Source organism: Lissotriton vulgaris, chromosome 11 (assembly GCF_964263255.1).
Source record: "Lissotriton vulgaris chromosome 11, aLisVul1.2, whole genome shotgun sequence".
Taxonomy (NCBI): domain Eukaryota; kingdom Metazoa; phylum Chordata; class Amphibia; order Caudata; family Salamandridae; genus Lissotriton; species Lissotriton vulgaris.
This window is the reverse complement of record NC_141699.1, coordinates 90,043,630-90,187,808: the sequence shown is the minus strand read 5'-3', so window position 1 is coordinate 90,187,808 and position 144,179 is coordinate 90,043,630. Positions and strand designations below refer to the sequence as shown.

General features: G+C 44.9%; 1 protein-coding gene across 2 annotated transcripts; it reads right to left on the bottom strand.

The window, feature by feature from the left end:
* Nucleotides 1-34,830: 34,830 nt before the first annotated feature.
* On the bottom strand, nucleotides 34,831-107,952 carry SMARCB1 (SWI/SNF related BAF chromatin remodeling complex subunit B1). 2 transcript variants are annotated; one of them, XM_086942747.1, is made up of 9 exons: nucleotides 107,776-107,952; nucleotides 91,795-91,915; nucleotides 89,848-89,977; nucleotides 69,330-69,467; nucleotides 65,275-65,402; nucleotides 63,737-63,903; nucleotides 51,969-52,159; nucleotides 37,676-37,807; nucleotides 34,831-35,293 (listed from the first exon to the last, which is right to left on the bottom strand). In XM_086942747.1, exons 1-9 carry the CDS (start codon nucleotides 107,863-107,865, stop codon nucleotides 35,254-35,256), a joined length of 1,137 nt encoding a protein of 378 aa, XP_086798873.1. In that variant the 5' UTR covers nucleotides 107,866-107,952; the 3' UTR covers nucleotides 34,831-35,253. The 2 variants fall into 2 exon arrangements, with proteins under 2 accessions (XP_086798873.1, XP_086798872.1); XM_086942746.1 differs by lacking the exon at nucleotides 34,831-35,293 and having other exon boundaries at nucleotides 37,500-37,807; nucleotides 107,776-107,944.
* Between the last annotated feature and the right edge of the window lie 36,227 nt (nucleotides 107,953-144,179).

Here is a 144,179-nt window from a genome sequence, read left to right as displayed (position 1 = left end):
TTATGCTGTCAATCCCAATGGACTTCCCACTACAATGGACAACGGATTCTGTCAGTTACTTGGGGATACAGGTCCAAACCGACCCTGAAGTGGTCCTTCTCGATAACAATGGTAAGGCGACGCAGAAAATCTTAGAATCCATTGAGCCTTGGATTAAGCTGCCATAATCGCTTCCCTGGAGGTTGACATCATTAAGATGGTTGGTTTATCTAGATTTCCTTTTCAGTTTCAAAATATTTCAATCTTACCACCTCTGGAGGTGTTTCACAACATTGGTTCCCTCATGATTCAGTTGTGAGCCGGAAGGCAGCCCACTGTACTCTGGACGACCCTCACCTTACCATATGATATGGTAGGACTTAATACCCAAGACCTAAAAACTCAATAGACCGCAGTGCATGTTTGCGCATTATTGGGTGTATGGTCCCCGAGCTTTACCACATTCGCACTTGTAGCGCGATGGAGCGGATCTGTACAGGCTACCTCAATTCTTATTCGGAGACCCCTTGCAACAGCACAGGGTGTTTGACTCATTGAATGCCACGACTTACTCCTGGCACGTCCTCTTGGAGCACCAACCCGAATCTTTGCTATACTTGCCGCTTTTACAGTTTGCCTGGTTCTCATGGTTTCCCATGAGTTGGGAGTTGAAAGCCATAAATGTGTTTCAGGGATTGGCGTCAATACGGTGGGGGATTTTTTTCAGGATCGCACGGTGTGCGGGTGAGAGGTGGTTTGAGAGCGAAGCCCTCACTCAATACTGTTACTACAGAGAGAGGAACATACTGCAGGAGTGATTAGGAGAGGACCTTCTGGAGCCCTCTGAGATGCAGACACTTACTTCGCTCTTGAAGACCAGCACCCCTTTCCAACTGATAGTGAGGCTTTATGCCTTCGTGTAGGACTATCCGCTTCTTACGTAATGTGAAAGCATCAATATTGGGTCTTTTTCACAAAATATGCTTTCCACCACACGGAGGTAGACCAACTGCTGACAACAGTAGTGACCAGAAATGAAGTGAATTTGAGTGAGGTGAATATTAAAATTACCTACATCTCAGCAACAAGGACATTTTATTCAATTGGAGCAGGAGCAAGGTTAAAATCAAAGTGGTGCGTACATAGAAATGCTACTATTCTATGGCACTTGTCGTCCATGTGAGTGGTCAACATGTTTTAGCCTTTCTTTCATCCATTTGGTTCGTTCGGCTTTCTTCAGGACCAGTGCAAAGTGGGTTGTCAATTATGCAGTGCGCAAGGGTAGGTAAGGTGCTTACCCCTCTTCTCAATTGTTACCGGTCAAGAGTGAGTACCTGTAACTGGAAAGAATAAGGTCTAAATTATCTGGTTTCTTGTTAGTACGAATTAATAACAGCCTAAGTTAGAGCAATCTGAATGCTAAAAGGAATTCATATTTTTGAACTCTATGTGTAGGGGAACATGAACTTAGTAAACTAAATGTAGATGGCATAGCACTGTTAAATGCATAAATGTGTGGGATTCAGGGACAGGATGCTATCCCACATGCTTGCAGTCGAGTTGGCTGCCAATGGAGGCACACGTGGTTCAATGCGCATGTGAGGGTCACGTTAATATACTGCATGCTCTATGCGGGTAGCTAGATAGGAGAAGTAAACATGTTACTGTGCTCTGTACGAACAACAATGCAAACACCAATGGAGATTCGGAAGTATTTACTCTCTATGTCGCCAGTGCTGTCTGCCTCTATGCACCGCGTTAAATTAGGATGCGGTAAATGGCATAAATATCTGTTTAATGGCTTAGGTGGCAATGTTCAAGTAGAACGACACAGATGGGGTGTGAACTTAAAGGGTATAAAGACTGTATAAAGTGCACAGCATATAGTTGGCATAGTTATTACTACGGTTAAAAAAAATGTGTTATACTCTTGGCATGAGGGCGGGATTGATGAGAACTTGTATCTCATGGCAGGGTGGGGGCCCTGTGTCCCGTGTCAATTTCATTACCAAAGCTGCTTCGCTTCAAATCAAAAACCACAGTTGATGGACAGAATGCAGAACAATGTCATACATTCACCCCAGTACAGAGATCTGGGCCTAAATCCATCGTTTTTTTGCACTCCACACCACCCCAGTTAAGACATGGCCATATGCAAATCAGTCTGACCCTGTGCCTTATGGAAACAGTCCAGCCCGAACTGCCAAGCCATGCCTTCCCTGGACCGGAAACAAGCTTCCGAGGACCGGTTTCTGGCATTCCAGCCGTCTTCAGCCCGGCTTGCTTGAATCCAGTGGTGTGGAGAGCATGGGACTCACGTCTGAGCATACCCATCCCACTCGGGGTGACAAATGCAAAAACCAAAGTTGATGGACAGAATGCAGAACAATGTCATACATTCACCCCAGTACAGAGATCCGGGCCTAAATCCATCGTTTTTTTGCACTCCACACCACCCCAGTTCAGACATGGCCATATGCAAATCAGTCTGACCCTGTGCCTCATGGGAACAGTCCAGCCCGAACTGCCAAGCCAGGCCTTCCCTGGAACGGAAACAAGCTTCCGAGGACCGATTTCTGGCATTCCAGCAGTCTTCAGCCTGGCTTGCTTGAATCCAGTGGTGTGGAGAGCATGGGACTCACGTCTGAGCATACCCATCGCACTCGGGGTGACAAATGCAAAAACCACAGTTGATGGACAGAATGCAGAACAATGTCATACATTCACCCCAGTACAGAGATCTGGGCCTAAATCCATCGTTTTTTTTGCACTCCACACCACCCCAGTTCAGACATGGCCATATGCAAATCAGACTGACCCTGTGCCTGTGCCTCATGGGAACAGTACAGCCAGAACAGCATTTTTTATTCCAGAGGAGTGATGGGCATAGCAAATAGACTTGGGCATTGTTCTATCATGACCTTGTGTATTTTTCACAATCCCACTCTGTTATATTAAGATATGGGTGGTATAATTCCAGTCGAGCGGAAAGCGTGGTGAATGGACTGGATTTTTAATTCTATCGCATTTTGTTTTTGCCTGAATTAAGCCACTCTCGTTTACATGAATAGTGCAAGTCCAATGCATAATTGGATTATCTTGAGTAAGTGCATCCTAATTAAGATGTGTATGTTTTACTTATCTATGTGGGTCAAGAGAAGACAGATAATTGAAAACCAGGTAATGTTGTTTGGCCTGAGTTCTTAAATGGTTGCAGCATCATGCCACCCTTTGGCTGCATTTAGAGTTGGAGTAGTTCCAAATGCGTGCACTGGGACAGAGATGAGGGTATTTGTCTTGTTGGGCACAGGGTCATCAGATAGGAGGCCTCTTTCATAATAGGCTCTCACATGGAGACTGATGTTCATAAACAGATTGCAATGAGAGGGTATGCCAAGGAATATTGGGCCATATGTATCATTCCAAATTGCGATCGCAAACGCCGAAATTCGCAGAATTTCGGCTTTTGCGATTGCAGTTGGGCTTAGTGGTATGTATTAATGAAAAACTGCTTCGCAAAATAAGGAATTGCAAAATTGGTGAGTCCCTATTTTGTGATTGCATTTAAGGAATTGCAAATTGCGATTCCTTAAATGCAATGTAAGAAGCACAGAAAAAGTGCAATTTGGCCTTAAGGAATCGCAAATTACCACCAACTTCAAGTTGGTGGTATTTTGCAGTTTCTTTGAAAAATGCATTTTTTTTGCATTTTTCAAAGTGCAATGTGGCGCACATACATGTCCTTAGGGCATGTATGTGTGCCACATTTGCACCCATGCTTATTTGAGGGGTGCAACAGGGTGTCCTGTTGACACCCTTGCAACCTTGAAATTGCATTCTCAATTTGCAATTCTCTAATTAGTAATCGCAAATTGAGAAGGTCTTCCTATTCATTCCTATGGGCCACTAGGCCCAGAGGAATGAATGGGGAGGGTTTCCTTAATTGTGAATCACACTTTGTGATTTGCAATTAAGGAATATGTAGGATTTGCAAATCTTTTTTCAAATTCTACATACATCTCGTTTTGCGATTCTCAAATAGCAATTCTCTAAAATTCGCTATTTGAAAATCGCAAAACCAAACTTTCATACATGTGCCCCCAAGTCATTCAATCCTATTACAAAGGTTTTGAGGCGGTGCACCCATCTTTGTTCTTTTTCATATAGAATCCGTTCAGCATTATGGTTTTTCATGGGTAGTGTCTCAAGGACTACCCAGTTCAGCTCGTTGATGGTGTAGTTGGACTTGATGAAAATGATTACTCATCTTTGTTGTAACTCTTTTATATTTAATATTTCACCTGTGTTCACAGATCCGTTGTTTAATCTTACAACAGGTCATCCCAATGTAATTCATGTCACATGGGCAATTGATCATATAGATCACATGCATGGTGTTGCAATTGGTATGATGGCGTATGGTCCATTTACGATCTGATGTTAATTGGAGAACTTTGGTGGTTTTGGTTAGTTTGCACACACTGCAGGATCCGCACAGGTAGTGGCCAATTATGGGCGCCATATGTAATTGTTTTTCTTCTTGGTTGCAGTGTGATAGGTCTTGTGTGTACAAGGATATCTTTGATGTTCCTAGTCCTTTTGTTTGCGAATCTGGGTTCTGGCCTGTTCAGTGAGACTCAAGTGAGAATTCTCCAATTCTTGTTCACAATTTTTTTCACCATGTTTGATGCTGGGTGTAGGTCGTTTCACAAGTCAGAACACCTTCAGTTGTTTCCCTTGCCGTGGTCTCAAGTAGGCTTTCCCTCAGTTGGTTCCTTGCTCTTTTCTGGCATTTGCTTATAGTCGTAGCAGGATAATGCCTGGTTTCCAGTTTTTGACATAGGTCCTTTGCCTGTGTTTTGTAATCTTCTAATTTGCTGCAATTCTACCTGATGCGTAGGAATTGGCTGTAAGGCAAATTTTTTCTTAGTGGCCTTGGGTGGAGACTGTTGTATGACCGGTAACAATTGAGTAGAGGGGTAAGTCACTTACCTACCCTCACGCGTTGCATTATTGGCAACCCACTTTGCACTGGTACTGAAGAAGGCCCAACGACCCAATTGGGCGAAAGAAGAGCTGAAACATGTCGACCACTGACAGGTGTCATAGAACAGTAGCATTTCTATGTACACACTGCTTTGATTTTAACCTTGCCCCCATCTCCAACTGAATGAAATGTCCTTGTTGCAGTGATGTAGGTAATTTTATTATTCACCGCACTCAAATTCACTTCATTTTTGGTCACTACTGTTGTCACCAGTTGGTCTACCTCCAAGTGGAGGAAAGCATATTTTGTAAAAATAAAGAGACCCAATGATGATGCTTTCACGTTACGTAGGAAGCGGCTGATCAAGAGATACCGCCCCACCATTCCTGTACGGGAATGAGGGTTTTTTAAGATGGCCAATATACCAGACCCTGGTTTTAATACAGGTACATGTAATCCATTCTCCTATGACTTAATATGTGGGTATTAATCTGTCCTACAATCTGCCTATGATACTTAACCACCATGAGGCTTCCACACGTCAGACCTTTAGGGGTGAAGCTCCAAGTGTCAAAACTCAATCTGTATTGACAAATGCATTAGGGACACAAGAAGATGTCTCTCACGGAATGCACAGCCCCAAAACACATAAGAAAAAACGAAAAGGCTGAAAACCATCATTGTTGAGAAAACAAAATATCCCAAAAAACACCCAAGAAGCAGCCCACTCAGTCTGGGAGGATGGGCATACATGCTGGCTGACGGAGTAAAAAGAAATAGAAGCAGAGACACCTAGCCCCTCAAATTGGGAATGGTTAGTGGGGTGTTAAATCCAATTTTCTAATTGTAGTACAAAACACAGAACAGGGTTCAAGGCTAAGGAGATTAAAATCTGTTTTGGAACGTGAGTGGAATCTCAGATCATGAAAACAAATTGATAGAGTTGGATGAATTAAATATGAACATCATCTGCCTGCAGGAAATGTGGTGCATGGATCCATGATTATATTAATAGTGCAGCACCTGCCCTGCCATCCCAGTGCAGTGGACGACCAAGTGGTGAGGTTTCAATTCAAGTGAAAAATGACCTGTCAGCCAATGCCTCTACAATTTGGGCCGGAAAAGGAGATGTAGGGGGAGATTTACTACAATTTTGCACCGTGTTTGCATCACAAAAGTGACGCAAAACAGCGCGAAATCTTTTTGTCCCTATTAACTTTCCAGTTTAGCTCTAGGAATAATGTAAAACTAATGATTACTTTGCACCAAGGGGGGTGCATGGGCGTTCCCATGCAACCACCCAAGCTTTCTCATACTAAACCCAATTTTCTAAAAACAGTAGATTGGGTTTTGCTTGAGAAAACTGCACCCTTTTCAACAAGGCGCAAGGAAGGAGAAATTATTTCATTTCTCCTTCCTTTTCCGACTTAAGTATGCGTGCTGCACTGTGCATCACCTATGCAAAGTGGGAAAAACTTTGCATAGTGCCTAGCATAGTATTTTGTACAGGAAGGGTATCCTTCCTGTACAAAACCTATGCTACACTCATGCACACACCCTGGTGCTACGGCGCTAAGGTGTGTGCATGGGGCACTGAAGCTGAAATAAAAGCCGGCGCAAGGGAAAGGGGAGTAGAGAGCTATATCTTTAAAAATATGGCACTCTCCTGCTCCCTCCGTCGCGCTGCGCAGCTTCGCGGGAGCTGCGCTGCGCTGCTTTGCATGGAGAGTCTGAAAATCTCCCCCGTAATCTTTATAAAAAGTGAAATGGTCAAAACCCAAACAAAAACAGTGACTCAAAAATTAATTTTGGGAAATATACATTTACACCCATCAACATTACGTAAGAGAGAGGTCTAATAATTTTGGTGTATCTCTTAGAAGGCCTAAGGACGAATATACAAAGGCACAAGTGCTGTTTGGAGGCGACTTTAATTCAAACTTACTTTAGAATAGTAACCATGAGTAGTGGAAAGATAGGGACAACGCACACTGGAGTATTCTGCAAGTGCTTCCCCATGGTCAGAAACAGGAGTAATTTGGAGAACAACTAGTTAATTCCCTAGAAGTCCTGGGGATGCGTTGTCTGAATGGTAAAGAATAGTCCAGCTGCATCAGTAGAGCACTTCCACAAATAAACAATTTTCAGGTAAATCCAAAAAATCTCTAATGACCATGCGGCAATCTCATGTACGGTTGTGGAACGTTACCACAAGAATAAGCTCACTGGCCAACAAGAAGATAGTGTCCCGAAAAAAAATAATCATTGGAGGATGGAACAGACTCGAATAAATAAAATTAAACACGATCTGGGTCTAATAAAATGGGATGGAGAACATAAGAAGGAAAATGAAATAATGAAAGGTTGGATCAATTTAGTCGAATCATTGCAAAATAATTTGGCAGAGGACCCTGAAAAGGACGGGAGTTAAGGAAAGAACTAAACAAAGCCCTCTGCTGCCTCAAGAACAAAAATTCTGATTTAAAATGTATGAAAGAAAGTTACAATTCTGAGGCAAACACATAAGAAACAGAAATGGGCTGATAAAAGTAATGCTGAGGAGCTGAACTAGGCTAAACTCCACACAGTACTCAAGGAAAGTGAAATTTTGGGGCTAAGTAAATACGCTTGCGTAAACCAAAAAACAGTTCTAAGTGTGAGGGTGGGTGCCCTGCATGAGAAGGACACCCCTACAATCCACAGACTTCATTCTCCCAGGTTGTAAGCGCATTAACCATTGAGACATATAGAGCGGCCATGCGTCATTACGCGATGACCATCTCTAAACTTGCAGTAACGGACCCTGTCATGTTTGGTATCAAACTTGCCACAATCATACCCCCACACCGTAAATGGTGTGGGAAGTATGATTCCATGCACTGTAAAGCTCCTCCAGGAGGTCCTCAGTGCACCCGGTACCAGTCTTCCAGAACCGGACAGCAAGCTAGGGCTGCTGCCGACCAGAGACATGTTTCTGCCCTCCTGCTGCTGAGCCAAACTCGAGCAGGGAAATGCAGAACAAAAGATATGCTGTCACAGGGAGGTGTGACCACCTCCCAGACAAGGTTTAGTGTGTTGGGACAGGGTGGGGGCTTGCCAGCACCACTGAGGCTGCTTTAAGGGCACATTTGGTGCCCTCCTTGCATTCTCCAGTTCAAACCGGTTAAGGAAGCCGTTGGCTCCTGCTCTGGTGCGATACTGGGCAAAGGACATGGGAGAATCCTCCCAACTGTCCAGCTCCTCCTCTGGGAGTGACGCCTGAAATGTCCCAACCCTTCCATAAGGTTACTTAAGGGCTTACCTGTGGGTGGATTACTAGATTCATCATGGGACTAGATTCAAATCACAAACCACTTCAACTTCGACCATCTATACACTCCGGACTTTACTTTGGGAACCAAGACTGCAATGGGAATATTCCTGCTGCTCCTGGTCTTGTCGTCCTGCTGGTCTTGTCATCCTGCTGGTCTTCTGCAACATCTGTGCCCATGTTCCATACATGTTCTTCACCAGTCCTGTGGACATCTGAGACACCCGAATGAATCTACCTTGGAGTGAAGGAGTCACTCCCCTGCATCTGCAGGTACCGCAATGCAGCTGACCGGTCTGCTGATCTTGGGCTCCCAAGGACTCCAAAAGGCTCAGCAACACAGGTGGTGGTTCTGCAACTCCCTCGAGGCCTGCACTGTTTTCATACCACGTTTGAAGCCAGAATCCCTCATTGGAACCGCAGGAACGCAAACGCCCTGTGCATCGCGTCAACCTGCCATTGCCAAGGCGTGTTGGCTCTCTCCTCCAGAGAATTTCAGGTTCCAAGAAGCTCCAACCTCCAGCAACTCCTGCAGCCAAGATCCTTGCCCTCACTGCTTTCTCTTTATCGTGGACCTTCGTCATTGGTGAGCTGCTTTAAGTCCTCTTGCGACTCCTGTGACTTTGGCCTGTGGGTCCTCTTGAGGGTCTTCTTGGGCTTCAGTGGGTTCCCCTGCTTGCTCGTGCCTGCTACGACTTACCTGTTCATGGTGAGTCACTTGGACCTTGCCGGTCAAGACACTGCACCTTTTTCGTCAACTACGTTGCTTACCGCTGCCAAGGCTTGTTGGTGCCCCTGACAGACACTGACTTACTGGGCTCTCAACATTTGACAGCTCGTGAACAGCTCCTGGTCTACTACAGTGTTTCCTTGGCCCCACAGCTGCAACCTCTAGGGCACCGTCAACCTCACCTGCATCTCTGACCTTGGTGGGCATTAATTTTCCATGTTTCTTGGTCACTCCTGCGTGGCATAGACTCTGTCCCCTCTGCTTGCAGGTACCTCTCAGATTGAATCCACCTTTGGGTTCCACCGCACTCCTTCGTCTTTGTCTCCAGCAGCACCTTCCCTGAAGTCTTCCATCGTGGTCTACAGCAGATTGCGACGTCACTTGACACCCATGCACCCGGCTTCCCTGGTGTAGTATCCTGGTTCCTGGGGTATCCACAAGTGTCTTCAGGATTCGCTTGGAAGGGGCCTTTTTTTTTTTTTTAAACTGCAACCGCGACATGCATTTACTACAGTTGAGCATGCAGTTGTATTCCCACACTGCACACAACCTCTGTGGGGTCCCTACATACTCACCATGGGTGGTTCCTTGGGCCCCTGGCTCTTCTACGTGCTCTGGGTCCACTCCTGTCTTGAGTCGTGGTTAGTATTCCACTATTTAAATATATGGTTTGGTCTACCCCTTGAGACCACTTTGTATTTGTGCTATTTACAAGTTCAATTTCCTGAATATTGTGTGTATTGTGTTTAAATCTCTGGATATAAGATATTGCAAAGTGTTAGTGAGTGTATGTAATAAAATACATATTTTTATAACTACACGGTGTGATTCTTTTTCACTTAACCTATACCATAAGATTAAGTACTGGTAAAACAAGTTACTTTACACTCCTTCTGGACTATGCCTGAAGCTTGCTCTCCACAGTTACCACTTGGAGAGCTTTCTAAGACCACTAAATTCACCATAAGGGTTGTCTGGATTAGTGCAGGGTGCTACACTTATATAAGTGAGCACCATATACTTAGCTAGCCTACTACATTGGTGTGCAGCGGTTGGGATTCAAGCCTGCATTATTTTACCAGCTAATCTTTGTGTGGATTAATTGAAAATTCACCACTAGCAATAGGCACATATAAATATTTAGATAGACTGGGTAAATTCTACTGAACTTATAGATTGGTCGATAAGGGTCTAGCACAGCCCTTCCTCCAATCTTAGAAAGTTTAGTTTCCACTAGGGTAGGTAGGTGCAACACCACACTACACCTAGTCATGTCTTTAATAGTGGACACCAATGAGGCCCAGTCTACTAGATACAGCGCTCTTGAGTTCCAGGAACTAAGGACCCTCTTTACTTCTAGGAAGTTAAAGACCGTTAGCAATCCAACCACTAAGCATCTCTTGGATCTGCTTATCCTAGATGATCTCCAAAACCCGGACAGGTCAGGGGATCATGACAAAGTGGGTGGGGATGCTTCAGAAGATGGGGCAGGATGGACAATCCCCAGTGGCCCTTATTTTGAGCATGATCAAGAGGAGTCAGAGGACCTCACCTTGATGAACTCTGATCTAGGGAATAGTGCAGATGGCATAGAGCAGAGGTTTTCAAACTTTTTGATGCCGAGACCCCCTTGTAAAACCTTTTTAGGCGTAAGGACCCCCTTCCGACAAAAAGTTACTAGAAACTGGTACTCCTCATCATCAACTTTTGACAACCATAAATGCGCCTGTTAGACCTCATCACATCCATCCATCATTCATCCACCCACACATCCATCCAGCCATCCTTTCATCCATCCTTCCATACATACATACATCCTTCCTTCAACCATCCACCCTTTCATCCTTCCATCCATACATCCATCCTTTACCCATCCTTCATCCACCCACCTTTTCACACATCCATCCTTCATTCATCCATGCAACCTTTTATCCATCCATCCATCCACCCTTTCATCCTCCCATCCATCCTTCATCCGTCCACCCTTTCATCCTTCCATCCATCCACCCTTTCATCCACTCATCCACCCTTTCATCCTTCCATCCATCCACCCTTTCATCCATTCATCCATCCTTTCATCCTTCCATCCATCCATACATCTATCCTTCATCCATCCACCCTTTCATCCATACATCCATCCTTCATCCATACATCCATCCATCCTTCATCCATCCATCCATCCATCCATCCATCCACCCTTCATCCATCCATCCATCCACCCTTCATCCACCCATCTTTTCACGCATCCATCATTCATCCATGCAACTTTTATCCATCCACCCTTTCATCCTCCCATCCATACATCCATCCATCCATCCTTCCTCCATCCATCCATCCACCCTTTCATCCATACATCCATACATCCATACATCCATCCACCCACCCTTTCCTCCATCCATCCACCCATCATTCACCCCCCCACCTTTTCACACATCCATCCATGCATCATTCATCCATGCAACCTTTTATCCATCCATCTACCCTTTCTTCCATCCATCCTTCCTCCATTCACCTTTTCATCCTTCCTCCATTCACCTTTTCATCCCTCCATCCATCCACCTTTTCATCCATTCATCCACCCTTTCATCCATCCATCCATCCATCCTTCATCCGTCCACCCTTTCATCCTTACATCCATACATCTATCCTTCATCCATCTATCCTTCACTCATCCACCCTTTCATCCTTCCATCCATACATCCATCCTTCATCCATCCATCCACCCTTGCATCATTCCAGCCATACATCCATCCATCCATCCTTTACCCATCCACCCTTCCATCCATCCACCCTTCCATCCATCCACCCTTCCATCCATCCACCCATCATTCATCCACCCACCTTTTCATACATCCATCCATCATTCATCCATCCATGCAACCTTTCATCTATCCATCCATCCACCCACCCACCGTTTCATCCATCCATCCATCCATCCACCCATCATTCACCCCCACCTTTTCACACATTCATCCATGCATCATTCATCCATGCAACCTTTTATCCATCCATACATCCATCCTCGTCCACCCTTTCATCCTTCCATCCATCCATCCATCAGCCGTCCACCCTTTCATCCGTCCATCCTTTCATCCGTCCACCCTTTCATCCGTCCACCCTTTCATCCCCCCACCCTTTCACATCCATCCATGCATCATTCATCCATACAACTTTTTATCCATCCATACATCCACCCACCCTTTCTTTCTTCCATCCTTCATCCGTCCACCCTTTCATCCTTCCATCCATCCACCCTTTCATTCATTCATCCACCCTTCTTCCATCCACGCTTTCATCCTTACATCCATACATTTATCCTTCATCCATCTATCCTTCACCCATTCACCCTTCCATCCACCCTTTCATTCATCCATTCACCCATCATTCATCCACCCATCTTTTTACACATCCATCCATCCAACATTTATCCATGCAACCTTTTATCCATCCATACATCCTTCATCCATCTACCCTTCCATGCTTCCATCCATCCACCCTTCATCCATCCATCCATCCACCCTTCATCCATCCATCCATCCACCCTTTCATCCTTCCTTCCATCCATCCATCCATCCATCCATCCACCCTTTCATCCTTCCATCCATCCATCCATCCATCCACCCTTTCATCCATACACTCCTCATTCATCCACCCACCTTTTCACATATCCATCCTTCATCCTTACATCCATCCATCCACCCACCCATCATACATCCACCCACCTTTTCTGTGACTCTCTCGTGGGGGGGGCAGAAGGGGGGGGGAGGGGGGTCAGTATCTTTGTGTCTTCTTCCTTCCTTCCCGCTCATGGGAGGGCATCTCTGTGCCTCTCTGATGGGGGCTGGAGGGGGGGGGGGAGGGGGACGTGTCACGGGACCCACAGCTCCAGGCGCGCAACATCCATTATACTCAAAGGGCTACACTACAGCCTGCTCCTCCAGACCCCCCTCCCCACCCACTTTCCCCCCTCCCCAGCTTGTGTGTGTGAGCCCGGCTGAAACAGTTTCAGGGACACACACACAGCCACACCCGAGTACTTGACAGGTCTTTAAAAGACCTTCTACTTGTTAATGAGCCTTTGATGATTTTCACACCTCGGTGTGAATTAGGCCTCCGCCATGAGCACCCTCGATCAGCCTAACGCCAGGAATTGCATGCCCCTGACAGAATCTGCGACCCCCTTCCAAGAACTCCACGACCCCCCTGGGGGTTGCGCCCCACAGATTGAAGACCTCTGGCATAGAGGGTGTCCCTAGAAGTAGGTCCCACTTTATTCATCCTGGGAGGGTTCAGAGCAGACAGAAGAGATATAGGTCTCCCTCTGCTGAGTCCAATGCTTCAGGACATTCCATATGGACATCAGCCTCTAGACAGGGAGTACTCCTTGGAGAGGGAATACCACCTGATCAAGCTAGAGAAAGTTAGGCTCAAGCTCAGGCGAGATCAGTTGGCCCTTGAAAAGGAGGCCCTGGAAGTCCAAAAAGCTAGGAAAAATGTGGGACTAGAGTCCCATGGTGACAGCCCTAGTCTGGGAAAACTCTTGATACTAGGAACTTGAACAGGATAGTCCCTCCTTACCAGGAGGCGGATGACATCTAGAAATAGATCACTGCATTACAGGGAGCCTGTAAAGTTCAGAAGGTCCCTTAAGTTCAGTGGGCAGCTATCCTGTGACTCTCTGTTGCTAACACATTTATTTATTATTTGAGTTTATTAAGCACGGCAGCTACCCACAAAGGGTTTCCCGGCGCTGGACAGACAAATTACGTTAAGTCTCTGTTACAACTGCAGGAGGAATTATTGATTAAAGAGCCAGGTTTTAGTAGCTCTGCAAAACCGTACATAATTAGTTTCAGTATGAATATGCAATGGCAGGGCATTCCACAAGGTGGGACCTAACTGAGCAAAAGATCTACCCCCCATTCTGGCTAATCTAGTTCTAGGCACAACAAAATAGGCCATGTGGGCAGATCACAAATTTCGTGGAGGTACATGAGAATAAAGGGACTGAAGATACTGAGCAAAAGATCCCCCCATTCTGGCTAAACTAGTTCTAGGCACAACAAAATAGGCCATGTGGGCAGATTTCAAATTTCGTGAAGGTACATGAGAATAGACAAGGGACTGAAGATACTGAGGGGCCAGGTCAGCTTTGATTTTAAACATGTAGCTCAGTGTCTTAAATTTGATGCGACTTTCTATTTTAAGCCAGTGGAGACTGCGTAAGGGACCTGAAATATGGCTGGATCTAGGTAATTTGCACAGCAATCTTACTGCAGCATTTTGCACCAGTTGCAGTTGTCTTATAACTGCTTTGTTTGCCCCTAAAAAAAGAACGTTTCCGTAGTCCAAGCGAGAGGTTATGAGAGCATGGACTACGGATTTTTTAGAGTCTTCTGGCAGCATCCAAATAATTTTCTTTAGCCAGCGCAGTATAATAAAGCACGTGCCGAGACCTTGTTGGCTTGGTCTTGCATCGTCAGTGCATTTTCAATGACAAAGCCTAAATTACGTACGTGATCTGATGGGAGGGGGAGAGAACCCATTTCAGAAGGCCAGTGGTTGGCACACCATAAATCATGTTGCCGGCCTAGTATTAGTACCTCAGTTTTCTCGCCGTTAGGTTTCAAGAAATTGAGATTCATCCAGTCGGCAATTCTCCGCAAAACTGACTGCAGGGGAGATGGCGAGTCCTGGGCAGTATTCGAGAGGAAGAATGCGATCTGGGAATCATCCGCGTAGGTAAAAAGCGTAAGGCCTTCTTGCTCTGCTATATCTGATAACTGTCTAACATAAAGGTTGAAAAGAAGCGGGCTTAACACTGAGCCTTGAGGTACACCATGAGGGGAAGAATGGATGTGAGAGGTTGTTGAGTTGGAAATAATTTGAAACGTATGTTTCTCCAGAAATGAACTCAGCCAACCCAAGGCCGGTCCCCCTACACCCACATCATTCAAGGTTTTAATAAGTAAGGGATGTGAGATTGTGTCGAAAGCAACACTGAGATCTAATAAGATCAGTGTCACTGTCTCACCCCTGTCCAAAAGCCTACGTACATTTTCAGTAACTCCTAACAAGGTAGTCTCCGTGGAATAACCCGGGCGAAAACCAGATTGTGAAACATGGAGAGTATGGTTATCCTCAGTAAACTGGGCAAGATGGTAATGGATATGCTTTTCAAGAATTTTAGAGAAATTGGGTAATAAGGAGATGGGACGAAAGTTGGAAAGGACATTTGGGTAGGCCGTTGTTTTTTTTAATAATGGTGAAACCATTGCATGTTTCCAAACAGCTGGAACAGTGGCATTTTGGAGTGACAGATTTAAGGTGTTACAAATCACAGAGAGCTGGGACGTGCTAAGTTGTTTAACTATAGGCACAGGAAGTGGGTCATTAGGTGATCCTGACTTTAGATTTCCTAATATATCCCTCAAATTCTCCAGGCTGAGAGGAGGCCAGCAGTTAAGAACTGGAGTAGTACAGGCTGGTTTCAGATTTGGTGAAGGAATCCATGCGGGAGTCAGGTGAACCTGGGGTCTGTGTCCCTGATGTGTAGCTATTTCTTAATGAATGTTATCGATTTTATTTGTAAAAAATTGGTCTAATTCTTCACAACTGTTGCCACTCAAGGGGGGTACGGTAGCGGTGGTTTTTGAGCCAGCTTGTTCTTTCACCAATGAGAACAGTGTTTTAGGTTTGTTGGTAGCTTCTGTGATGGTCATGGCTACATAGTTAGCTCGAGCAGTTATGCATGCTTTATGGTATAGTCTTAATTCTGTTTTATAAATTTCTTTAGACTCTGAGGAGTAGTCTTTCCTCCAAATTCGTTCAAGACACTTACACTTGGATTTCTCTAGTTTGAGAGTTTCATTGAACCAGGGAGCTGGGGTTTTATGAGAATTAAGTTTTTTGATTGAAAGGGAAAGGCAGGCATCTACTGCATTGAGAAGCCAGCTGTCCACACTTCTCTATGTACTTTCAATGTCATCCTGTACATCCGTAAAGGAAGGCCGGCGGTCATCTAAGTTCTGTTTTAGAAGATCTATATTTACTTTCCTCCAGTCTCTTTTCCGAATACTGGCCCTTGAATGAAGAACTTCTGGAATAGCATCAGATATGATGCTAAATTTAGTCAGGAAGTGATCAGACCAATGTGTTGGCAGTGCAGGAGAACAGAGCAGATAAGGGAGATTAGAAAAAATTGGATCAAGTAAATGTCCTGCTTTGTGCGTGGGACCTGAGTTACAAAGACTCATATTCATAGCGGCTAGGTCGGCTATCAGATTACGACTGGCTAAGTCCCGCTTGTCCGCGAGCTGAAGATAAATATCTCCGAGAACCGAAAAATTAGATAAATTCATTAAGCTTAGAGACACAAGACTTGACAGTTGTTCAGACCAGGAGTGAAGAGGTCCAGGGGACAATAAACTAGAATACCAGAACATGTGAAACTAAGATTTAAAAAAAGTTGAAACAACGCTGCGTCACAGTTAGTAAGATTAAGTGGAGTGAACTTGCACTGATATTTCTAATTAAAGATTATAGCAATTCCTCCGCCCGTTTTATTTTTCCTATCCACACTTACAATAGCATAATCCCCTGGTAAGGCCTCTGCGATGTCAGAGCCTGAGCTCTCGTGAAGCCAGGTCTCTGTAAGGCACATGGCACCTGGGGATTCATTGGACAGGAGATCAAAAATGTCTCTTTTGTGCTTTGGAAGTGAACGACAATTTAAATTAAAGAAGGAATAATTAAACGTGGGCTTAGTAGTAGGCAAACAACAATGATATAATTGGGGAGTTTCTAGTGTGAAAGTGCAATTTTCACAAGATGAAGGGCCTTGGCTGGAACCCTCAAAAGTGCTACAACTGGGGGGACACCTGGGGCCTCAAAGCATGAATTTGGGAGGAAGAGTATGTTACCAGGGTGTTGGAAAATCTCACAGGGGTTATGGCCCCTCGTCTCGGTCGGGCGCGGACGGGCACAGACGGGCTTGCCTTTGGCGCGCCGCTGTCGCGCCCACTGCGCGTACGCAGGGGGTGTACCTTAAATGGGCTATCAGCGACCAACAACTGTAGTGCTGACCACGTCATTTGACCGGAAGTGTGTTTGGAACTGCCCGTGCCAGCCCTCCGAATCAAACGGCACAAGCCACGTCGGAACGGGACTGTGGGTAGGAGGTACAATTCAGGTCAGGGAAGACTCAGAATACAGTGCACAATAAGTTTAAAAACACAGGCAAATTAGTGATTTTAAAGGCAAATAGTAAAAACTCCAAGGAGTTGGAGGTGGCGAAATAACGCGGCCTGCCTTGTCCGATGTGTGTCCTTAGCTCTGCGCCCCAAGTACTGTAGAGGCGAGCAGAAGCTAGGACGCTACAAAGGTAGAGATAAGCTCCTCTTTGTTAGTGCACTCATAGATGGGTTTGGCTTAACCACTGAACAGTATAGGATTAAGGTCATAGACACCCAGAAGGCACACACCCAGGCAGGACTGGGTAGACTTCATTAATCGTGATATTAAGGCTCTGGAAGGCTGGCTTCATGGAAGCAAGGTTCAGGACTATGAGGGATTGTACAATTTGATAATGAGGGAGCACATCCTTAATAATGGTCAGAACCAACTTTTGCATCAGTACCTGGTGGACTCTGATCTACCTCTCCCCAAGAATTGAGAAAGAAGGCAGGCAAATTGGTCCGCATCAGGATCAAGCAGAAAAAACATGGTAATGGAGGTGACCAGAAGAAGCAAGATTCTCCTAAATCCCAGAATAAAGGTGGGGACAAGGGTAAAGATTAAAAGAAGTCTTCTCAAGGTCCACAAAAACTAGCATATGGTGAGGGGAGGAGGCACGTCTCAAAACTCCAGGAAAGCTAAAAACAAACCTTGTGTTATTTATGTAAAGTAAAGAACCATTGGACAAGAGATGCTGATTGTCCAAAGGCCAGGGAACCTACTACCACTGCCCCTAAGGCAACTACGCCCTCTAGCACCAGTGCAAGTGGTAATACAGCAACAAAGGGATAAGTTGGATTAATCTTGGGTTCTGAGGTGGGTTCTGGCCTCGTCAGACCTCCAGCTCAGGTTGTTCTAGTCTGTGATGGTGGCATTGATGCTGCCACCAGACTAGTAAGTCCCACTACCGTTGGCAAGTATAGCCAACAGCCTTTGATCACTGGAAAGGAAGCAATAGCGTTCAGGTACAGGGCCAGTGTCACCATGGTGACAGAGAAACTTGTGTCCCCTGAACAAATTATACTTTGACAAATGTACAAAGTAGCCAAAAGCTAGCAATCTCAGGACTTATCATTCCTTGGCAGTTGTGAATCTCAGCTGGGAAGGGGTAACATGACCCAAGAGAGTTGTGGTATCTCCAGACCTACCTGTAGATTGTCTGTTGGACAATGATTTAGAAACATCAGCCTGGTCTGAAGTAGAGTTCAGGATTCATGCAGAAATTATGGGCATTTCTGCCAGTGCCTTTGCTATAACTAGGGCTCAGGCCAAACAGCTAAGCTCTGAGGGAGCACTGGATTCTAGAAAAATAGACCAGATTGCTCCTAAGAGAAGAAGTAGGAAGGGTAAGGAAGTATCCTCCTCCCAAACTCCCAGTGAGGATCAGTCTCCTGAGGGAGATGATCCCAGTTCCTGTGTAGTAACTATCCCAGAGGAACTTCGGACTGACCAAGCGGAGTTCTTGGAGGTAGGGGACTCTTTTAGGGCATATTTAAGTTTGAAGCAGCAATCCTGCCCCTCTCTTGAACTCTTCAGACAGCACGCTGCTGCTGAGGAAGCAGAGAATGCCATTGGGTCCCATGGGATCTATTAGGAAGATGGGCTTCTGTATTCTGAAGGTAGAGACCCCAAGCTTTTTGCCACCAGGAGGTTGGTAAGATCTCTGAAGTTCAGGGGTTTTCTTCTCTCCCTGGCACGACATTCCCCTTGCAGGACACATTGGGCAAAGTAAGACTCGGGACAGATTTTCACTGGCCCCATATGTCTGAGCACACAAAGGAGTTTTTTCGCTCCTGTGTCACTTGCCAAGCCGGTGGCAAGTCAGGTGGCACTAAAAAGGCCCCCTTAATTCCACCTCCAGTGGTTGGGGTTCCCTTTGAGGGGGTAGGGATTGACTTTGTTGTTCCCCTGAACCCTCCAACTGCATCTGGACACAGTTTCATTCTAGCGGTGGTGGACCATGCCACTAGGTATCCAAAAGCAATTCTCCTTAGAACCACTACAGCTCCTCTAGTGGCCAGGGCCTTCCTGGCAATCTTTACCAGAGTGGGCTGCCCTAAGGATGCCTTAACAGACAGAGGTATCAACTTCATGTCTAGTTACATAGCTTCTATGTGGAAAGAGAGTGGAAAAAACTATAAGTTTACCACACCCTACCATCCACGGTGCAATGGGCTTGTTGAAAGATTCAACAAGCCCATGAAAGGTATGATCATGAGACTCCTAGAAAAGCTCAGGCGAAAATGGTATGTCTTTCTACCCTGCTTTCTCTTTGTCTACAGAGAGGCTCCTCAGAAGTGGGTTGGCTACAGCCCATTTGAAGTTCTGTTTGGACATCCAGTTAGGGGTCCATTGTGTCTAGTTAAAGAGGGATGAAAGCAACCTCTCAAACCCCTAAACAGGATATTGTGGACTATGTCCTTGGCCTGCGTTCACGTATAGCTGAGTACATGAAGAAGGCGAGTGAAAACCTGGAGGCCAGCCAAGCACTTCAGAAAACCTGACATGAACAAAAAGCTGTCCTGACTGATTACCAGCCAGGCCAGAAGGTGTGGGTGTTGGGGCTTGTGGCCCCAGCAGCTCCCCAAGAATCATGGACCGGCCCCCAAACCATCCTTGAAAAGAAAGGTGAGGTCACCTACTTGGTGGACCTAGGCACTCCAAGAAGTACCCATAGGGTACTTCAAGTGAACCGCCTAAAACCTTTTGGGGGCAGGGATGACATGAGCTTGCTAATGGCAACTGCTGAGGGACAGGAGGAAAAGAATGACCTCCCTGATCTCCACTCCCAGAACCCTGTTGATGGATCAGTTGATGGAGTAGCCTTGGTAGGCAGCCTCACTGACCAGCAGCAAGCTGATTGTAGGAAGGTCCTGTATCAGTACATAGTTTTTCTCCGACACCCTGTAAATCCACCTGGTGTACCCATGAAGTGGACACCAGTGACAGTATGCCAGAAAATAAAACAATTTACGGACAGCATGACCATGTCAGAGATTGCATTAGGACAGAGGTCCAAAATATGCTGTAATTGTGGGGTCATTGAGGCTTCAGAAACCCCCTGGGCTATTCCAGTAGGCCTAGTACCAAAACCGTACAGTAAGGCCAGAAAAAGAGAGATGAGATTTTGTGTTGACTACAGAGGCCTCAATTCAGTCAATAGGACTCATGCCCATCCTATTCCAAGGGAAGATGAGCTCATAGATATTTTGGCCATAGCCAAGTTTCTGAGTACATTTGACCTGGCTGTTGGCAAACCAGACTAGCTGAGGATGCCAAGCCAAAACAGCATTTTCAACCCCCAGTGGCCATTATCAATTTATTGTGATGGCCTTTGGTCTGCAAAATACACCTGACATATCTCAGAGGCTGGTGAACTAAGCTCGAACAGGTCTGGAAGCCTATAGTGCAGCATATCTAGATTATATTGTATTCTTTAGCTCCACCTGGGAGGATCACCTGGTCCACCTCATAAATGTTCTGGAGGCCCTGCAAAAGGCAGGCCTCGCTACCAAGTGCCAGAAAGGGTAGAACAAGGTTGTATACTTGGGCCACCTGGTAGGTGGAGGCCAAGTTCAGCCATTGGAGAACAAAATTCAGACCATCATGGACTGGGTTGCTCCTACTACCCAGACTCAGGTCAGAGCTTTCTTGGGCCTGTTGGGTACTACAGGAGGTTTGTTAAGAGATATGGGTCAATTGTGAACCCTCTTAATGATCTCACCTCCAAGAGAATGCCAAAGAAAGTTCAGTGTACAGTTAGCTGTCAAAAGGCATTTGATGACCTGAAGCAGGACATGAGCACTGTTCTCATTCTGCAAAGTCCTGTTTTTTCCAAAACCTTCATTGCCCAGACAGATGCATCTGAGATAGGGGTAGGAGCTGTTTTGTCACAACTAAATGCAGAGGGCCAGGACCAACCAGTAGATTATGTAAGCAGAAGGTTGACCTCCTCAAAGAGAAACGTTGGTCAGCTATACAGAGGGAGGCATTTGCTGTGGTCTGGGTCCTGAAGGTTAGACCATACCCGTTTGGTACTCACTTCATTGTTCAGACCATAATCCCCTCTTATGGCTTAAACAAATGAAGGGTGAAAATCCTAAACTTTTGAGGTGGTACATTTCCCTATAGGGGATGGACTATTCAGTGGAACATAGGCTTGGGAGTAACCATGCCAACGCAGATGGACTCTCCAGATATTTCCACTTAGAAAATGAAGACTCAACTGGACAAGGTTAGTCACATCGCCTTACATTTTGGGGGGGGGGGGGGTACTAAAGTAGGATCTGTTTTCATAATCAGCCCCACTTTTTGCTTGTATCATGTTTCTGACTAGTCTGACTGGGATCCTGCTAATCAGGACCCCAGTCTCTATGCTACTTCCCCAATTTGGACATGGTGAGTACTTGGGTACACTCCAGATTGGCTACAGGTGCACCCTGATAAGTCCCTAGTACATGGTACTAAGGTACCTGGGCATAGTTACACTGAATATTGTGTGTGTTGTTTTTATATCTTCAGGTAGGAGATATTGCTATGTGTTAGTGTTTGTAATAAAATACATATATTTATTACTACACTGTGTGATTCTTTTTCACGAAACCTAGCTCATAAGATAAAGTACTGGTAAAACAAGCTTTTTTATTCTCCTTCTGGACTAAGCCTGAAGGCTGCTTTCCACAGCTACCACTTAGAGAGCTTTATAAGGTTGTCTAAGACCACTAATATCCCCATAAGGGTTGTTTGGATTAGAGCAAGGTGCTACACTTCCATAAGTGAGCACCATATATTAAGCTAACCTACCACAATGGGGAACTGGTGACAGGACAACACAGACAATCTGTTGAGAACATTGCTGTGCAACAAATTGAGACAAATCTCCTGCCTTGAAGACATGACAGGCCTAATAACAGGATCAATGGCAAGTAAGTAAAACACAGATGCCACCATTGATAATGTATCGGCGACCAAAAACAGGTGGGAAATGCTTTTCTCAGAATGCTCTTCTTCACTTATTGAACCGGATAGCTGGAGGTATTCGCTTTTGATCCCTATACATAAGAAGGGAAGTAGATTGCTGTGTGGTGCAGTGGCCAGGGCAGCTGACTTCGGAGCAGAGGGCTCACGGTTCGATCCCCGACGTCAGCGCAGCTCAGCACCATGTGACTCTGGGCAATAGCTCACTTAATTTCCACGACAGCCCCCCAGCGCCTTGAGACCCAAAGGGGTGAGTAGTTTACGCTTTACAAATACCGATTTACGATTTTTTTGTTTTACAAATTATAGAATGATAGCATTTCGTGATGTGGAAAGAAAGTGAAATGCAAGATTACAGAACGATGATTTGGAAACCTGGGCTAAAGAGAAACAATTGATTCCATGGTTTCAGACAGGTTGTCAGAAGCACTATAATATGGAGGATAATTTCCTGACCTTGACCTGTCTAAAGGATAATGCTTAGCTCCCCAGTACTCGACCTCTTAATACAGTTTTTCTTGATTTTACAAATACTTGTGATAAGATAATATTCCAATATTTGGGCAAAGCGAAGTAATTCAGGGATTCCACTTATCTTTTGAAGGCTATTGAGTCACTGTACAGTAACACATGGGTAAATGTTAAGCTAGCAGCAAACTGGGTGAGCTCGGAAAAAATCTACACAAAGGATTAAAACAAGACTATGTTCTTGCACCTGTGCTTTTTAATTTATATATGGCAGGCATAGATTACAATACACAGATGATATGGATGTATGAGATTACACCCAAGTTGGACTTCAGATGTCGCTTGATGCGTCTGCACGATATTGTGTAGAAAATTATTCTTTATCAATTGAATGAAGACAAAAACAATGATCCTTAGTAGAACTCAGACAAAAAAAAGGACGCCTAGTTCACCGGCTCACGTATAGAAAAAGTGGCAAGGTATAAATACGTTGGTGTGACATGATGAAAGCGGTGGCAGGAAAGCTCAGTAAGGCTCCATTGAAAATGACAGTGAAGCAAGATGGGCCAACTGAAGAGGAATCTCGCATGCCAAAACACCAGTGCCCTATTGACAGTTGCTTACAAATAAGCTGATGTCAACAATCTCGTATGGACCAATGATGTTTAACACTTTCGGTACTCATGACAAGCTAAGCTCGTCATGAGGCACAGTGGCGCTGTGCTCATGACAAGCTGAGCTCGTCATGACTGCCGTGGAACGTCCACGCAGAGATAATTGCCCTCCTGTGCGGGGCACTCTTGAGTGGGCGGAGACATGACTAGCTCAGCGCCACAGTGCTGCATGACGAGCTCATCACAAGCACCACGGCGCAGCGCGCCACCCTCCACCCGCACAGCGGAGGAACTAGCCTTGTGGCAAAGGGGTTAAGGAACCAGCCCTACGAATGGTTAGAGAAACAACAATGCATCTGTTATCGTAGCTTATTTGCACTCCCAGATTGCACCAGTCAAGCTCAAATTAGACTGGAATTTAAACCAATAAAGCAGGACTTGGCCATGAGGGTGAAATTTGTTTTGTACAGCCAAACATTGAAAACGGCGCCAAGTGGTACTATCAAACAATCATTTGGGAGACATTTCGGGACCCAGGCTCGTTGTGGTGTTCCTTTCTGGCAACCTCTATTGGTGCTCGGAGCACGGACACCTAGACGCAATAATCTATCATATAAAATCCCAGCAAAATTATTCATGAAACCTGCAAAGGTAATCTCAGCGGTCAGATTTCCGTGACCTAAGAGTTAAATCTCATGGTAGTAGGGCGATAGATTTTATTTTGGTGGAAAATCCAAAATTCACTTACAATACCAACGTCCTCGGTCTTTTGCTCCCCTTAGATAGATGCTGTGGAGGAGCAAAAAAACGACAGAACAGGCATAACATAAGGCACCTATGTTAGTCATACAGTCGGGCAATAGATCTTTACACCTAGGGAGCACTCCCAGAGTACTTGAGAATGCCTCTTCCCAACTACGTAAAATACTTGCTTATAAGATTGCGCTTTGACCTTATTCTACTCCGGTGCGACTGGTATGGCTGAAAGAAGGGTGAAAATAATAATACACAGTGTGACCAAGCAGAGGAGTCTCTAATACATGGAAACTGTATATGTAAAGGCTTAAAAACCCAGAGGCGCCTATCGCTTCGTCCAATGTTTCAGCTTAAAAGTTGAAGTACTAGTTATCAGGCCGTTTTTTTTAAGTTTCTGAAATAAGCAACTTCAATCCCTAAGGTTAAATAATGATCTTAGAGGGAAAGATCAAGAGTGAATTTGCACTTATAATGGAGCACAAAGCACTTTTTATGTGCATGGAGTACTCTATGGCCCCTATTGGGTCAGCTATGATGGATCCATATGGAATAAATAGTAAGGACAAGATGACTTAGGAGGTATGGTGATAATGAAAATGATACTGGTTTGGTGCATTGGATCAAAGGAACACAAAGCACCATTTTTTGCATGGAGCACTTTGGCCCTTATGAATTCATGATGTATTAATAAGGATAATGATATTGGTGAAGGGCTGACAGTGGACGGGGTTGTGGGCATAGCAAATGATGGGACTATTAACTCTCATATTATTATGAGATCGTTATTAATACATTGGGATTTTGCCTTTGGGAAAGCCAAATTAGGGAGTGGGAAATGGGATGCTCTATGATGGGAAGACCTGGCAAGCCATTCATTTTAAGGTTATAAGTGAGATGGGTAAATTAATACACCTATTGTCATGTCCAGATTCGTTTGATATAATGTTCTTAATCCTTTTAATCCGCATGTGTGCCGAGATGAAATTACTTTCATTAATCGAACATCAGTAGAATTCTAATTTGAATGTTGATACTAGCTAATTGGATCATGAGCACACGTTTTCATTTAGGGTAACCTGAGATAGGGTTTTAAGGTAGAAGATTGGAGTGGTTTTTGACAGTAAAAGGGAAAAACACATTGTGAAATAGTCCAGAAAGAACTGAACTTAGAAAGATAGGTCTAATTTAATGGTATCCAGTTTAACTCTGCAGCAAGGGTATTTGTCCTCAATGAAGTTTCCAGGATTACAGACAAGGATTAATGCTTGTGGTATTTGAGAGTAAATAGGATTTCAGAGAGGTTGTTCTATGCTTACTGGAGTTGCATCTGATATACAAAAGGTCTTTATGCTTTAGGTTTGGTGGCAATAGGATCCCACAAAAAATGCACAGGATACTAATCTGCAGACTCAGAATGGGACAACTGCAATTTAGAGCAAAGAATATGAGGGAAATAGAGCGAGAAAGGCAGTACCATTGTAAGGCTACAAATGCAAATGCAGATAGCCATGTCAAAACACTCAGGTGTGCTTAAGGTACTTAGGCAAACTTTGACTGACCTAGAAGGGAAGCTGAGGGAGTTGGAACAGAGGCGCCTGCATGGAGACACTGAAGCGGTTGATGACCAAATTAAAACGCTCCTGGAGCAATACCAGGAGGCGGCAGACCGCGAGGTGCAACATATGGGGAAGTACGCTTCGGCGCATTCATATGGTGAGGGCGAGAGACCGGGATCTGTCCTGGCAGGACGGATGAAAGCTAGGCGAGGAAGGACGCTGATCACGGAGGTTAAATCAGCGGACGGTGCAATATTGACTACTGAGGAGGAGGTGGCAGACCGCTTCAGACAATGTTATGCAGAGCTGTACCGGTCTAATACGGGGGCTCGGAGGACCAAATTGCTGAATATCTGGAGTTCATACAAATTCCCTTCCTCCCTGACGTGCATAGGGAACTCCTGGGCCACCCGTTGGAAAGGGACGAAATCACCGAGGCCTTGGGCGCTATGAGGGCTAACAGTGCACTGGGCACGAACGGTCTAACGGTTGTGTTTAATAAGACGTTCCTAGAACAGCTGCTCCCTCACCTTGCGGCCTTGTTTGCTGACATATGTGAGTCGGGAACGATGCCCCTCACGATACGTGAAGCACTATTAGTGGCCATCCCTAAGCCGGGTAAGACACTGGACGAGTGTAGTTCATACCGCCCGCTATCGCTTCTTAATGTGGACACAAAACTTTTCGACAAAGTCTTGGCGACTAGACTGGCATTAGCATCGCATATTCTGGTTGCCCCTGAACAGGCGGGATCATCCCCGCCAGAAATTTGACGTATAATATTCGCACCGTGTTCGGGGTGATGCAGCCCGTCCGCCAGGATGTCAAGGCAGTCGCCGTATTCTTAGATATGGAAAAGGTTGAGACCGGTATTGACGAGGATGGGGCTTGGTGGGATATTTCTACAGCTGCTTGGCGCGCTATATCATAAGCCTACGGCCCAGGTGCGAATCGGCGATTTGGTCACTGCCCCACTTGACATCACCCGGGGCACCAGGCAGGGCTGCCCCCTATCACCTCTGTTGTATGCCCTGGTCGCGGAGCCGCTGGCCTCTGCCATGAGAGAGTATCAGTGGCATGAGGTCATAGGGTTCCCCACATATAAAATCATAGTGTCCACGTACACGGATGATACGCTGCTATATGTCCATGACCCTGAAGTGAATCTGCCGGCAGTTATCAGGGAGGTGGCAAGATTCGGGGCCTTGTCCGGCCTTCAGGTTAACTGGGATAAGTCATTGGTGTTCCCTCTTACCCCGGCCACAACTGAGTTTGCGATGGAATACCCCTTGGTTTGGACTGAGGAGTCGGTACGCTATTTAGGCATACGGCTACACTCCAACGCTAATGTAGTTTTCCTAGAGAACTACGGGGTTACTATTGCGAAACTGGAGGAAGACGCGGAGCTGTGGCGTCGCTTACCTTTGTCCCTGATGGGGCCCACAACGATCATGAAAATGGTGGTATTGCCTAGATTCCTTTTCCTCTTTACGAATATTCCCCTGGTGCTACCGAAATGTTTCTTTACCAGACTGAGGCAACTTCTATTTAAACTTGCTTGGGCCGGCAGGCAGGCGAGGGTGCAGTGGGGGGTCCTCATGCTCCCGTGCCACTCTGGTGGTCTGGGAGCGCCAGATTTGGAATTATATTACCGAGTGGCGCAGGCTGCGCCCCTCCATGCTTGGGTACATGGAGAGGAGCACGTCCCATACCTGCGCTTGGAGCGGCTATTTGCTGAACCGCTTCCTCTGCCGGCGGTGATCCTGGAACTACCTGATCGTAGGACGGGAGTTCTGGATTCCCTGAATTCAACCAGACACGCCTGGCACTGGCTACTACAACAACAGGCGGGAGTGCTGCTGTACTCACCGGCATTGCCCATAGAGTGGTTGCGATGGTTGGGCCCCTGCACTGAAAAGGGCGTAGTTAGGGCTCTGAAGCCCTGGATGTGGTGAAGGCGGGGGACCTATTTTGCGATGGCATGGTCCGTACTGTAGAGCAACTCGAAGTCCCGCCGGAGAAGCTTACATTGCTAAACAAATTCCAATTCCATAGAGTGAGAGGGGCTTTACGGGTGCTTTTAGGGGATGATATGGCGGAACCTCTCGAAGTTGGCGAGTTAACACAAGTAATCAAGGCACCTTCCCCACGTAAAATGACTTCAGTGCTCTATAAGACCGCAATGGCACAAAGGGCGCATAACTATACAACAGCTAGACTGGCATGGCAGAGCGACTTGGATGTGCAGCTGGACGATGAGACTTGGACCTATTGTTGCATGAACACTCGCTGTGTCCCCTTGCATGGTAGGCACCGCCTGGTACACTTCAAGTTCCTAAACAGGGTATACTACACACCGGAGAGACTGTGCAGGTATGGATTGCGTGACAATGCGGAATGTGAGAGATGCCATGTTGATGGCAAATTTATTGTATCTGCCGTGGCTATGCCTGGGTGTGAGTGCTTTCTGGCTGGCTGTGTTTGCTGAACGGGGCAGGATCGTTGAGCTGGAACTCCCACTGAAACCGCTAGTCGCTCTCTTGGGCTACACAAAGGCTGTTCCGAAGGCAGTACGCAGATTGGTTGACATGGGATTGCTAATGGCCAGGAGGAGGGTAGCTATGTGCTGGTTACGGGGCCCCGCCCCCACCTTACAGCAGTGGTCTAGAGACATGCTCTACTGCTCTACGCAGTCTGAACTTTACAGTGAGCTGCTCCCGCCCAGGAGCCAACCCAAAAGCATCTGGGGACTGAATACTACCTAACTGTCTGGAGTGAGGGGTGAGAATGAGGGGTGAGAATGATAGGGACACGACGAATGGTGTAATGCTAGACTCATCGGCAGTTGCAGAACTGGCTGGCATAGGGTGAACTGCTTGCCTGGTGCGAGGTGTGGGTGCGTACCGTTCCTAAGTGCTATCTTTTGAGATGTAACAGCTGAATGGCGAGCGGTACCTGTCCTATTAGTTTGTCCCGTTTGGCGCTCTTCCCCACGCTCCATTCGCTTCTTTATTTTATGTTCAATTTGATAGTGAACGCCGCCTGCCTACTTTCGGGATGTTGGCATCATGGCTGTGTTAATATACTTGTGCCTGTGAGACATACAGTATGGGGATTGCGGGCAAGCACGTGTATCTGTGAGTGTTTTTAATCTGCGATTGTAATTTGTGTTTTCTTAATAAAGAATTTAATAAAAAACAAAAAAGGTTACCTACCTGTCATAAACAGTTCCTAATCATGTGCCACCATCACTAAATTGAATAATACCCAATACCTCTGCTTCTCTTCGAATAACAAAGTAAATAGCTCGCTAATGATAAAACGTCTGTCTGAAAGCTACAGTTAACAGATTTCAAAGCGTTGGAGGCAGCAGAGACAACCAACGTCTTTTTGGGTCTTCTTTTTCAAACCTGAAAAAGGGATGAAACTTATGTCAAAATGCATACAGCGTAAAGTATGAAAAACTGCAGTCCCTTTCATGTAAACAAGGAGCTTCACTGCCGCTAAACTCAGCACAGTGGCCGTTTGTCCCTTTGTTGGTCTTTCTGGTCTTTTAAGAGGGAAATTAGAAAGACGCACTTCAGCCCTTTATCCTGATATCAAACCTATGCTATTCAGATGGTCATTGCAGCAGGGCGCTGCTCACTGGCAGAGGCATTAGGGGATCATGATTGTCAGAAAATATCTCAGGATGGCGAACTCTTTCCCCTTTGGGAGTGCTGCACATGAGCCACAGAAGTGGCCGACTCCAAACCGGCAGCTGGGACCTCTCACAAAAACCAATGAACCAGTATACTGGCACCAACCTGCTCTCTGATAACGGTACTGCACCCAACACCCAGATTGCATCTGTGGAGGATAAAATTCACCGCGACTGCTGGTAAGCAGAACCCTTCTTCGAGGGACATCAGAGTACTATTATCAGTGTGGAAAACAAGTTGAAAAGAGAAGAAAGTTTCAAATGCATTAGAAACAGGTTCTTCAGTCCAGCTCTCATAATTTGTCCTGCCGCTGAGCACTCAAATTGCTCTATACATTTAGACTTAATTCGACTTCCATCCTAAATAGTGCAAAGAACAACGCAAAAAAGTATATTTCCTCCACTGCTTTGCAATGTCAGACGATTTCGTTTTCTGAGATAAGTTTGGGTCAGCACCAGAAAGAACAACTGCGGCTAAAAGTGCACTTTTATAAATCTATGAAATCAATTAAAGAAAAGAAGAAAAAAGTTTGTTTCTCGTTTTGGAGGGATTTTACATTTACAATGTATCACAAGATCGGTTAGAGGGCAAACATTTAGTTTTGAAGCTGATAGGGCAAGGATTGTGGGTGGTGGTGGTTCCTATTAGGAATGTGCAGAAAAGCACAAGCCGCAGTGCTTTTATTTTTCAACCACTTTAGATACCTAATAGGATTCAAAACATATATATACCTTTTTGAAAGAAGTTGGAGACATGAAGCAAAGGGCAGTAAAAACAAAATAGGTAGAATTGGATCGCAAGATGTAACAACGCAGATCAACTATACGGTCACAGCCCACCCCCTCAGCCTTGTTACTGTTCGAACTCTTAACTTGTACAAACGTACATTGTAAAAAATGTACATACGTTTTTAGGTCGAGGCGAACGTCCCACTGCGAAGCAGTGGGAGGGGCGGAGCCGAAGACTTCATGACTTCAACAGTGTGGGGCTTTAACCCGCCTCTCTCTTCCATTGGCTAGCTTCGTAAATGGAGGCTAGCCATTGGAAGAGATGTGTGTCAATTACTCTTTTCCCTGGCTTGATGCGATCCGTGGGCGTTTCGGTCTCATTTTTTAAGTCCCGCCCCCCACACCCTCCCTCTTGCCGAGGTCCCAGTCTATTCCTCCTGTTATGTACCTTTTGCTACCTCTTCGCTTTCCCCCTTCCGGCCTCCGCCTTGGCATGCATTTTTAAGGAGCTGTTTGGTGCACTTCGTGTTACTGGGACACCGGCAGATTACTCGGCCCTGCAAGGGGTTAACATCCAGCAACAGGTTTCACGAGGGGCGGACCTTCGAGTCAGCGATGTGCGCCCTCGAGCACACTATGTACAGTACCTTGGTAGGGGTTGCCGTGAACAAATGTGGTGGACAGCGGCAGACCGGGACAGGGCTCAGCAGGGCGCCTGATGTGGGTCCGGCTCGTGGCGGCGTCAAGACGGGCGGGGCCTCCGAGGGGCTCTGCGGGCTGTCAGGGGCGCTGTCTGTGTCCGGCCGTAGGTGTCCCTTCGAAGCGAAGCTTTAGGGAGATCTGGGGAGGAAATGCCACATGGAGAAGCCTGTACGCGTCGTACAGGGCAGCTCCTCTTGTTAGTAAATATTGGTCCGTAGCAACCTTTTATGCCAGCAGCAAGTCGGGCCTCAATGCTCCCTCCTCGCGCTTGCTGGTGTCCAGGTCATACTCCCCGCCTACATACTTTTAGCGAGAATCACACAGACTGGAAAAGCACCCCACCCCCTCCCCCCCGTCTGCCTGGTTTGTCTTCTGGAGTTCACATTTAACTTCCAAAAAGAGCATTGGCATGTTCTGCACTACTTTTGCCTTTATATTGAAATTTGACAAAATTGAGTTTTGCTAAACCTAATCTGTAACATGCGGTTTCAAATAAGTCAAATTTCTTTACTTTCTGCATTTTTTTCAGAGTATTGTCGATTTATTTTGCGTCTGATGCAGTCACCAACTGCTTCGGTAACCTGTAGGGCTGTGGGGTCACGGAAGCATGCACTGGCCGTAATGACGTAAACGGTTTGCCACAGCCCTTCAGGCTCGTTCCCCGAGCACCAGGACTTTTACCCACACGTCATTAAAGCTGGCCCTTTGAAGCTGCCCCAGCCTACTAATCCATGGAAGGCACACTTCACACTCAACCAGTCCGATAAAACCACAAGAAAAAGCCATCATCCCACAGAGATGAAACGTGGCCCATTAGCATGTGTGACAAACTGGCCCTTTCTAAATCTCCTATTGTATTGTGGGATTTGCAGTTTCATATGAGGTGCATATGGCTGTACAAATCCGAGGATAGAAAGTGCACTCCCCCAAAAAGGCAAGATATCCGGAGTGTGTCAGACATGACGGGGGTATTTGGTGGGTAAAAGCCGGCACCACACAACAAAACGTGCCAGAAAGATCGGTTGATTAAAGTGCCCACAGATGGCATTAATGCATCTGGCTAAATCTGCTCAAACGTAATCCCTCTCCGGGGATGGAATGGCATGGCCTGCAAGCTAACACCGGAAACTGCTCTAAAAGGAGGCACTGGACTCTGTTTCGCTCTAATCTGTACCTGTACTGGACACGTACGCCCACAGAAAGGGCCGTTCTTTCTGCAAACACGAGCTCCATGGGAGTCCGTTTCCAAGCATGTCGTAAGGCGTTGAAATGCCCCTCTGCCCCTAGAGGGCCACTGACGCTAATAACCTACAATAACACCGGCTAGAAATAGACACGCCCTCGGTTTCTGGCACAGGACTTTCCCTGTGAACCCCCTCCTCCCTATAACCCGAGCTGCAGAAACAGACCATGTTCACTCCTATCCACTGTCCTTAGATAGGATATACAGGTTAAGATGTTAGTAGGGCGTTCACCAAACCACCCTCCGACAATCTGATCCCCAGTACCTATTCCTGCACTTCAAGTCTCCCAGCCCCATTACTGGGAAATTCAAGTCTCCCAGCCCCATCACTGGGAAATTCACAAAGTTAAGGATTTCTCTTTGCATTCTACGACTTGTAGTTCTGTTAACTTCATTATAAAAATCAGAACTACAAGTACTACAGCGCAAAGACGAGCACTCCATTGATTAACTGCTCACCCATGGGCCTGGGGGACATAAATAACTGTTCTCAAACTCCGAATCACTGGCCTCAGTGGGCGACCCCCGCTCCTGGAGATGCAACCATTACTAATCATTCCATTACTAGCTGAATGAGCCCATCTAGTCATTACTTACAACGCAGTCAGACACTGGAGACCTGTGATCCTCATCGGAGACCAGTAGGCTACAAAAGAAACATAAGTGCCTTATTGTCAGGCACCATATGTGTGTTACTTATAGAAAAAGCCAGAAGACTTGAGTTGCGTGATTTTCAGAAGACTTGAAGCTCATTCCTACCTACTCTGTGCATTTACTTAGTTTTAACGTTTTGAGGAAGTACACAGGTTGGTTAGATAGAGATTTCTGGTTCAGGGGCTTTAACATACAATTTAGATAGTTGCTGCTCACATATCCTCAATGCCCAAGCACACAGACAGCAACAGCGGTAACCTTCGATCATACACCATTCTTGTTGGGCTACAAAGTCTTCCTCCAGTAGGAGAGACTGGGATCAAATCTAGGGTGACCAGATGACCCTGTGTCACTGAGAGACTACTTTTCCATTCCTATATTTTGCTTTTATACACTGTTATGATCTGGTTCGGTTTTCTCAATTACAATTAACGAAGAGTACAACTCCCAGAAATCACTTATATGTAAAAGCAAAGTCCAAGAATTGAAAGTGGTGTTCCAGTGACATGGAGCATCTGATCACCTTATTAAAATCAAAAATTCCAACATCTCCATAGAGCTGTGTTATGATCACCCGCCACAACCTGTTAATGTGAGAGGTTACCATCTCAAGGCTCAGAGAAAGGACAGGTGAAACACCACCCCTCAGCTCCGATGCACGCAACATCCCAAGTACCACGTCCATTTGGATGAAGTATTTAGGGGAGTTGGGGTGGGGGGGGCGATGGAACTCAACAACTTAATCCTGCCCAGATCCGACATTAAATCTTTCAGGGTATTGGGTTAATGAACCCAATAAAGAAAAAAAACGATTCCAGCCCTTTCGTGGCTAAACCAAAGAGCCTCCCTAAACTGCTAAATGTGTCATCTCATATTCCCCAGACCCTCTGGCCCACAGACACTTGGATCAGCACTTGCTAGAGACACCAGAGGCCTCATGAACCACAAGGGTAGTTATCCCAAGCAAAGCAGCTTCACTTCAACTGCAAGAACACTTAAATCTGCCACAAACCCGCTCTGGGTATCAAGCGCAGTCACGCATGAGCTCGCAGGACATCTGCACCACAAAGACAGCCACCTGAAATCTCACAACCCGAGAACCACAAGAGGTGTTGTCTCAGACCCACAGCATCGTTTACTAAAGAATGGTCACACATTCGCCACAATCTCACTCAAAGGCCAGAAGCAGCCACCTCACATTATCCCTCCATCAAGAGTGGTTACTTACCTGTGGCCAGCAGCCCCCCTTTCACCACAAAAGCAGTTACTGCGGTCCTGGATCACAAGAAAAGCCATGTCAGACCCCACAGCCCTGCTAGGACACAAGCACAATCTTCTCAAACCTTGCAAAGCCCATAGACTACAACAGCATTCGCCCAAAGCTCAGAGTATCCCGTCAGACCCCAAGAGGGGTCACGTGATATGCACTGCCTCCTTGGACCAGTGTGTGCACTTCAAACATCGCTGTTAACCAATTTTCACTTTGTCAATGTATGTTGGTTTTTGTAAAACTTAAATCTTTGGGACTAACAGTTACCTTAACCCCTTTCCATGGCGCACCACTGAGAACAAATGCGCTTTTCATCCGGTTATAGCAGTTGTGTAAGGCTAAATGAGAAGAGTTAATATAACACCCAAGACAGGCGTGCAACATCCATTGGCCTAAAAGGGCATCAGCCCCCCCCTGTCATGTGTGGCAGCCCGGGATGAGACACTTCCCGGGCCCGCTCACAGCCGCACCCGAGCACTTCACAGGTCTTTAAAAGATCTTGTGCATGTTAATGGGGCTTTGTTGTTTCACCCCTTTTAAGAGCCCCTGCAGCTCGACTCTGCTGATCGCCTATAGATTCAGCCCCCCCCCCCCCCCGAAATTTTTTCTTAGCCGTCCCCCACCCCCCCGAAATTTGACTCTATTTGCGCCTCTGACCCAAGATAATGTGCTACATGGCTAAATACTGTAAAGTTTCCTAAAGGCGAGACCATTGCATTGCAAATGCTTGTTCACTTTCTAGGCAATACTTGTCCAACTAGTAAACACAAATCACAGACTTTGAATAAGTACATGCAGCTCAAAGCACAGGATTACCAAGTGGCTATTATCCATTTAAGGGAATTTTGCAGCAGAAAATCGTGTCCAATGTACACCAGTATCAACCAGTCATGAAGACAAAATAACAAAACTCCGAAAAATCAAATTGTGCATTCCTTTTTTATTTAAAAAGCTCTAGAAGTGCTCACGGCACCTATACAAATAAAAAACAAAAAAATAAACAACAAACTCTTTACAGAGGTCACGTACACAGGTATATAGGAGGGCTTGGGACATCTGTCACAGGTCTTCCAGTGTCATGTAGCACTAACGCATCACTACCTGTAAAAAACATGGGGTGATGCAAGTGGGAGGAAAGGGGGAAAATCGGTGCTTAGCAGCTTTTTACTGCCTCGAAAGTGGAATGTGTGCGCCCCTCCCCCTGTCCTCCCAAGTTCTTAAAACAGTTGTTTCAATCCAATATTAAGTCCTTTTTTCTCGTTTTTTTTCTTTTTTTACATTTTTATAAAAGGGGTCAGGGAGTTAGGTAATTACATCTCCGGGATGTCTACTCAAGGTTTCGTTTACCAGGCTGGAGCTGTGTTGGCAAGACGTCTCATACGCCTATAGGGAGGAAAAGAGAAGAGGGGCAACGTAAATGAAAAGGAGGTTTTTAGACGAACTTTATTCTTTACGCAAATGGAACTGGGGTAGCTTCTATAAGAGTGGCCCTCCAGTAATTCAAACAAAAGCCACACAATAAATTTCTCATTGCTTGGAAAAATAAGACCTTCTGCACTTCCATCTAGCCAAAAGACTGCACTGCTTCACCAGACAAATGCATTTGAAACAAAACTGCATGTTCCTTGCTAACAGCATCACTGGGCCATTGCCTGGGGAAGTTGTGCACAGGGAGAATGCAGCTTGTGGTTTCAACGCCATTCCAACAAAGGTTACAAATATAAAATGGGTCGATGAATGGACATGACCCAGACGTTAAGCAGCAGACCAGGCACAGATGCAAAGGTCACATTTTTACAAAGCTACCACCACCACACCCAAAAAATATTTTTATGGGCAAAGGCTTACCTCCACAAGCGCCATCAGAGGGGGCACAATAAAAGCATAATACAAAGTGCAATGCGTTCAAGTTACTAGCACTCCGAAAGGTGCCATCTGGCTAAATTACATGAGTGGGTTGGATCCGGTCCCATACATGAATACGATTAGTGTAAAAGGTTCACAACTAACAAGACTAAAATCTACACAGATAAGTAACTGAACAGAATGGTGGAAACTCCATGCCAAGTTAGTAAATCCAGTCTACATTTTAACTACACGTCCCCTCAATAGATTCGTACCATGAACCACATCTACTTATCCACTAACGTCCTCAAAGTGGTTAAAGCTATGGAGATTTTTGGCAGCTACGCATTGTTAATAAATAAATAAATTTTTGTCCACGTTTAGTAACGCTGATTAGATTTTTTTTCTCCAGTTTGGAACGAATCACACACTTCGGGTGATGAGAACATTTTTTGGCAATCCCCGAAATACTGTGGTTCTAAAGTGCTTTGCAGTCTGGTTGACGTGAAAAGACATACAAAAAAATAACTTAGTTAAAAAAAAACTGCAGCCCAATTACTAAACACACAATTCAATGTCTAATTGGCTTATCGTTAGAAAAAGAACACGCATTTGGGCATGTAACAGTCTAATGCCCACACACGTTCCTTCAAATCTCTTCTGGCAAGGGCAATGCAATGACATAACCTTGTATGTCAGACTGGTGAGATTTCAGTTAAGATGTACTCACTTTTTGCTAGCTGCAAAGTAAGGCCACCAGAAATTTGGCAAGATACAGACACTATATCTAAATTCAGTTGAGCCATATAGGTGTACAGGCCGGAAAAAATAAACTGTAAACATAAGCTGTGCTGTACATTTTTAAAATGGAACAGCAAGTATTCAGTCAAAGTTTCTAAATCCTCTCACAAAGTGAAGGATTTCAAGTTTAGTATGAGGAAAAAACGGAGCAAACAACAACTTGCATGATTAATTCAGTGAATTCAATATACATTTGGCAACTGGTGTTGGCTGGATGGTTAAAAAAAAAAAAAAAAAGCTAGTAAATTTCTACAAAAAATGGCAGCTCGGGAATTTTGTTGCTCTGCTTACCACTTTTGACCTTGGAACTGAATACTTAAATCCTAATTTTAATGACTAGTCGAACTTGACCTTATTGGAATTCAATGCAGCTAATAGGTATCCCTAGAGTGTAAAAACCCATGGAAAGGCTTTGCACATGACTGAATCTACAGAACACTTCAAACCTACGTGCTTTGATCAACAGACACCAACTATGCTCCTCAGGATTAAAAAAGCAATGCATCCAAGATGACCAGGGAGTAGGTTTGGCACATAGTATACGATTTAAAAGCGGATTATTCAGTAACCTTACATTATTAGGAGCTGCAATTTCTAGACAAGAACAGTTACTCCCCCAACGTTTCTCCATCCCATAGGTCAGCAAAGTGGTGCAAGATATTGGTATGTCTCAATGTGAGACGAAACAAGCAGGAGAAATTTGGAGACCAAATTAAAGGAATGTTTGACAAGTTAAAAACAAAAGCACAGTGGGGAGCCCATACTGTGAGGGGAATTAAAGTGGCAGGATAAGGAAAGGCTAGGGAGAGGAAAGGTATTCAAGTGCTAATAGACTAGTGCAGCACTGGGAAAAATGCCCAATCCCACCAGCATATAGTTAAAATATTGACAATCACTTGCAAGGTGCCAGCATAATACTTATCGTACTTGAAAAAGACGTCATCCACCAAAGCATAACATTTACAGAGACAAGTATGAATACAGGTTTGCTTTCATATTGTGGAGCATCAAGTTGAAATTCCTTTGAGTTGGCTCTCAGGAGAATAGATGCCATGGCTGTATTATATTCTACCACGGCGAGATGCCCGGAAGGAAAAGCGAATGAAACGACGGTGGCACCTGGTGTTTCTGTCTTGGTCACGAATCTTCTTCTCCATCTCAGCATCTGTCAAGGTTTCTAGCAAGGGGCACCACTGGTCAGCATCGCCTGTGTTACGGATCGCAATCTCTACCGTAGGCAGTGGATTTTCACTATTAAAAAAGAGAAGCAGTCATCAATAAAATGAAATTTGCAGTCAACCAAACGGGAATGCTGAACATCTGAATACATGTCTGTTACAATGCACAATCACTGGTGTGTGTCACACTTCAAAAAGCATGTGTAGCCATCCCAGTGGAATAGTCTGAAATCTGTGCAGAAGAACCAGTAGACCACACTGCATCTACATATGTGGATGTACAGACAGAGCAACCTATGGGCTATAAATCCAAGGTATTGAAAAGTAGCATTCCACAGTAAATTCACGGTTCTCAGTTCACAGCCAATGTATCACTTCTCACATCCTCAGAGACAAAACCTGTGTTTTGTAGTTTTCGTATCAGCTGAGATTTCTAAACATCAGTCCACAACACTTTTACAAGAATATGAACTAGCTGGTTATTCGTTATAGTTAGACTGTTATCTAGTTGAGCACCTGGTGCACATTAGCTTCCAAATGAAATGGAGTACAGGAAGAGCTGCTGCTTTGTCGTGCAATGCTGTCACAAGCCAAGTGGCTGATTGGCTTAAGGACGCAGTTTTGGTTATAGCTAGCTGCCTATTCCCAATGTCCCAGACCCTTTAGCAGACAGCCACGGGAGTTACCACACTAAGTAAATACTGTTACAAAAAGAATCACATCGCAGCGACGATTACTACTAAAAGGAAATCCATCATGCGTTTGCCTTCAACAGTTAGTTGACTTTCCTGTTTTATGAAGATTCATGAGGACGCATGTAATTGTATCACACCATATCATTTTCTTTGACCATGTGTCAACAATGAAGTCAGCAGTCAGTGCAGCAGAGACATGCACCACTCTATTCACATGCCCTTGGCTAGAAGTAACCACAAAAGTCCATCTGATCATTGAGTACATTTCCCAACAGCCGCCCGCGCACATCATGAAACAGAGCACTCAAATTATAGGAGGGGGGAGTCATGGGAACTAAGAGGATGTTCACTCTTCAGCCCCCCCCCCCCCCCCATTGCAAAGTGGTCAAGGAAGTTTTGGTCGCAGTACTTTACCTTTAAAAATGGATGTCCTTCACCTTTTAGGACTTTACTGGACAAATTGAGACAAATGGTGATTGATATACCCACATACAGCCTAAGGCCTTATTGGTTTAACTGATCTCCTTGTGAAGAAATTCAAGATGAAAATGTTAGCCCATACTAAGTACTACCTGCAAATGTGAAACTAGGTCTATGCCACCAACCAATAAAATTCCAAATCTACATCAAAGCACCTCCATATCACCAGTGAGGCATACCACCAGTAAAACGGTTTCCATCGCTATAGCAGTCAATGCCCAAATATGGCCATAAGAGACACCCAATTACTTTCACCAGGATTAGAGTCTCAATGCGGGTAAAAAGTGAGCCATTCTACGATAAATGGTCCACCACATAAATGGCTTGTGGTTTTATGGAGCCAAAGGTCTCACCTAGGTTCAATGTAGGCGAGTAAATAAGAAAATGCTGCTTACCTGTAACACTAGTTCTCGACCAAGGCTACATTCATTAAATTCATAATCTCTGAATATCTCCATGATACGGGGTCCTACACGAGTGTTACTATTCAGTGACTATTAACATTAATGAAGATCCCTTTATGGATAAAAGAACTTGTAACAACAAATACCCTATTCTTAAAATCACATAATCAGCAACAGTGAGCTTTTATTTATGAACATAGTTTTTTACTCAAATTCTGCCAGTGGTGAAATGTCAATGTGAGCAAGTTTAGCTGTGTCGACAAGCAAAGGCTTGTCCTTGTCCACGGACTCTCAAATTTGTGCATGTAAAATGCTTGCAAATGTATTCTCTGCCAGGCAAATGTAAATGAGGTGTTATGGAAGGGGCTGTAGAGGAAGGGGCTACTACAACAGAATATAGCATGCAAATGCACTTTGCCACATTTCTACAAGCAGAAATGAACTACACTTTTTTAGGTAATTCAGAAAAGGTTTCCATAAATGGGGTAAAACTATACGAGTTCTTCAGCAGATTTGTGAATCAGTACCACGATAAACAAGCTGGTCATTAACGGGTGTGTATGCATGCAATAACATTCCTTTAGTCCTGGTGCCAAAGTGTGCATACAAGTGTAGTTGATGATACATGTCTTTGTATCACGTTTGCATCAAGACACCCTACACTAGCAGATTTTCAAAACCTATTAGTCTTTAGCTTATCTTTGAATTCATACACACATCTGGTACTTCAACAACCCTAACTAAATAAAACAGAATATATTACAACACACAAAGCATGAAACTTAACTCTCAGAAAGCACTTTCGTTTTTGTAGAATCAGTACAAATGTATTTTTACATGGATGGGTTTATGTGCAAGAATGCATCAGCTCGGACTAATGTGTATGATCGTGAGAAACGTGGTTTGAAAACTGAACGGACTGCAGCTAGAAACAAACCTCCTCCTCCTCCATATACAATGTAAAGCAATCAAATGACTTCTAAGGTACTGAACCTAAATGTGGACTGAAGGTCAACTACAGGAGCAAACTGCTCTCCAAACTGCTCTCCGAAAGGATGCTGCTGTTTGGAATTTAAAAGATGGGTAAGACGAGAAAACTGCATAGCAAGAAGAAAGAAACTAGGCGTTTGAAGGCACAGAAGGTTCACATCATTCATCGTCGATCATTCAGGTTCACATCATTTTGCGACTGAACTCTATGCAACACCCCCAGATCTGATGTGGGCAGAGAGAATTCCTTTTTTTGCAGCATTCCACTGTACATACGGATACAAGATTTCTGAATCATGAAACCATGGGCTGGCATTTTGTGGTGGTGGGGTGGGGGTAATGCCGCCGTAGCTGTGCAAAGCCCTTACAAATAATTTGAGTTTCGAATTGCAAGTCTGGGAACTTTGCAAGGCTACAGACAAAAACAGTTCCGAATTTTTATATTAAAGCATTAAAGCAATCTTTGGCAATGCCAATAGGCCAAGCTTACGAATGCACTGTGAAGCCAAGCATAGAAAAAGACATGTAGGTGGTCCTCCTATCTGTGCTGCTGCCAGAGAAAACCCCCATTTATTATCTAGTTATCTAAGCACTTTAATAGAATCACAATGTCATGTGTGTGCCTCTGAAAGTTCAACCTCAGGCACCTAGATAAATAAAATAATCACAATTGCATGGAGGGCAAGCACTTTTTTGTGGAGCACACAACTTCTGCCCAATCGAAACATTTACTCCGGGATCCCAACATATGGGGATGCCACAGCCCCCCTCTAGTGATGCTCACATAATAGTCTGGCAATAGCTGCCACACCATAAAGAAGTAAAACTGAAAAAATAAACCTCAGCTGTTGATCATCATCAAGGGCTAAATGAAGGCCACATTTTTAAAAATCAAAGCCCTATCATTGAATGTGCCTTAATGTTTAAAGTTAAGCTGTTCCAAAGTACAATGTGTTAGCTAAAAATCTGTGAAATTCTCCCTTGCGTATCAATACAGAAAACCAGCACTTTGAAAATCTTTTCACAAACCAACATAGACGAGCCTACAAAAACAGTACCAGACAGACTAGTGAATGGAAATAGATTTAAAATAGGTCACAGCTCATCATAACTTGGAGGAGTTAAGAACACCAAACCTTCACTCACACAGAAGTCTATGGAAATGTACAACTGTAACTCAGTAATTAAAATAAAATATCAGAAAATACTTTAAAAATCCCTGTAGGAGGGTTAGGGATGGGTTTGGGGGGGGCTTGGGGGGAATAAAAAATCCTCATACAATGCAAAAACCAGCAAGTCAGTCAGCACATTGGAAGGTGGGAATGTCACTTTTTTGTATAGACTATTATGGCTGCTAGTAGGCTGAGTAGTAAAAAATTCCTTTCTTGGGACCTCAATGGAGTTGGGAGCGTGAAAAAACAAGCAAGGGTGTGTGAATTAAAAAAAAATTCAGAGGCCTCAGTCTGTTTACTACAGGAAACCCATTTAGAGGCAAAGCTGTGTAAACAAGTTTTTAGTAAGCTAGGTTGGGTAGAAGAGGTACTCTGTTCAAAGCAGACGGGGGCAACAAGGGGGGTAGCTATAATTACAAGAGCCAACAAGGGGATAAAAGTCCGGAAATGGGACACTGATCAGTCCGGAAGATGGTTAGTGGCGGCTTTAATAGATAATGCCCCATATACCTGTCCGGTGAATTATGGTCCCAACGAGGATAACTCCAACTTCCTTCTGAAGCTGGAGGGAAGTTTACTACAGTACAATGCGCCAGTAATATTAGGAGGGGACTTTAATTTGTTTTTTGATAGCATGTTGGATCGTACGTCCAGAGCAAAATATTCTACCCCGAAAAACTCCCTCCGAGTTTTAAGAAATATTATGAAAGACTTTAATATCTTAGAAGCATGGAGAGTTAAGTATGGTGCTCTTAAAGAGTATACCTTCTACAGCAAGAAATAAACACTACTCAAGAATTGATTATTTCCTGTTAGACTGTTCTTTAATCCCCGACTTAGTGTCAGTAATCCATTCACCGCTAGGTATCTCTGATCATTCAGTGATAGAGCTTATATTGAACTTCAGAATTAAGCCCACTGTGGTCAGATGGACCCTGGACAGATCCCTTATGCTGAAAAACCAGACTTTGTCCAAGATCAAAGAAAGCATATCTGAGTTCTTCCTTTTCAATATAGGTTCCGGTACTGAACAACTTGTCTGGGATTCCTTCAAGGCGTACTTAAGGGGTATTTTGAGCTCCATGATGTCTTTTATAAGAAAATCATCAAAGACAAGAGAATCTCAAGACCTCGAAGGAATCAAAAAGAAGGAACTGGAGCTGCAGTTAGCAGTCCGGACGGACAGGGAATGTAACCCAAGTAATTTAAGTGTGCAAATAGCACGGAGTGATCCCACTTAGAGGTTATATTTGCTGGTGTCACGTAGGAGGACAAAAAAAAAATACTTCAGAAATAGTATTTCTACATAGAAATCTCTTGACTAAGCCTGCTCTCGACCGCAAATGAAACCATCACACCAACCCACGCTAACAATATGGCACACTCAACATAGTCTACATTACCTCAGAACATCATGAACTGTATTCAGTGCCGAAGAGACGACCTGAAGTCTATTTTAGGAAACCATCAATGGCTCATAAATGTTTTATGGTTCTTTCAACTCTCACGTTGAAAAATTAACAAAACACTTCATTATGAGTCTCAGCTTATAAGGTGACCAATACTGGAAAACTCTACTGTGCTTCGATATTGAAATAGGTGTGAGGTCTCCACTCACTTAACACCCACAGCAGCAAAGTGCATCAAATTCTTCTCTAGTCAATTCCAATACATACACTACCCCACAGATACAGTGCTTTTGAGACAGATGTTTCTACACAGAATCATTTAATGCCTTGTATTGAATTCTCATTGTCCTATTACAAGTGCAAGGCAAAATTACGATCACTACACAAATAATTATGAGAAATGCATTGATCGGCATATCCGCAATTTACCTTTGGTAAATATCAGCACGTCAATCCTACCACAGTTTAACCTGTTCGATGCGTCGGACGGTGTCCGACGTCACGGTGGGCGTGTGCGGAGGACGGCCAGGGGCGTCCGAACCACGCCCACTCATCATTTCACACACACAGCGGCAGAATTTCCGCCGCGGTCAACGGGTTAACGGGAGACATGATTGGAAATAACAATGACATGTAAAACCTGGTTCAGTAGAACGTACTTCTGAATTAAATGACCCTATTTAGGTCTCGCCTAGACAGCATATCCACTCTCTAGAAGAGACATGCTTGCAATTCAGTGCACTTCAGATAGCCATAGGCTTACCATTTGTTAACTCCATAGTGTCTTTTGAATCCTTCGTTCCAGTTTGTCCACGGCATGCATGCGCCACGCCTCTTGTGTTTAGCAGCCCCCCAGAGCATGGACCAAGTACTTGGGTCCATCCACGGTTCCAGTTTTAAGAGCTACTTTTTTCTTTGTGTTGGAGCACTCCACACGTTTGCTTGTATTTTCACTCGCTCCGTCCTTCATCTCCTGTTGCTTCTTTCCCCCTGCCAAGGCAGGGATCAGAGATCTGAAGCTGCAAGATGTCTATGGTGTGTGCCAGATGTCTGTTTTTTTGTGTTTGAGCACTCCTACCGAGTGCTCATGTTTTCACAACTGGACATCATTGCAAATATCAACATCTGCTGTGCTGCAATCTACTTTTTACACAACATTTAGCAAAACGGGGCTTCTAGAAGCAGCTTTGTAAAGGAAGTAGCAAAAAAGAAATCACCGAGTCCCAAAGCACAGTTTTAAAACTGATATGCAGATTGTCTTAAGTGCACTGAACTTTACTTCAGATCCATTCACAACAATGAAGCGGGTGAGTTTTCACTAATATGGATATGTGGACATTCAACTGGCATGAAGACTCTGTTATCATAGTAAATACAGTGCACAAAGCACAGGTTTGACGTGTGTGGGGGCATGGGGGTGGGATTGGAGATCTGAAGCGGCCACAGGTTTGTGCCAGATGTCCGTTTGCTTTGTGCTTGAGCAATGTATGGGACAATGCTGCTTTCATTTAAGTTAGACTGCTTTAAATAATATTTACAACTGCATCTCAACCACAAATTACGTTTTATTCCTCTCGAACAATGCTGCCTTTCATTGCTTTTGGTAGGCCAATTTAAACAATAGTTGTGACTGCAAAAACACAGGATGTGTGGAAGGTATGCAGAAAATGTTCCCTTTCACTTATTTTAGTGAAGCAAAACGCAACCAAGAGGACAACCTTTACATTCAGCTTTAAGGAAAAGTTACTTACCTTCGGCACCGATATATCGAAAGTCTAGCCGCAGATTCAGTAACTTGTAATTTCCCAGAGGTGCCTGTCTGGACCCAGAAAATCTTCAGCAGTACCTCTGCGCGCCGGGGGACAGCACTGCATGGCTCCGCCCTGATGTCGTCCATGGATATGACGTCAGTGGACAAACAAATGTTTTTTTTTTTGTAAAAGCGCCCCATGCCGCGGTTTCACTTTAATCGCAGCTGCAGACCTTTCTTTAGACCCGGCTCATCTAAAGAAAGGGGTACAGCTTCTATTAACATGAAAGCATGGCATAGGGCACTTGTATACAGCAAAAAAGTGATTAAATAGAAGAAAAGAAACATGTGCTGCGTTAAGCGCCGCAAAGAAGCCAAAAGGTGCGCCCGCCACAGGTTTAGGAGAGAGCGTGTCTTGCTTGCAACCGCAGGCAGGTGAAAACTATTTAACAAAATAGTGCTTGGAGGCTGTAATTAAAGCCTACCAAGTACCAAACCAAAGAGGGCCAGTCCTTGTGGGAGGATACAAGATGAGACAAAGTGATACTGAGGGGGGACTACTAAGCCTATCGACCAATGAAAAGCTACAGTTTTACAAAGGACAATGACGAGCCAATAAAAAATATAGGCGGAGCTTCAAGTCCATATCTGAATACAGCATGCCTCACAGAGCAGCGCATTCGCTTCACTGGCTCGACCTAAAAGGCAGAGGGCTGTGCTTCAGCACCAAGGCTCGGCGATTTACAAAAGACACCAGGCATCATTTACAAAAGCCCTACTCCCGCCTTGGAAGTGTACAATTTAAAGGCCTAACCATCAGTAGTCTATGGTGCTGAAATCTGGGGGCATGCAAATTTTTAGTTACTGACCCTGAGTGAGACTATATTACAGCCAATAATCTTTATAACCCCACCCAGGGGAGTTTATCAGAAGAGTTCTTGTTTATCACGGATTCCCCACATTATAAGCCCTGTCTGGATTCACCGCAACCACAGCTGGCAAAAAGCCTGGACTTGGATTTCCACTATGGCACAATATACATCTCTGTGGCTTGCAGGAAGGCCAACAGATCCTACTGATATATGCACAATGTGCCTCTCGTCTTCCTAGGGAAATATTATTAATGTGCTATTACTTTCGTCCTGCCTATGCAAATCGAAAAGCCAAGTAGATTCGACCACTATGCATTTGGCTTGTCTTCAGATGCTACCAAGAAGCTCTAAGGGGTTTCAAGGGTAACATCAACCAACACGGTGTTTCCCTTGAGCAAATATTTATATGCAGTGGGGCTACTGAGAAAGCATAAAGATCTAAAGTTTTAGTCCGAATTACATTTCTAGTTTGGGTTTTTTGCTCCAACCTTTTATGTATTAGGTTTTAGCCAGAATGTTTTTGTATCTTACCATAAGCAATATTGCTTTTAAATGCTGTTGAATACTTACAGAATGATAGAGACACGGCAGCTAGACTGCAAATTCCGCAGTCGATGCAAATAGTTTTATAATGTGTACGCTATATTACCGTTTGATTAAGTTCTGACTAGAAGGGCTGCACTAGCACTTTACTATGAATGTTATTGCTGTTAAAACCGCAATATTACTTGCCTTTTGACCCGCTTCTTGCTTGTTTGAGACTTTAACTGTTCTTAAATATTTCCTTCTATTTTAGTGTATTTCTACTCTTGTCCATCAAAAAATGATTTTAAAGCATCTATAAAACCATACATTTTTAGAGTTTCTAGTGCTATATTAATTTGGTTTTGCTAATTGTCTTACACATTTTTGACATTATGGATTGTGCTAGCCCTCTTGCCATGGACCCTAAATTTGTGAGACTGCAGGTTTTAGAACTCCTTGTTCACACTCAACAAATATGTACTGCATCTTAACATAATTTTTTTAAATGCTTAAAGGTTTTTAATCAGTTACACTGTACTGTGTGTTTTATGGAATGAAATTTCCGAAATCAAAATTTCTACGAGTACTCACCCAATTACAGCCAATCATATTCAGGGAATTTCTCACTCAATAACAAATGAAAAAGTACGAAGGGTGAAGAATATTTTCTGAGAAAAATAACGGCTTAAGGTTTTGTTTAAGGTATTTTAGACTACATTAAAAGATGCATCCTTAAGATACTCTGCCCCGTCCTTACCATAATGTACCACCAATAATGCAGACACTTGTGATCCCTTTGTTCCCTTCCGCACTACCCAAATTTGGTTCCGTAAATATTGACAAAGCACATACTTTACATTCTCTTGGCCGATGGTTCAAAAAGCACTATTGTTGCTCAGCAACACTGGAATTTTCCCAACTACAATACTAAATCACCATCAATTGCAATAAGCAAGTTACCATCACTGGAAGCAGCACCAAAGAGAAAAAAAATTTTCCTTATCAGGAGCAAAACATGTTTTTACATTAAATTCGACTATGTTATAAAGCAGTATCAATTTGACAAAAGTCCTAAATTTGGAAATGTACCCGTTGAAATGTATTGAATACCAAGAAATCTAATTCTATAAAATATAGACCTTAAACAACACACTCTGGTGGCCTTATACTATGTAGGATTTCAAAACCTAGTTAGGGTTTTCTGGCACTTTTTATGTTGCTAAAACACATCCAGGCTAATTCTTGGGCAGTAGTAAACTCCTACAAACAAGTATCCGCAGCTAAGTATTTATCCACCACTTTTTCACTCCATTTAAAACGCTGCTTTATCGCCCTAAGAATGGGGGACTGGCGCTTTCTTCAAAATCTACCCATCTGGCGCCGCACAGAGGGGGACACAACCTGTAGAGGATGTGGGTTAGCGATAGAATCAATTATGCGCGTGGTCTGTATCTGCCCCACCTTTAATCCCCAACGCAGGTGCATGCTCAGGTTAGAATGGAACAGGTTGGGGGTCCGGACCTGTAGGCATGCCATCATTGCCGCTTTGTGCACGGACAATACTGTTTTAAATATAAAAATTGCCAAATTTATTCAACAAGCGTATCGCTACCTTAACATCAAGAAAACTGCCACGGCATTGCCACTGGTCCTTCTGACTAATTAATGTTCTGTAACAGAATTCCCACTGACCAGGGGGCTAACAACACCAATCGAAACTCTGTCGTACGTACCCTCTACGGTTTTGATTTTGCAATTGAATATGGTGGGAGATGTTTGGGACACACCAGGTCACCTTTTATAAAACAGCTTAAATTCTTATTCATTTAATTTATTTATTTATATTTTATTTATTTATTTATTTTTTTAATTCTTTTTAATTCTATTTATGTCTGTACGGGTTTCCCCTTTAAACTTTTTTTCTCACAAAACTGTACATAATGTTATTTGGGAAAAACTTTCAAATAAAGACACTGGATGTTGAGCTGGCGGGAAAAGAGCTGGGAGCTAGGTGGATTTTAACATAGGCAGCTGAATTTTCTCTACTCTTTCAATCACTTTCTATTTTTAAAACTGTACACAATGTGATTTGTGCAATCTTTTAAAGATATGTTTTATATCTAAATAAAGGAATTATTATTACATCCAGGCTAAAGACTAACGCCTACAAATCGGGCTGCTTGCTTGACTTTTGCTCATCATTTCATAAATACTGTAATAACATTTTAAAAGTCAAGAAAGTACCTTTTCATCTTTAAATTGGTTTACTAGGCGTTGTGGCACGCCTTGGCAAGGGTCTTAAATTGAACTATACATGGACACCATCTGTTTCGTCAAAGCTACATACATAATCTTCAGGACAAGCTATGTTCCCCCCCCCCCTCCTCCAAGGACAGCTGAAACAAAAGGTCTACCTACCGAGGCAACAAAACTGACCATCACACTAGGAGCCAAAATATCAAGCGGATGAAAACAGGGAAATGCAAGAGAGAAAAAAAGAGCGGGATCAAAACTGCTCCTACCACATGCAATTCAAAACACATCTTCACAGAACATTTCGCCTCACCCTCTAGCCACCACACTCATTTTACGGTTAACGTCCAAATAACATTCCCTGGACTCTCAACTTTAGGTTTAGGACTCTGTTGCCTCCTCACTAGGTTAGTACTGTACATATAACCCTAAAACTCGTTTTGTTACCAGTAAAGAACGAGCCCATGATAGCTGGTCTTGTGACTAAGTCAGTACCACCAAGCACGCTTTTGCCTCAGGCACAGCTGGAGAACATCTTGCTGGTTGCAGTAAATCAGGCGAAAGACCAGCTTAAAATACTTCTCCTGCACAGGTTACGAGCAAGCACCCTGCAAATTCAGTTTCACAAATCAAAATAAAGATAATTTCAGGCCTAAATGTTTTACGACATTTATTATTTAGACGTATACAAGTGGACAGTAAAAAGAAATATCTTGAGTGAAATTAGCTCTTCAAGCAGAAAAATATTAATGTGAATCAGTAGATAGAGGAGATGCCATACAGAGGGCACTACTTTCCATTATTTGGCATAAACGAAAGGCAGTGCTGCAATTGTATTTGCAATACCCATGGTTTAGAAACATTGATTATATATACAGGACCATTGACCTGTCCCATTGTGATTACTAGAGTGCTGAATATAGCGGGAGGAACTCTGAGAAGTTTAACAATGTATTTTTGTTAGAAGAAATTGATACCAGATTCCTACCATTTCTAAACACTGACAGGTCTTGTTATTACACTAACGATATTAATTTGACTGATTTCAAAAGAATGAATGGGGGGGGGGGGTGGAGTAACAAGCCTTGAGCAATCTTAGAAACACTCATTATGCTCTGCAGCGTGCATTGGCATCTTAAATACGCTGTACTGTGCAAGATCCTTACTTTCCAGAATCCTATTAAATTAGTCTTTGTCTGGAATTCAAAATGCATGAATGCGCATATCTGAAACACTCCCATAAAGATCTAGAACTACCTGCTCCGTTGCTCCATATTGTATTGATTTTGTATCAAATGTACATTGCTTTCCACTGGCTTGAAAGCACACATGAAGGAGTAGGGAAGATAGTAGTAGTAGAAGAATATACAGGAGTCGCTCAGTAGACCTAAACAGCAACTATTCCATAATCTTGCAAACAAAATTGCGGGTTCATATATTTCTACAATTTCTTCAAGTCAAATGTGTGTGTGAAAATAGGAAATTCTGTTCTGAAAGGTGAGGTATTTTTCTGTATAATTTGTAAGTCATGCTCATGGAAACAATGGGACTACAGGAAGCCCGCCTTAAGCATCTGGTTAGGGGATAGGGGTCATTAAAGAAGTCAGAAACCATGTATATCTGGGGTCAGTGTATCAGACAAAACATTTTAATTAACTTTTTTGGTTGATTGCGAGGAAGCTGAGAGGCTTCACTGCTGGTGTACGCTGATTTATTTATTTAATCAAAGAGGCAGAAAAGTCCTATGTGGCTTCCGCATTGTTTCAGCAGGGGCGCTTCCATAAATGATATAGAGTAGTTGGTCCTGGACTGGGGAGCATAAATGGCGCAGGCAGTAATACAGTTCACCAAATTCAAGCATTAAGGGTTTGCAAGAAGGCGTTTCTATCTTAAAGTGTGGAGAGGGTCAGCTATATTGGTAGTATTAACACATTTAATGTAAATTGTTACTTGCGCAACCTCCAAGCAGACCTTTGACACGTCTAAGTCTACAGTACCTCTTTGTGCAACCATCTAGCATGTGAAAAGGGAAGCTGCGATATTTGGCAAATCCTTCCCCGGGCCCGGCCACCCGCTCTTTTCAAACCTCTCCAAGCAGGTTCTGGGCTCCAACAAATAGGTGGCATCAATAAACAAGAAACCATCACCCACCCAAGGTATCGATGAAAGAATACTGTGGGGTATTGAAAAATATATCAGACACATACATATTACTGATTGTTGGTTGAAGATCATCATTGGACAAACACACAAGCATCATAAAGAACCCAGTGGCATCCAACAGAAAATGTGCACTGAGACACGCAATGTGTTGTAGTTGTTTAGTCTCCAATTGTGAAACTAGAGATGTACATTCAAATCCTGACTTGTAACCTAAACTACAAAGTGGGATTCGGACAAAATAACATCTCAATTGTTTTACTGAAAATACAAAAACTCCTCTTTACGTAGCCTTAGAAACGTCATCATTCGATCTCAATAACGTGCATAAGTGTGCAGTTAGAACTATGTAGAAGGTGGCGCTCAGAGACAGTACAGCTCTACAAAACATTAACAGTAATCGTAAATAGATGCATGCTCATGTACACTCGTTGATACTGGGCAGGAGGTGCAGGGTGGTAGCGCAAAATTTGATTATTATTATTATGTTTCTTATATAGCGCCTGACTCGACCCCCGAAGGGGTATCTCCGCGCTTGCCTTGTGACCCCGTCCTGGCTTTTCCCTGTGAGATAGCCCCTACAGGGCATCCCCAAGGTGAAAGCCAGGCATCCCGCCGCGGGGGGGACGTTGTGGAGATTAAGCAACTTAATGCCCAGAGTTGCAGAGTGTGAACCCATGATTAGGTCAGGCACCAAAGCGAGAATTATCGAGTCCATGGAAATTTGAGCTCAAGACCCTGCCGCGTCGGGAATTGAACCTTGGTCCCGGGTCTGACCTCTGATTCAGGGTCTGCCTGCTCTAACCAGTGAGCCACACTTCTCCAGATTAACTGTTTTTTCCCCTAATTAAAGTTTTTTTTTATGCGCCTTCCCTTGCATAGCGACAGGTACTTTATTTTTCCACGGCAGTGAGCCAGGCAGTCCTTCTCAAAGAACACCAACATAAAATTTGGCCTAAAGGTCGCAGCTACAGCCAGAGACCTAACCAAAAAAATCAAATGAATGACTAAGTGTAAAGGCTACTAAGGTTCTATAGTGCTTCAGCACACATTCAAGTATCAAACCCGCAACAACTGGAGCAGAATAAAACACTTTCACTGCTAGGCAACTGCTGGTGGTCAGAAAGTCAATTTTCAAGATAAAGTAATTTTCCAGCAGGAACAAAAGAAGGAATAAATGCATGTGACGCAAGTTCTTTGAAAACAAGCACGACTACAAAAAATCTTTGTTAGGGAAATCAGATTTATTTTGACAGTCACTCTTAACACTACATGTAGCCAGGTTCATGGTGATTTCAACATACATATCTGAAAATGTTGATGAAATCACCACCTGAAGAAATCCCTAGTCCAAAGGGAGGGTTTAACCGCCACCAGTGAACAATCCTGTGAGGTCTGTTTTAGCACGTTTTTGGCACTCGACCAACGTACCTGGATTAGAGGTTACTTTACAAAGCCCACTGATCTCTGGAACGCTGCCAGAAGACACCCTGCAAATACACCATAACAATAGAGCCAACGTACCTGAAGGCGTATGTTTTCTGATGCCAGCTCAGCTGCCCCCGAATGCTGTATGCAATGGTGGTAACAAACTCCCCACCCAATCCCAGCTCAGAACACAACTTCAGGGCAAACTTCTCTGGAGAATTCTCCTTCTCCGACATGTCCCATTCAAACTGGTCCACCAGGGAGATGTTCCCCACGTGGATGTTTAGCTGAAAAAAATACACATTAGTAGATCGTTACAACAAGTCCTGATTAACCTGATGAGGTACAGACTGTTAACATGCAGGGATGTCCTGTGCATGAAGGATAGACGCTACAGGTTTTCGATAGAACAGCTCAAAATCCCTCCCAGGTACTGCAAACCATCCATCCTCATCGCAACAGTTCACATACTCCATACTGTGTTAGCGAATCCACATTGTTTTTATCTACTACACTGCATTGGCTCATCACTTCTACAAAACATAAAATGAATACAAAATATTCAACGTTAGGCACACCGACGCAGATTCGCCTTTTATGATCAATCGTTCCAATAAGACTGCTTCTAAAGTTTAGCAAGTTTTACCGTGTTGATTATTCGATTCTCACATTTGAAATTAATCCACTGCTTCAGTATCCCTCTATCAGCAGTGCCATAAGAGTCACGCGCTTGCATCCTGTCTGCTCTTACCCCATTCAATGCTCTCAATTACTGCTCACACACTTTGTTGCCACCCGTTGAGTACTCAGCACTTAGTATATTGTGGCCTGGTGCCAATTTGGGAAAGGGACTCTGAGCATGCAGACAATGCATGCTTTAAATACTGCATCTGTAATCCGTGTGCATTATACCCAAGTGACTAAGACTATAAACCCTCTTGAAAGGACTGATGTTAACGTCATGCGATTGGTTTCTTGTTCCCATGAATTAAAAGACATCTTCAAATTGCAAAAGCAGCCACTCATTTACAAGGAAACGGCAACACTATTGCACACAAAAGGCCCTCATTTCAAATAGGCCGGCAAACCGAATTGGAATAACAGTATTTATGTCCCCAGAATTACTGGCAGCACAGGTATCAGTAGTTCCAGGATGGCATCGGTCATTCCAGGAGTATATCAGTGATGAGGTGGAAATACCGTTGCATTCCTAGTGGGACTCTTAGGGTGTCCTTTGAAGCAATTACCTCAAGAATCAAAGTTATTAAAAGACCACTATTTCTGGCCAACTCTGGTATTACTCTGCCCCCGCCATGGGATTCCAAAGTGTAGGAAAATACAGGTTTAAATTATTTTAATTTACTACATAAACATACTACAGATATTGTATTGTAATTGCATTTATATAGTGCTTACTAACCTAAACGAGGCGTCAAAGCGCTTTTTCGGCAAGTAGCACACTAATCCGGAACCCATAAAGGATTAGTGTTGAATTAGTATAGTGAAATATGAAAGTAATTTGAGTGGTGGATAGGTTAGTCAGTTATTTGGATTCAGAAGGATAGCGGAGGGATAGTAGAGGGAAAAAAGGTTTGCATTTATATAGCGCTTGTTACCCCTAATGGGTGTTGAAGCACTTTCTTGGCGAGTAGCATGCTACTCCAGACCCCATAAGGATTAGTGGTGAATTAGTGTAGTGAAATATGAAAGTAATTTGAGTTTTGGATATGTTAAGTCAGTTATATGAATTGAGATGGGTAGCAGAGGGATAGAAGAAGGGAAAAAGATGGCCAAAAAAGTCTCAAGGGACACATAGTGACACACACTCACGACACTGGTGTTACTACACCCTCACAACACTTCTGGTTTTAACGTGGAGTCGGATTGGATATTTTCACTCCCAGCGCTGAAGCATCATTGAAGGTGTATACATAAAAAGATATTTAAAAACTTTAAACACACATCGGAGCTCTTTATTTTATTACGGTGAGGAGTGCATATCAGTTGCATACGTAAAAAAACATTGCCATTCATAATGCCAATTGCTCCAACTCCAACAAATGAGAGACCTATTGCATTTCCAATGCACGTTTTAAGTTGGCAGGTCTGAGCATGGCACAAAATGGAGAATGGATACAACTTCCTCAGTCGGAGGAAAGTGTATTGATAGCATTCCTGTGGCTGGAGGATGAGACCAAGACACTGAAATGAGGGCTGATGAAGACGGATCTAACCTTAGAAAGTCAATCAAGGTGCTTCTGATTAGATTTTCCCAAGCAGGTTCTGCTTGGGAAAATTAAGGAGCTTTCTAGACAGTGACTACCTTTTTGTCTTTTTCAGATTGCTATTTCAGGAAGGATGATGACCGTGGGGTACAGGTTTGTCACACTTCATGCTGCATAGGTTTCGGATTTTCCTGCTTTTTGCCAGCCACGTTTTGCCTGCTGTGACAGCAATCACCTTCCACAAAGGCTGTGTCTGCACAATAGCCAGAAAATTACATTTCAATTTTCTTAATAAAAAATGTCAACACAAAAAGGACCATCCCACAAGAGTTTTAGGACCTTAAGAGGATCTACAAACCCTTTCAGGAAAAGTAGTATAGTTGTGGGAGACAAACCACTCTACTTAGTTCCTTTATCAAGTTCTCCTTGGCTAAGGAAGGTAGTACTCCGCAGAGTGCTCCAGGAGCTGCTGCGTGATCAGGGCAGGTGTCTACATGATAGCCCCTGTCCCAGAGGTGATGTAGATCAACTGAAGTCTGTGCAACTTGCTTGAGAAACTGAGGGTCAGCCTAGAACTTAGAAGATTGCCTGCCTGCCTTAGAAGATTGCCTGGCTCAGCAGGATCGGAGACTGTCCATGCGGAGCCTCCATATCTGTGTCCATGGAGTGAAGACGACTCAAAAGCAGCTTAATGCTGGTTTAAGGGTTTCCCGGACTCGTAGTGTGGTTCCAACAGCGGATCTCGTAATGAAACCAAGCCGGAATTCAACACTGTGCTGTTCAGCACCTCGCCAAAGACTGGTGGTGCTGCCACTGCTTCGAATTTGTGTTTCTGGTGAGGGAGTAGTCATGGCTACAGAAGCCCTGTTCTTAACCCAAGGGAACAACTGCAAAGACAAATACCCACTTGAAAAAGGCCCAAAGGCAGCAATTGCTGAAAAGGAGAACTTGACTGAATCCAGCCTAGAAGTCTTAACCGCCGAAGACGAACACCAATCTGATATCAGCCTGAAAACCACACTTGCCAAAGATGAGTAGCCACAGAGCAGGCCCAACACGCTGCTCCATCCCCAATGGTACAAGTCCAGAATAAGGCTGCCACCATGGTCCCACATCACTTGAGTTCAAAGTGCAGGTGCGATGAGTGCACCCACCAGCACTGCAAAATCTGCAAGTAAAGGGCCTAAACATGAGCAACTGAAAGACTGAATTGATTACAGAGATAAAGCGGTCATGAGAACACCAACTTTAGCTGAGGTGAACTCTTGACAAAAACATCTGTTCACTTATTACATATTTTAGTATATTTGGTAGCTATGGAAGCATGGAATAAGATGTATTACTATCCTCATCTTTACGAAAGTCTGCCAAATTATATAGGAGGCGAACATGATTGCCAAGTACAACATGTCCACTATAGAAGCACATAAGCAAGCAGTTACATTCCGATTTCTGAGAGAAAAAAAAAAACTTTTCATAGTTTGCTATGTTTGACTTCATGTGATATCTGCTGTTTAATGTAGTTAACGTGCAGTCACCAACACAGTATCCTATAACCTAATTCAAAACTGAGATGAATGTATTACTTTTGCTCGCACAACTTATGTTTTCCCTCAGATGCTTGATTAACAAGCATTGGTAAAGCTGGAGCGAAGGTTCATTTTTGATTTATTTTTTCCTGCAGCCATATGGAGAAAAAAAAAAAACATGCCAAGCCTAAATGTGGCAGCCATTTGACTGCCAATACATTTGCTAAACGTATCTCTTGCATATATTTTAATACAACAGAACAAGTGCTCTATAGCAGGTAGGTGTCCTTCAATATGGACAAAGAAACGATTTTAATTCACATTGCAGAAAATAGGATTCTTATTGGTGCAAAAAAGATATTGGCTTTGAATTACTGTAATATGGAGACATTTAAACGCACAAGGATGACAAAATATAAACGAGGCTGAAGAATGAATTAAGTATGGCAAAAAAAAGCTTTGACAAAGTAAAGCATTAGCATATCAGAGTTTGTACTGAAATGCACTTCTTTTTGGGCGCATGTGCACATGAAATAAAACAAAATGTTGGCACTCTGAGTGAAAGACAGCCATAGCTTGAAGTGGGCTGACTCACTGCCCCATGCCACAAGGTGCAGTGGCAGACGTAAAGTCTGAATGACAGTTGAACAAATCAATGACGAAGAGGGGCGACCCAAGACCCTTCTCTGTAGGTATTTTTGTTTCACTGTTTGAAAAAAATTGCGACTGGTGAGACAGTTAAATATTTTTCATGACCTCTTAAAAAGGACTAATAGTACCAGCATTAGAATTATGCTTTAATTTCAAAGATAACACGTTGTGGTTATATCTTGAATCAACACCAATGAAGAGTGTTGGCTTCAAGGCAAAGGTGGCCAAACTCAAACGGATTGCCAGCAAAGACACTCAACAATTCGAATTCAGAAAGGCAGCCAATACTTGGCTTCCTAAAAACGAAACACAGTTAGCATAAAGGCCACCAAACCAGTGCTAGACACCAACTACATACGCAAAGAATCAGTCACCCACACAAAGATGATAGGTATTAGAATACAAGATCTCACACCTCTGCGCTTCACTTCATGCTTTAAACATAGATACAAGTTAATTGGCACAATAACTGCACGCAAAGTATGGCACTTTTTCACATCACCAAAACTCTTCTCACATTAGCAACACGAAATGTTTACTCTACCAACCTCGTAAACAATGGAAGTAGTCACCGAGTAATCCACAAGGAGCAAAACAGAGCTTTGCCAGGGACAAGTGGTACAATACAAATGGGGAAAATATACTAGCCATGTTTGTAAACAAAGTGTTATCTAGTTTAAATTGTAAATCAATTGGGATTAGCATAATAAACACCCTTGAACACTTAACGGGATAAACAGAGATATGATTTTCCCTAAAGCTTTTAGGCGTGTATTTTCACAGCATTTTACTTCTAGCAAGCCTGTAAAAGACTAATGCGCCTCTCGATAAATTGAGAAAAAAATAGTTTTCATAACAGCTAACTTTAATATAAATTCTTTCTTTTAAATAAGTCTTATACGGTCCCCTGCATGCTGAGTTAGTCACAGTTCAGGCATCTAAACTGAGACCTAAGCAGAGAGTGAGCCATATATAAATAGAAGTGTGGCTGACAGGCTTCAAAATATATGTAGGGAGCTTGTGGGTTAGTCCCCATATTCTGCTGTGTACAGAGAGAGAACGGCGTCTATGTGCACTTTGCCTGCATTGCAAAAGGGGAACGTAGTCAGAGTAACATGAATCTGTAATCCTCAACAGATACGATAGCTGGAGTCATCTCTGTATGTAATCAAATACAGAATAAAATACCCAGAGCAAACCCTTTAAGATAAAGCAATGTAATCCCCTTCTGTAATCCAATAAAGCAATTCCAGTGTTATGTAATCAAGCACACAATTAACAATCAGCAACCTCCGTTTAATAATCAAAGGCATCATAAAGCAATCACCAATTTGAGGCATATAGCAGGGCAATTCACTGCCCTCTATTACAGGGCACTGAAGTGAACAATCTAATGCATGATAAAGTCATAACAGGGGTCTGATAGAGGGCAATCTTTCTGCTATATATTGCAGGGTTAGGGCATTTGAGTGCTCTTTAATGTAGACTGAGGAAATGTACATGATTTTCTGCATCCAATAAAGGGTATAACAAAGGAGGTAGAGCTCTTCTTTAATGTAGTGGTGGGTAAAATAAATCAGAGAAATATTTAGTATAAGGAGAGAAAATAATTTGAATACCTGTAATCGAATATAAACTAAAATTCTCATGCGATCACATGCTTTGTAAAGCACGTAGGTACTGTTCTTCATTACTCCAGGGAAGGGCGATTGCCTAAAAGGTTATATAGTGATCACAGTACTTCATTTGTCTGATCTACAGCATGGTAAAGTAATCAGAATAATGTCTTGTTATGTAATGCAGTGATCTATTCCTTATAGTCGCCTTTTGCAACCTGATGCAAGATAAAACAATCAGTTTAATCTTCAATATACTAATAAAGGTTATAGTAATCGGAGTAACCTGTAATCTGAAACAGTAATGCAGAGTCATCTCAATCAGTATCAGACTGAAGCTCACAATAATCTCCTTTTGTACAGCGGGGTAAAGTATTCCCTTTTGCAATCAACAACTGAAACATGTGAGGAGTAAACGCATTTGTAGCTCTAAGAACAATAAATTCAATCAGAATATACCAGTTTATTAGACTAATGTGAGTAATATTATTTACACAACACGGTAATGAGTACTGAGTGTCTATAGAAAGGAAAAATAAGGAGTATTATGTCGTTGTCTGTAGCTGCGCGTCAGTAGGCGTGGTCTGCGGCTCCGTGTCAGTCGGCGCCGTGATGACGTCACCGGAGTACTTGGACGCCGCCCTTGCGCGCTGATGTCAGTTCTTATACACAGCTTTTCCGCACCAGAAACGCAGAGCCATGATAAAAACCGACACTGGTGCCATAAAAACTAGGGCCCTGAAAGGGGATGACCATAACCCTACATATCGGTTTGCAGAACGGGGAGGATGGGTGGAGTGGTAAGGAATCTAATACTAACTACTGTTTCTTACAGATATATCGTTACCGAAGGTAAGTAACTTGTGCATCTGAAAGAAACAGGTTAGTATTAGAGTCCTTACCTTAGAATAGATACCCCAGCAATACCAACCCAGGTGGTGTGTCTGCGAAATAATGATTACACCAGAAAGTCCTGGAGAAGGGAACGGCCGAAAAAGCCATCTCGCTGGACTTGGCTGTCCAGGCAGTAGTGTCTTGCGAACGTGTGCAGCGGGGCCCACGTAGCTGCCTGACAGATATCCTGCTAGGGGACTCCCCGGCCAAGGGCAGTAGTAGCCGCCGTGGCCCGTGTGGATTGGGCACGAAGCCCCACAGGAGACTCCTTTCGAGCCAGAGAGTAACAAGCCTTGATGCACAAGACGACCCATCGAGAAATGGTTTGTTTGTGCACCGCCCGTCCCTTCTTAGCGCCCACGTAACCAACAAAGCATTGGTCATCCACCCGGAACTGGCGTGTGCGATCCAGATAGAATGAGAGCGCAAGTTTTGGGTCCAGGCGGTGGAGCCTCTTTTCCTCTTTCGAGGGATGCGGAGGCGGAACAAGGTGATGGTCTGCCCAATGTGGAAGGCTGTGACTACCTTGGGCAGGAAAGAGGGTCACGTCCGCAACACAACTTTGTTCGGATGGGCAGAAAGAAGGTTTAGAAGAAAGGGCCTGGAGCTCACTCACTCTCCTGGCAGAGGTGATTGCAACCAGGAATGCAGTCTTAAGAGTAAGGAGATGAAGAGGACAGTTATGAAGTGGCTCGAAGGGAGCGGACATTAGATAGGTCAGAACCAGGTTCAAGTCCCACTGAGGCATCACAAAAGGAACAGGAGGGAACATATGAGCGATGCCCTTCAAAAACCTATTTACAACTGGGGACTTAAACAAAGAGGGCTGATCAGGGAGCCTTAAGAAGGCGGAAATGGCAGAGAGGTAGCCCTTTAGAGTGCCCAAAGCAGAGCCCTGCTGGGCAAGAGATAGAAGAAAGGAGAACCTCTGAAAGAGGGGCAGAAAGGGGATCCAGAGCCTTTGTTGTGCACCATGCCACAAATTTGTTCCACCTGCAGGCGTATACCGGTTTTGTGGAGGGACGCCTGGCTGCCAGAATCACATTACAGACTTCAGGAGGCAATTTAAATGGCCTCAACTGCCGCCGCTCAATCTCCACGCATGTAAGTGGAAACTGGACAGGTTCGGGTGGAGGACCGTCCCCTGCTGCTGCGACAGAAGGTCCTCCTGAAGGGGCAGACGAATCGGGATACCAGAATCTTCGTGCCCAGTCCGGAGCCACAAGGATGACTTGAGCCCGGTCGCACCTGATCTTCTTCAGCACTCTCGGCAGAAGTGGTATAGGCGGAAAGGCGTACAACAGACCACAACTCGACTCGCGACGAAAAGCGTCTCCGAGCCAGTGCCGCCTTGGAAATTCCAACGTGCAGAACCGATGACATTGCGCGTTCTCTTCTGTGGCAAACAGATCTAACCAAGGCTCTCCCCACTGTTGAAAGAGGCCTTGCGCCACTTCAGAGTTCAGACGCTATTCGTGATCCATCATGCACCAACAGCTGAGTTTGTCCGCCCTGGCGTTCAGGGAACCGAGCAGGTGTTGAACCAACAGGGTCACGCCCTGATGTTCCAGCCACTGCCAGAGGCGCAGAGCCTCCTGGCATAGGGTCCACGGCCCCACCCGCCTTGTTTGTTGCAGTACCACTTGGCGGTGGTGTTGTCCATGAACACCTGCACTACACTCCCCCGGACAGAGGGGAGGAATGCCTTCAGTGAAAGCCGGATCGCCCGCAGCTCCAGAAGGTTGATGTGGAGCCGGGACTCCGCCGGAGAACAGAGGCCACTGATCTCCGCCTCTCCCATGTGGCCCCCCCAGCCCTGGAGGGACGCGTCAGTCACCACTACGTGCTCTGGTTGGGGTTGGGAAAGGGATCTGCCTCTGACCCAATCGCAGTCCGTGAGCCACCACTGCAACTGTCTTGCAGTGCCCTTCGAGATCAAGACATGGTCGGACAAGTTGCCCTGATGCTGTGCCCACAAACTTCAGGTCCCACTGCAGAGCCCGGATCTGCCACCTGACGTGATGCACCAGAAGGATGCAGGAGGCCATCAGCCCCAAAAGCAGCAGCATCAACCTGACCGAGACTCGGGATAACAGCTGAAAGATCGGAATCAGAGCCTGAATATCCCGAACCTGCTGTTCGGGAGGATAAACCCGAAACTGCGCCGAGTCTAGAACCGCCCCGATGAAGAATAGCTTCTGAGAGGGACACAGGTGTGACTTCGGCACATTGATGGAGAACCCCAGCAGGTGCAGGAGGTCGGCCGTAGGTTGGAGGTGGCTGACGACTGTCTAGGGCGAGCCCGCCTTTAACAACCAGTCGTCGAGGTAGGAGAAGACTGAAACCCCTAACCTGTGCAGATGAGCTGCGACCACCGCCATCACTTTCGTGAACACCCGTGGGGCACTGGTAAGGCCGAAGGGGAGCACAGTAAACTGAAAGTGCTCGTGCCCTACCGTGAACCGCAGGTAGCGCCGGTGGGCCGGCAGGACGGGATGTGGAAATAAGCGTCCTGCAAGTCCAACGCTACCATCCAGTCTCCCGGGTCCAGGGCAGCTAAGACCTGAGCCAGTGTCAGCATCTTGAACCTCTCCGTCCGGAGGAAGCTGTTGACGTTCCGCAGGTCCAAGATAGGGCGTAGGCCCCCTTTGCCCTTCTTGGGAACCAGAAAGTAGTGGGAGTAACAACCACAACCTACTTCTGGCCCAGGAACGCGCTCAATGGCCCCCTTGGCCAAGAGGGCCGTAACTTCCTCTCGCAGAAGATTAAAGTGATCCTCCGACATGCAATGGTACTACGGTGGCATGGCTGGAGGGGTCGCTTTGAAGGGGAGGGAGTACCCCCTTCAGACGATTTGCAGCACCCACCTGTCCGATGTGATGTCGCGCCAGTAGAGGAGGTGATGGCGAACCCTGCCCCCCACTGGCGTCACGTGGGCCTGAAAGCTCGGACTAGGAGGACTTTGAGGCGAATGCGGATGTGGACTGGCCTCGCTGTTGTCCCCGGGCACCGCCACGGCGGTTACCACGTCCGCCACCACGCTGGATGTTAGTTTGCGGCCCGTGGCTGGACGTGTGGGGACTCCCCTTCCTTGGCCACTAAAGGAGCGAAAGGCAGCAGTTTGCTGGAGCGGGGCCGACTGGCCCAAGGACTTGGCCGTAGCCCTGGGGTCCTTAAAGCGCTAAAGAGCACTGTTTGCCTTGTCGCCAAAAAGGCGACGGCCATCAAACGACATGTCCATAAGGGTGTTTTGGACATCAGCCGAAAAGTTGGCGGACCTCAGCCAGGCGTGGTAACAAATCGCCACCCTCGTTGCCATCGCTCTACCCAGTGAGTCCGTTGTATCCAGCCCACATCGGATGGAATACCGTGCCGGATCTCAACCCATGCAAGGGCTTGGGCGAGTTTAGTCCGGGCCTCCACCGGACATTGTAGCAGCACGTCCGCGACCGTGTCCCACAGAGAGTGGGTATAACGGCCCAAGAAGGACGCAGTATTAACTGACCACAACCCCAAACTCAGTGAGGAGAACATCTTCTTACCATACTGTTCGTACCTCTTGGATTCGTCCGTGGGGGACAGAGGACGAAGTCGTCCGTGGGGGGACAGAGGACGACATCGTCTGTAGACTGCGCCGGAGGCGACACCCTAGGGGCCGGCGCGGTCGACCTGCGACGACCCGGATCCAGATCCAGTGGGGCCCTGCGGCGTCGGGACCGAAGTCGCTGACGGCGCCGGGGCCGAAGCATCCAGCCCGCTTGGGCTCCCAGTCGGGGCGCCGCAGAACCCGAAGGAGTGAGCAAACTAATGGCCGGGTGGAAGGCGTCGATCTCCTCCGGCGTCGCGTTCTGACCAGGTACCAGCGGGTATGGAGCAGGTCGCGACGTGGGCAGTGTCACCCGAACCCCCAGCCGCATCGGGGGGGGGGGGGCGGTATGGGGTGGGACGGGGAGGAGCAGTCGGAAGAGGGATGCCGCTTCTTCAACTTCTTGTGCCTCTTACCTGAGGAATTGGAGCTCGAGGAGTGGTGTCGATCCTCCGAGCCTTGATAGCTCCGGCCCGCGACCGGTCCCTAGACCTCCTTCTGGACCAGGAACTCGAACAGCACGGGGCCGACTGACTGAGCTCGAGGCGCTTACGGGACTGCTCCCGCCTAGCCTTCGACGTCAAGGCCCAGCAGTCGGGGCACGACTTGTCATCATGGTCTGGCACCAAGGAAATGAAAAAACCGGCGACAGTCTGTTGCAGTCGACGCAGGGCTTAAACCCGGGCATCCCTACCGGCACCGTCTGAGTCGTTCGACTTCGAATAGAGATTAAAAATGATCGAAAAAGTTTGTCAAAAATTGACTAAGGGTACCACTTTTTCCGGATCGGCGTTTGCTGGCGCGGAAAAAATAGGGACTGACGTCAGCGAGCGAGGGCGGCGTCTAAGTACTCCGGCGACGTCATCCCGGCGCCGATGGCGCTGACGACTGACGCGGAGCCACAGACGACGCCTACCGAAGAGCAAGGGTACTGCTACGCAAAAGTTTCCGGATCCAGTCTGACGCCTGGGGATACTAAGGTAAGGAATCTAATACTAACCTGTTTCTTTCAGATACAGGGTATCTGCAAAACTTTCAACATCAAAAGTAATAAGTAAAGCTGCAAAAAACGTCAAAGAATAGTAAACAATATCCCTCATTGGATGGCATTCATTTACTGTCCTCACAACAGCTTCATTGCAGAGACGGCCTTGATAAAGTTGTGAAAATTCTTGTTATACCTACCAAAATCGAAAATAAAAATGAAAGTGCTGGGCCGCTCACATTCCCAGCAGTGAACTCTATCTTTTTTTTAATTTCCCTGAAAGCATGCCTTAGTTGAGAACTGATTCAAGGAGGTTAACCCCTTTCTATCAAAAGGGCTTTTCAATGTATCTCCCACAAACGGACCCTACTGCACTACCTTTATAATGACCCGCTGATCAGACTGGTCTTCTAAGATACTGTCTGTAGGATACGACTCAATTTGTTGTCTGATGGCAGAAGCAATTGCAGGGACGAACGTCAAAGGATTCAAATCCAAATCGTCACAGAGAATTTCTGCAAACATTTCTGGAGTCATCAGCTTCTCTGAGATGTGGATGAATAGGAAGGAAATAAAGAAAACAGTAATTTAGATGACAAGTTTAGTCCAATCGGTTTAATATTTAGGCAATTTACACTGAACCCCTAATAAGAACACAAATGATACACTTATAGGTTACAGTAGGGAAAGGAAAACGGGAAAAACACTTGAGGTGTTTCATCTGTAGCAAGAATGAGGTCAGGTTCATGATAGACCCAATGTGTAGCATGAATGAGGTACGGATCAGGAGAGACTCCCCCAAGCATCCATCTGGCAGTTCTAAATTATTTGTTCTTTCATATATTTATTCCACACACACAAACTTGCCTGGAGGTCCACTTTACAAAAATGAGACAACATCTGTAGTTTTGTGCAAATAAACAGTACTTCAACGTGCCAATTTCCTCACAGGGCAAGCACTGCTGCAAGGGAGGAACCCGCAAGATGCAGTCTATTGTGGCCTTTAAAAATTTTAATTGAAATATCTCCCACATACATCCATCGCATCACTGTTCAAAAAGAGCCTACAATGCATTTGATGAGAATACCCTAAATGGTTCAGGGTATACCCGTAACCATTGCTGACATAGATCAAAATTGTAATATTGTCTTTTTTCCACTCTATTTTACCTATGGCTCAGCATCATCATCATGGGCTACAGTCCAGGAAATTTTGTGGTGACCAATATCCAACAACCCCATTGTCACACATACCTATTCTAAAAATACCTATGACAATGGAAAAAGATTAACAGAATCATGAACATCCATAACACAAGGAACGCAATAGATTAAGTTGATCATAAAGAACATAAAAGAGCACCTGGATCATAAAGCCAAGAGGAAAACACACTAACATGCTGCTATAAACTAATTTCAGGAGCTGCTACATCAGGGGTATTGTGTGTACTTAAATTTTTAAAAAGCTGTGGCAGATGGATGAGAGACTCATAATATAAACAAAGCCCGGTTCCCCAGCTCTGTGGGAAGCTACCGCTACTTATGTCACCTTCCAGGTACTGTTGGACAACACACATACATAGTTTTTGCTCATTGAAGGGACTTCATGAAAAAAAAAAATTGAAAATGTTAATTTACGAAGATGACAAACATGAAGCAATGATAAACAGAATCAAATTAAAGTAGTTACCATTTAAATGAACAGAATATACGGCACCAGTAAGTGCATCAACTATACATCCAAAGAAGTGGCTTCATTTATTATTTTAATGTTAGGAAACCGTGCATCTGGAGCTTTTCACCATGCACATTTGACCACATTTACACAATGGAAGACGTACCTAGAGCACAGTGGCCAGTATGCCTCAAAAATGAGAAGAAGTTGCAGAAAAGCCAGCAAGAAATGCAGTGCTTACCATTCATGTTCCAAGTGAAAGCATCTCGCAGTTTCTGCCCATCAATCTCCATGTCGAGCCGTATTGGAACAAGAACCTCTGGCTGGGAAGCATTCTCGTGTATCACTGCTGGGTCATGGTCATCAAAACTTTGATGCAAAAAAGTAATAAAGAAAGAGGAAGTGAAAACCTCAAGAGTTCCTGGGCTCCATACAAGCAAAAAATGAGCATACTGCAGATGTATTTTTAATGCAAATAGGAGAAACTGAACTGATGGGCTGGAGACTTGAGTTTCAAGATCAATCTCCCCAATCAGCATGGCATGGTTTCAGCAAAGAAAAGAAAAATAGGATTAAAGTGAGCCAACTAAACTCTGCAGTTACTCTAAAGTGCTGAGGCAGTTGTTAGGCAGTATAAAATAAAATAAAATGGCTCCCGTGATAATTTAAGACTCTTCTTAGCCTGACCCATTTAGGCTTATCCTGTTTTACAATGTAGCAGCTCACTTTCATACATGCACACTTCAAAAGCAGTTCTCGGATCAACCTTCAGAGGTTCGTAGATGCTAGGACTTCTACGAAATGTTAGTACGGGCCAGCACCAGGATTATTCCAATGGTCCTTTTTGTGAAATTAAAAGAATACCATTGACACTTTTCACTGGAAGAGTCGGTAAAGCTCCAAACAATTTTTGGTGTTCCCTTGAAAAACTGTCAAACCAACATGTTTAACACCTTGGCTGCGCAGGATATTCCTCTGCTGGGCCATAATGATAATGGGTGTGGTCATGACGAGCTCAGCTCGTCATGAGCACACGAGCACCGTGTCTCATGACGAGCTGAGCTTGTCATGAGCACTGAAGAGGTTAAGTCAAAAGAACACCTATTCTTTGAAACAGGTCTAATACAGTTCGTCAAAATACTTCTGATTGTGAAAATTAGACGTTAAACTCAGAATGCTTATAACAAGTTTATCACAATTCATATTGTTCAACATAGTCCTTATTCAGGAATACTGCCAACCCCACTTGCCTGTAAGGGTTGGTGTTAGAGGTGGTGGGGAGCCCGGGGGGACAGGACATTTAGAGAAACTGAGTGAGGAAAATCAAGTGAAACTCCACATTCCCCAATGGTTAGTGACTGATAATTAAGTGCCAAAAGTTCTGACCCACGGAACACACCATCTGTCCACACCTTGCTAGCTTAGTCTACCCAATTATTCCTGTTGAAGTTCTTTTAGGTAAATCCCCTTAACAGAGACAACTCATTTGTGGCCAGCTTCATATTACTCCCCTATACTTTGGTAGGCGGACAATCTTAATGCATATATTCCCAGGAAGGGAGAAACAAAGGTAATCCAGCAAAAGTCCTAATTAATCCTGGTCGCAGTCAGAAAGAAATAGCTATCTTCAAGTAAAAGTTAACATCCAATGGAATCAGTGAAAAGGATGCTAAACCTGTCAAAGCGTCAGCAATCCGAACAACAAAGTCGTAATTAGGCAGAAGGTATTAGTTTATGAAAGTGATTTCATACACAGATGTGATACACCAGTATCTCAAGGTGAATTTGTCACTTTGAAACATAAGTTAAGTCAAATTCCCAATGGGAGTGCTTGACTTATCTTCTGATTGCCTGTTCAATTAAAATTACTTTCCATTGTAATTTGGTAGTTTTGAGGATGATGCAGTTTACAATTAGGTAGCTGAAGTGTGTTGGTATTGTTTTGGGTAGGTGGCTCATGAGGCCTTGTGAAGAATATGGTTCAAACAATAGCCTACGCTCATCGCTAAGTAGAAGGATGGTGAAGAAGCACAGGACATATTTCTACTGTTCACAACATTGACGTGGCCTTTAAATTGTTCATGGTAGAAACTTTAAGAATTAGCTGGCATAATCTAGCATGGCAACTGACATTCTTTTGGGTTTTAGCTGGTGTCCTATGCAGACTCATCCAAAACGGAGGTACTACTATTCGGAAGGAATTTTTCCTTTTGGTCTCTGAGCTGGGGGCCTCAGGAGCTTCGCACCCTCCCTACTCCAGTCACTAAGGTAAAAAATAAAAAAACACAACCTTAGAGGCCTTTTTGATAGCAAACGGTCTTTCGAGGGCCACATCGATCATATTACCTCTGCCTTCTTCTTTAGCATTAAATTGCTAAGGAAGGTTTTTCCCTTCATTCCACCAGATTTGCAGAAAACCATTGTATCTGCTCTCATTGAATCAAAGCTAGATTACTGTAATGCCCTTTTTATGAACATCCAGAAAATATTTCTTAATAAGCTACACAGTGTGCAAAATGCTGCAGCACGGCTACTGCTGGGTTTTCCCAAACATAAATCTGTGTCGCAATCTTTAGCTCAGCTGCATTGGCTTCCTATTAGGAAGCACATGGACTTCAAGGCTTTATGTATCATCTTCAAGTCTCTGCATAACATAGGCTCTGAATATCTTCAACAAAACATTCTGCGCTACATTGCAACCAGGCCTCTCGATCTGCATCAGCAGATAACCTAGCGACTCCTAGAATTAAAAGGTCTGCGTGGAGCGGCAGTAGTTTCTGTGGTCTGTACTGTCAGACTGAGGAACTCCTTGGCCTATAAGGAACACTGATCTGCTGACCTTCATAAAGGCACTAAAAACATGGCTCTTTAATCAATAATCTGTATTTGCTATCCGCTTTCAGAGGTCTCGACCTCTTCGTTTTGGCTCAGCGCCTAACCACCTCTGAGTATTAGAGCGCTTTATAAATCTTCATTTCCTTTTTAATTCATGCCACAATTTATGGATACTTGACATCTGACAACTTAGCAAACGGAAGCCTGAGTGAATCAACGGCAAGCCTAAAGTGGGATGATAACTTGTTGTAGAAAGTGAAATGTTCCCATCAAACCTACTTCAGCATAATATCAAGATTAAGGGCCTTATTTAGACTTGGGTGGATGGTCCACAAGGGCAGGTTAGGGTTGGCCTCTACACCCTGGTGCAGGAGCACCCACCATATCTGGAGATCCTCACCTGTCTAGCAGAATCTTAAAAGTGTGAAAGGAGAGGTCATGGCAGCTCTGTCCACAGTGCTGACCGTTTGCCTAGCACGTGCCATCTTTAATGAGCAGTCTCAACACATGTTTTTGTTCAGAGAAGACAGCACAAACCAGGAGGAGTTGTTCTATAAACATGTAAATAGCCCCATTATGCAGGGAGCTTTGTCCATGTGTGTGTGGGCCTTTTAATATTTTCCCTAGACTTTAGGAGATGGGCATGTAAATGAGCGACAGCAGAATAAAAAAAAAAAAATAGAGCTCTTCTCAAGAGAGCAGGATAACCGTCACTGTGACCGAGCAGTCCTGTGGCAGACAAACTAATGGACAGTTTGCAGAGAAAGTGAAAACTACAGTGTAACCCAGTAGTCCCTCCCCCTCATACGAGAGTGGAGGGAAAAACATGGGTTTGGAGGAAATTAGGACCCCCGGTTTATTGAATTACTTCTGTTATGTCAGACTTAAAAGGAGGCCTTAAGTTACTTTCTTTTAAAATAATTTCTTCGAAGAAAACAGTACTGCATATGATAAAATATCTAAAACAATAGCCTGCGGTCCAAAATGTTTTCCAAACATGATTTTAGAACTGCACAGGGAATTCCATTCACAGTTTATTACATTGGCGAGTTTTGAAAAGGATGGCGATTCAGCCAATAACATCAGAAAAGGTCAAGGAAAGGGCCTGGCCACAAAGGAATCGGGGTAGTTTTCAACTAAGATACACATTTCCGGTTGTATAGAGATAAAGTTCCTCTTTAGGCAGGTACAAAATAAGGTCTCTCTCTCTGTTTACATACAACCAGAGGCCAAAATCACAATTGGGTGGCTACAAAACTGTAGTCTATTCAGATGCCAGATGGTTATAAGTATTTGAGCTCAACTGGATGAGATCCAGTCAGAAACACAATTTGTTCCACCCAGTGTATGACATTAAAGTATTAGACAAAACTTCTCCCATTAAAGCTTAGGGATGGAATTTCTAATCTTTAAGCCTCATTGTCACAAGCCAGAAGTGGTCTCTCAGAAGACCAAACTTACCAAAGAGGGAAAGTTCTCTTCTTATCCCGGCCCATTCGATTTCTGTTGATTGTTGTGGAGCAAGGCACTGCATCCAAGTGATGGGAGCTGTTAGGCAAGGTTGGTACCCATTGGCTGTTCCTCTTTGCTTTCTGTTCTCTGTGAACATATTAAACAACTACGATAAAGAGCCTATTAGGAGAGCAAGTGTATGGATTTAATAATTTGGAACAGAGCCTGATAAATAGTAGCACATAAACAGGATTCCCACAGCAGTCCAGCCCTAAAAACATCATACGTATTCAACCGAACAACAGTTTTTGTCTTTATGTGGCTATATAGTAAGCATTGCAAAGCCAATATGTCTGGCCCCAACAAGCGTGTGTTTTTTTGGGGTGCAAAAATATACAAATTTGCAAAAGCAAACTGATGAAAAATACTAAACAGAAATGTAAAAATTAATGAATGGCCAGAAGCACAGGCAAGCCAGCCTTGGCACTAATGTGCACTCCTTTTCAGGTAGCTACATGTGATCAGGGAAAATGCCATCACTCAGTGCAAAGTGGCTGATCAGGATTACTTAAAGAAAACTCAAGAACCACACAGCCAGTATGTACTGCGTGGTCAACAGTTGTATATTACAAACAAATTTATTTTCATTTATAATCCATTTTCATTAGTTGATCAAAAACATGACATAAAAGGAAGTTTCTGTCAAGACAGTCAGTTCAAAAACATACAGTTATATGTACAATATATACAGATATACAGACATTTAAGGTAAATACTCAAGATTTCACGACACCAACAAGAACCTTCAAAGAAATTACATTACAAACTGATTGCGACATGGACAGCTTTTACACAAAGCACAATATTTACAAATGGGAAAGAACCAGTCCTTTGACTAGAATACCAGTGGACAGGCGGATCTAGAGGTGGAATGGGCTTGCCTGCCTGTCTCACAACAACTCACAGCCTGTGACAAGAAAGAAGGGTGCAGCTATGGACTAACACCACTTTCGTGGGCCCTTGCTGACAATCTTTAAAATATTCTACCACAGGTGTTGTGAGACAGACAGGCAAGCCCATTCCAACTTTAGATCCGCCTGTCCACTGGTATTCTAGTCAAAGGACTGGTTCTTTCCCATTTGTAAATATTGTGCTTTGTGTAAAAGCTGTCCATGTCGCAATCAGTTTGTAATGTAATTTCTTTGAAGGTTCTTGTTGGTGTCGTGAAATCTTGAGTATTTACCTTAAATGTCTGTATATCTGTATATATTGTACATATAACTGTATGTTTTTGAACTGACTGTCTTGACAGAAACTTCCTTTTATGTCATGTTTTTGATCAACTAATGAAAATGGATTATAAATGAAAATAAATTTGTTTGTAATATACAACTGTTGACCACGCAGTACATACTGGCTGTGTGGTTCTTGAATTTTCTTTAAGTAATCCTGATCAGCCACTTCGTTCTGTTTATCAATTGTTGAGATCCAGGCTGGTCAGTTGTAGGATCAGATACCTTCATTTGTATACAGATCACTCAGTGCAAGACAGTCAATAGATGAAGTATGCTAGCCCTCTTCCCCATGCCGTGGTAGGTGGAAGCAAAATGTGCAAGACACTTGAACAAACCAATTGACGAAGAGGTCTGACCAAAAAAAAACGGTATGAATGCGTTATAAATAAATACATAAGTTAGAAGTGCAAGTTTCTTATAACAACCTATTTCAAAAAGCTGGAGGTCAATCATGTGACAGTGATTTAGTTGGCAGCATAAATGGAAAGGACAGGTGCGAGCAAAAAAAGGTAAAAGTGTATGAAGAAGGGCTACATTAGTCAACCTTGCACGCAGGTTCATTAGGAAACCCTAAACTCATCAGAAATTATGGAGGGAACAGAATGCACGAAGCAGCAATTCCAGAATTTGAAGAATGGTCTGGAAAATAAATGCAGCTAAAATAAAATACATTCAGCCACAGACAAACCAGCCATAACATGTGTAAGCAAAAGATAGTAGTCTCAAACAAAAGGAACTTCTACATGAATTGTTCGCACAAAGTGCAAATAATAAAAGGGGCAAAGGCAAACCCAATGTGAACTGGGATTGAAAGGACAGACACTTCAGTTAAATTCGGACTTAAAATACTGTTGTTTTGAGGTTCCGTGACGGTTCCGTGACGACTTGAACCCGTGTTTTCAAGTTTGTCGGAAATACATAAAATTAGTATCAGCGAACCGCAAATGATCCATTTAGTATATCCTAGTGTTTTCGCTACGCTACGAGCAAGAGCACTCCTTCCACTGACACATTTCTGATATACACACGGCATCCATCTTAGATCGTGGCCGCCATTTTGTGGTTCCTTGCCCTCACATATGCAATAGCCTCTGATCATTTCATTCACTTCACTTTGATTAAGGACACGTAGCCTTAGCCGGAGATTCACCTCTTACATGACACGTGCACCTTAAACCAGATCACGCTGAAGCTGCATGACTCGACAAAGGCTGCCTCCTCTGCCCGAGGCCAGCCCACCTGAACTGGTTTTCCTGTCCATTGTACCTGATCATGATTAGGCGGCCGAAGCCGGTAGCCTTGCCCATTTACAACCCACAAACATCTCTTATCCCGTTTTCTATCTTCTGCACCTGGCTCTGCTCCTTTTCCTTCCGGGCCTTTATTAGGGGGAGGTAACGAACTTTACGATGAGGCGGTCCGGGTCTTGAATGCAATATTGACAAGGGATTGTGATGGACTGGTGGGAACCCCTCTTCGTGATGTTTGGTATCAGATATTATCGACAGTTCCTGTGTAACGCCAAATATTTATTGTTTAGAGACACAAAAGGTTTGGGAATGTACCGACATGTGAAATATTTGCCTAGAGCACAATTTTTGGTATATAAGGAGCAACCCACTTTGTACAAATCGAACAGTCTCCTAGATTCTGCCCGTGTGTAGATTCTGTGACTTCTGTGTCCCTGCAGTAATAAACCTTTGGTCTTTGACGCCACCATCGAGAAGCCCGTGTTTCTGTTCATTTGTGCACCAAGGCAGGTGGGACTCCGGGGTCTTTGGGTGTTGTACCCTGACACCTCTGGACGGAACCAAAAAGTCCAGAACTCCAATTGGCGCCCAACGTGGGGCGACGTCATTCGGTACCGGTCCAAAAGCCTGAAGAGTTCGAGAAGCTTCGTGTGAAGATTCCTGAGGGAGGCGCCCCACTTCATCGATCCCGGCATATCGCAAAAGTGGCCCTGAAGTTCTCTTCCACGAGGGTTCCCGTTCAGGACGGCTGCAGTGGGCCGTTGCCTTGACCGTCGCCCTGTCTTGGACCCGAAGTGGTGCAGTCCTTAGTACGGCGAAACGTGACGGGTTTCTCCTTGGTGACGTCTTCAGTGCCTCAGTTAAGTATTTAGTGATAGCTAGCTGGTTACTTTTGTGAGGATTGTTAAAAATCCTTGATCGGTTCTTGGTTTGGTTTGGTTTTGTAAGATTATCATTGGTTGTTCTAGTTACGATAATCTATTTGGTTCAGTTTTGGGTATCGATACATCAGTTCGTTTTGGTAGGCCTAAGTTCTTGGTTCAAGTGCACAATTTGTTTCGTGTTTTGTTTGTTTTGTGTTCCGGACTGAGAATGGTAAGTCGGAAAATGTTGTCTTGTTTTAGTTGCAACAGTGACTCACAATTAGAGGATTCCTGTCTGGTTCCTCCGATTGGGACTCCCCTATATGACCTATATTGTAAGTATGGTGTGGGTCCTATAACTTATAATGAGATATGGGTCCGTTATTGTAAGAAGGATGGTGTCCTTAGTTGGCCACTGCATGGTAGTTTTGAACAAGAGATTCTCGACAATTTAGAAGCGAAATTGTTTAGGAAGAAAGCCCGGCCGGCAATGTTTGACTCTTTTCGTTATTGGCGGAAAGAATCCAAACAGAGAGAAATGAAAAGGTTGAAGAAAGAGCAAAAAGAACTAGAAGAGTTAACTCTAGAGCAAGCGACTAAACAGTTGCAGGCTAACGAGTGTGAGAAGGCCATAGATGTAGCCATTAGAGAGCGTAACCTAGCGATTGACAAGTGCTATCCTGCCTTGCCATCGAAAATGGCTAAGATACTGGAGGATTCCGAAAACGATCCTCTGCTATCTTATCTGTTACGGTCGCCTCCACCGTATGCACAAGGTGCTGCGGCTCCACTCATCCCGAATGTTCAATTGCCGGTTGCTGGACAACCTGGTGCTCTTGTTCCTCAGAACCAAGTTCCTATACTTCCTGTGGTGAATGTAAATGTTCCTACAGCTCCTCCTCTTCCTGCACTGCCCGCTCCTATACCTACCACTGTACCTATTGGTCCTCAAACTATTTTCCTCGATACTCCTACTGTTTCGTCATCTATTCCTACCTCTACTGCATTCTCTATGTCTGCGAGTGTACTAACTCCACTTTCTGTTCGTCGAAGAATTACTGATTCTGTTACTAATATGCTGTCTCCTATATATAAAACCTTGATTAAGACTCCTACTCCTGACTCTGTTCAGAGACGGAGTCAGCTTCCAAGTACTGAGGAACGGGGAGTTTTAGACTCCACAGCTCTCAGATGGATTACAAAAGTTAGAAGATATAATACGAAAGATGTGTTAGAGACATTTATGCAATGGGGAGAGCCAACGCAGCGATACGTCTTCGACGAGATGTGCTCGTTGTTGCGTGAGGAAATAGAAGAAGACGATGTCGAATCAGATTTGGAAGATTTAATTAAGATTCAAAAAGAGTTTGCTGCTGGAATGATAGTGGGCGATAATATAAAGGAAGCGATGGAACTCATTTTGAGTTTTAGGAATGATCCATCTCTTCGTTCGCCGAGAGATTTAGAGAAAGGTAGAATGAAGCCAAGTCGCCAATATCCTATGAGGGAAGTTCCTCCAATTTGGCGCGAAGCAGTACAACGTGATGATAATGCGGGTATTGCAGCTGCTCCAGCACAGTTCCAAAGAGTATGGATACATATTCCGTGGAAGCGAGCAGAAGTGTTAGCAGTGAAACAGGCCTTGCCAGATCCACGTAAGAATCCAGCCGGATATTACAAGGAATTGACACAGACAGTTGAGGCTTGTATAATGAACTTAGCCGACATTGATATGTTGTTTGGTAATGTAGTTCCACAACCAGTGTGGGCTAAAATTCGTAGAGAGGATCATCAGGCTGCTTTAGGTGGTGATTGGGCAGCTATCACTGCAGCAGATGCTCAACAAATAGGTGGTGCGAAACCCGAACCCCTAATTGCTAATCTGCCAGGTAGAATAATAGATTTAATGAAGACTCTGATGCCAGCATTGCGTGTTAATTGGGATAAATTATCCGCATGCAAGCAGAAGAAAGACGAAAGTGTCTCCGACTTCTTCACGAGGTTCGAAGAGACTTTTGTAGACCATAGTGGTCAGGATATGAGCACTGAAGGAGGACAGAGATTGTTTGTCGATAAATTTGTGCATAATTTGTTACCCGAATTATGCAATAAATTGAAAGACTCAGAAAGTGCGTGGGCTGTATCTACGACAGCGCAAATACTTGCGACTGCACAGTACTACGAAAATAGGGATAAAGAGGAAAAGGAGAAATCAGAGAAGAAAACGAAAGATTTAAAGACTAAAGTTCTTTTACAGCAGGCGTATCCGCCTCGCACGAATCAGACTAATATGCAACAGAATTCGTATCAAAAGACAGATTATAATTCGACCAGGCCTCAATACCAGTGGAATCAGTGTGCGTACTGTAAGAAAGAGGGTCACTATAAAAATGATTGTCAGATCTTAGCGCAAAATAATGCAGCAGCAGCTCAGAGAGGTCGTGGTGGTTTTGTGCAGAATTCTAGAGGACGAGGACGAGGTGCTATGCCTCCACAAACTAATGATCGTCCTTCTAATCACTTTGATCAGCGAAATGTACAGTCAGCTCAACAGAATAGATCTCAGCAATATCTTGTTGAGGATTATTGTGAAGTTGAAGAGGGTTTTCAACAAAATGGGTACTAGGACAGCCATGGACAGAGAGAGGGAGTAGTATCAGTTCCAGTGGATCAGAGTGGGCCTTATGTCGCAGTAGCAACATCAGGTGTAGTCGAACCGTTTCTGTTGGATACTGGTGCCGCAAAAAGTTCTATCATGCATGCGAAACTCCCTGGCGCACCTTTGTCTGGCTCAACAAATGTTTCCGTAGGTTTTTCAGGCGCCCCTGTGTACAATCCGATATCTGGTCCTTTGTCTATTTCTGTTGGACCGTGTCAATTGAAAGCACCCTTAATTTTGACGACAGGTTGTAATGAAAATCTGCTTGGTTTAGATTTGTTAAAACGACTATATGCGACATTGTACTGTTCTCCGGAAGGAGTACAGCTTACTTTGGGTAAAAGACTCACCTCTCCGATGTACTTGTCAATGGACAAACTCCCGCCGGAGCTACGTTCACTCCCTGATTCTCTTTGGGCGACTGGTCCCAATGATGTAGGTCTACTAGAGATTCCACCGTATGTAGTAACTTTGAAAGCGAATGTGAAATTTCCAAGAATTCCTCAATATAAAATATCGAATGAAGGTGAGCGTGCACTCTTATTGATTGTGCAAGATTTGATTAAAAAAGGTGTGGTTGAAGAAACGCGAGGAAATGTTTGTAATAGTCCTGTATTGCCGATTTTGAAACGAACAGATCCTACAAAGCCTCCAGTCTATAGGTTTGTCATAGACCTTAGAGAAGTTAATAAGATTGTAATTCCGCAGTTTCCTGTAGTGCCAGACATTACTGCCTTGTTAACATTGATTCCTGCTACAGCTACATGGTTCTCAGTCATCGACTTGAAGAATGCCTTTTTCAGCATTCCGATAGCCGAGGAAAGCAGAGATATTTTTGGCTTCTGTTTAGGAGGTCGCAGTTTCAGATTTAAACGCGCTCCACAAGGCTACTGTGAAAGTCCATCTATTTACAGTCAAGCTTTAAAAAGCCAGTTAGATTCTTTTGTCCTTCCTCCAGGTTCTGCCCTAGTACAATACGTAGATGATCTTTTGGTGGCTGCCGATGACAAGGAAACTTGCAAAGCAGCTACAATTTCACTATTGCATCATTTGTCTAATTTGAATCATAAGGTGTCACCTTCCAAAATGCAATATTGCTGCCAAGAAGTAACCTACTTAGGTCATCTCTTGTCAAAGGAGGGAAGGAAGTTGACCCCAGAAAGAATAAAAGCAATTATGCAAATGAGTGTTCCACGCACACAGAGGGAAGTACGTGCCTTTCTAGGTATTACCTCTTACTGTAGGCAATGGATCCCAAATTTTTCACTTTTAGCAAAACCGTTGGTAGCTTTGACTGGGAAAAATGTTCCGAGTCCGGTGCCATGGTCTGATGAATGTCAAGAGAGTTTTGCTGAATTACGAAAAGCTTTGTGTTCAGCTCCTGTATTGGGCACACCTGATTACAGTAAGCCATTCACGCTCTACGTTCACGAAAGAGAAGGTTGCGCGTTGAGTGTCTTGACACAGAAGTTTGGTGATAAACAACGCCCTTGTGCGTATTTCTCATCAACATTAGATCCGGTAGCTAGAGCATTGCCTAGTTGTTTGAGGGCTACAGCGGCAGCTGCAGCTTCCATTCGACAATCTGCTGGTTTGGTGATGAACAATATGCTAGTGGTCATGGTTCCTCATGCAGTGGACACACTCATGAACCGAACGAAGACACAACACCTTACTAGTGCGAGATTATCTGGTTACGAGCTGACGTTATTAGCGAGTCATATTCAGATCAAAAGATGCAATGTATTGAACCCAGCAACATTGTTGCCGACTGATCAAGAGTCGAGTGATTCTGAGCCACATGACTGTTATTTCAAAACGGAGGAAGAGACAAAAGGTCGCATCGACTTGAGGGATACTCCTCTATCCGACCCGGATGGTACGCTATATGTGGACGGGTCATGTTTTAAATTGGAGAATGGTGATGTGACTGCTGCCTACGCGGTAACGACTTTGAAGACGATTGTGGAGACTGCAAGAGTGAGTCAGAATTCTGCCCAAGCTGCAGAGTTAATAGCTCTTACGAGAGCGTGTGTTTTAGCTGAGGGAAAGAGAGTGAATGTGTTTACAGATAGTCAGTACGCATTTGGCGTGGCCCATAGTTTTGGCCGGTTGTGGAGAGAAAGGGGTTTCATTACGTCCCATGGGACTAAGATTCAACATGGTCAGCTAGTTAACGACTTGTTAGAATCTCTAACCTTACCGACTGAAGTTGCGATTGTGAAGTGCAGTGCTCATAAAGCAATCACGGATGATGTTGGTCGGGGAAATGCCTTTGCTGATGAAACCGCTAAACAGACAGCTAGAGACATGATGAGTAGAATGTATGTTGCTACGTCTGCAAGATGGATTGCTGAGTCTGGAATGTGTGAGGACACAATGGAAAGTGTGAAAGAGATTCAGAAAGAAGCGACTGAGGAAGAGAAACGCGTATGGAGAGAAAGTACGGGCAAATTGGACTCGAATGGATGTTGGATCGATTTGACAGAACAGCAGCGTTGGATGTTGCCTGATGCGTATGTGCTTGCAGTAGTGACGATGGCGCATGGAGTGGCGCACATAAGTTCTAAAGGGATATGTAAGATGTTAGCTCCGGTTTGGAAGAATGAGGGAATCAGTAAGTGTGCAGAGAGAGTGGTGAAAAATTGTATGGTGTGCTTGATGCATAATCCTGGCAAGGGAACTCCAACTCCAGCTGGTCATTTTGCTCCTCCTTCCTGTCCCTTTGAAGTAATACAGTTAGACTTCATTCACATGGAACGCTGCAACAATTTAAAATACGTCCTGGTGGTAGTTTGTGCTTTTTCCAGGTGGATAGAAGCATACCCACTAAAGGACAACACTGCTTTATCAACTGCCAAAATTCTTCTCAAAGAATTTTTCCCTAGGTTTGGAATGCCACGGATTGTATGGTCAGATAACGGAAGTGAGTTTATAGGGAAAGTTATGCAGAGTGTGTGTGCTGGTCTAGGATTGAAACAAAAATTTCATAGTGCGAACCATCCCCAGTCTGCTGGTTTAGTCGAGGGTTACAATGGCACCCTCAAGCTTAAAATAGCCAAAATTCAAGCATCCACAGGTTTGGCTTGGCCAGACGCACTTCCTTTGGCCTTGTTATCAACGAGAGCAACAGTGCATTCTAGAATAGGGCTTTCTCCATATGAGATTGTATTTGGCCGCCCGGCAAATGTCTGGGGTGTGCCAAGGCCTAAACAATTCTGCTCCATTGAATATCCTATGTTGATAGACTATCTTTACGACTTGACTGCTAAATTAAGTCTTATTCATCAACAGGTCTTTGATGCTTTGCCAAAACCTCCGGAGAGTCCAGGGCATCAGCTGAAACCCGGCGACCACGTGGTGGTCAGAAATTTTGCGAGGACAAAGAATCTTCAGCCTCGCTACATCGGCCCCTTCCAAATCCTGCTGGCGACGAGGACAGCTGTACGTGTTGCTGGTCGCAAGCACTGGATCCACGCTTCTCACGTAAAGCGTGTTCCACTGCCGCTGCCCTACGACGACTGGGTGAAGAAGGGAATTGGTGCCTCCGAATCTGAAGCAACTCCAAAATTTGTCCCTTTCAGCGATGCCGATTTGATTTCTGACACTTTGAAACGTGACTCTCCTCTTGAAAAGACTACTTTGAACATTGAACATTTGTCTCCAGCATCAGAAGAAACTTTGTCATCTGCGAACGTAAACTCTGCAACAGCTGCTAGTGATACACTATTTTCCGATCAGACAGTACCAGCGAAGAAAAGATACAACCTTAGAAGCCATAAAACGAACTTATAAAGCAGGCAACTGCATATTGTGATTTTGATATTTATATACATTGAACTTTTGCCTTCAGCCAGGAAGTTTGTTATTGTTTATTGTTTTTAAAATTGCCTTGCCGTCTGGGTAGCCGTAGGGTCGTGGCTGTGTGCCTAGTTTGAATTTGCAGGGGTCTGACACAAGGTCGATCTTTCTGTTAGTACTGGGAACTCCCAGGGCTGACAGAGGCATTTTCATCTACGTACACATCATCAGTGGTCGCGAGCGGATTGTAGAAGATGGAGCTTCCTGCGCTGCAACGAAAGAATGTGATTTACGTTCGCAGAAACAGACTAAATAGAATTCTTCATAGCAAATGTTTCTTGATGCAATGTGCCATTACATTTTTGATTGTTTTAGCAACACTGGTGGGTGGAATTGTCTTTAGCATAAATTTGATTTTTGTGCCAGTATCTACAGTACCTCCCCTTGATCCTGCTATTTCTACTGTTTCTTCTATACACTCTTTTCACTCGTTTCCAGAACATGAGCAAGCTCGACGCTCAGAATTCATTAATAATACTTTTGTACAGCTCTTGCACCAACACCAACTGGTAGTTAACACGACAGACTGTTGGGTGTGTGGCTTGATACCTCACACTATGGATAAAGGTATTCCATATCTGGTTTTGCCTTACAGCTATAATGGATCATTTCAGGCTTTCCAAACCATCTTTGCTTATGCTCTCGAAACCTATCCTCCACGTCCACCACGTTCCACTAAATATAACTCTGCCAACAAAGCTTTAGTCCAGGGAATTATTGACATGATCAAAGACGTCAATAATACTCCATCTTACCCTAGAGACGAATTGCGAGTATATTTAAGTTGGAATACTTCAGAGTATCGCCTTAGTTTAGGAGAAAGCAAGCGTAAAAGCTCAACTCCAATCTGGGTCGTACCTCACCGAGGTCAGGTCTGTTTGCAAGGTAATGGGAGAAATCCGAGAGCTCAGCTAGGGAGGAGTGAGTGCGTAGAGACTTATGTGTTTCCGGCTAACTCTTCCCCTGCCTTTCTTACTGCTAGGGGTACCTATTTCATTTGTCGAGACAGAGCTTATACATGGTTGCCTGCCGACTTCTCAGGATCATGTTATATTGCTCGATTATTGCCTCCGACATACACTGCTTCACCTGATTACCACAGAACAAGAGTAGCGAGAGGTGTCTTCAGCAAGGAAGATACAGCTGGTCAGGAAGCTGGAGACTTCTTCAAAGGCTTCCTTCCGTTCTGGGGGCCTATGGCCAATAGTAGAAACATACGTCAGCTAACACGGGTAGTTGAATCTACTATTACCGAAACTGCTGGTGCCCTTAGCAATCTGACAGCTGAGCTTCAGGCGGATAGGCTCATGACATTGCAGAACCGTATGGTTCTAGATGTTATACTTGCAGATCGAGGTGGGGTATGCAGAATGATCCAATCGAGCTGCTGTGTCTTTATTCCTAATAATGCTCCAACAGTCTACGAGGCGATCTCTAAGTTGCACAAGATTTCGGACTCAATACATGTAGACAAGGGAAACTGGTCCTTTATGGAGTGGGTTTGGACTCTGATCTCAGCGTGGGGATGGAAAGTTCTAATGGTCATTGGTGTCATCTTAATATTACTATTCTCATGTTGTCTGATTATCCAGTGTGGTCCTGCTCTGTGTAGTCTTTGTGCTACAACCTGTTTTAGGAAACCACCTGCATTTGGAGAAAAGACACGAGAAAGGATGATGATACAACAGCATGTCACTGACCTGATGAGCATAGAACTAGATTCAGACATAGATTGAGTAATTGCCTATGTAAGGGCAAAAGGAGGGTCTGAGGTTCCGTGACGGTTCCGTGACGACTTGAACCCGTGTTTTCAAGTTTGTCGGAAATACATAAAATTAGTATCAGCGAACCGCAAATGATCCATTTAGTATATCCTAGTGTTTTCGCTACGCTACGAGCAAGAGCACTCCTTCCACTGACACATTTCTGATATACACACGGCATCCATCTTAGATCGTGGCCGCCATTTTGTGGTTCCTTGCCCTCACATATGCAATAGCCTCTGATCATTTCATTCACTTCACTTTGATTAAGGACACGTAGCCTTAGCCGGAGATTCACCTCTTACATGACACGTGCACCTTAAACCAGATCACGCTGAAGCTGCATGACTCGACAAAGGCTGCCTCCTCTGCCCGAGGCCAGCCCACCTGAACTGGTTTTCCTGTCCATTGTACCTGATCATGATTAGGCGGCCGAAGCCGGTAGCCTTGCCCATTTACAACCCACAAACATCTCTTATCCCGTTTTCTATCTTCTGCACCTGGCTCTGCTCCTTTTCCTTCCGGGCCTTTATTAGGGGGAGGTAACGAACTTTACGATGAGGCGGTCCGGGTCTTGAATGCAATATTGACAAGGGATTGTGATGGACTGGTGGGAACCCCTCTTCGTGATGTTTGGTATCAGATATTATCGACAGTTCCTGTGTAACGCCAAATATTTATTGTTTAGAGACACAAAAGGTTTGGGAATGTACCGACATGTGAAATATTTGCCTAGAGCACAATTTTTGGTATATAAGGAGCAACCCACTTTGTACAAATCGAACAGTCTCCTAGATTCTGCCCGTGTGTAGATTCTGTGACTTCTGTGTCCCTGCAGTAATAAACCTTTGGTCTTTGACGCCACCATCGAGAAGCCCGTGTTTCTGTTCATTTGTGCACCAAGGCAGGTGGGACTCCGGGGTCTTTGGGTGTTGTACCCTGACACCTCTGGACGGAACCAAAAAGTCCAGAACTCCAGTTTGTACACAACCTATTGCAGCCGTAAGAAGGCTCCCCTTGGCAGCTTCAACTCTAAGCAACTGGTTCCCTGAGATGGCGGAATTGGAACCAAATTGTCACCTTTGATGCCAACTGTGCTTGTGCAATTCATGGAAAACATTATATTCTATGGACCTTTTTTCCAGCCTCCTTCAGGCGCAGGCATCATTGCCTCAGGAATTATATATATATATATATATATATATATATATATATATATATATACACACACACACATACACACACATATACACCAATCTCTCTCCCAAGCCTTGGAAAAGAGTGCGACCATGCTCCGGGGGACTGGAATAGCTGCTTTATTTGAATAAAGTTGCGCAAGCATTGAAAGGAAATTGCTGAAACGCATGGCAGACGCGTTCCGTCCTTAGAATGGACTCTTCAGTGCCTGTTTCAGTTTGTTCTCCTTTGAGGGGCTCTTTGCTGTAAAGTTTTATCTTGGATATTTGGATATTTGGATATTTGGAGGGGTATTTGTAGAGCGCGGCGTTCGCTCCGGAGGGAGCATCATGGCGCTGGAAATCCTGAAGGCCCGGTCATGCGGGAGGCACGGGGGGGGGGGTCTATATGGCGGCTCTAGTCCAGTCGTCGGAGAGGTTGAAAATCCAGGTTTTTAGGAGCTTTCTGAAAGGCTTCTCTAAGATCTTGCTGTGACCACTCCCAAGTCACGTGGTTACGCCCCTTCTATGCCTCACAGGTGTATGAATCTCATATATCTATATATATCTATATATATATATATATATATACACACATATACACACACATATATACACACACATATACATATATATATATATATATATATATATATATATATATATATATATCTCAACGTAGCTTGTAGCAAATCCAAAGCCATGACTGAGGTTCCAACAAGCCTAAATGTCCTTGATATTGAAACATTGCATGTGGTACAAGAACTAGGTAACACAGAAGACTTTATAGATGATCCTTTTTTAAATTTGATCAATACGGACATTGACATTGGAATGAGTGGCAAAAGTAATTTTAAGCCAAAATCCATTTTCGTCCCACAAATCAATAATGACGCAATAAATTGCTTTGAAAGAGGGATGATTCAAGAACTAAAAAACATTGACAAGAAAGGATCAAAAAGTAAACAAAATGTATCAAAGATTCAAAGAGAGGCCATCAGGTCTTTGGAAGAACGCAAAGACATTGTGATTAAAAAGGCAGACAAAGGGGGAAATGTGGTGGTCTGGCTTTTACAAATGTACCTAGCGGAAGGAATGAAGCAACTATTGGATTGTACAAATTACTGTAAGGCACCTAAAAGAGAATATGAGAACAATAGAAACAGTGTCAAAAATGTTGACTGGTTGGAGAAATGAGGGTATTTTGGAACAGAATGAATATCTTTTTCTGAATTGTAAAGACCCCAAAATTCCTATCTTATATCTCCTGCCTAAAATTCATAAAAATGCCACAGTACCACCAGGGAGATATAGTGTCCTCACGCGGTAGTTTACTTGAGAATGTGTCGAAGTATGAAGACCATTTTCTCCAACCTTATGTGCAGGGATTACCTGCTTATGTTAAGGATACTGGGGATTTTAAAAAAAAAAAAGATCAATGGAATTGAATGGAAGGACAGCTACCTTCTAATGAGCATGGATGTGTGCAGTCTACACGAGCATTCCGCAAGGAGCTGGTGTAGATGCATGCAAACATTTTCTCAGAGAAAGATCTTTATCATTTCTCCTGCATACAGAAATGTTACTGGAAATGATAACGCTTTGTTTGAAAAATAATTTTTTCATTTTCAATAATGTTCTATACAAACAGCCCCAGGGGATGACAATGGGAACCTGCTTCGCCCCCAGCTTTGCAGGTCTTTACCTCGGCTGGTGGGAGGAGCAGGTGTCCCGGAACATCAATCGGTATAATCATGTCGTCCTCTGGGTACGGTACATTGACGACGTATTCTGTATCTGGGATGGTGATCAATCACAAGCAGAGGAATTTGTCAGTAATTTGAACCAGAATGATTGTAACCTACAATTCACAAGTGAAATGAGCAGAGAATTTTTTTTATTTTTAGATCTGGAATGGAGTATTGTGAATAATGTGATATGCAGTAAATTACACAGAAAAAAAAGGCTGGCAACAGCCTATTGTTGGCTCAAAGTTGTCATCCTAGAAATGTAATCACCAGTATCCCCTATGGGGAACTATTACGTACCAGGCGCAACTGCAGTTCACAAGAAGATTATGAGAAATAAAAACTAGTCATGGTCGAAAGATTTAAAGATCGTGGCTATGGCGTTGCAACTATTCAATCAGTGGTTGATATGGTCGCTAGAATAGAAAGAGAAGAGTTGCTTAAGGAGAAAGAAGCAGAACAAGCGACAGTAAATGAGTTGAGATTTATAACTACATACCATAACTAGGCTTGGGAGGTACGTAGGAGCTTAAAAAAAGTTCTGGGAGATTCTCAAAACAGATGAGGACCTGAGGGACAATCTTGGACAATACCCTTCGATAACATTTAGAAGAAGTAAATCACTAAAAGACACGTTAATGACAAGTGACATTAAGGAAACTAACAAATTGAATCCTATACAGGGTTTCTTTACTTGCACCAAGTGCAAAGCGTGTCGTTTTAGTGAGAATTGCAAAACTGTTAACGTTTGTAAAGACAAACCTGCTTTTCAAATCAAGAAACATTTTTCTTGTGATACAGAATTTGCGGTTTATGCCTTAAAATGCCCATGTAATTTATTCTACATTGGCAGCACCATTAAGAAGGTAAAACTGTGTGTTTTAGAGCATTTACGGGCAATTGCTAAACATGATAGAAAGTACCCTGTTGCCCGACATTTTAATGAGAAACATAAGTTGAATTAAAATCTCCTAAAATTCTGTGTGTTGGATGCGATACCGTCAAGAGAAAGAGGAGGAAACCGCACACTTGAATTAAGGAAACTTGAATCAAAGATGATTATAAAGCACAACACACTGATCCCTCTTGGTTTAAATTTTGATGAAGAAATGTCAATACATCTGAGATAGATAATTAGCTAGTAATCACACCTTTCTTACTGAGTATCTTTTTAATATTTTAAAGTTTTTTCGTTTATGATTTATCACTATGGGTTCAATAGTTTTTAACAAAGAATCTATTTGATTTTGTTGCAGACTAGAAGAACTTAAAAGGGAATTTATAAAGAACACATGAAAATGAGCTCAATTGGGCAATATCATCAATGAGCATGAGACAGCCCACTGGGGTGGATTTGAGTAGGACAATTCTGTTTTTGTTCTGGATAAAACTTTATTGATTTTCACAGAGAGTAGCCAATACAATAAGAAGACGTTGGTTTTTTACCAAGTGTTAAATTATAAATGAAATGCAATGTGGGAAAATTGTTTTGAAACTATGAGTTAGCCTACTAGGGCGTGATTGTGAAGGACAAAAACTTTATTGCTTTTTGAAAGCGAGCAGTCAGTTTAATATGAACTTGTGCTCACCAAGTGTTGAATTATTTATGAAATATGATTTCATGACATAAAAATGTAATGGAGTTCTTTATTTAAATTCTTGAATATAATAATGTAGATTGCATCGACTTCAAATGCCAAAGTATGTTTACTAGGTCTGTTATGTAATTGAACCCTGCACCTTTAAATACATGTATTGCACTTTAAGAATTCACCCGTGAAAAAGCAGTGATGTTAACTGCGAAACGCGTCTGGTTTACTCTTTGCCAAAAATAAATACAGTTTTGAAAATGGAGGCCATGGTACCAGTGAGTTTATTTCTCGCATGCTGGATTTGTTGTTGGATATATATACACACATATACATACATGGCTGTTTGGATGCACCCTTTCGCCTCCGCGGGAATATGTGAGGGATTTTACATTCATCATGTATTTAATTCTTTAGCTCATCAAAGCATTGCATACAGAAAGCAATCCTTTCATATTGATTTGGATAGCAGCAGACTTTCTAATACTTCCACCAGGGCAAACATCAAAACTAGGGCTTTGCTAATGCTTGTTTTGTACTTTAATTAAAACCCAAAGGCTGCAGAAATTAAACCACTGATTAGGATGATAGGTTTTAGAAGAAAGGCTGTACAATGACCGAAGTGGCTCGACAAATGTACTCGCCCGCTCGCAAATGCGAGTCAATTTCTTTCAGGGCGAGACAGTTTTTATGCCTACTCGACCGGCCTGGCGAGTGAGCTTTGTCGCTGTGCTAAAGTGCAGTGCCGGTAGTAGTCTTTAGAGGGCAGCTGTGTGAAATGTTTAGAACTGCCGTGACAAAATGTGGGAAAAGCAAAGGTGTTGATTGGCTGATTGCAACTAGGCCTCAGCCTACCGAGCCCGCGTTGCAATCAGCCAATCAGATGGTTGCTAATCTCCGCACAGTAAAGTTTACAGACTTCTCGTTGGCTGATTACAGCGGCAGCAGGATAAGCGTGAAAACTGCTTTTGCCAACCCCTGTTCCCAATACACTTGACCGGAGGCAGGCCATGAACGACACTAGTGAAGCAGAAGTTCTCCTCCTGCACCTTGGATGTTTTATTATGAGCCTGGGAGCCCTGCGAGTGGAGCTTGGCCTGTGATGTAAGCCTGCGCCTGCCGAGGACGGCTCGATCTCTCTGCTGGGAACCCTAAGGTATGAGCGCTTGGATGGGAACACCGCCGCGGGTCAGGGTTTCTTGCTCCGAATGTTGGGGAGGGTGGCTTTGAAGGGGATTGATGCCCAGCGGGGGCTATTGTTACGCTTTTTATTGTTTCAGACTTCAAGTCTTATGGAAAAGCACAAACTTACCGGCATCGCAAATAAACCGAGGTGACTAGAAATTAGCATTAGACATAATTCTAATTAACGTGTGCATTAACATTAGCACTGGTAACTGCCTGTGATCAGAAGGTTGATAGTGCTCAGAGAAGCACAGCTAGATGAGGCACATGAGAAAGGTTTGAGATTTTGAAACGCGAAGCATTCATGATATCAAATTAAAGGCGGCACAGGCAGCCAGGGGGTACTTTCTGCACGTGCCTCGTCCAATGGTAGCACACAAGATGCCAACAAGCTGCCTGCGGTGCCCATTAAGGTGCCAGATGTCAGCGCAGGAAAGTTTGTGTTTTCTCACAGCTTAGAAGTTGGTTTACCCAGCTCTAAAAGGCAGGTGCAGTCAGGGGTGCACCAGCGGGATGCAGAGGGTAAACAGCGCCCCACGATTCCCTCTGTTTTTTTAATTACAAAAATATTTAGCTGCATAATATGATCTATGGTAAGGAAGGAGTGAATGGGTGGGTTGGGAAAGATAAAAGTGGTATAAATATAAGAAGGCTGGAGAAAAGTGGACAAGAACCAAAATATATGTCCACTCCAAATTGTACAACCAATCACGTTAAACGCATCTCATTTTATTTCCCTGGGTGATTTGTAATTAACTGTATATGAAGCATGGCTGTTCACAAGGAGGACCTGGCTGGCGCCGACTTCATTAAGTTGAAAGGCCAGGCCGTGAAGCACACCAGGAAGTAAAACATATGTAATGGGCAGATTGTACAATCTATGGTGTGTAATCGCACTGAAAGGCTTCACCGTCGCTTGACTGACAGGTCCCCATGTCAGCGACTTGGAAAGGAGAGTGATGGAAAATGTCGATATCATGTCATGAGCAAGCACGGCAGTATTGTTTATGTGGCCTGGGATGTGCTTACACAGCATGCCTGGTCCGATAGCTGGGACATAAAATACAATGCAAGACTCCGTAAAAATGTTCCAGTCATACAGTTACTTCTGTCCCAAGCCATGGCGCCATCTGCCCTTTCCTAGGCTGGGCTCTAGTACTTTTAAGGTACAGTAGTGTATCGAGTACTGGGAAGAGTGTTTATCCGGGGCTGTACTACTCTAATATGTTTAAGGTACATCGGTGAACCCAAGTATTGCTAAGTTTTTATTTTTTGCAGATTCATATACCGCTTACTCGACCTGAAGGTATTAGAGTGCTTTACATGAGCACCAGTTACGTTACAGGACACACTCATTTTTGTTATGCACGGGGAGATTCAGTGATTTGCCCAGAATCACAGGATGCTGAGCCTTTGGAGCCAAACTCTAGTATGTTTCAGGTTCAGCGGTGAACCTGAGTTGTGCAAAGAGTATTCCTTATGTACCACCCTCCCCCATTATTCAATAGAGTTGACATTAGAAACTCTCTTTACCCCCACCCCTTGGGCAGCAGCGCAGGTCCAATCCCCTCCCCTGAATGGAAAGTTAGAACTGCCCGTTGCCAGCCCATTCCCCAACAAGCCCATAACCTGTACAACATCAGTATCCAGTGCACCATACTCCTCATTTTGTTGTGTTTGTTTTGTAGCTTAGGTTGGTGCATAGTATCCCATACTCCCTTGTTTAATGCCATGCAAGTGGTCGAGCAGACAAAAGAATACGAGGCTAAGGCCTCCAGCTCTCTTCCTGTGTCTCTGCCTCTTAGGAGGGAAGAGCGAGGCCTCCCGCAGACAGCGAATTGTTTAACACCGTAGTTCCCACTCTACCCCATCAGTAGCTTGTATACTGCGGGCCATGCTCTAGTGTGTGTTATGTACAGTAGTGTACCCGAGTACTGCTAAGAGTGTTTATCTGAGGCCGTGCTCTAGTATGTTTAAGGTTCAGTGGTGTACCAGAGTACTGCTGAGAGTGTTTATCCAAGGCCATGCTCGTAACTTTCAAAACATTGCAGTGAGAATAGTAATGAGGCAACAAAAAAAAAAAATCAATCATGTCTTACTGGTCATAGACCAACTGCGCTGCAAATGTTTTGAAGAAAATGTGAATACAACCAATTTGTGGGTCAAGTGCATTGATGTTAGGTCGAGTAGAAAATTCTGGTCACTAGACCTGCAGGTCAAGTGCGATTTTTAAGATTTGTCGAGCCCTGATGTGTATGTGTACCGTTTATTCTCCTTCTGGTTCTCCATATGCCTTTGAGGTTCCTATTTTTCTTGTTAATAATCAATAAAACATTTTTACAAAAAAAAAAAAATTCACAGATGTTCTGGCAAATCGGTTACCACACCCAGTTCAAAATAGAAAACGGGTCAAACATACGGAAGTTGCACAACTTGACATTCATGAGTTTGACCAAAGCATGGCATTAATAGAAGAATGAAAATTAGGCATAATTACTGGTGTGCATTCACTAATAAAACAGAATGCACCTAAACAATAAAAAGAAGAAGGTAACAAAGCGGTGGCCCCATTAAATCACGCCACTATGATTTCAAGATTACCTTAGCACAGTTTCTCAAAACAGAAAGTCCTTTCTTTTTTTTAGAAACTGTGTCTAAAATGGTAGGATTTGTAGTTCTAGGAAAATAAATTACATGAAATTAAACAAGTACAAAAAGAGAGCAGAATACCTGCACAACGATTAAGTCATAATCATTAATTATGTCTGTCTAGTTCTAGACAGTTTTCCACAAGACACAATTTAGTTTAACCCCTTGCGTGCGGGGCGTATTTTCCGCCTGTGCTGACTCCGCCTTGCGCGGGCGGAGTCATGACGGAACGGTTCCGTCATCAGCACAGCTCAACCGATGCTGATGACGGAACCGTACTGTCATCAGCACGCAAGGGGTTAAACTTTGGCTTCTAAATAAAGTGAGCAACATTCCTAACTCCAAAATGGTGACATTTGAGGACAGTCACAGAATAACCTGCTCTATCAATTCATAACCTTTACGATAGAGTGTATTCTATCACATGTAAATGAACAGGAAGACATCTGGTACACCAGAACAGTGATACATACTAATGGTACGGGGTTACCTGAGGTAGGTTGGAGGCTCAGTGCTGATGGACACCGCTTTGTATTTCTCATCGTTCCCATCCAAGATCTCCTCCACTTCGGAAGCTTTCAAGAGAGTGACGCTGGTGGCCAATGAAGTATAACCATGATCTGTGTAGAGATATCAAACGGTCTTAAGAAAGCTTTCTAAGGAAAAACCCATGAATCAAACTGGCATACTGTATATTGCAGCTGCACCATGCAGAATACTTTAATGATCTTTGAATCACAACTAGCAAATGTCACGATCCTGGAGTGTCTCCACCAAAGATGATAATTCAGGCAGAAAAGGAAACGTACATCACTCTTTCCAATGAATGCATTTAATTGATACTTAGGAGAAGCTAAATTTAAGCCACAGTTTGCTGAAACTTCTAACATACTTTAGAAACCAGTAAAATACGGGAACACATTTCTTTTTTCAACAAGTGCGAAATTGACTGTGCTAGAAGTAGCAAGCTCCGTCAGACACAAAACATGCATTTGCAATGTAATAGGTCTCACATTCACGAGAGTTTGAGCTATTGGCAATGCAATAGCTTAAACTCTCGCAAATGCGGGACCTATTGCATTGCAAATTACTAGTGCCCATTTGGCGCTTTCACATTCATGGAGGCCGTGCACCTTTCTTTAGACAAGGTGCGTCTAAAGAAAGGGCCAACATTAAAGTGAAACCGCGGCATGGGGTGCTTTCACAAAAAAAAAAAGCATCAGTTTGCCAAGTTGACAAACAGATTTTTTTTTTTGTAAACTGCCCCATGCTGCAGTTTGACTTTAATAGAAGTCAAGCACCTTTCTTTAGACGTAGTGTGGAAAACGTGTAATAATTTCCGTTAGCATAAGCTAAAGCCATTTTGGTTCTGGCATCCATTTTGTTAGCTATGTAATTCTTTCGTCTTCACTGTTGCTTGCGCTTTTATTCTGCTGGAGTCATCAGCTTTAGTTAACTCCTTCTTCACTGGGCCAAAGCAATGTAAGTGCTGAGGAAAAGGCCTATAGTAGCTGAAATGCACCTGGTTAAAGATGTAACTGTCAACTATTTTCTGCTGTTGTAAACAGTTCTGTTCCGCCTCCCACTTTGCTGCTAAGTGATCTCCCATCTGCCCATGTTTGTCTGTAGTTATTCTTGTGTATGCTTGTACCTTCTATTTGTAACTACATGCTTACTCTGCAACAAACTCTGTACATAAGCACCATGGTCTGTGTATTCAATGTACTACCCCCTGGAACACTTGAGGGCGTTGTATGGACGGGTCCCACTCATGAGTGATTAATAAACTTGTTATTTGAATTCCAGCTTCAGTGCCAATCTCCATTTTGTTGGTCTACGTACCCGTGGACAGAGAAGGGTGACCCCTGCACCGGTGTTCCCATTAAAAGGCACATTTTCACAGTGGCTTGCCTAAAGAAAGGGGCGCAGCCTCCATAAATGGGAAAGCGCCGCTTGGGCGCTAGTAAACAAAAAACATACACATGGCTGCTATACTTAAAGAGGACCGCACTGCTACAATGAATAAAGAAATGCTGTCACCATAGTTAAAGCAGACCGCCATTAGTAAATAAAAGTGGGTGGTGTGTTGCGAAGTGGTGGGTGGTATAGGGGCAAATCATTAAACAAAATAGTGCTCACAGCCACATAAAGCAGACCGTGTAACAAGACAAGTAAAAGGTCCAATCGTTATGGCAGGTAAATGCAGACAAGGCCGTACCAAGGAGGGACTAACAAGCCTAATAACTAATAGGAAGCCAGTGTTTACGAAGGACGACACAAGCCAATTAAAAATATGGGTGGGGAGGAGGCGAGGCTTCAAAGCCATACTCCGATACTGTATGCCTCGCAGCAGCGCATGCGCTGCCCAGCCTCGACCTAAAAATGGGAAAATAGGAAAAAGAAAGGCCCGTTGATACATGAAGACATAGCTACTTACATTTTTTACCATGTGAGGAAGCTACAATTTTTTTCCTTTCTTCCACTGATGCTAGTCTTCTCCACAGAGATGGGTAACGCTTATACAGGGAGCCACGGAACATACGCAGATAATTTCCTACCTGGAAATTAAATAAGAATGGTCTTTTCCAGAGATATAATTATCAAAAACAAGCTAATGTTGAGGTGGTAAAGAAGAGCACTCACATATCATGATCCAGAACATTTCACAATTATTAACAGGACTAAAGAGCCAATAATTTATGAGCCCAGGATTGCAATATTACAGTGTTGTAGTCAGTGATTGCTCAAAATAGAATAGTGCTCCACTCCATCAGAAAATCTACAATGAGTATTTCTTGTGCAATGACCTACACAGACAAGCATTGGCATAGCCAATAGGTCTCGTCTTTGGGACCTTATAACTGTTTAGCCATGCAACATTTGATGTTGCACCAAGGATATTGTGCTGGATAACTAAACACTTATAAGGTCCCAAAGTCGAGACCTAATGGCTATACCAATGCTTATTTTCGTTTGAACCTCCTGCCCCCGGAGTTAAAGCTTATGCAAAAGCTGTCTGGATACTGTCGCTGGTTCAGTTCACCTGCTGTCAGTGATGAAGGGAGTTAGACGAACCACCCGTCAGAATGAGAGCCATGGTTTAGCCCGGAACCAGACCTATTTAAACCAATAAATAGCCAACCCGTGGAGGAGGGTTTAAGCACAAAACTACGAGCAGTGTTATATTCACAGGGCGAGACACAACTCTACTGACAATATCAATGCAGCCAGCTACAGCATGATCACCAGCGGGCCAGAAGTCAGATGTGAACAGATCAGTCGTTCACCTGATCAGCATCCGAGACTCCATCATGAACAGTCTCGTCATCAGTGTACAATCCTGGTACGAAGCGCCTCACTTCTTTCTGTCACTCGTATCACCAGCCACAGCTGCCTCCCTCCGGTGTCCTCCTCAATCCCATCTCAAGCACGCCTCCCTCCGGTGTCCTCCTCAATCCCATCTCAAGCACAATCGTGAGCAGCAATAACAGGTCGTATCAGGGCACGACCTGCAGTTACCTCCTAAAATCTTAATCCAATGTCAGTGACAGCTCCAAACTAGTAAGGTTTGAGCAGTACTTAAGGTTTGAGCAGTACTGAACTGCGCAGCGAATGCTAGTTGTCCCAGGACGCCTAAAGCACAACATCTATACACCACAATGGCATGTGCGGACTTCACAGCCAATAGGCACTTCAGAATTATGTACATCACACTTGGATTGGTTGAGGGGCTGACAATTCTCCAATCCTTTGTCACCTCACATATTATGAGCCCCTTCCCCTCTCAGGCAAATGAGACTATGTTAAGCAATGGGATTGGCTGTTATGTGACCTGGAAGTTCTAAATTTACAAGACTGTAGTCAGTCAAAAGATCGATAAACATGTATTTACGGATGGCCCATGTATGTAGCTGACGGGTGGTCAATTTAGTTCCTCGCTTGCTCTAAATCACATAGATTCTTTAGCGTTTCCCCATCCACATTTCGCAAACTGATAGAAAACATGTAACCGGAATGATTTTGATGCACTTCCAAGCCGTGTAACCTGCGCATTTCATTTGGCGCCGGTGAACAGAAAAATAACCAGCTCTGAGCTAGATAGTGAGCGCCGGGCTTGGGCAGCGCTTTATAGGGCACTTAATCTTCCCGTGCCTACCATAACGAGTGCCACAGCGAAACATCTGTTTCGAATTATCGCGTGCGTCTGGGAACGTTAATTCAAAACAGATGGTGCCTGTGCAGGTAACCGCAATCAATAGGCCATCGGCGGAGCAAAGGCAGGACATGCACCCGCCTTTGCCCAATTGCGTGCTGTCTTTCTTAGAAAGATGCACGCAAAGCCAGATAGCCTGTAACCAAAATCAAAACACAGGCACAAGCGTGTGATGAGCTTTTTGAAGCCCCTTACAAAAAGTCTCGCCAGAGCATCGCATGCGCGCTGCATTGGCGAGACCTAAAAAAGGTCAAAACCCATAACTCGTAATGAAAGAAAACTAACGACAAGCCATATCTTAAATAGTACTATCACAGATCAGGCTGATTGAGAATGGCAATGTTGCCACGTCCAGCTTACACAGCAGAACAAATTCAAAGTTACTGTACCGTGCTATTTACACGCTGCCTTGCAGAACACTAAAGAGGAACTAGGCTGCGCTTTTAATTTAACATACTTTCAAAAAAGATGGGCTTTACAAACTCCACATAGCTTGTTGTTACATTTCATACAGACCAAGTCAGGTTTAAAAGTGCTATGAAAGTGCTTTAATTATGGAAATTCGCACAAAAAATGTGGCAAATGACTCAGTTATAGTCATGGGTGACATAGGGTCATTGAAAGGTCATGGGTCGGCATCAAAAGTCAAAGTACTCTCTATGTGGAATACCAGCCGAAAATATTACTGCTCCAAACACCCAACACTTCAACAATGCCTGCACCTCATCTAGACGTGGATGCCCAGTATCTGCCTGAAGCTCACCAACACCAATAACAGAATTAACATTATCTTCAAAGTACTACACCCAACAACTAGTGCAAACTTGACTCAATGAAATGAGCCTGGATAGATCTGGCCCAAACTTTAACCGTATGCCAAGTCCAAAGGATTGCCAAGTCCGCCGTCTCATCCTCTTGCTTCAACGTACTCCGTATGCTCAAAAAAATCTTCCATTGGATCCCCACCGAAACAAGAAAGACAGTCACCCACGCACTGGTCACTAGCCGCCTGGATGATGGTAACACCCTCTACGCCGGAACCACAGCCAAATTACAGAAAAAACTCCAACGCATCCAAAACGCATCTGCCAGACTCATACTGGACATCCCTCGCCAAGCTCACATTACCGGCCACCTGAAAGACCTCCACTGGCTTCCCGTCAACAAGAGAATAACGTTCCGTCTCCTCACCCACGCTCACAAGGCCCTCTACAAACTAGGACCCGAATGCCTCAACACACGACTGTCCTTCTACACACCCACCCGCCAACTACGATCCTCCAACCAAGCGCTTGCCGCAGTCCCGCGCATCCACAGATCCACCATGGGAGGAAGATCCTTCTCCTACCTGGCGGCCAAGACCTGGAACTCTCTCCCCACTCACCTCCGCCTCACACAGAACCACATTTTCTTCAGAAAGGAACTTTAAACCTGGCTATTCGATAAATAATTCACCCCCTCTCACAAGGGCCTTGAGACCCTATGGGTGAGTGGTGCGCTATACAAATCTCTGAACTTGAACCCATGACACTGACATCACCAAGGAAACAAAAATGGCCTGGTATCTCTCGACTAAAAAAATTAAAGAACTCCTCCCAGAAAGCAACTTTAGAAATGCTATTCAAGCCCTTCTACTCTTGCATCTGGACGGCGGCAACGCCTTGCTCCATGGCATCCTAGACTCTACACAGGCCTCTCCTAAGAGCTTCCTGTATGGCGAAGATCCACTCATCAATTACTTGAAGAACTAGGACCACAACATCCCTCCCTTAATGAAACTCCACAGATTCCTTTTGCCAGCCACTACAATCTTCAAACATAGCTGCATCTTCCACAAAGCCATTCGACAAGCACCCTTGCACATCTGGCTCACAAGCTCAATCACCTCCAGTAGTTCTAGGCACACTTGCTTGAGAGACACAATCAGCAAGGGAAGGGGTGAAGAGGGTAAAGGCAACAAAAAGTTTCTCTCCATTTATACACCCAGTATACGGAGGGGCACCCGCTTCCTGTGGGGCCACCTCAAACGTGCTCCGATTTAGGAAAAATTGGAAGACCTACTTTATTTTTTTTTAATTATACTACATCACGATGAAGTAAAAGTCCACTTCTACTTTAAGCAACCAGCTAGGCCTACAATCACTTGGTAAGTCATCCATTTCTTTGACTCTGTACAGCACTCTGCTGCCTTTTGACTTGGTTTGCACTATACAAATACCTCCTACACAAATGGATATGACTCCTAAATCCCTCTTAAGAGGTCTAAACTTGTGTAGGTTTCAGTTGCTAAGTTCCAAACACCGCTCTAATACTCACAACACCCTACCTTTTATCCTTATACACATTGAAACAATGGCAAACACCCACAAACTCAATCATTTCTGATATCAATGACATGCCAACCTGAGACGAACACCGGAAAGCTTTCACCATCCGAAAGATTCACACACACAACGGTGTGCCTATATTATTTATATTTTTTATTTGCGATTCACAAAGACCACAAGTCTTTCTCCGGGAACATCAAAACTAAACACGGAGGAGCAAAACACAAGAACTTAAAAGTTAAGCAAGAGGAGCACAAATTGTGCTTTGTCATTTTGATGTTGGTTATGGATTCTATCTTTTAGCAGATAGCACAACAGTGGAAATGCTGGAATGTATACAAAAAAAGTACAATAAACATTTGTTCGCCTTATTCTGTTCTTTTAGGGCCAATCCCTAAATCAGGGACAAAACCTTAGGGGTCATCCAGGTTTAAATTACATTTAATCCGTAGAGTTTAGTGTTTCACTTTGGCGCTTCACTCTAAACACATAACTATGTTTCTTAAAATTATACTGCATCACAATGAAGTAAAATACCAATTCCACTCTATAAAACCAGCTAGGCCTACAATCACTTGGTAATGGATCTTATCTTACTATACAAATACCACATGCACAAATTCATAAGTCTCCTAAATCCCTCTCGAGAGGTCTAAACTTGTGTATGTTTCAGGTTGTTTAGCTGCTAACACTGCTCTAGCCATACCTTATATCCTTCTATGCATTGAAATAATTGCAAACACCCACAAATTCAATAATTTGACATCAGTGACACACCAACCTCGAAGGAACACTGGATAGCTTTCACCATCCTAAAGATTCGCACATGCCCACCCTCAAAATACAATCCGAGGACACCTATCTAGCCCGCTCATGAGCCCTACACCCTCTCCCCTCAAGCTCAACTCATCTCTAGCCCGACCTTCTCCCCACACTTTCTACTCAGACCACCTACATTCGAACAACACAGTCCTGAGCACCCACACTCCATCTGACCCATCAACTCAATCCACACTCACTCCTTTCTAAACCTCGCCAGAATTCAGACTAGGCGAGATTACTCAAGAACTGCAACAACTGAAGGCAAATCTACAAAGTCTTATGTATCACCGCAGAGTTAGGGTACAATTGGTGGGCCAACAGGACACCAGGAAAAAAATAGGCACATGCACTCCCAACCTAATCAACACTAAACAAAGTGCCATCTCAACCCCCCAGCTAGCAGGAGTCTGTTAACCTCAACGTCACCCCACTTGATATGGAGAACTATACCCTATCCCACCTACTCCAGTCGGCCTAATAGGCTAAAAGATTCACCTGTCAGACAGTGACTTTCACTCCCTCCTCCTCATACAATTCTACAAACTAAGGCAATCAAGACAATTTGGGTCATATCCAAACAATTCCTGCAAACCCATACAGAGAACTTAGGTTCAAACACAGAGCTGGTAACAAGTCTAACCTCCTGCTAGTTCCCTTAACTCAGTCTTCCTCAGTGGACACTAAACCACACCTGAAATGTATGTTAATCAACTGCAGATCAGCAGAGACACGTAGCGGATATCGCTGGCTCATCCTTGCAAAACAGCTCAACCTCTTAATTGTGACTGACACTTGGCTAAGTGACTCTTCGAGCACCAATCCTTGCTATACAAGTCCCAACCAACCATGAGATCAAAAGGTTAGATAGACTAGCAGATCAGGTGGAAGTATTGTCTGTATTCACTGTAACGGTCTCTCAGTGTAACAAGCACCAAATGATGCTCTGGCCCCATGGTACTGAGAGTTTGGGCCGCCAGCGGCCCACCAGACCTTGCTTGTCAAGCCAAGCACAGCTGCTCCATAGCGCGATCCCCTAGGCCGCTCGAGCATCGCAATATCAACTTTACTGTGCATGCTCCAGTGGCCCTCTTTTGTGTTTCCTGAAAGACTCAGTGACTACACGCGTATGGCAAGTGGCCCGTCACAAACATTTGTGATAAACTTGCGGAATGTGTGCATTGGGTCTCTGTGGCTTGAAGTCACAGCCTTTTAGATTAAAGAAAACAACAACCAGCTGATGGCAGGCACTTCGCTTACACTCACAGTGTGATTGGCAGAGAAGAACCTATGAAGTAGCTACCACGGCATGGTGAATGGATGCCTTGCAGGCCAGGCTCCTCAAATCACAAAATTAGAATGAGTCCAGAACCTGCCACTTGGTGGGGAATGGAATGGACCAGAGGACTGTATTTCAAGCCACATGCAGCAGTCACAGACAGAGTAGGAGCGTGGTCAAGACTGTTCGCAAATCAAATTAAAAAATGACTCCCCTGCTTGAGGCGGGGCGGTTTCCCTATGTGCCTGGGTGTATGCATACAGGAGTCATTTTTCTAAAATGAAAGGTTCTATGCAAAAGCAGTATGTGCATTTACATAAACAGACAAAGTGATGATTGGGGACACCTAACAATCCTGGTGCTTTTTCATCAAAATGACAAACATCTGTTTTTGGGACTTCAGTTTATTTAATTAAAAAAAGGAGAAGTTGGTTTGTGGAGGCAGTACGGTTTAATTTCAAATAAGGTCAAGATCTTGTTTGGGGATTTTTTGTACCTAAAATGAAAATCTTTTATGGGAAAGAAAAATGTGGTTTCAGAAAATGTAAAGCTGATGTCTAGGGACGAACAAGCTTATCCGTCAAAAACTAAAATAAAGTATTGAAAGACATAATGAGTCATAACTGACAAGTTAATGTTTGCATTTCCAGTGTTTTTCGAAAATATTTTACATTTTACTGATTGTTCATACTCAGTCAGGCAATCTTAATGTTGCTGTAACTTGGTCGGTGCTACTGGGCATTTCATCACCGAATTTCATAGAACTATTTATGACACCGATTGTCGGAGGGCTAAACCTGAAGGGTGATGTAGGAACCCACAGTTACCACACGAAAAACAGTCTGCTCTATCTTTTAGCTGAATGCAGTTAAGTCGTTTGATAAAAAAATTACTCTTGCCAGGCCATGCGCTAGTACATGGATCATGTGTGAAAGAATGGTCCATGTGCCATAGCAAGTTTAGTATTATGTAAACACATGATCCATGTATTATTTACCTACTTTGAATAATATGAAAATAAAAATGACTTGTTTAAATATTTTGGACCATGTTAGTGGATGGCCTAGCAAGAATTTTTTTTTTATAAAGCGACTTAACTGCGTTCAGCTAAAACATAGAGGTAGAGCAGACTGTCTTTCGTGAGCTACTCTCCGATTTTCCCCTATTGCTCTACCTATATTCATTTAGGGGTACCCCTTTTTCCTAGTGGTCGGAACCCACAAGGTCATGTAACCCGAGGGGCTGTTCTACTTTCTGAGCCTTTAGGACCGTGGTACTCCAAGTACTGCCCGTGGGCCACCAGCGGCCCAGCAGACTATGCTTGGCGGCCCATTTTCATGGCCTAGTTCTTGCTTGGGCAAGACAAGCACAGCTGCTCCATAGAACGATCCCCCGAGGGTTTCAGTAAACACAAAAGTGGGCAGCTCAAGCTTCGCAATATCAACTTTACTGCTAATGATCCAGTGGCCCTCTTTTGTGTTTACTGGAAGCCTCAGTGACAACACACGCTTGGCACTGGTGTGAGGCAAAGGCCCTTTAACCCCTTAAGTACTGATGACGGAACCGCTCCGTCATCAGCTGCGGTGGCACTGTGCTGATGACGGAGCGGTTCCGTCATGGCCCGCCCGCCGCTCATGCGCGGCGCGAATTCTGCGCCTGCGCTGAGCGTTCTATTGAGCGGGCGGGGCCATGACGGAACCGCTCCGTCATAAGCGCAGCGCAACCGACGCTGGTGACGGAGCGGCTCCGTCACCAGCATGCGCCCGCCGCTCTTCCGCCCCGCCCCCTCAGCACTGCGGCGGAATAGCCGCCGCAGTGAAGGGGTTAAAAAAGTCCGCTATTATGCATTTACAGCTGACTTTTGAGGAGCCTTTCAACAAGCTTCCTGCTACCTTTGCTATGACATCACCTCCTGCAATGTCCACGCTGCCTGCAGCCTGCTCTCTTTGATCTGCCAAAAGGACTGCACAGGCAGCAGGGGGCCTCCCGTGGATGGGGCTAGTCTGCCCCCCCCCCCCTCTCCACCTCTCAGACCAGCTTGTTTCACTTCTTTGGCAGCCTGTATGCCATCAGCCAGCATGCCCTCCTCGTCAGGAATCCTGCATGCCCTGTGAAATCTGCCTGCGGGTCATAACAGTGGACTGTTTTTTAAATTTTTGTGGGCCTGTTTTACAGTCTGCTGGGTCAGGTTTTACTGTTGGTTTCCCGGATATTAACAATAACGTTGTGTGCAGCAAGCTCAAATCAATGCAGTTTCCCATACCTTGCAAAAAACGTATACAGCATGTTTTTACTAAATAAAAGCTGCCCTAATTTGTTGTAATGGGACCTGTTTTTAGTTTTCCAATTTACTAAAGAGGACACTTATTTTAGTATAGGGGCCTACTTTTGTGTCCCAGTTTGACCCTGTCCCTAACGCCCCAATGTTACTCCATGTCTCTTTTTAAAATGTGAAATCAGCCTCCCTACTCTGTATCCAGTTGTTTTAAAATAGTAGTGATTGTGTGTGCTGGTTTTTTTTATTCTCTAGTAGCCCCGCCCCTACCTGCAGGCTCATCTGTGCAGCCCTCAGCCACAAACCAGACTGTACTTTTGGCCCCGGAAAAAAAGTTTACGTTTAGGAGTACTCATGCTCTAGCCTCATGTAACTACTTCTTCATCGATATAATGAGTGAGAAGCCACTATTCAAAATACACACGATCTACCATACCCCCGAAGACAACATCACATTCATTGAACAAATTAGGGAAATCATCTCATCCAACATAGACCAACACTGCACCCAGATCTTTCTCAGATTTCAACCTCCACTGGAAAGACCCAAATGATCAGGCTTTAAACAGCCTCAAAGCCTTCCTAACTTCCCAAATATGTGGCAGTCCTACCCACAATATGGGTGTGAGCTTGGATCTAATCATTACCAAAGCCAACTCCACTCAACTTGAATCTATTGTCCTGTGTGACTGTACAGACCACCACCACATCATCTTCCTCATTATGAAATCGGTTAGAACAAAAAAGGCTCAACTAAAGAAACCTCTACAGTGGAAAAGGAGCTTGCAAAACATAAACCTGATAGAACTGACATCCCTTAGCAATAACATTTTGCCTCCTCCAGTAAATATGTCAGCTTTCCAAGACCTTACAGATCACTACAATAATTCCATGATGAACATTCCAGACACGCTCGCACGCTTACAGCTAAATGTCCCCAAAATCTCCAAACCATGGTACAATGGGTGCCTACATACAGACGGACCTAGTCTGAGACAAGCAAAACAATTATGGAGATTCTCACCATCCACCGAACACTCAAGCGTTAGAAATCGCAGAGGAGCACTTATAACAAGCACATCAGAAGTTGGAATGGAAATTTCTTTAAAAGCAAACGAGATAATGCCAGATATTGACCTAGAACACTGTTTGAACTTGTCAAACAAACCAATAAGCAATCCCAACCTTTCCCAAGTGGGTCTTATCCACAACCAAATTGTGAAGAATTTGCCTCCTCCTACCTGGGAAAGATGGAAATGATTGAAAGTGAATTAAGGAAAGCAATGGAGCACCTTCCAATCGCACCATTTATCCTCCCCCCACCCCCCTCTCCTCCCCAGATAGCTGAGCCCCAGCCTCCAAATAATCCTCCCCAAAAATAACTCCTCGTGGAGCACCTTCAAAACCTTGGATGAAGCCGCCATTCTAGTAAACTTGTAAATTGATACTTGTATAGCGCACTACTCACCCGCAAGGGTCTCGAGGCGCTTGTACGAATACCGCTGTGGAACCCATCCTGGCTTTCCCTGTGAGGTGTCCACTCCTGGGCACCCCCAAGGTGGAGGCCAGGCATCCTTAGCGTTGTGGGGGACGTTGTGGGGGTTAAGCAAGCTATTGCCCAGAGTTGAAGAGTGGGACTCCATGATTGGAATAGGCACCAAGGCGAGAATTATCAGGTCCGTGGAATTTTGAGCCCAAGACCCGCAGAGGCGGGGAATTGAACCCTGGTCCCGGGCTAGCCCTCTGCATCAGGGTCGGCCGCTTTAATCATTGAGCCACACTTCTCCAAATGCTAACAACACTAAAACATTCAAAGCACTTCAGTGTCCCTCTGCCATCAAATATCTACTGCAAGATTAAATTGTGGCTACTCCCACTTTAGGTGTCTGGTGGCTCAGTGGACTAATGCATCCACTGCAGGGGCCTGTGTTCGACCTCATGGTCACAGGTTCAAATCCCGGCAGGTCCACTCAGCCTTTCATCCATCTGAGGTCGATAAAATGATACCATTGAGTTGGGCAACAATAAACATCTGTTATTCAGAGCCAAGAGACCTATGGGTAAACGTGCACTTTACAAATACACAGGATATGTTATGTTTGGACCCAGATAATAAATGCCTAACTGCTGCAAGATACCATACATGACTGGCTAAAGTTAGGGCAGGTAACGCTCATTAAAAAAAACATGGCGGTTCAAATGGGCTTTAACAACTTTCGTCCAATTTCCAACATCCCGATGCTGGCAAATCTCCTGGACAAATGTGTCCATGTCCAATTACCCAAACACAGTAAATAACAAGGACCCCCTGTTCAGAAACTTAATTCACAGTACAGGGAAATAAACAGTGTAAACAAATTGGCTAATGGTCAACATAAATCAGGGAAGAAAAGTAAAAAAGACACCAAACCAATAATTAAAAAAGTATGAAATTTCATTTAATTAATCCACCAAAAATCCATGTTTAAAAACAATTAATAAAATACAAAAATAATACACAGTAAATTTGTTAAAAACAACTAACTAATGCAGTATTCAATATATCCCATACAAATTTTTTTGTAACATAACATCTATTTTGTGGCAAACAGGTAGTATTGTTCGACGCGCGTTTCGGCGTTGTTTAGAACGCCTTCTTCAGGAACCACAATGTTATCAACAAAATAGGGAGTAGTAAATGCAGTGGATATAGCCCATATCGATCAAAGTCTTGAGGAAACAGTATAAGTTTCAGGACGGTCAGAAAATGAATTTTGTGATGTGGATGGCTTCTTACGCAACTAGCCTGGATAGATGATATGTCTATCTAGCATGTAATGCCTCCATTTTCAGTTTCGGGAAAAACTGCTAGCTGTATTTTCGTAGCGAGAGTAATAAGGCCGGTAAATTAGGTGTACACAATGGCTGCGGGACGCCAGCAGTCTGTTTCAGCGCGGGTCCCGCAGGTTGCAGTTAACGGATATATCAATACCGTTAAGAGAAAACAGGAATTACCCTTCCTATTCCGATTTCTAACGGCACCTCTGACATATCGAAAGCGGCATTCCTCTTTCAGTGAGAGAATTACGAACCGCCCTGAAGGAAGCCTGCATTTTTAATCTCGTCTGACGGATACACCATTTTATCTACGAACACCTAATTTACCGGCCTTATTACTCTCGCTACGAAAATACAGCTAGCAGTTTTTTCCGAAACTGAAAATGGAGGCATTACATGCTAGATAGACATATCATCTATCCAGGCTAGTTGCGTAAGAAGCCATCCACATCACAAAATTCATTTTCTGACCGTCCTTAAACTTATACTGTTTCCTCAAGACTTTGATCGATATGGGCTATATCCACTGCATTTACTACTCCCTATTTTGTTGATAACATTGTGGTTCCTGAAGAAGGCGTTCTAAACAACGCCGAAACACGCGTCGAACAATACTACCTGTTTGCCACAAAATAGATGTTATGTTACAAAAAAATTTGTATGGGATATATTGAATACTGCATTAGTTAGTTGTTTTTAACAAATTTACTGTGTATTATTTTTGTATTTTATTAATTGTTTTTAAACATGGATTTTTGGTGGATTAATTAAATGAAATTTCATACTTTTTTAATTATTGGTTTGGTGTCTTTTTTACTTTTCTTCCCTGATTTATGTTGACCATTAGCCAATTTGTTTACACCAATTACCCAAACACACAGACCATTTTCAACTCAAAGTAAACCCAATCCGCTTCCTTCAGAGCCACGGCACTGAATCGGCTCTAACAAACAGTCAACAACGCACTAACAGAGCTGGACCAATGTGTAAGACTCTGGAACAGTTACTAGATTATCCGCCACTGTTCTTATATGATGCCGATTTCGCACTGAAGGAGCCACTGTGTGCTACTATTAATCAATGTCTTTGTAATGTATTAAAGAAAATGTAAATAAAATAGTTATAAAAAACAGCTGGACCAGAATGAATCCTGCCTTATAATCCTCTAAGACCTCTCGTCAGCTTTCGATATGAACAAATCAGACAGCCTCTCAGACTTACTGTAAGACAGGATGGGGCTATCAGGATCTGTCCTAAAATTGTTTGCCTTGTTTCTCCACAACAGAACTCAAAGGATCAAGGTGAATCAGTCCCAGTCCAATCCCACACAATTCATACTAGGCATCCCAGAGAGGTCCGCGCTCTCACCCACTCCCTTTACCTATTCATGGAACTTCTTACTGAAATTATCTAACATCCACTATCACATGTATGCTGATGACAACCAGCTTTACCTGAAACCCTCCTCCCCAGTTTATATCAGGTCTCTCAACATAACGCTACAAAAAACCCACAACTGGCTGATCAGCAACCACCTCAAACTCAACTCTCCAACAACAGAACTCCTCTCAATCTCCCCTCCCAAACAGTCATGCACCAATGAAGATTGGACAAAGCAACTAAAAGCTCTTAATTGTTTACCATAGGTTATAAATCCCACAAGATGATTGGGAATAACGGAAGAAGAACCTGAATATGAAGGAATACACCAGTACAATTACTAAAGGTGCGAATTACAAATCAATATCCTTAGACAAACAAAGCACTTCCTCCCACCAGACAACTTCAGGTCAGCTGTTCAAGCTCTAATGATTTATTGGCGGGATTATCGAAGTGTAACCCTTTGTGTCTTACCTAGATCTAAGTTGGCTGCACTAAAGGCATCTCTCAACTCTGCAGTAAGGCTTGTCATGGGATCTAAAAGAAACTACATCTCTCCAGTTCTGAAATCTCTTAAATGACTCCCTTATGATGCAAGGATACAGTTAACAATTGTGTGTGTGACCCATAAAGCCCTACACTTCAACACCTAGATGTATCTTGCACGAAAACGTGAGCTTTTTGGCGGCTTTAGATCCTCTAGAAGCACCAAGCACTTGATTGTTCAAACCACAGAAATTTTACACACAAAAAAACCTACAACAAAGCCTTCTCTGGTATTACACCGTGAATTTGGAACTCTCTACCCCCAGCAATCAGATTGAACCCATCGAATGCATCATTCAAAAAAAGAATTTATAGTGCTACTGATGAACAAATCTCTACTCCAGAATCTATAGGACTATTGCAAGCCCAGGTTCAGTACAATATTAGCAGCTATGTTTGTACATGACTGTATATATGCCTAAGTATGTAATCTATGTATATGTCAGCTTGGACCTTGCAATGGCAGCCTCCATACATCAGAAGCTGCTACGACCTATACCAAATATATTTTGTGTGCTTTCTTGGATCTTTTCACATGATCATCTGTAAAGCGCTCTGCTACCCCGTGGGTCATGTTTGCGCTATATAAAACTTTATAAATAAATATCATGGCTCTCAAAACTGTTCTAAAACTCATATCTGGCAGTGAACCTTTAGATGCACGGCTCTCTGAGGGAACCTACAGTCCCACAGCAGAAAATGAAACATGTTCCTGTCCAGCCTCAAGAAGTTGGAATGAATTCCCAGAAAACCGAAGACTGGTCCCTAAGCTTCTATCATATTAAAAGACTATAAAAACCCACCTGTTCAATTTACACCTAGCATCTAGATAGTGCTTTATCTGGAACATTGCTACTGGATCTGATTGTTGTCAATGTCTTTTTGTTAATCTACTATGCTACATCTCTGGTGCGAAGCACTTCTGTGCCTGCCTGGCTACGTCCATGCTACATAAATACCTTTAATAAATACATTAAAATAAATAGGATTCAGATAACCCGTCAATCCTGCACTTCCATTATAGCAGTACATCTACCACTTTATTAACTTTGTGCCCCAGCCCTGGTTTGCACATCTCCCATCTTTTTTCTTTCTAATATTTTTCAGTTGTGCCTCCTCTACTCCCCTAGTATATCCTACTTCTTAAACCTATCAATATCACTTTCATTCACAGATGCACTCACATTATCTCTATGACTTTCTACCAGTCTGTTCTGTTGAGCTCCATCCATCAATTCATCCCTGGGAGTCAGAGAAGAGAAGCTTCAATGATAAGGGTTTGAGAAGGACATGGAACCCAGGAGGTCTTAGGGGGAAATAATTTTTGGTTTGGGCAGAGTAAACTAAGGGAAACGTAGATACGGGGAAAGTGGGACTCCCACAAATGAGTGGCAATGGGCCAAGAAACATAAGCCAGTGCAGGGACACTGCATCTAATAATGACAGAAACAGTGCAAGACATGGCTAGACATGTTACAACACAAGGAGACAGGAAAACAAGAACCCAGGGTGGCTAATTTCTGTTAGCTTTTACAGCCAGGAACAATACTTCCTCAATGATAAACAAAAGAGCCACAAACACGTCACTTGAAAAACTGACACTCAACATAGGTCATTTGAAAGGCCATATGACCCATTACTCCTACGAAACAACACTGCTATAGCTGACAAAGTTTAGGCAGAGGGCCTTAATACCTAAACAGCCACTGCAAACAACCATACAAAGAAAACCAACCACACACAGGTTACATATGAAGGAGGCTAGAAAAAAAAACACCCCCTTTACGACAAACCTATGTGAGGATAACCCAAACTCTCCAAACTACCGACCCACACCAACTTAGTTCAGTAACAAAATCTTCCACAACTAATGTCACGAGGCCAACTAATCAGCCAAAAGCAGAGCAATAGCAATACAGAGTGACAGATCATGGCTCCCATGTCAAGGCACTACATGTACGTTGCTTTTCCATATGGCTCCGATCGGCAAAGCTCTCCCAGGGTATACACATCAATTACTCTCATAGGGATGTGCCCTTCATGCACCTGGCAGATGTCTCTTCTGCACGGCCTCATAACGCTCACAGGTGAGGTGCTCACGGAGATTTATTTTCCATCACAGCACCCTATTCCCTCGGCTCTTCGCGTAGTTCCCTTTCCATACCCCACATTTCATGCGCATATGGTCAATGTTACTCACAGGAATGTAGAGGGTGCCATACTAATGGCGACGTTGTGCTACATGAGTGTCATTTAACAAGAGTAATACAGCATACGCCCAATAACGGGTCTCCTTCCACCACAGTCCTCCCCTCACTATTCCCAACCTCTCCATGCCCCATGGAGGATAACTTAAGTATTCTTCATCCAAGAATGTCTTCTGCATAGCCATGGGAGGGATCCCCTCTTTGTAACACACTATGGGATCTCTCAATCATAATATACACTGGGGCCTCTTCATATTCTACCTTGTCCCAAACCAACATAGGATTTCTTCTCACTAACCTCACCAACGCTCCCATACAAGCTCAGCATGCCGAGGCCCACACAGAGCTTCCTTCCTTACACTACACAAGGGTATCTTCTCTGTACCCCTGCCCCTTTTCCCCAGTACCCACTTTAGATTTCTCATCCCCGTGCTCCTGACAACGCGCCCATCACCAAGACCCCCAGAAGGCACTAGCTAGCCCAACTAAGGCCAAGCCTTTGTCTTCTTTCCTTCCTTCCGGGGGCTCCCAATGGCGGGACAGGCCCACCCGCACCTCGGAGCCGATCATGAAGAAGTCTCCGCCCTCCTCCAGCTGAAACTTAACGGGCTTCTGGCCGAAAGTCTTGCTTAGCGCCATGATCATTCTGGCGGACTCTATGCGCTTTCAGGCCCAGTTCTTCACTCCCGGCTGCCGGCCTCCCTCCGCACGCACAGCGCATGCGCTGCGCATAGGTCACGCGCTGAGGCGCAACGGAAGGGGCTCGTGCATGAAAATCAGAGGCGGCGAATGGAAACCAAAAATTAGTGGAGTAGGTAACGTCCCGCTGTTAACGGCGACTAACTTGCAACATGAATCCTACGTATTTGTTCAATATTATTAACACAAACTATTTGAGACCCCCATTCGTGTTCTCTTTTTTTCCATAAATTAAAGAATGCGTGTTTCCACAGTGTTTCGAAGCTCTTTCTTGTTAAACACAAACACATCACATGAAGTGCCTCTGCTTCTTTTCCACTTGTGTTACTATAGTTTTCAAACGTATTCTTTGGTGGCGTCTTCTATATGGAAAAATACTCCAATCCAACATGGCCGCCACGTTTGCAATATAGTTGGGGGCGGCTTTAGAGAAGGTTTCCTTTTGTGATTGGTCTTTCGGGAGGAGAGATGGGCAGTGATCAAATAATTTTCTCGATAGTTTTTCTCCTACAAGGGTGGGAATAGGATGCTTACAGTGTCCGTGTAGTGTGTGTGCTTCGAGGTGTTGTTTTTATTATTTTTTATTGTTATTATTATTATTATTTTTTAGTTTTATTTATATAGCACGAGCTACACCCGTGGGCATCAGAGCACTTTACAAATTTTACACATAGATCGATTACCGAAAATAATTCCATAGCATAGGACTTTATATGAGTTACATATGCATGGTTTACATCATTTAGTAGGCATATATCAGAAGCGGGAGAAGAAGTCATAACATACAGGACAAGAAGAAGGTAAAGAGGACTCTGTGGTGTCAGGCCTCAGGCCCGCATGGTACCCCAGAGGCCTAACAAGGGCTGCAGAATGTAATATGCCACCCCAGGGAAGCCTCCAAAAATGACGCCACAGGACTGCTACTGCAGCCTGGGTAAGGTGGTGCATGCACCCCTTACTAAGATATAGGTTACCTATATCTACCTTTAAATCACTGCACATAGAAACCTATCAGTCACTCCTGTAGCAGGCCTTACCAATCCTGAAGGCAGTGTGCTTGGGTTCATGTGAGAGGGTGCCTATGCATGAGGAGGACCCCTCTGCAGCCTTCCGAATCTATTCTCTGGGGCTGTTCTGTGATGCACCCATACCATATACTCTTGAGTGCATTATAACCTCACGGTAAATGCTAACTTTGGAATGGCTGCATGGAAATATGTCGGGTTTGGTGTCAAACACTTTGGAATCCTACCCCCCCCCTCCCGCCAGTCCAGGAGGCGGGGGTAGAATTCCACCCTTCTAGAGGGAGAGACATGTACACACTGGTCTAACCGGTAATAGTTTAAAAGAGTCCTGGCATCACAAAATGGATGCTGTAGCCCCAGACACAAATCTGGCCTCCTGCTGCTGACCAAAACTCCAGCAGGGGAGGCCTGGACAATAGGTTTCCTGTCACAGGGAGTTTTAACCACCTCCCAGACATGCTTTAGTGTATTGGGGCTGGGTGGGTGCACTCTGAAAGTGCTTTAAAGTCTGCACTGGGGCACATTTGGTGTCCCTGTGCATAGCCCAGTTCAAACCGGTTGCAGGGTCTACCAGCCCCTGCTCTGGCGCAAAACTGGACAACGGAAATGGGTTTAGCCACCCCTCTTTTCAGACCCTCCCATAGGTGGGTCCCCAGAGTATGTCTAACCCCTTTCTTAGGTATAAGTAAGGAACCGCTGGCAACAGGACTTTAGATAACACCTGGATGAAACTCTGAAACTTAATCCTGGATCTTCCACACTCTACTAAAGACTAGAGGACGGAAGAATCTCCCTTGGGGTCAAGGAGTGACTCCCCTGCTTGGCAGGCACCAACAAAGCATATTGCCGGTCTGCATTTCCAAAGCTCCCGCTGGACTTCAAAGTATTTGCAACACAGGAAGAGGATTTCCAGACTTCTCAGAGGACGACCGAGTCCCCAGCAAATCTTAGACCCGCAGCCCTCGTGAGTGACGTGGAACCGGAACTCCTGGACACTGCCCATTTGCAAGTGCATTGACTTCTCAACTCTCTTGAAGTCGAGCGGTTGGTTACTTGTAGCCCAAGCTCCGAGCACCATCTGCACCAAAGATTGTGGGCCTACACTCCACCAACGTTCCATGAGCCCGCTTCTTGCATTTCCGCTCGAGGCTCCATCGCTATCTCTGGTCCGTCGACTGGTGGGTCCCTATCAAGGCAACTCTGATTTTCCTTGGGCTTCCCTGGTTGCTCCAGACATGCCCTGACCATGCAACTACCGTCCAATTTTGATGCTGCCATATTTTGGGAAAGCGCTTGAAGCCCTGGTTAACAAACAACTTACTTGTCATCTAGAAAGCCATGGGCTCCTCGATTCCTCACAATCAGGGCTTTGAGCGGCGCACAGCACCGAAACGGAAGTAGTTGAAATGGTTGATAACATCAGGCTGGCCTTGGATAAAAGAGAATCAGCTATACTGGTTCTCTTAGACCTGTCATCAGCTTTTGACACCGTCTCCCATTATATTTTGTTACAATGGCTCTGGGAGATGGGGGTCCGAGGTAAGGTCCTGGACTGGTTTAAAAACTATCTAAAGGACCGCTCTACCACTGTGCACCTAGGCTCTTTGACAGCGTGCAGCAGTCCAGTAAGCATTGGAGTTCCTCAGGGGTCTATTTTGAGCCCTATGCTTTTTAATCTTTATGTAATCCAATTGGCCAGGATAATCAGGTTTTATGGGTTCGAGGTAGTATCATATGCAAACGATACCCAGCTGCTGATTACCTTTGGCCTGACCCCACAGATACAATGGTCCAGTTTAAAAACTGTATGACCCACATTGACAGCTGAATGGGCCAAAACAAAGTACAACTAAATAACAGTAAAACCAAGATCATTCTGTTCGGCGGGGGTTGAAGAGCATTGGTCTAGCATCTGGTGGCCTCAGGCACTGGGTTCATGCCCGTCTCCAAAACAAACAGTCTGCAACCTTGGCATTACAATCGACAACAAGCTTTACATGAAAGCCCATGTCAACAGTGTACTGGTTACCTGTTATGGCATCTTGCGGAAGCTACGTAAAATTTTCAAGTGGCTACCAATTGAAATCCGGAAGCCACTTGTGCAGGGCCTAATTGTATGGACTATGGAAATGCTTTACTGGCCTTCATAAATGAAGACCTCCTCTCCAAACTGCAGATTCTGCAGAATACTGCGGCCAGACTAATTTTAGATCTACCTCCAAGGTCGCCTTCATGCCCTAATTTAAAACTCCTTCATTGGCCTCCAATTAGGAAAATAGGGCATTTCAAAATCTTGTGCTTAACACAAAGAAGTATCTATGGCACTGGTTCTGGCTACTTAGAAAAAAAACGTAAAAGATATCAGCCCATCTGAATCTTGAGGTCCAGCTCTACACTTCTACTCACCCCTCTGCGAGTTCGCACTGTGCGAAATGAAGGCCGTTCTTTTTCACAGCTTGCCCATCACCTCTGGAATAAGCTTGCGCTCTATCTTTCGTCCATCTCAGATAATCTGAGCTTTCTAGAATAGAACAATAGCAACACATGAAAGGCATGAGCCATCAACAATCCGCCTCCTTTAAATGTGGAGGAAAATAGGTTCATGAAACTTGAAACATCAAAACGATCTTCGGATGAGCAGGTTGAAGGATACGGAAGAACGAAGGTAAAACCAAAGGCCAGATGACACGCAGTTAAGGAACGTTACCTGAAAAGAGTAGGAAGTAAATATCTCTTGAATGGAAAAATTAGTGTCAAGCTTATCAAGCTAAAAGGAACAAGAGATGAAACAAGTACTGTTAATAAAAAGTACATTAATAAACGGTAACAAAAACAGCATTAAATCATTGTAAGACCACCAAGGGGTAGGATGGGAGGTATAATGTCAGCCTCTGTGTCTTTAATGAAATCCAGATATGAGAATCACAATTTCATTACAAGAACAGAGGCTACATTATGCATGTTGGTAGCTTTGTAAAACAAGATCAGACATAAGTTCAATAGGCTTGCAATAATGACATGCAAAGGTGCTAGCATTTGACCAGTCAGCAGCTTTGAGAATGTCGCCCAACTTACCTCCAGACCAGAGATATTTACTGGCCATAGCACTCCTCTAAGGGAGTGAGCTTGAAAAATGTCTTTATGTCAATACCTGCTAAACTCATAACAGTCTTAACCATTCTAGCAATAGAGGTCGAGGTTATGCCTTTGTGGGGTATAACAAAGGATATAAGCAATTGGTTAACATCCTGAGGGCGAAGAGCAAACATTCTGCAATCTTACTCTCTCATGCAGTCTACAACGCAAAGTTTTAGACATAAATCAGAACGTAGGTAAAAGATTGAATCAGACATAGTCTTTGTTCTTCTATAAATCTCAAATTTGACTCCGAACATGTTATAAGATCTATTCATAATCTCCAGGGTATTAACATCAGAGAGCCTTCTGCATGAGATTATGCATAGTAGCATAGCCAGCTTAACGGAAAGGTTTTTTTCTATTGAGGAGAGTATTAATAGGCCAGTTATTGAAAAGATCAAGGATTAGTTTGACATCCTAAAGACTTTCATATTTAGGTTTATGAGGTCTTCTTAAATGAATGCTTTTCATCACTCTACAAACAATGAAATTTTTAACTACCGTTTTACCATTGACAAGGACATGACCAGCAGAAATAGCTGACCTATAGGAATTGATAGTTCTATAGCTGGGGCGTATATAAAATTGCTTAACAAGGAAGTTGACTATGTCAACAATAGGTGCTTCCAAGGAATTCAGGTTCCTTTCCAGGCACCAACGTACCCAGATTCTCCATATGTTGTTATATCCGTAGTGAGTGCCTGGGGCCCAAGCCTCTCAGAGGAGAGTTGCAGCTGTCGCCGAAAGTCCTGAGATTTCACTGAATCTCCTGACACTCTCCAGGCAAGAAGGGTTAAACTCCTACTCTGAATTAAGGGGTAAACTCCTCCGTCTACGTCTGAAAGAAGATTCTATAGGGTAGGAATTAAGAAGGGGGTTGCAAGCTACTTCTACAGTGGTGGGGAACCATGCATGGGATGCCCAAAAGGGATTTATTAGGACAAGGAAGCACTGATCCTGTCTCACTATCTGAAGAAGTCTCTGAATCATGGCAAAGGGAGGAAATGCGTACACCATGGCTCCTTTCCAGGATTGTAGTAAGGCGTTGACTGCTAGAGCACCTGGGTCGGGCATCCAGTTGAATGTGTTCTCCAGTTCAAAGGTTTAGTCTGCTCGCAAATAAGTGTATCTCTAGAGAGCCCCAGATCTTGTTTAGGGTACTGAACACGGAAACATTCAGTTTCCAGTTGCTGTGATCTAATAGGAATCTTAAGTTCCAGTCTGCAGAGATGTTCGATTTCCCCGGAAGGTATTCCGCTTTGAGAGCGATCTTGTGTTTCAGACAGAAGATCCAAAATTTCTTTGCTAGATTCGAGAGGTCCAGAGGGCTACCGCTGACATGTTGTCCATCTTTAGAATGACTGACCTCCCTTGGAGAGAGTGTTTGAAGCTTATGAGGGCGTAAAGCCCAGCTGTTAGTTTATGTGGTGAGGTGATTCCTCTTGTGACCAGATATCACCAGTGTTCTGATTGAGAAGGCAAGCTCCCCAGCCGTAAAGGCTTGCATCTGATTCTAAAACAAACTCTGGTTTTAAACCAAAGATTGCTTTTCCATTCCGCGCGTATAGGTTCTCAAGCAACCAGGCTAGTTCCGATTTGGCTTCTTGATCCAGACAGATCGATCTCCGTACCAGAGGCCAGATATTAGGGCTCTCGCCTTTACCCTTTGAAGGGCCCGATAGTTGAGGGGACCGGGAAAGATGGCTTGGATGGAGGAGTAGAGGAGACCCAGAAGTCTGGCTAGCTCTCTCAAAGATAAGTCTTGCTTTTTCAGGACATGTCTTATTTCCTTCCTGATTTTGGTATCTTTTTGGAAGGCAGTAAAAGGAGACATTTTAATGTGTCTACTGTGTAACCTAGGAACTCCAGAGATCTGGAAGGGGACAGAATTGATTTTTCTTTGTTTATGATGAATCCTAAACTTTCTAAGAGATCCATCAATAACTTCAGGTCTTTGGCTAGTTGTGAAGGATCTTGAGACATTATAAGAATGTCATCTAAGTAAATGATTAAACAAATGCCCCTTATTCTCAGCGCTCATGACCTTGGTGAAGCACCAAGGGGCAGAGGAGAGTCCGAAGGGGAGAGCCTGAAATTGGTAAAGGTGATTTTTCGAGACAAATTGAAGAAAGGGTTGGTGGGATTCGGCCATAGGAATGGTGAAGTAAGCATCCTTTAGGTCCTGTTTGATTAGCCAGTCTCCCTCTAGAAGTAAATTCCTCAAGAGATGGATGCCCTCCATCTTGAAGTGTCTGTAAACCAAATATTTGTTTAGTTCTCCTAAGTTTATGACAGGTCTACAACCTTTGGTTTTTTTTTACAAGAAAGAGTGTGCTTATAAATCATAAAGTTTCAAATGGGACCTCTATTATGGCTCCTTTCTGAAGAATAGAGGAGATCTCCTCCTCTATTATTTTTTGTTGCTCTGGAGAGAGAGGCACGTCTTTCGGGAAAGAAGTTTGGAAAGGTAGATGAGTCAAAATTATCATAAACCCATTGACAATGTTTAAGAACCAAGGATCTTGAGTGATCAATCTCCAATTGTGAAGGAAGTATTTGAGTCTGCCACCCACTTTTTGGGGGAAAGAAGGAGAAGGGAGAGAGGAGAGAGTTCTCACTTGCAGGGTTGTTTGAGATGAAGGTTCCACAGGATCTAAATCCTCTGATGTGTTGGCCTCTAATTCTCTGGGGGTAGAATTGAGGCATGTTGTACTGCTGATACCCTTTTCTGAAACTACAGCATCTTGGAAATGGCCTTTGATTGAAGAGGCTGTAAGAGAGGCCCCATCTTCTGACCCACCCAAAAAGGTTAGGATTGAAAACTCTGCGCATATTCTGCTGTGCCTTGTCCAGGGCGGTGAAAGTGGAGACGTATTTCCCCAAGGAGTAAACCTTTTGGGTTTGCAAGGGTTGTTTTTCTGCCATGTCAGTTAGTTTTGGATTTATTTTAGTCAAAATGAATCTTTGTCTTTCTGCATTAATGCTAGCGTTGGCATTACCCAGTAGAATGAATGCTCTCTGGCTGCATCCCCTGATGAGATTGGTGTTGAGAGGGGTGCCATTGATGTGGCTGTCTTCTGCGAAATCTAGGATTCTGGCTAATGGTCCCAGTATGTCGAGAAGACGGTCTTGGCACCCTTTCAGGGATTTTTCCATCCCTTTTCTTGGATCACGTCCAAGTTTGAATAAACATTTAATGAGTTAAGGGTCCTAATTGGGGTTATAGCAGCTTTTATCCTCAGTAGAAGAACTAGAGGAATCAGCTCTAAGGATATTACGAGTGTCCCTTTCTAAGATGTTTCTTATCCATTTTTTAATTAATTTTGCGACGTGGTCCTGAGGGAACCACACGGAACTTCTTGGGTGTTTCAGATTTAATGGAGAAAACATTTCTTCCCCTAAGGGGTCAAGGATAATGTCCTTAGAGGATGATGGGAGTTCCTCTTATGGATTGTAAAATTCTTGATCATTTTCTTCAAGATCAAGGACATACTCATCAGGTGTGTCTGAGGATTCTATATAATTAGATTTGTTATCTCCCACATTGTAAAGAGCATTATGATATTTTGTGCCGCTAGGGACACCCATATGTTTTGTGTCGCTAAGGACACCCAGATAAGTCGTGCCACTAGGGACACCTTGGGAGTTCGAGGTGCGAGGACCTCCATTAGAAGTTGAGGTGCTAAGACCTCTATGAATTGATGAGGTGCTTGGACCTCCTATATTGCTCTTATCAATGTTTTTACTTTTCTTAAGTCTTTTACCCCTTAATTCAGTGATCTTGTCAGAGTAGGGGTTTGGAATTTCTGAGATTTTGTCATCATCAGGGAGTGACTTTTTAGAGGATATGATCTGACTTAGGTCTCAAACATGCAGGACCTCAATTACTTATGAAGGATTTTTTGCAGGGCTTCATTGTCTATGTTAGGAGTAGGGGCAGAAGCCTTGCTGAGTCAGAGTCAGACATGGTCTATAGGAAATGTGAACTTTTAAAAGTGGCAAAGCCCTTTAATGAAAGATAATTAGGGAGGATTTCCCTTAATAATAGTGACAAGGTTTATAGATGAAGGAATGTCCAGAGAATAATTCCTCTCTTATTATAATTAATGTTGGGTTAGAATGTTGAAAAGGCCAATTAAATGAGGATTTCCTGCTAAAACCCCCCTTTTTTTTATGAATACGTTTGTAAAACAGTAACTACTTGCGGATGAAATCCGAAATAATAAGAGGTAGCGATACAGAGCCGCATTGGAGTGCGCGGCCTGCATCGGTGGAAAGAGATGAAAAACGGGAGTTAAACGAAGACATTAGGTAAGCTCATTATGGCATGAGGAAGTAGAACAAGGATGAAGTTGGAGAATAATCGTTTACACGAAAAACAAAATATTAAGGTTCGAATAAACATCTAAAAATCTTTAAATATATTCAAACATTAGAAATAGTACATAAGCTCAAAGAAAAGGCAGGTTAATCTGGTCAGTCACGCAATGATGGGACTAGGGAAGGGGGTGTAGGGAGATCTCTGTAAATTGGAGATCGGTATAGAGGCAGTAGTAAGGGGGGTGGGTTTAAGCCACACACAAGGGAACTTCAAAATAGAGATAAAAATGAATAATGGTAATGAAAAAAATGAACTTATCTGCTTGGATCCACATTTAAAAGAGGCAGTAGTCCCTCGGACCTTGCTGGTCCACACCGAAGCATTTCTTTGATTCCTCCGTGGTTTGCTGTTGCCAAGGCTTGTTGGGTCCAATCCGGGCACCGACACCGCAGCACGCGGCATCCTTCGTGGGACAGCTCGATTTGAGATCCTGGTCGTCGTCGACTCCTCCTTGTCCTCGTGGCTAAAGAGTCAAGCTTCACCTCTTTCACCTAAAATCACCCGACATCGGTGGGAATTCGACTATCGTGCCCCTGGTCAGTGGTAAGTGATCCAGACTCTGTCCCCTATGCTTTCAGGTTCTTCTCATCTTCGATCCAGGCTTGGATAACCCTGGACACTTTCCACTTGGACGGCAGCAGCACTTTGCAGCAGATCGCCATTGAAAACGATGACGATTTCCGACACCAAAAGACACCTATCCACCCGGCTTCCCTGGGTGAGGTAACTTGAGTACTCCTGTGCTCCCGTGGGTGTTGGCCCGAGAACCCCTTAAGTCTAAAGGGGGTGCTCAATCCTAAGTGTCCTTTATCTTTAAATTTCCAACCTTGACTTTCCCCATGGAAGCTAATGGTGATTCTCACACTGCACTCGTCCTTCGTGAGTCCTCTGTATCACTACCATGGGTGGGTCCTTGTGGCCCCAGCGATTCTACAGGGTCTAGGCTTTGTGTCTAGTCAAGTTGTGGTTCTTATACCACTTTCCTAATATATGGTTTGGTATGCCCCTAGGGCTCAACATATATTGTGCTAATTTACTGTGTGATATTAAGTTTACGGTATGTACTTTTGCCTCTAGCCTCATAAAGAGACTGGATTCAAAGTCAAAGAATTTTATATAGCGCACAAATCACCGTCACTACCTTGGGTTATACCTGATTTTATTTCGAACAGCCATATCTTCAATTCCCTGCGAAAGCGCGATTATCTGAGATGGACGAAAGATAGAGCGTAAGCTTATTCCAGAGGTGGGGGCAAGATGTGAAAAAGAATGGCCTCCGTTTCGCACAGTGCGAACTCACAGAGGGGTGAGTAGAAGTTTAGAGCTGGACCTCTAAATTCTGACGGGCTGATATCTTTTAAGTTTTTTTTCTAAGTAGCCAGGACCATTGCCATAGATACTTCTATGTGTTAAGCACAATATTTTGAAATGCCCTATTTTCCTATTTGGAATCCAATGAAGGAGTTTTAAATTAGGGCATAAAGACAACCTTATAGGTAGATCTAAAATCAGTCTGGCCGCAGTATTCTGCAGAATCTGCAGTTTGGAGAGGAGGTCTTCATTTATGAAGGACCAGTAAAGCATTTCCATAGTCCATGCGGCTTACAATTAGGCCCTGCACCATTGGCTTCTGGATTACAATTGGTAGCCATTTGAAAATTTTACGTAGCTTCCGCAAGATGCCATAACAGGTGCCCAGTACACGGTTGACATGGGCTTTCATGGAAAGTTTGTTGTCGATTGTAATACCAAGTTTGCAGACTGTTTGTTTTGGAGACAGGCACAGACCCAGTGCCTGAGGCCACCAGAAGCTGGACCAATGCTCTTCTGCCCAGCCGAACAAAATGATCTCGGTTTTACTGTTATGTAGTTGTAATTTGTTTTGGCCCATCCAGCTGTCAATGTGGGTCATACAGTTTTTAAACCGGACCATTGTATCTGTGGGGTCGGGGCCAAAGGTAATCAGCAGCTGGGTATCGTCTGCATACGATACTGCCTGGAACCCATGCCTGATTATCCTGGCCAATGGGGTTACATAAAGGTTAAAACGAATAGGGCTCAAAATAGACCCCTGAGGAACTCCAATGCATACTGGTCTGCTGCACGCTGACAAAGAGCCTAGATGCACAGTGGTGGAGCGGTTCTTTAGATAGTTTTTAAACCAGTCCAGGGCCTTCCCTCGGACCCCCATCTCCCAGAGCCACTGTAACAAAATATCATGGGAGACGGTGTCAAAAGCTGCTGACAGGTCTAAGAGAACCAGTATAGCTGATTCTCTTTTATCCAAGGCCAGCCTGATGTTATCAACCATTTCAACTACTTCCGTTTCGGTGCTGTGCGCAGCTCGAAACCCTGATTGTGATGAATCGTGGAGCCCATGGCTTTCTAGATGACTAGTAAGTTGTTTTTTTACCAGGGCTTCAAGCGCTTTTCCAAAATATGGCAGCAGCGAAATAGGGCGGTAGTTGCATGGTTCACTGGCATCTAGGGTAGGCTGTTTTAGAATGGGCCTGACTTGCGCTACCTTCCAGCTTCCTGGTACCACCACTTGGTCTAGAGACATATTAAAGTGATGTGTTTAGAATAAATACATACATTTTATACATATATACCTGGTGTGGTAGTCCTTTCATTTGGTCATTCACTAGATTATTGACTGGTAAAAAAAGCTGCTTTACATTCCTCCAAGACTTAGCCTGAAGGCTGCTACCACTAGGATAGCTTTCAATAAAGGTTGTCTTTAACCTATCATCAATAAGGGTAATTTAGACTGGTGCAAGGTGCCCACTAGAATAGTGGACATTATATGCCAGGCCAACTTCTCACATTGGTGTGCAGCGTATGGGATTCCAGCTTTCCATTGTTTTACCAGAAAATCTCAAGTGATTGTCTAACTGAAAACCACTAAATATACCAGAGGTACATATAATACAAGTTTAAAATACAGTAAGTTCTAGTGAACTTAGAGTTGTGTGTCAAGGGCTTAGCACACTCTTTCTACAGCTCAAGAGAGTTTAGTAGGTTACACTAGAGTAGGTAGGTGCATACTCCACACCATACTAGTGTGTTCAAGGCCAGGAACCAGTGGGTCCCTGCCAGATCTCAGTATGTTACAGGCATCCAAGTATGACACATTCCCATTCTTAGAATTGAGGGCCTTGTGTACTATGAGGAAATTGAAGACATGCAAAAGTGCCAAAGCCCAACGCCTCAAGGAGGTACTCTGTTAGATGATCTTAGAAAGGCTTCAGAGCTTGAAGGGTCAGGCAGTCTGGATGGGGCAGCAGAGGAGGCAGAGCCCAGTGGTACAAACCACCAGGACTCAGACTTTGATGCTGACCAGGAAGGAGAGAATGACCTTGACCTGGGCAATGCAGCTCCTCTTGGAAATGAGGATGAAGGCCAAGAAGGTCCTCTCTTTGTTCTCCCAGGAAGAGTTGGAGGTACACCTAGAGGGCCCAGATCTCCTTCTGTGGAGTCTGACTATGCTGGTGTATCTATAGGGGCCTCTGTCTCTTTTCATAGGAGAGAATCCTCTCAGGAGAAGAGAAAAAGGCTGATGAAGTTTGAGGAAGCCCAGCTGAGAATTAGAAGACAGCAGGTAACCTTAGAAAGGGAGTCCCTAGAGCTTGAAAGAACGAGAAAAAAGATGGGGCTAGAGTTCCATGGTGGCAGCAACTTCCGTAGTGGTAGAGAAAGATCTAATGACCATAGGAATTTAAACAAGATTGTCCCTCCCTACCAGAGTGGGGATGACATCCACAAATGGATAACTGCACTGGAAAAGGCCTCTAAAGTTCAGAGGGTCCCCCAGGAGCAGTGGGCAGCTATCACATGGCTCTCCTTTGCAGACAAGGGTAGAGATAAGCTCCTCACTGTTAGAGAAGAGGGTGCTGATGATTATACGGTCCTGAAGAGTGCTCTGATTGAGGGGTTTGGCCTAACCACTGAGCAGTATAGAATAAAGTTCAGAGATACCCAAAAGGCACGGACTCAAGACTGGGTGGACTTTGTAGATTGTGCTACCAAGGCTCAGGATGGTTGGATAGATGGCAGTAAGGTGTGTGATTTCAAAGGATTATACAACTTAATTATTAGGGAGCAGATCCTTAGTAATTATCAAAACCAGCTTTTCCACCAGTAAAAGGAAAACTGATCCCAGCTGCCCCAGGATTGGCAATAAAGAAAAATGTCCTCCAACTAACACTACCACTCCTCCTGGTACTATATTATGTTATGTTATGTTATGCGTTTTTATTTGGCGCACAGATGCTCCAGCTAAGGAGCGTCCTGGCGCCCGACAAGGCAGCTGCACAACACAACTAAACCAAAAGACACACATATAACACAACTAAGGGAATAAAAAAGTTTTCACCGCGCGGCGAAAGGAAAGCAAATCTCTCATAGCGCGAATTGCCGGGGGCAGGGAGTTCCACAGGACCGCCGCGCGCACTCGGAATGAGCGTCCTCCAGCTCTACTCCGCTTGAAGCGCGGCACAACAGCCAGTTCTAAGTCCGCAGATCTTAGGAGTCGCGCTGGGGAGTAATTCGCAAGGAGGGCCATAAGGATCGTTGCTGGGGACCCCTTCAAAATTTTATAGGCGACACAGAGGACCTTAAACTGGATCCGCTGGGACACCGGAAGCCAGTGCAATGACCGCAGGGTACTGGAGGTAGGACAGAATCTTGGGAGGCCTACCACCGCTCTGGCTGCGGCGTTCTGAATCCTTTGTAGGCGCCCGATCTCTGCCTGATTCAGACCAACCAGCAAGGAACTCGCATAATCCAGCCTGGAGATGACAGTGGCTTGGATCATGAGTTGCCTGGTGGGGGCATCGAAGAACTTAAGCACAGGACGAAGCCCGCGCAGGATGCCAAAGCAGCATGCTGCCGTGCGTTTGGTATGGCACACAAACGTAAGGGCAGGGTCCAGCCAGACCCCGAGGTTCTTAAGCTCGGCGACTGGGATGGGAACAGGACCCAGATCCCCAGGCCACCAACTCTCCCCCCACAGATCCGGCTGTCTGCCAAAAACCATGACCTCGGTCTTACTAGCGTTCAGCTGGAGACAATTAGACGTCATCCAGCTGGCGACCGCCCGCAGTCCTTGTTGAAACCTGGGGGCATCGACTTCGGCATCCCCGCTGATCGTGACCGCTAGCTGGGTGTCATCGGCGTATGACACCATCGTCATGCCCCATTGCCTGACTACCTCAGCTAGCGGCCTAACATACAGATTAAACAGTGTAGGACTCAGCGAGGAGCCTTGGGGGACCCCCAGGTTCAACGGATGGAATTTGGACTGGTAAGGTGGGACGGTCACGCTAAAGGCCCGGTTGGTTAAAAACGACCGGAACCACTGGAGCGCGATACCGGTGACCCCAGCTTCCTCTAGACGCCGCAGAAGGATTGGGTGCGAGACGGTGTCAAAGGCAGCGCTCAGGTCTAATAGCACAAGCGCTGCCGTTTGTCCCGCGTCGAGCACGGAGTGAAGATGCTCCACCATATAGAGCAGAGCCGTCTCCGTGCTATGACCAGCCCTAAACCCATTCTGCGTTTCGTCGAGGATATCTGCGCGGCGAAGATGTTCCGAGAGGACAGCATTTACATGCGCCTCCATAACCTTAGCCGGCCACGGCAAGAGTGAGATCGGCCGATAGCTCTCAGGCTTACTGCCGTCCAGGCTGGGTTTCTTAAGGATAGGCCGAACCATGGCTCGCTTCCACTTTAGTGGGACCTCGCCAGATGTTAACGACGAGTTGATCAAGGAACATAGCGGTGAGATATCATGCACCGCCAGGTCCTTGAACACATCTGGGCAAAGTGGATCCTCTGGGGACCCAGACTTCACTCGACGGGCCAATGTGTCTAGGCTATCAGATGTTAACACAGGTAAGGAATGCAATCCCTCAGATGGTAACGGCTTGGGAGATGGATTAGCCGCGGGAGTGGCCAAAGGAAAGGCCCGATAGATAGCATTCACCTTTTCCAGGAAAAACTCTGCCAATTTTTCACAGTGCTCAACAGAGCTCTGGTACGTCGTTGTTACTTTTTTGGCAGTAAGGTCTTTCAATACCTTGAAAATAGCCTTAGACGGGTTCGAGCTAGTCCTGAATTGCGCAGCATAAAATGCGGCACGAGTTCTGCATACCGCCCGATGATACACTTTCACAGTCGACAGGTAGAGAACTTTCTTCGCGCTGTTATAGGCTTTACGCCAAGCCCGCTCTGCGCGCCTACAGGAGACCTTCAGTGCCCGCAATGAGTCGTCGTACCAGGGGCTGGCTTTGCCAGCTCCAGTTTTACAGTCTACCAGGGGAATAAGGGTGTCCAAAGCCCTGGATACCCAATTGCAAAACCTGTCATAAACCTGATCAGGCGATCCCAAGATGTCAAATGGGTCAGCCGATAGGAGATGGTAAAACTCATCCAGCTTAAGTTTGTTCCAGCGTCGTCTTGGAACCGAGCACCTCACTGGCTTGGGTTGAATAGCCGAAGTAGTAATCCCCCTCAACAGCTTTTACCTGAGTTTAAATACCAGGTGACCAACATTGATAGTGTCAGAACAGATCACCCCATGGCCATAGTAAATCTCAGCTGTGGAGGGGTCTCAGGCCCATAAAGAGTGGCAGTGTCCCCAAACGTACCTGTAGATTTCCTACTGGGAAATGATCTGGAGATTTCAGCCTGGGCAGAAGTTGAACACCAAGCCCATCTGAGAATGCTGGGCATCCCTGAGAGAGTGGGGCTGTGAGGGCCACAGCCCAACCCCAGGACATTTTTGGAGTGATGAAGCATGAAGGAATGGCACACTCTCCACCACAAGAGAGCACGGGGGATCAAGAACAGTCTTCTTCTTGAGACTATAGGTAAGGGTCAGCCTCCTCAGGGAACTGATCCTACCCCTAGTAAAGGAACTGTCCCAGAGGTAGTCTGGCCTGTCCTGGCAACATCTCTGATGGCAGGGGACCCTTCCAAGGTGGTACCCAGTCTGAAGCAGGTAACCCGCCCCTCTCTACCCTGCCTCAGTCAGCCCAGGGCTGCAGAGGTCAGGGAGGTCAGTGAACCCCCCTAGGGCTCCCTGCAAAGAAGAACCCCCCCGCCCCCTTCAGCAGATTATGGGCACCCAGTCTCATAGCCCTAGCCAGGTGAAAATTCCTCAACCCCCTGAGGGATCCCTTTTGACATTGAATAGGGACCACCCTCAGATGGACTCTGTTGGGCAAAGGCAAGCCTGGGACCACCAGGGCTCAAACCTACCATGCCCCTCCAGTGTTCCAACCAAAGGGACCCACCTATTACAATGCCAATAGCTTAATCTCTTGCAAATACGAGACCTATTGTATTTGCACCCACACACAGAGCCACACACACATAAAGAGCCACACACACAGAGCCACCCACACACACACACAGAGCCACCCACACAGTGCCCCCTACACACACAGAGCCACCTACAAAAAAAGCTACCCACACAGAGCCCCCCCACACACACAGCTCCACAAACACACAGAGCCCCCCCCCCACACACAGAGCCTCCCCACACACACAGAGCCCCACACACACAGCCCCCCCACACACACACACACACCCACACACATAGAGCCCCCCCACCCACACACAGAGCCCCCCCACCCACACACACAGATCCCCCCACACACAAACACAGAGCCCCACACACAAACACAGAGCCCCCCCACACACACAGAGCCACCCACACACCCACACAGAGCCCCGCACACACCCACACAGAGCTCCACACACAACCACACAGAGCCCCACACACACCCACACAGAGCCCCACCCACACATCCACACAGAGCCCCACACACACACACACACAGAGCCCCCCTCCACACACACAGAGCCTCCCACACACACACAGAGCCCCCCACACACACACACACAAAGCCCCCCCACACACAGAGCCCCACACACACACACACACACAGAGCTCCACACACACACAGAACCACACACACACAGAGCCCCACACACACTCACACACAGAGCCCCACACACACACTCACACAGAGAGCCACACACACACACTCACTCACACAGAGCCACACCCAGAGCCACACACACACACACTCACACAGAGAGCCACACACACACTCACACAGAGAGCCACACACACACACACACTCGCACACAGAGAGCCAGACACACACACACACTCACACAGAGAGCCACACACACACTCACACAGAGAGCCACACACACACTCACACTGAGAACCACACACCACCTGACTTCTTTGTTATTCCTGTGTGTGCCATGGCTCCTCAAAATATGTGTGCCAATCTGTTCAGAACGACTCCATCTTGCGTGCCATTTTGTAAACATGGGGCAATGTCTCCTGTTATTCCTAATATAGAGATTGTTTTTAATACCTCTAGAATCCCCCTTACCCCCCTGTCCCCTCCTGTCCTGGTTCTTGGTGCTAAGGATGCTGTCAGGCAGGCCTTGTATCCCTGCCCAGGCCAGGTCTGGCATTATAGGGTTTTGATCCCTAAAAGGATTCCAGGCTATTCTCAGATTTGACTGAAGAGGCGGGGGGGCGATAGAAGGGTCAGATCAATGGACGAAGGACAGCCCTTATCGATAAAGGAGGGATAGGTGTCAACTCCTCCCCCCCTCTGTTCTATTCATCAGTCACGCACAATAGACGGCACACGCACATACAACAATTTCAGTACCACAACAGCTGCACATAGACACACCCATGCATTCAAGGGGAAACTGCCACAGACACACATGTACGTACATTCAGAGATGCATACACAGGCACGCAAAGAAAACATGCAGAGACACACTGTGACGCAAACAGACACACAAACATTAGCTGGCTTATACACACAACTACATGGCCAAATGCACTCACAAGAATGTACAGAGGCATGCAGGCACATGACCATAGGCACACACAGAAACACATACATAGACACGTCATTACATACACAGACACGTGACCACATGCACACAGAAACACTTATAGAAATACACACAGATGTACACACACATGAATAGGCACTGCCACCTACACAAGAGTACAGGCACGCAGACATACTTCCATATGTAGATAGACGCAAACAGACACAGGTTTTAGACACAAAAGCAGACAAGCAACTCGAAGCACAACAGACACAGGCACAAAAGTACACATGGAATGGAAGCCCACAAATACAGTAAATGACAACAAGCACACACATACACACACATACACAAAACTGTTGTGAAATCAGATTTACAGCCACACACGCACAAACATCATTTTACACAATTTACGCGAAGTTGTACCAAGAGACAGGCACATCCCTAAACAAATACGCAATACACATTGACATAACCATGGACTTGCGAGGAAATAGGTACTTACGCAAGTATAAACAAATAGAGACATACAACAACCACACGACACAGGCATAAAGACACAGGTCTGCATTGGCACACTGACACACACATACATGCGCTCGCAAACATACGCCTGCCAGGTTACAGACACATCCTATTATAAACAACTCCACATGGTCCTATATGTACACTTACACACCAAGAAATATACAGCTACACAAGCACTTATAGAAATGTCAAAACATACAAACTCAAACTTACATATAGACACAAACTCAAAATTGACCACGGACAAGCATAGACGTACACATATGCACAAACATACACAGACTCACAGGCACACACACTCAGATCCAGAGACACCATGCAACACAACAACACAATCATCCACAGGGCACACACATACAATCACACACACAGACTGACAGACACACATCCTCAGACAGATGCCCAGACACAATCCATCAGACAAACACACAGACCCACACACAAGTACAGATCCAGACACACACTCAGACAGACCCACGCACGCACATCCACGAACGCGCGCCCACACGTAATCAAGTACAAACTGAGAGGCAGGGAAAAGGGCAAGGGTGAACTGTGCAAAGGGGGTGGGGGTGCATCGCTCACACGGGGAGCCTGTATAAAGCTGTTGTTCAAGCATGGACCTACTCCCTAGGCTGAGACTCCGGGGTCAGCAGAACCCGCCCCCAACCTGCCCCTATAAATCTGTAGTTCAGAGATTGGCCCACTCTCTCAGCTGCAACCACGGGTGACCCCAGAACAGGAAGTGAAGGAGTGAATGTGTAACTCCATTTGCTCCAGTAAAACAAGCATTGGAAATGCAATAGGTCTCGCATTAGGAAAGTTTGAGCTATTGGTATTGTAAATGACACTTTTTTTTATTTATGTGTTGGTTTTGAAAGTAGAAAAATTAATAGCTTTGTCAGTTACAATGTCAATAGTTTTAACTTTTGCAAATGTGACAACTATAGCATTTGTAATGCAATGTGTGTTGTATTTACGTGACTTAGATGTCTTGATATTACAAATAACAATGGCTTTTAATTTTGTAAATAATTAATACTTAAATAAAAGTTATTGTAATTTATAATGGCAATAGCTTAAACGTTTGTAAATAACTTTTGTGAAGATTATGTTCAGTGTATTTTATTGTGACGAAAATCCAAGAACATTGCATTTGCACCTAAACACACACAGAGCCACACACACACACACACACATGTGGTAGTGGTGGATCTGGGGGATATGGTCGTGGTGGATGTGGTGGTGGATGTGGTGGTGGTGGTGATGGTGGATGTGGTGGTGATGGTGGTGGATGAGAGAGTGGATGTGGTGGTGGATGTGGTGGTGGTGGAGGTAGTGGATGTGGTGGATGTGGTGGTTGTGGATGTGGTGAAAGTGGTGGTGGATGTGGTGGTGGAAGTGATGGTGGTGGGTGTGGTGGATGTGGTGGTGGTGGATGCGGTGGTGGATGAGGTGGTGGATGTGGTGGTGGATGTGGTGGTGGTGGATGCGGTGGTGGATGTGGTGGTGGTGGTGGATGTGGTGGTGGTGGATGAGGTGGTGGTGGAAGTGGTGGAAGTGGTGGTGGATGTGGTGGTGGATGTGGTGGTGGATGTGGTGGTGGTGGTGGTGGTGCATGTGGTGGTGGTGGTGGATATGGTGGTGGTGGATGCGGTGGTGGTGGATGTGGTGGTGGTGGATGCGGTGGTGGTGGAAGTGGTGGTGGATGTGGTGGTGGTGGTGGATGTGGTGGTGGATGTGGCGGTGGTGGATGTGGTGGTGGTGGATGTGGTGGTGGATGTGGCAGTGGATGTCATGGTGGATGTTGAGGTGATGGTGGATGTGGTGGTGGATGTGGTGGTGGTGGTGGATGTGGTGGTGATGGTGGATGTGGTGGTGGATGCAGTGGTGGTGGATGCGGTGGATGTGGTGATGGTGGTTGCGGTGGTGGGGGTGGATGCGGTGGTCGTGGTGGATGGGGTGGTGGTTGTGGTGGAGGTGGTGGTGGATGTAGTGCTGGTGGGTGGGGTGGAGGTGGTGGATGCGGTGGTGGTGGATGCGGTGGTGGTGGATGTGTTGGTGGTGGATGTGGTGGTTGATGTGGCGGTGGATGTCATGGTGGATGTGGAGGTGATGGTGGATGTGATGGTGGATGTGGTGGTGGTGGTGGATGTGGTGGTGATGGTGGATGTGGTGGTGGTGGATGCGATGGATGTGGTGATGGTGGATGCGGTGGTGGTGGTGGATGCGGTGGTGGTTGTGGATGGGTTGGTGGTTGTGGTGGATGTGGTGGTGGATGTAGTGGTGGTGGGTGTGGTGAATGTGGTGGTGGTGGGTGCACCTACACACACACAGAGCCACACACACACACACATATAGATGTGGTAGTGGTGGATCTGGGGGATATGGTGGTGGTGGATGTGGTGGTGGATGTGGTGGTGGTGGTGATGGTGGATGTGGTGGTGATGGTGGTGGATGAGGGGGTGGATGTGGTGGTGGATGTGGTGGTGGTGGTGGTGGTGGTGGTGGATGTGGAGGTGGTGGTGGATGAGGTGCTGATGTGGTGGATGTGGTGGTGGTGGATGTGGATGTGGTGAAAGTGGTGGTGGATGTGGTGGTGGCAGTGATGGTGGTGGGTGTGGTGGATGTGGTGGTGGTGGATGCGGTGGTGGATGAGGTGGTGGATGAGGTGGTGGATGTTGTGGTGGATGCGGTGGTGGTGGATGCGGTGGTGGATGTGGTGGTGGATGTGGTGGTGGATGTGGTGGTGGTGGATGAGGTGGTGGTGGAAGTGGTGGATGTGGTGGATGTGGTGGTGGATTTGGTGGATGTGGTGGTGGTGGTGGATGTGGTGGTGGTGGATGCGGTGGTGGTGGATGTGGTGGTGGTGGTGGATGGGGTGGTGGATGCGGTGGAAGTGGTGGTGGTGGATGTGGTGGATGTGGTGATGGTGTATGCGGTGGATGTGGTGGTGGTGGATGCAGTGGATGTGGTGATGGTGGATGCAGTGGTGGTGGATGCGGTGGTGGTGGTAGTGGTGGTTGTAGTGGATGTGGTGGTGGATGTAGTGGTGGTGGATGTGGTGGTGGTGGATGTGGTTGTGGTGGATGTGGCGGTGGATGTCATGGTGGATGTGGAGGTGATGGTGGATGTGGTGGTGGTGGTGGATGTGATGGTGGATGTGATGGTGATGGTGGATGTGGTGGTGGATGCGGTGGATGTGGTGGTGGTGGATATGGTGGTGGTGGATGCGGTGGTGGTGGTGGATGCGGTGGTTGTGGTGGTGGTGGATTGTGTGGTGGTTGTGGTGGATGTCATGGTGGATGTGATGGTGATGGTGGATGTGGTGGTGGATGTGGTGGTGGTGGTGGATGTGGTGGTGATGGTGGATGTGGTGGTGATGGTGGATGTGGTGGTGATGGTGGATGTGGTTGTGGTGAATGTGGTGGTGGATGTGGCGGTGGATGTCATGGTGGATGTGGAGGTGATGGTGGATGTGGTGGTGGTGGTGGATGTGATGGTGGATGTGATGGTGATGGTGGATGTGGTGGTGGATGCGGTGGATGTGGTGGTGGTGGATATGGTGGTGGTGGATGCGGTGGTGGTGGTGGATGCGGTGGTTGTGGTGGTGGTGGATGGGGTGGTGGTTGTGGTGGATGTCATGGTGTATGTGGAGGTGATGGTGGATGTGGTGGTGGATGTGGTGGTGGTGGTGGATGTGGTGGTGATGGTGGATGTGATGGTGGATGTGGTGTTGGATGTGGCGGTGGAGGATGTGGTGGTGGTGGATGTGGTGGATGTGGTGGTGGATGTGGCGGTGGACGTCATGGTGGATGTGGAGGTGATGGTGGATGTGGATGTAGTGGTGGATGTGGTGGTGGTGGTGGATGTGATGGTAGATGTGGTGGTGGATGTAGTGGTGGTGGGTGTGGTGGTGGTGGTGGTGGATGCGGTGGTGGTGGATGCGGTGGTGGTGGATGTAGTGGATGTGGTGGTGGTGGATGTGGTGGTGGATGTGGCGGTGGATGTCATGGTGGATGTGGAGGTGATGGTGGATGTGGTGGTGATGGTGGATGTGATGGTGGATGTGGTGGTGATGGTGGATGTGGTGGTGGATGTGGTGATGGTGGATGCGGTGGTGGTGGTGGATGCGGTGGTGGTGCATGGGGTGGTGGTTGTGGTGGATGTGGTGGTGGATGTAGTGGTGGTGGGTGTGGTGGATGTGGTGGTGGTGGGTGTGGTGGATGTGGTGGTGGATGTGGTGGTGGTGGTGGTGGTGGTGGTGGTGGATGTGGAGGTGGTGGTGGATGAGGTGCTGATGTGGTGGATGTGGTGGTTGTGGATGTGGTGAAAGTGGTGGTGAATGTGGTGGTGGAAGTGATGGTGGTGGGTGTGGTGGATGTGGTGGTGGTGGATGCGGTGGTGGATGAGGTGGTGGATGAGGTGGTGGATGTGGTGGTGGATGCGGTGGTGGTGGAAGTGGTGGATGTGGTGGATGTGGTGGTGGATGTGGTGGTGGATTTGGTGGATGTGGTGGTGGTGGTGGATGTGGTGGTGATGGTGGATGTGATGGTGGATGTGGTGGTGATGGTGGATGTGGTGGTGGATGCGGTGGATGTGGTGATGGTGGATGCGGTGGTGGTGGTGGATGCGGTGGTGGTGCATGGGGTGGTGGTTGTGGTGGATGTGGTGGTGGATGTAGTGGTGGTGGGTGTGGTGGATGTGGTGGTGGTGGGTGTGGTGGATGTGGTGGTGGATGTGGTGGTGGTGGTGGTGGTGGTGGTGGTGGATGTGGAGGTGGTGGTGGATGAGGTGCTGATGTGGTGGATGTGGTGGTTGTGGATGTGGTGAAAGTGGTGGTGAATGTGGTGGTGGAAGTGATGGTGGTGGGTGTGGTGGATGTGGTGGTGGTGGATGCGGTGGTGGATGTGGTGGTGGATGTGGTGGTGGATGTGGTGGTGGTGGATGAGGTGGTGGTGGAAGTGGTGGATGTGGTGGATGTGGTGGTGGATGTGGTGGTGGATTTGGTGGATGTGGTGGTGGTGGTGGATGTGGTGGTGGTGGATGCGGTGGTGGTGGATGTGGTGGTGGTGGTGGATAGGGTGGTGGATGTGGCGGTTGTGGATGTGGTGGTGGATGTGGCGGTGGATGTCATGGTGGATGTGGAGGTGATGGTGGATGTGGTGGTGGATGTGGTGGTGGTGGTGGATGTGGTGGTGATGGTGGATGTGGTGGTGGATGTGGTGGTGGATGCGGTGGATGTGGTGGTGGTGGATGTGGTGGATGTGGTGATGGTGTATGCGGTGGATGTGGTGGTGGTGGATGCGGTGGATGTGGTGATGGTGGATGCAGTGGTGGTGGATGCGGTGGTGGTGGTAGTGGTGGTTGTAGTGGATGTGGTGGTGGATGTAGAGGTGGTGGATGTGGTGGTGGTGGATGTGGTTGTGGTGGATGTGGCGGTGGATGTCATGGTGGATGTGGAGGTGATGGTGGATGTGGTGGTGGTGGTGGATGTGATGGTGGATGTGATGGTGATGGTGGATGTGGTGGTGGATGCGGTGGATGTGGTGGTGTTGGATATGGTGGTGGTGGATGCGGTGGTGGTGGTGGATGCGGTGGTTGTGGTGGTGGTGGATTGTGTGGTGGTTGTGGTGGATGTCATGGTGGATGTGATGGTGATGGTGGATGTGGTGGTGGATGTGGTGGTGGTGGTGGATGTGGTGGTGATGGTGGATGTGGTGGTGATGGTGGATGTGGTGGTGATGGTGGATGTGGTTGTGGTGGATGTGGTGGTGGATGTGGCGGTGGATGTCATGGTGGATATGGAGGTGATGGTGGATGTGGTGGTGGTGGTGGATGTGATGGTGGATGTGATGGTGATGGTGGATGTGGTGGTGGATGCGATGGATGTGGTGGTGGTGGATATGGTGGTGGTGGATGCGGTGGTGGTGGTGGATGCAGTGGTTGTGGTGGTGGTGGATGGGGTGGTGGTTGTGGTGGTGATGGTGGATGTGGTGGTGGATGTGGTGGTGATGGTGGATGTGGTGGTGGATGTGGCGGTGGAGGATGTGGTGGTGGTGGATGTGGTGGATGTGGTGGTGGATGTGGCGGTGGATGTCATGGTGGATGTGGAGGTGATGGTGGATGTGGATGTAGTGGTGGATGTGGTGATGGTGGTGGATGTGATGGTGGATGTGGTGGTGGATGTAGTGGTGGTGGGTGTGGTGGTGGTGGTGGTGGATGCAGTGGTGGTGGATGCGGTGGTGGTGGATGTGGTGGATGTGGTGGTGGTGGATGTGGTGGTGGATGTGGCGGTGGATGTCATGGTGGATGTGGAGGTGATGGTGGATGTGGTGGTGATTGTGGATGTGATGGTGGATGTGGTGGTGATGGTGGATGTGGTGGTTGTGGTGGTGGATGCGGTGGATGTGGTGATGGTGGATGCGGTGGTGGTGGTGGATGCGGTGGTGGTGGTGGATGGGGTGGTGGTTGTGGTGGATGTGGTGGTGGATGTAGTGGTGGTGGGTGTGGAGGATGTGGTGGTGGTGGGTGTGGTGGATGTGGTGGTGGATGTGGTGGTGGATGTGGCAGTGGATGTGGCGGTGGATGTGCATGAGTGTTGTGCGGAGTCTGCAAATTGGGATGAGAACACATTGATGTCCGGTATCATTAGACGAAAAGCTGAACTCGAGGAGGAGGCTTCTGTCAGAGACGGCGCAGAAGGTGCACTGCTTCCTTAATTATCTGTTTTACATCTGTGCAGGGAGCAGGAGGGCGGGGAAGAGTGGGAACAGCAAATGTATCTTTGCCGAAGTTAAATGCGCAATATTTTTCCTTTATGTCAATTTTGTTCCCATCCTGTTTCCCTTTGAGTAGCCGTGCGTTTTTTCTGCATTCGGGCAGGGTGGTGAGCAGAGGCCGTTTAATATCCTCTGGGAAAGTGCTTCAGAAGACATTTGCAGTGCTGAGGTTACCCCAGCCACAGCCTTGTCTCCTCACCATGCTCCAGATATTGAACTTCCCATAACTACAATTACAGCAGGAACCACAACATGCCGATCTGAGGACTGTTCAGCAACACCCATTCACCCGGAGTTGTGTTTAAAGTTAAAAAAAAAGTAAACACCGCCTTCGGCTGCCGGCAGTGAAAGTGAAAGTATGGCCGGCCGGCCGTGTCTCGGGGAAAATACAGATTTAAAAGTGAACAGTCAATATTTGCCAAGAGCTTTCCATTTCACTGCAAGAAGCGTGGCTAGAATTTGCACTTTCGCTAAAGCACTTTAGGCACGCTGAAGGGCGAGGGAGGCGAGGGAGGGAAGAGAAATACGAGACGGCTTTTGTTCCCATCCTGTTTCCTTTTGAGTAGCCATGCGTTTTTTCTGCATTCGGGCAGAGTGGTGAGCAGAGGCCGTTTAATATCCTCTGGGAAAGTGCTTCAGAAGACATTTGCAGTGCTGAGGTTACCCCAGCCACAGCCTTGTCTCCTCGCCATGCTCCAGATATTGAACTTCCCATAACTACAATTACAGCAGGAACCACAACATGCCGATCTGAGGACTGTTCAGCAACACCCATTCACCCGGAGTTGTGTTTAAAGTTTAAAAAAAAAGTAGACACGGCCTGTGGCTGCCAGCCGTGAAAGTGAAAGTACGGCCGACCGGCCGTGTCTCGGGGAAAATACAGATTTAAAAGTGAACAGTCAATATTTGCCAAGAGCTTTCCATTTCACTGCAAGAAGCGTGGCTGGAATTTGCGCTTTCGCTAAAGCGCTTTAGGCACGCTGAAGGGCGAGGGAGGCGAGGGAGGGAGGAGAAATACGAGACGGCCTGGCAGCCGTGAGACGTGTGAAGCAGGGGGCGGGGGGAGCGGATACCTTTGAAGTGAAGCTAAGCTTCACTTCAAAGGCTTGTTGGCACAGCGCACGCTGGGGGATGACTGTGGGAGAGAGGCTGGTGTCTGTGCACGCGCTTTTTATGGCAATGCACATGCGCATTGAGCGAGCTTTTCACGGGCACTTCATGGAATCGCCGATCTCGGTAAGCTCTGGTTAAGCCCCTTTATATCTCGCTCTGCTCAATGCGCATGCGCATTGATAGGTCACGAGACCTAAAAAGTGTGTTACTCCGACTCGAGCCCTGATGCCTCCAGAAACCAGATTGAATCCCTCAACGATGTCTTTCAAAAAAATAAGTTAATGCACTACTGGTGAATACTTTCTAAACTAGAAATGTACCTACTCAGCCCTTGGTACCATGATATGATACTTCCTCTTCACACACTTCTTCCCTCTTTTTATGGCCTCTCTCAGCTTGGCACTGCTACAGCCTGTTTTGTTCCTAAACATATTGTTGGATTCAACACCCTTGTTTGTTATTGCTTATATATGCTCTTGTATATTGACTTTTTTGGCGTTGCAATAGTTTGGTCCACCTGTGAACATCTGCATCTTGCACCTTCACGTTTTTGTTTTGCTCTACTTGTCTCCCTCTCTTTTGTCCCTGGATATTTGTAAAGCTCTCCGATATCCTCTTGGGTCATGTTTGTGCTATATAAAACTCTATAAATAAAATAAATGCAAGGGTTCAACTCGAGCGCCTGGAGACACTTGCTTAGTTGTGTGCTATATAAGTGTTGTTCTCATTCTGTATTGGGTAAATAGCCCTGGATATTAGAAAACGATTGATACGTCAGCATTCTATTTGACCACTGAAAGGTAGGTCATGTCGGTGTTCTATAATGACGCTGACACGTCACAAACTGCTACAATTGTCAGTTTCCTGCAGTGGAGCTGGAAAACGTGTAATATAGTGCTTTTTTATACCCGTAGTGAATGATACTATGACGGAAGCATATAAAGACATCACAGCTATGGTTACCAGAAGAACATACATCAATGGGACTTGACTGTCACATGCCTTGGCTTCCATTTAACCCGGTGATGCATTCTGGGAGCTGTAGTTTTGGTCATCTGAACCAATTGGACTTGGACTAACACGCCTGGATAAAATATTTAAAAAATAAAACCCTATGCATGAAAACGTGGAAGGCCGATGATAATGTGGCATAGGTAACACTTCACAGCGCCCTCCTGGGAGCTCAGTATTGTGGAGAGGCACACGGCACTGTTGTGATGACACAGCACTCTTGCGTGATGGTCCCTCGAGCAACCCTGGGGCATCAGGTGCTCCTCGCGCTTATTTACAAGCCTCCTGCGCCACTTTTGCGTCACTTTTCCAATGTTAAATGTGACGCAAAAGTGGCGCAAGGGACTTGTAAATCTGCCCCTCGTCTTTATCAGCGCTCTTGCCTGGAGGACTGTGCCACTGTGCTGCTCGTCATTAGAACCGGCTTAGTTGCCTATCCCGCACATGCGCAATAAGTCCCCAGCAGATGCCTTTGCAAGGTGACCTTGGAACCAAGTCAGCCCTACAAGCCTTACCTCTGAAATCGAGTCCTCCTCTTTACAGAGCACCGAAGTTTCCCAAGTTCAGGGTTTACTATTCCATCCAGTCCAGGTTTTGTGTTTTCCCTTTTACATTCTTCAACTTATAGTTTTAATTCTATGAGGGAGAAAACAAGAGCAGTAAGTCCCAGAATGCAAATTAAAAAAAGTTCTTGTTTGAAATACTCACGTATAAACCCGGGATCTCAGTTTTACTTTCAAAGGGAAAACAGGATCAGGTGACCCCATGTCACAGCAGATGCTATGCCCCAGTCAGGCCTTTTATTTGAAACGAAATGCATTCTGGGAGTTGGAGTCTTGATTCACATCCATGACACGAGCTGTGGTTCATTTCCAGATGAAAATGTTTTGTAAATAGTAAAAGTCAGGGTTTGATAACCAATCCTCCAAAAAAGACCGTATGTTTTAATCATTATGAAAGTCCGGGTTCAAGTGTGGGTGAACACTGAGTAATAAAGTACTAACTGCGTGTTGAGAGCATACCCTTGTAGTATGTAGGGTGTTTCCCTTTTATATTTATTTGTATTGCATCATTAAGGAATGTTAAATCTTAGATGTTCCTGTAGGAATTCGATGTGAACAGTCGTGGGTCCTTGCTATGAATAAATCTCCTACTAATAAATAAATCTTCTACTAATTATCTTCAAAACGTCTTGTATATCTTTCTACATTGGATACTTAACTTTGGATACCTGCAACAACCCTGCGTAAGATGCTGCAACTTCTCAGCGTGCACACATACCCCCCAAATCACCTCGAGAGAGCGGAACTCTCACCCTGCACACGTGCCCCCCTCCCCCTCCCCCTCCAGTGAGGGTCGAACCCTCTCGATCTACAGATCCCCCCTCCAGTGAGGACCTGTGCACCCACTCCCCTCCCCCTCTGGTGAGGCCTGCAGCGGTCCCAGCCGCACCTGCAGCCCCTCGGCCTCTGTAAGAGCCCGGCCGCGGGGAGGGTGGGATGTATTTTTTGTTTCTCAGACAAGTGTCTCCGACCCCCTTGGGACCATGAGCAGCCCAGACGCCCCTCTGTCTCCAGCCCACCGGCCCCGGCTGACCCTCAGGGGCCCACATGGCCATCCCCCCCTCCCTGCCCAGGGGCGCCTTCACCCGCTTCTACTGGGTCCCGGGGGGGCAGGACCCCTTTAACATCGGGGGGGCCGCCAGAGAAGGGGCATCCTTCCCCAGGTAAGAGGGCTATTGACGTGGTAGCAGGAAAGACTGGCGTGGGAGTGATAAAAACCATGACCTAGCCCCTGGCTGAGTAAAGTGACACCCCCCAAGGACCGTAGACGCTGGCTCACAGGGGGATGCAACCCTCTGGGAGTCCCTTCAAGGCGGGGGGTCGGGCTCACATACGTCCTTTCGATGCTTTTCTTGCTGCCCCCCAACACTTCTTGTAGAGTTTCTATTTGTCGAGGCTGTCCCTCAAATCCCCCCTCTTAAGTCTTCCATGTTAATATTGCCACTATGCAGTGGAACGTTTTGTCAGAGCAGAGTTGCCGTTGATGCGGCAGGTGCATTGGCACCGGAGCCCAGAGTCGACCCACTGATCTCTGTATCTTGCTGTAGTTTACATTCCAAATTGTGGGCGGGGGCGCATTTTCTTTCTTTATCCAGGGCCACCACGCACAGACTAGTACGCTACTGAGTCTCGTGCCCTCAGCGAACGAAATACAATCACTTTATTGTATTATCGTTTTCTAAAATCTTGGCAATAAAAGCATATTACCTGATTTAAATCTGGCTCCGCATGTTAGGAAACTGCTTGTCAATTTAATCAAAATGTCTGAGATTGACCCAAAAACCTCACTGCCCGGACATGTTGGGAGGAGATGTAACCAGGTCCGAGCTGAGGGCTTAGTAACTGGGGACTCGGGTTCGAGTCCCGGCGTGGGTTCAACATCCTATGACTGTGCAAATAAAGTAACCTTTTGCTGCCGAAATAAATAACAAAATAAAAACAAGCAGGTTAGATAGCGTTTATGTGTCCAGGGCAAAGGTTTACGAGAGGCTCATTGCTCACCGCGTGAACTCTGATACTCAAATAGAAGCTTGCAGATTGCAGTGTGATAAGGACGCGCGCGGGCACTTTGCTTGTTTTGCACCATCATTAAAGCTGTTATTACAAGACACGAAGACACAGGTGTGCACAGGAACGGCATAGACGTGACTGAACTCTCATGTGCAAGGGAAAGCCTCAGAGCTGCCGTGCTGACCTCAATGAGTGCCTGAGGATGACTTCTTCCGGTGGCGGTCAGCCTGAAATGGCTGCCACAAAGCTCCGACATTTTCGCGATTCGGGGGCGTGTTTTTGCAGTTGAGTGACGGATGACGTCACGGCTTAAAAACTGCAAAAAAACACGCCCCCGAATCTGCTAAAGACGGGGCCTGAACCGAGTGGCGCCCCTCTCCTCCAATGGCTGGCCAACATTTCCGAGGCCAGCCAATGGAGAAGAGGGGCAGGTTCAAGCCCCCATACTGGACAACATTAAATCTTCGGCTCCACCCACTGCTTACAGCAGTGTGGACGAGGCCTCGACCTAAAAAAGAAAATGCCGACCATGTCATTTCGAAAATGTGCGCATGTGTTATGATGCCTTTGTGTGCTTTCATGATGACGCATCTGTATGCTTGCATAACTCATCATGCATGCACACACCTTGTGAATAAAATAACCAATTCTGGCTGCGTCTAGGCACATTTTTTTTTCTCCCTTTGGCCATGCTGCACAGCATTGGCAACAAATGCTTTATGCTGATGCTGCACGGCATCGCCAAAAGGCATTGGCAAAGGTGAGACCTATTCGCTTTACCAAAGCTTGTTGTTTTTGTTCAGTCATCCTTGTATGTTTAACTTTTACATTTAACATTTTTATTGCTAGCATACAGCTTCCACGTTTGCACAGCAACGTCTTTTTTTTTTTTTTGTTTTTCATTTTTGTAGCATACATTTGCAATACTTCTTCCCCAAACGATCCCTGGAAGAAGCCAGCGACTCCGGGGTTGTGCTACAGATATCATTTTGTTTTTAGGTAAGAGCCAACAGATAACGCGTTTCAACTCACGAGAGTCACATGACCACAACAATTCATTTTGGCCTTTAAATAATACGTCAGAGCTACGGTGCTTGTCATAGATCATAGACACTCATTCAAACTCTACGGGCATGTGATACAACAGTGACTGTCTGAGGTAACAAAAAGATGATGGTTAGAAAATGTACATAAAATATATCACTTGATCAAGCTTGAAAATATACATTAATCTGAAAGACAAACTGGACAAGTATAAACAGAAATATATTATACAGTACTTTTTCTATAACGCTGGTATTCAGAAAGACTTCATTTCCCATAGTGCCTTGTAACCTTGACTAAAATGACAGTCGGAGCTAATGTGTTGAGTTTCAATCTACATGTTAATCATATCGGTACATGGGCTACACAGATGTATTTGTCCTATCACTGTATCTTGTAGTGATGGATACCTAGGAGCTCTGATTATTTTCTAAATGTACGAAAATTGATAAAAGGTACAGTGGACATACTTATTGGTCAATTACTAAAATATCTGGGTATGGCAATACAAATCATGTTGACCCACGATGGTGATACTTCTTAGTGCAGTTTATCCCTAAGTCCGTAGTGTTCCTACTTTTAAACATAGCCATACAAAGAATCTACAAATAGACAAAATTAGGTATAAAGTTAATTCACGCTACCAATCTCTATTTGATACGTAACATTTTTTTTTTTTTTTAAATCTTGTATAGCGCATGGCTACCCCAGCAACGGGGCGTCCCAGCGCTTGCGGACATGCCTACCACTAATGCGACAGAGGGTGTATTAGATGGATGCAAACAACCAAGTTTTTATAAGTTTGCGAAATAACAGATGATTTGAGGTGGCTCGAGCTTTTAAGGGGATGGAATTCCAAACTTTAGGGGACAAATATCTGAAGGAGCGGCCACCAGCTCTGCTCCTCCGTATCTTAATGGTGCGTGCTGAGAAAAGGTCCGCTGAGCGAAGTGCGCGCGTAGGGGTATAGAAGGAGCATAGTCCTTGAAGAGTTTGGGGGCCGGCGCTATACAAGATTTTATGGGTAAGACAGAGGGTTTTGAATTGAATGCGTTGCTTTATAGGCAACCAATGTAATCGCCGAAGAAAAGGGGAAGTGTGACAGGTTTTGGGCAGAGCAAATAAAACACGAGCAGCGGCATTTTGCGCTCTTTGCATCCTATTTATTGTGGTCTTGTTGGATCCTAGCATGAGAGAATTGCAATAGTCCAGGTGAGAAAGGACTGACGCCTGGACTATGAGTTGACGAGTTGGGGGTTCGAAGAACCCCAAGATGTGTCTGAGAGAGCGCAGGCGCCCGTAGCAGATGCCCGCCACTTTTTTGGCATGGGAGTCCAAATTGAGCGAGTTGTTAAGCATCACTCCTAGATTTTTTACCAGCTCCTTGGGTATGGGAGCTGGTACCAGCGCAGGAGGCCACCAGTGCTCATCCCATGTCTGTGTGCCATTGCCAATCAGAAGTACCTCTGTTTTGGAGGAGTTTAATTGAAGACAGTTGTTAGATAGCCATTTAGAAATGGCCAAAATGTCTTCTTGAAACTTCATTTGGTCTGTCACATTGTTGTTGGAGAAGTTAAAGATAAGTTGTGTATCGTCCGCATATGATATTAATTGTATCTTACGTTCCCGGGCCATCACGGCCAGGGGGCGGACGTACACATTAAACAATGTGGGACTGAGCGCAGACCCCTGAGGCACCCCACATTCAAGGGGGAGCCTACTGGATGAGTACGGATGGGAGTGCACCTGGAAGGAACGGTCAGATAGAAATGACACAAACCAATCCAGAGCCGTTTCCCTGACTTCGATCTCCCACAGTCTCTCAAGCAGTATCTTGTGGGAGACCGTGTCGAAAGCCGCACTAAAATCCAGCAGAATCAGAATGGAGGTTGCGCCCATATCCAATGAAGCTTTTAGATGTTCTGTAGCTGTTAGCAAGGCCGATTCCGTGCTATGATTCGCATGGAACCCATTTTGGGACTCATCCAGGATCTCATTGGACTCCAGGTAGGTAGTCAGGGTGTGGTTGACATGTGCTTCTGCCACTTTTGCAAGGTAGGGAACCAGTGATATGGGGCGGTAGCTGTCAGGCCGGGAGATGTCTAGAGATGGTTTCTTCAAGAGAGGCACCACTTTGGCATGCTTCCATGATTTAGGAATCGAGGCTAGCTGAAAGGACTTATTGATCAAGTCTCGTCCAGCCTGCCAGGTGGAATCACGTAGAGATCTGAACAGTTCAGGTTTAATAGGGTCGTCTGGGGATCCTGATTTTACTCTAAGTGTAAGATGTTCCATCTCTGTTGACTCTAAAGATGGTATAATAGAGAGGGAGTGAGGGAGAATAGCTTGGTCACTAGTAACATCATTAATTTATCTTCTATATCCTCAAAACAATATTTTACTCTGATCATAAACCCAACATTTTTCTTCCTCCAACTCAGTGAACAACAATAGAGGCACTAGATAATACGGAGTAAGAAGGCACCACATCTATGTGTGATATATAACAAATACAAAAAACTGAAGTTGATTATAACAGACAGCAGTCCCATGTCATTTCATAGATACCTCAGGCCTTCTATTCTACAGTACATCTGTAGTCCAGGCATTATCAAAATGAAATAAAAGCTCAAACTGCACCATTTGGTGAGGCAACTGTATGTGGTGAAGTGAAAATAAAGAAAAAGAATAAATAAAGAAAAAAAGAAAAAAGATCAGAAAATAAAAAATCAGAAAAGATTGAATGATAAGCAGCAATCAGATAAGCTCATTAATGTGGGTTTAATTCTTCATCGTTATTCATCACATCAGGGAATAGACATCCTGCGGAGAACCCTTGCCCTGTTCCCTCTTATAGGATATTTCAGTATACCACTTTTTACAAGGGCATGTTATAACATAAACCCCCAAATCGGTCTTTTTTATTTTTTTATTTTTTTAATAACTTTATTCGGTTAATCAATGATAACCATAAAAGTACACACAAAAAGTTCATTGGAAAGAAGTATCATACATAAAATGTACATTAAAGGAAAAAACCATTTTAAGTTAAAAAGTTTAAAATTCATATATACAAATTGATTTTCGTAATCTAAAAACATTTTTTAAAAATCCAGAAGTAGATGCCACAGTTAATACCGTATCCAATTTCTGGATTTCTAAAAAAGCTGGGCGACAACATTTCACTTTCATCTCCTTTAGGATTGGGATAATCAATTTCCTTCGGAGCAATATATAACATTTACAAAAAAATAAAATATGGATATCCGATTGGGTTGAGAGATCATCACAGGGACACTTAATTAAATCATGGGACCAGATATTCATAACAGGGAAACTGAGAACTCTAAAAAGAATATTTAGCCTGAACCGTGTAAGGGCAAACCTCTCATAATTATTCATATGTAGGGTTGAATATGGCTGTAGTTTGTCCTGAGTCAATATTAATTGATGTGAGCGTACAGTCTTTTTCTTTGTTTCCTCGCTTGCTCTTTTATCTTCAAGATACTTCATACATTGTTTTTTCAGTATCTTCCTTGGGATATTGCTCATTGTAAGGGGATCATCATAGTATTTCTGGCAGTCCATTTTTACAAGGAAATCTTTCACATAGGTAAGCCATTTAATCCTACTCATGTATTCTAAACTTAAAGCATCCATCAAGATAGTGCGATTCAGTACACACTCGTCGGTAGTCCAGACCCTATGCCAAAGAAGTATAGGCTGGGCTTTAATTATATCTTCGATGTATGGCTGACCGCGTTCAGTGTGGCAAATGTAACTTGAGACACTCTCAGGTACAGCTAAGATGTATCTCAGGAACATGTTTTCCACTACTTGAATTGTTTTTATGTTGGCATATCCCCAGATTCCTGAACCATAAACAGCGATTGATACACAGGTTGCATTAAAATTTTTTAAGAGTTCCCCGATTGGCTCTTTCCCCATTTTTCAGGTAAAATTTTTTAAGGCCATTATTGATTTAGAAAACATAAGGCTTCTTGCTTTTATGGCACTCACCCATGTGCCAGACTCATGAAACAGGATGCCTAAGTAAGGAAAGGTAGGAGTGGAATCCAGGGGACTATCATTTATATACATAGTTTTTCTCTGTTTACTGGTACCAGGACCACAATTCATTGAGAACGTTTTTGTACAATTGATTTTCAGATCTAGATTTAGCATAAAGGTGTTAAAGGATGTTATTAGGCCCTGTAGGGCAATAGGGGTCCGTGCCATTATGACCGCATCGTCTGCATACAAGAGTGCAGGGATTGATCTTTTATCTACCATGGGCATGTCCCTGCACTCTTGAAGCAAGATTCGTTCAAGATCATTGATATAAACTAAGAATAGAAAGGGGGCCAAAACGCACCCCTGGCGTACCCCACGACCTATCCCAAAAGATCTGGTGCATTGTCCGTTCTTCCCAAAACAAACAGATGCAGTGGCACCTGAATACAATTCCCTTAGGAAACAAATAATAGTTTCTTCCACCCCCACACTTTCTAATATTGTCCATAATTTACTGTGAGAAACGCAATCGAATGCTGACGTTAAGTTAACAAATGTAAAATATATGCGTTCCCCCCTTGCCCTGGTGTATTTTTGTTACAAGATAAATAAATTTAGGCCCTGCTCTATCGTTCCAACCCCCTTCTGGAAGACATACTGCAATTTCGCTGATTATCATATTCTCCTCTGCCCAGCTTTGGAGTCTCCCTAAAATAACTCTCCCAAGGATTTTTATGGATGAATCTAATAGGGAGATGGGTCGGTAACATGCACAGTTTTGCCTATCTCCCTTCTTGAAAATATGCACAATTACAGAAGTAAACCATGAGGCGTTTAGACCCCTCTCGGAGGTAGCATTAAAAACTTGTACTAAAATTTACCCCCAGAGCTCAATATTATTTTTAAACAAATCTGCTGGGATGCCATCAGATATTTAACAACAAGGGGTGGTGATGGACAGAGTTTCTGAATTAAGCAGAATACTCTCACCCAGTCAAGAGATCAGGGCTAGATCCAACACCGTTTTTTAGCTCACTGTGCCATCCCAGTTCAGAACCTGGCTATATGCAAATCAGTCTGTTCCTGTCCCAGTGCATGATGGGAACAGGGCAAACCAAACTACCAAGCCAATTCTTACACTGGGAAGAAAACAAGCTTCCGGGGACCGGTTTCTGGCATTTCAGCCGTCGTCGGCCCGGCTTGCTTGAATCCTGATGGTGCAATGAGCAAGGGACTCACATCTGAGTATACCCTTCCACGCTTAGGGTGGACAAAATATTTAACAACAAGGGGTGGTGATGGACAGAGTTTATGAATTAAGCAGAATACTCTCACCCAGTCAAGAGATCAGGACTAGATCCAACACCGTTTTTTAGCTCACTGCACCATCCCAGTTCAGAACCTGGCTATCTGCAAATTAGTCTGTTCCTGTCCCAGTGCATAATGGGAACAGGGCAAACCAAACTACCAAGCCAATTCTTACACTGGGAAGGAAACAAGCTTCCGGGGACCGGTTTCTGGCATTTCAGCCGTCGTCGGCCCGGCTTGCTTGAATCCTGATGGTGCAATGAGCAAGGTGCTCACATCTGAGTATACCCTTCCACGCTTAGGGTGGACAAAATATTTAACAACAAGGGGTGGTGATGGACAGAGTTTCTGAATTAAGCAGAATACTCTCACCCAGTCAAGAGATCAGGGCTAGATCCAACACCGTTTTTTAGCTCACTGCACCATCCCAGTTCAGAACCTGGCTATATGCAAATTAGTCTGTTCC

Coding starts and splice junctions, on each gene's coding strand:
- SMARCB1 (XM_086942746.1), bottom strand. CDS start 107,865: ATGATCATGGCGCTAAGCAAGACTTTCGGCCAGAAGCCCGTTAAGTTT. Junction 63,904..65,274: donor TTTCACTTGGAACATGAATG/GTAAGCACTGCA, acceptor TCCACATCTCAG/AGAAGCTGATGACTCCAGAA. Junction 52,160..63,736: donor ATCAGCGGGTCATTATAAAG/GTAGTGCAGTAG, acceptor TATTTTTTTCAG/CTAAACATCCACGTGGGGAA.